General features: G+C 57.7%; 8 protein-coding genes across 14 annotated transcripts in view; 5 read left to right on the top strand and 3 right to left on the bottom strand.

The window, feature by feature from the left end:
* Positions 1-4,051, top strand: part of PRODH (proline dehydrogenase 1) — an 11,310-nt gene extending 7,259 nt beyond the window's left edge. For both annotated transcript variants that reach the window (XM_086623329.1, XM_086623330.1), the window contains 8 exons: positions 1-26; positions 291-372; positions 705-797; positions 896-1,042; positions 1,219-1,394; positions 1,486-1,584; positions 1,985-2,073; positions 3,329-4,051. The exon at positions 1-26 is cut by the window's left edge and continues 54 nt beyond it. In XM_086623329.1, the coding sequence (XP_086479455.1) occupies positions 1-26; positions 291-372; positions 705-797; positions 896-1,042; positions 1,219-1,394; positions 1,486-1,584; positions 1,985-2,073; positions 3,329-3,516 (900 nt within the window). In that variant the 3' untranslated portion in view covers positions 3,517-4,051. The remainder of the gene's footprint in view (positions 27-290; positions 373-704; positions 798-895; positions 1,043-1,218; positions 1,395-1,485; positions 1,585-1,984; positions 2,074-3,328) is intronic.
* Positions 4,052-9,499: 5,448 nt separating this feature from the next.
* SCARF2 (scavenger receptor class F member 2) lies at positions 9,500-29,994 on the top strand. The gene is made up of 11 exons (XM_086623602.1): positions 9,500-9,858; positions 15,889-15,947; positions 17,765-17,866; positions 18,176-18,695; positions 18,810-19,028; positions 20,088-20,216; positions 22,659-22,762; positions 22,847-22,964; positions 24,427-24,548; positions 28,257-28,409; positions 28,790-29,994. Exons 1-11 carry the CDS (start codon positions 9,500-9,502, stop codon positions 29,992-29,994), a joined length of 3,090 nt encoding a protein of 1,029 aa, XP_086479728.1.
* A 13,662-nt stretch (positions 29,995-43,656) lies between these two features.
* Positions 43,657-50,398, top strand: LOC104380109 (protein DGCR6). Of its 2 annotated transcripts, none has more exons than XM_086623601.1 (5): positions 43,657-43,814; positions 43,908-44,068; positions 44,714-44,814; positions 48,074-48,214; positions 50,128-50,249. In XM_086623601.1, exons 1-5 carry the CDS (start codon positions 43,690-43,692, stop codon positions 50,209-50,211), a joined length of 612 nt encoding a protein of 203 aa, XP_086479727.1. In that variant the 5' UTR covers positions 43,657-43,689; the 3' UTR covers positions 50,212-50,249. The 2 variants fall into 2 exon arrangements, with proteins under 2 accessions (XP_086479727.1, XP_086479726.1); XM_086623600.1 differs by having other exon boundaries at positions 43,690-43,814; positions 48,074-48,210; positions 50,102-50,398.
* Positions 50,399-55,802: 5,404 nt separating this feature from the next.
* SLC7A4 (solute carrier family 7 member 4) lies at positions 55,803-59,208 on the top strand. The gene is made up of 4 exons (XM_086623400.1): positions 55,803-56,784; positions 56,894-57,570; positions 58,372-58,480; positions 59,015-59,208. Exons 1-4 carry the CDS (start codon positions 55,803-55,805, stop codon positions 59,206-59,208), a joined length of 1,962 nt encoding a protein of 653 aa, XP_086479526.1.
* Positions 59,209-63,489: 4,281 nt separating this feature from the next.
* LOC104378452 (uncharacterized) lies at positions 63,490-76,517 on the bottom strand. The gene is made up of 9 exons (XM_086623706.1): positions 76,478-76,517; positions 75,918-76,060; positions 74,819-74,951; positions 72,902-73,108; positions 70,798-70,907; positions 70,113-70,228; positions 69,349-69,427; positions 68,779-68,874; positions 63,490-63,624 (listed from the first exon to the last, which is right to left on the bottom strand). Exons 1-9 carry the CDS (start codon positions 76,515-76,517, stop codon positions 63,490-63,492), a joined length of 1,059 nt encoding a protein of 352 aa, XP_086479832.1.
* Positions 76,516-87,696, top strand: P2RX6 (purinergic receptor P2X 6). Its single transcript, XM_086623705.1, is given in 13 exon segments — positions 76,516-76,652; positions 76,773-76,812; positions 76,814-76,924; positions 77,135-77,206; positions 81,411-81,486; positions 82,220-82,313; positions 82,606-82,686; positions 83,840-83,981; positions 84,176-84,285; positions 84,781-84,874; positions 85,947-86,012; positions 86,797-86,874; positions 87,658-87,696. Coding segments are annotated over 13 exon segments (1,140 nt in total).
* Positions 87,697-88,633: 937 nt separating this feature from the next.
* On the bottom strand, positions 88,634-90,391 carry LOC104382645 (transmembrane protein 17B). Its single transcript, XM_086623704.1, has 4 exons — positions 90,274-90,391; positions 89,844-89,947; positions 89,324-89,437; positions 88,634-88,894 (listed from the first exon to the last, which is right to left on the bottom strand). Exons 1-4 carry the CDS (start codon positions 90,389-90,391, stop codon positions 88,634-88,636), a joined length of 597 nt encoding a protein of 198 aa, XP_086479830.1.
* A 4,740-nt stretch (positions 90,392-95,131) lies between these two features.
* On the bottom strand, positions 95,132-131,694 carry AIFM3 (AIF family member 3). Of its 5 annotated transcripts, XM_086623387.1 has the most exons (23): positions 127,692-127,771; positions 127,415-127,482; positions 127,315-127,380; positions 124,749-124,962; positions 119,357-119,466; positions 117,728-117,837; positions 116,343-116,387; positions 114,976-115,072; positions 112,733-112,845; positions 110,147-110,233; positions 109,507-109,598; positions 107,264-107,394; positions 106,030-106,145; positions 105,618-105,689; positions 105,248-105,311; positions 104,265-104,341; positions 103,427-103,544; positions 102,358-102,456; positions 101,855-101,930; positions 99,912-99,971; positions 96,632-96,736; positions 95,738-95,758; positions 95,132-95,171 (listed from the first exon to the last, which is right to left on the bottom strand). In XM_086623387.1, exons 1-23 carry the CDS (start codon positions 127,769-127,771, stop codon positions 95,132-95,134), a joined length of 2,061 nt encoding a protein of 686 aa, XP_086479513.1. The 5 variants fall into 5 exon arrangements, with proteins under 5 accessions (XP_086479513.1, XP_086479517.1, XP_086479515.1 ...); XM_086623391.1 differs by lacking the exons at positions 95,738-95,758; positions 127,315-127,380; positions 127,415-127,482; positions 127,692-127,771 and adding an exon at positions 131,550-131,694; XM_086623389.1 differs by lacking the exons at positions 99,912-99,971; positions 127,315-127,380; positions 127,415-127,482; positions 127,692-127,771 and adding an exon at positions 131,550-131,580.
* Between the last annotated feature and the right edge of the window lie 4,112 nt (positions 131,695-135,806).

Here is a 135,806-nt window from a genome sequence, read left to right as displayed (position 1 = left end):
ACGGGCGAGAACCTGGGCATGAGCGGGTAAGCTGCCTGTGATCTGGGGGAGCCACAGGATGGGGACACTGGGGGACCTTGTCCCTGTTCCTGGGGCAGTGGGGCAGCAGCAAGGGCAGGTCTCCAAAGGGCAGCGCTGGCTCAGCACGGCAACAAAGCAGAGAGGAGGTTTGGGTGGACAGGTCAGGGTGGCATGTGCTGTGCACCCTGCTTGCTGGTGGGGGACAGGAGCTCGTAAAGACCCCCATGCCCCTGCAAGACACCAGCACAGACTTGGCTTTCTGCTTCCAGCACTGTGGACATGCTGGACTGGAACAGCCTGATTGACAGCCGCACCAAGCTCTCCAAGCTGCTGCTGGTCCCCAACATGCAGGTGGGTACCCATCTACGTTATTCACAGAGTAGCCCCACGGGTTGGGCACTGGGAGACTAGGGGAGCAGGGTGTGGGTCTGCTGGCCCCAGGCCCTACCCTGTAGCTTGCTGGTGGCTGTGGTGCTAGCTGGCATCTGCGCTGCCAGAGCCTGGCCATGCTGTGATCCACCAAGCTGACAGGGTGGGCACCCAGTGCACGTGGTGCTGGCCGGTGGGTGCTGGGGAGCTGGGGTGGGCAGCAGCCCCCAGGGTGGGCTTCCTGCAGGGGTGTTTCTGCCTCCCATGGGCAGGGCTGGCCACAGGCAGGGTGACCCAGGCTGTTCTCCTTTCAGACTGGGCAGCTTGAGCCTCTGCTCTCGCGCTTCACCGAGGAGGAGGATCTGCAGATGAAGCGGATGCTGCAGCGGATGGATGTCCTGGCCAAGGTAAGAGGGAGCTGGCGCTGGGCACAGGCACTGCCGCAGAGGGGGAGACACGTGGCAGGTGGCCCCATGAACCCAACCTGCGTGTCGTTCACCCTCAGAGAGCCACGGAGAAGGGCGTGAGGCTGATGGTGGACGCGGAGCAGAGCTACTTCCAGCCAGCCATCAGCCGCCTCACCCTGGAGATGCAGCGTCGCTTCAACAGGGATCGGGCAATCATCTTCAACACCTACCAGTGCTACCTGAAGGTGAGGTCCAGCAGGACGCTGGGCAAGAAGGACCTGCTGGAGCAGCTGGATGGAGACCTTGGCTCCTGAAGCCATGGTGATGCAATGGCACAACTCTGGAGCTGGCTGCTTGAAGGCACAGGGCAGAGGTGGCACTGGGGCGATGACCTTGTGCCATCACTTCCATCTGGTCCCAGGAGGCTTATGACAACGTGACAGTGGACGTGGAGCTGTCGCGCCGGGAGGGCTGGCACTTCGGCGCCAAGCTTGTCCGTGGCGCCTACATGGAGCAGGAGCGGGAGAGAGCAGCCCAGATTGGCTATGAGGATCCCATCAACCCCACCTATGAGAAGACCAGCGAGATGTACCACAAGTAGGGGACAGCCCTAGCCACGCTCTTCCCTCCCACCCCATCGGACACGGGCTTGAGCAGCCTCACCATGCGGTCCCGTACTGTCTGACAGGTGCCTGGACTATATCCTGGAGGAGATCAAGCACAGCTGGAAAGCCAATGTGATGGTGGCATCTCACAACGAGGACACGGTGAAGTTCACCCTGCGCAGGTGGGTGCTGGGGAAGCAGTGTGGCGTGGCAGGGATTGGGAGCTTGAGGGATGTGGGGGCCCAGCAGAGCTGTGGTGAGATGTGCTGTGGCTTGTCAGGTCTCCTCTGTGTCTGGCCAGTGGGATTGTAGCTCCCATCTGGTGCTCGGGGCTTCAGCTGGGGCTTGGAGCTGGGATGCAGCATGGTAGCCCACAGTGGCTGCAGAGATGGCCCCATTGCCCAACGCAGAGGCTATTTTAAACCCAAATCCCTCAAGTTCTCACATCCTAGCATCCACCTGGGACGTGGTCAGTGCTGTGCTCTCGTACTTGGAGATGATCCCCGTTCCCCTGGTGGGATGCGCTGCCCCTGCATGCTCAGCTGTCTCTGCTCTTCCCTAATGCTGAGGCTTGGCTTGCAGGATGATGGAGCTTGGGATCCATCCCTCGGAGAAGAAAGTGTACTTCGGGCAGCTCCTGGGCATGTGTGACCAGATCACCTTCCCCCTGGGTGAGTGCTGGGAGCAGTGGGGACTTGGCAGACGTGCTCCTACCCCACCTTGACCCTGGGAACCTCCCTGAGCAGCTGCTGTGGGGTCGGAAGGATGGATGGAGCCAGGCCATGGGTCTGTCAGAGCAGGACTGGCTGAGGATGGTGCCATGTCACCTCTTCCTCAGCTGTGTGGAGTGCTGTGACCCCTGCATGGGGTTTGGGAAGGAGGTAGACGAGGATGTAGATGGAGAATCGCATCTGTCTCCTGGAGGCCCATGGGACCGTGATGGCTGGGCAGGGAGATTCCAGCTGTGGACAACGAGCTGAGATTGGGGTACTCGTAGGTGGGGCAGAGCCTGATCCTGGCAGCCAGCAAACCCCTCTGGTACCTCCTTGGTCTGGGCCTGTGGCTTTGCTCCTCTGGAGCTGCACACCGAGCCCTGGGCTCTCTGCTGCCGGGTGGCAACAGCCTCTTACGTGACCTTGTCCTCTCCTCTGCCGCTGGCCCAGGCAGTGGAGCGGAGCTCCCAGGAGCCCGGACAGAGGGTCCAGGTAGCCCAGCTCAGGTCAGGAACTGATGCCCCTGCCCGTGCTGGTGACCGCAGCGGAGACCCGAGGCCAAGAGAGCAGCCAGAGGCAGACTGGGCGGTTGTCCAGCGCGATGCTGCTCTGTCCTGGAGTTCCTCCTCTGGTCATGATGGAAAAATGTGTTAACTTGATGTTTCTGGTTGAATGCTGCTGCAACTGGCCCGGCCCGGCTGCCGCCGTTCCCAGGGCTCCTGGTGACCTCGGCCCGCGCCCCCCGGCGCCTTCCCGAGCTGCCAGTGCTGAGCTGGGAGGGCCGATCCTGGCTGCCCCTTCCCGGGGCTCCGGCCCCGCCGTGCTCCTGGGCACCCACCACCCCATGGGCACGGCCCGGGGGCACGGAGAGCTGCGGGAAAGGGAGGCTTCCCACCCCGCCTTTTTTTCCCTTTCCTCCTTTTTTTTTTCCCCTTTCCTTCCCCCTTTTCCCTTCCCTTCCCTTTCCCTCCCCCCTTTTCCCTTCCCTTCCCTTTCCCTCCCCCTTTTCCCTTCCCTTCCCTTTCCTTCCCCCTTTTCCCTTCCCTTCCCTTTCCCTCCCCCTTTTCCCTTCCCTTCCCTTTCCCTCCCCCTTTTCCCTTCCCTTCCCTTTCCCTCCCCCTTTTCCCTTCCCTTCCCTTTCCCTCCCCCTTTTCCTTTCCCTTCCCTTTTTTTGCTCCCTTGATACTTCCCTGACCAGCTTCCCTCCCTCCAGGCCAGGCCGGCTTCCCCGTCTACAAGTACGTGCCGTACGGGCCGGTGAAGGAGGTGCTGCCGTACCTGTCCCGGCGGGCCCAGGAGAACAGGGGCTTCATGCAGAGGGCGAACCGGGAGCGGGACCTTCTCTGGAGGGAGGTCAAGAGGCGGCTCCTCGCAGGCACCTTCTTCAGCCCCAACCACTAACCCGGACGGTGGCATCCGGCCCGGGGACCCCTGTGCCTTCACCTATAACCACTGTTGCTGTTCCCCACCCTCGTTCTGCTGCAGTCTGCCCCCAGCACCCTTTGCCCTGGGAGGGGACGTGTCCCTGTTGCTGTTTGAACCACATACACCTTCCGTGGATCACTGTGGTGGGGTTGCCCCAGCTGGCACGGCCCCAACAGATGTCCCTCTCCTATCCCAGGGACTCCTGAGCTGTGCTTCCCTGGGCTGTCCCAGAGGAGATGCTGGGGTCCCCTGGGAGATTTGGCCGCCTGCTTTGTGCCACAGGCTTGGGTCCAGGGTGGGATGTGTGGCTCAGGGACAAGCTGGCCTCAGCCAGGAGCTCCTCCAGCCTCTGCCAGGGCTGGGACTTGGTCTCTTCCAGCTCCGTGGAGGCAGGTGCCAAAGCCGCAGTGATCCGTGAAGGGTCACGGGGCAGGATGAGGCCCTGCAGCCTGTCCCAGGGCAGCTGCTGTCTGGCTGCTCCCCAGCTTTGCACAGAGCGGGGCTGGGCAGGACCAGGCTCTCCCCCATCCCACCAGGTGAAAGCCAAGCCAGAGCTGCCTGGGGTTGTCCATCCTCGGGCGCATGGCCAGAGGGGCGAAGGGGGCTGGCTGGCTCCGTCCCTGCGCTGGTCCTGCCCTGCCTGCAGTCCCTGGCTCTGAGGATGGGCCGCGTCCGCGCTGCGGGCAGGGCCGTGGCTGCGTGGCAGCGCTGGGAGCCGGAGCCCAGGTGGGCTCTGCCGTACACTGGATTTGCCGAGAACGGTGATGATTAAATCAGAACTGTTCTTGCCCCTGTCTCTCTCCTGGCGTTACTGGGCAGCTGTCTGCCCCTGCGCTCTGCTTCTCTGCCCGGGTCTCCAGGTGGGGGTCAGGGCCTTCTCGGCCCCCTCCAGCTGCAGCGCCTTGGCCCGAGCTGGGGCCAGGGCTGGAGAGAGGAGCCAGAGAGGGGCTGGACCAAGTGGGGCCAAACTTCCCTGGGAATGGAGAAGCTGCGGAGCTCTCTGAGATGGGCTTGGGGAGCCCTGGAGCATCCTCCACTGCTTGTGGAGGCGGGGTGGCATCTGCCAGAGCCTTCCCTCCCCCCCACCCTGAAATGTGGGGGCTGTGCACCCCACAGGCTTTCACTGCCTCAAATTAGGGAGCTTTCACTGCAGCTTCTCCTGGGCTTGTTTTTGGGCTCTACAGGGCCATGGACGTCTCTGGGTGTCCCTGCCTGGCAGCTGAGGCAGCGTCTCCTTTTGCCCTGGGTTGCTCCCTCCTCTCTTGGCAAGTCACCCAAGCCAAAGGGGTGAAATTTAGACTTTCCAGAGATGTTCACTTGCTGCCTTTCTCTACCTGAGACTCCCGCTTGAACTCCCATGCTTTAAAACACATCTGGAGGAGCAGGGAGCGTGGCTGGAGCATGGAGCCAAGGCTGCTGGTATTTAAAACCAGCACTGGTGCAGGCAGGAGCCGAGCTCCTGGTGTTTTGGGGAGGAGGGCAGATGTGCTCCTGGCACTGGGCAGGATGCTGCTGCCTCAGGGGCGACTGGATCTGGGACTGGCTGGATGCATGAGCAGCCATCACCTGCTGCAGGCTTCTGCAAGACCCTGGGTACCTGTGTAGCCATTGCAGGAGCAGATATTGCTGCCTCTGTGCCAACAGCGTCAGGTATCTGTACACGGCCCCTCTTGACCTCTCCCTTTTTTGGAGTCAACCCCTCTCCAGCTCTGTTTCCAGGAAAGGAAAGGACTTGTGCACCTCCAGGCAGCTCTGCAGCACGGCTCTGGGGCGCATGTGCTGCTGTTTGCAGGGGCCATGTACAGGGTCGGGGTGCAGGGTGCTGCCTCCCGTCTATCCCAAGGCACTGAACACCCTGGAAACCCCCCAAATCCCCATGTTCCCAGCAGCCTTTACCCACGCTCAGCCAGAAAACAGCAATTGCTCCTTTGACTTCTGGGAGTGTTGACCCAGCCAAACCCTCCCTATTCCTCAGGCTTTCCCTGACCCTGCTCAGTTTTAGCTGTTGCTGCTGGAAGCTGCTTTCGGCTTGTCCTGAAGGAAGAAGAGGTGTGAAGCCAGGGCAGGTATGCCGGTAGCCCGCGCTGCAGCGGGCTCGCTTGCAAGACTGCTGGCTACAGCAGCGGGGGGTGGGGGGGTTGCAAGGGGCAAGAGCCCGTATCCTCGCAGCAGCCGTCTCGGCAGCCTTGCGCTGGAATGCCGCGAGCAGCCCGAGCGCACGCGTGAGCGGGGACTTCTTCCGAGGAGCAGAGCCTGGCACGTCCCGGCAGGATGGTGACAAGCATCTTGTATCATATGTCTCCCCCCACCCCAGCCCCACCGTGCCATCCTGCCTGCTGAAACCCCTGCAGGGATTTCTGAACCACCGACAAAACAACGTATTTTCCCTTCATTTTGTGTTCGGAACTGCTACAGCACTGGGGTTCCTTTTTTCTCTGGTATTTTCCAAAACCAGGTTCCGCAGGGGGCAGGTGCCTGGCGGGGCATTTCCAGCCTGAGGTCTGGAAAAGGAACTGCAAACGGTGGGGTAACGGAGAGCATCAAGCTGTGCTCGCAGGGTGCTGGCACGGCCTCCTCTGCACAAAGACATGGACAACAACCTCCCTGGGAGCAGAGGGAGAGGCAGGACGGGTGGCTGATACCCACGGGCCGTGCAATCCCCCAGCCCTGGCAGCACCAGCCGGCCCAGCCCATGGCACCCACCCTGGGCACCGCAAATCCTCCCTCCACCTCCTCCCCGCAGCAGCTTCCGTAGCTTCTCCAGCCTCTCGCTACCAGCCAGCAGCATCTTCCGAGGAATCAGCTTATTTCCCTGGCTACAGCCCAACCCCTGCCCTGGCGTGGGTGACACCTGGTAAAAACAGCAGCACGGAATATGCTGCCTGCCTGCGGGAAGAGAAGAGAAAGTGGTTTGGGGAAGCCAAGAAAACAGCCAAAAGCAAACGCATCCTTTCACAAAGCGACAGCGTGGGAAAGGTGTGGTGGGGGGAGCCTGCCCTGGTGCTTGGGGAGCACCGGGTGTGCTCAGCACAGCGGGGAGGTGATGGAGACAGCGGGATGGGAAGGAAATCCTGGTTATGGAAACAGCCAGAGCGAGGTCACAGCTGCCATGGGGAATGGGGACACAACCACCAAGCCCGGCTTGCTGCCTAACTTTGGAGTTAAGCCCCTCCCCAGCCCGCTTTCCCAGGCAGAAAGGGATGCTGAGCTCAACCTGGGGCTGAGACTTATCCCAAGGGAGCTTTGCGTGCCTCCGTGCAGCCAGGCCACCACAGTCTTCGCATTCCTGCCCCAGCCATGGGGACACCCTCCAGACAGGTCCTGTGAGCAGGACGGGGCAAAGGAGGGGACAGGGATGCAGAGGCAGGGGAAGGTGGGCAAGGGATGCTCCTTCCCGGTGCTGCTGCTGAACATGTGGAAGGGGACTGGGGGCATGGGAAAGGTGCCAGGGCTGCAGAGGGGGAAAAGAGGGGGCTACCCAAGGGTCACAAGCTCATGTGAAAGCTCAGGAAAGCGGGTGGGTTATACTGGATAAACCATCAGACCTTTCCTATGCACCAAGGATGCTGCCAGTGGGATGTTGGCCACAACCTGCCAATACGCCCATGGCACAGGGAATGGGGAAAAGGCAGTCTCAGGCCCAGTCACTGCCATCCGAGTCCCCATCAGTGGCCCGATGCCAATGTCACTCAGCGGGAAGGAGGAACACGCTCAGCTTTGCCTTCCCAGCATCATGCCACAGAGGGTCCTGGCAGCTCCCTGCTGTGCCATCACACATGCAAAGGCCATGGGACACCAGGGCTCACTGCACCCTGCCAGACAAGGCGCTGGACCAGTCTGTTACAAACTCGGACTGTTGAAATTGCAGGTTGTCGGTGGCTTCTGGGACGGTCTCTGAAAGCCAGTGCAAAGAACGCACACTTGCAGGGTGCAGTCTTGTAGATTTGAAACCACCTGTGCGCTTGGCACAAGCCACTGCCCATGGCTGAGCATTGGGAGGTCGGTGAGGCTCTTGCAGTCACGTTTATGGAGATGTAACTGCAAAAAGAGTAATTCCACCAGTAACACCACCAAGGACTTCCCTACTGGGAATCTCTTGTCTGAGCAGGAGAGAAACCTTCCCTGCATATCAGCCCCAGGTACTGCAAGCAGTGAAGGATATTGGTGGTGAGAACCCACCAAATTCATTTTCTCTTTGCTCAGTGAAGAGATCCCAGGGCTGGGAAGGTGCTCAGGACACCACCCAGGATCCTAATCTTGTCCAGAAGGATGCTGCCCAACTCATGCCTACTATGATGGAGGTTCTACATCCACAGGAAAGCCCCAGTAATGTGTGGCCCTCAAACCCAGCTCCATGGGAGATGCACACTGTCCACACACCCTTCCGCAGCTCCTTGGATGCAGCCAGCCCTCAGCAAGAGATCGATGCAGCTATTTAGCTGCATTTGTGCTACCACACGGGAGATGGTCAGCGTGTCCTCCATCCATGCTTTTCCCATACAGCTATCGGATGTTCCTGGAGCTCAGACAAGCTTGAGCCATCTCTTGCAGTGACCATTAAGCTGAAAAGCCAGCTGGCACAGGGTGGTGGCTGAGGAAGCCCTGGCCCATTGAGTACCGCAGCAGTGTCAGGCTGAGGAGTCTTATTGACCGGGCTGCCCGCTGGACTAGAGGTGTGTGACCGCTGTGGGTGCCCAATATCTCCTTTTGATGCCCAGCTAACCCCCATAAGTATCCTTATGGTGGGTTAACCAGTGGCTGCTCTGAAGCCCTCCTGTTCAGGGTCATGCTCCCTTGGCTACGCTACTGCAGGCACCACTTGGCTCCCATGGGTCCCTGTGCAGCTCCTAACAGGCTTTTCTGGGGGCTGTTGGACACTCAGAACTGACGGACATATGGAGATGCCAAACCACCAGGACAGCTGGACTCCAGGACTGTCACGCACCTGGAGCTGCTGGACCCCTCAGGACAGCCACAACCTGGGGCTGTTGGTACATTGAGCTGCTGGATCCCTGGGTCAGCCGGACTCCTGGGCTGCCTGACTCCCAGGGACCTGGAGTTGTCAGACCACCAGGACAGTCAGACCCTGACGCTGTCACACACCCAGGGCTACCAGATCTCCAGGACAGTCAGACCCTCGGACCGTCGGGCATCTGGAGTCGCTGGATCCTCGAGTCAGCTGGACACTGGGGCTGTTGGGCCCCTGGGGCTGCCAGACCCCCAGGACAGCCACATCCCAGTCCTGTTGCACACCTGGGGCTTCCAGATCCCCAGGACAGACGGACCCCGGAGCTACTGAGCACCTGAGGCTGCCAGACCCCTAAGACAGCCCAAACTCAGGGACTCTTGGGCACCCAAGGTTGTTGGGCCCCTGGAGCTGCTGGATCCCTGCATCAGCTGGATCCCTGCATCAGCTGGATCCCAGGGCTGTTACACATCTGGGGCTGCCAGAGCCCAGCGCCAGCCAGAACCCGGGGCTGCCAGACCATGAGGACAGCCAGACCCCGCGGCTGTTGGGCACCTGAGGCTGCCAGACCCCTGGGACAGCCGGACCCCAGGGCTCTTGGACGCCCGGGGCTTTGGGATCCCTGGAGCTGCTGGATCCCCGGGGCAGCCAGACCCCGAGGCTGCCGGACTCCCAGGGACTCCCGGGGACCTGGAGCCGCCAAACCACCGTGACAGCCGAGCCCCGGGGCTGCCGGACCCCGGCGCCATCCCAACCCCGGAGCCATTGGACTCCCAGGACTCCCGGGCACCTGGGAGCTACCGGCCCCCCGGGCTGAACTGGAAGCCAGGACCTCGCAGCCTCCCCCCGCCCCCGCCTTGGGAAACCCTCCGCCGGTTCCGCGGGGCCGCCCACCCGCTGGAGACCCCCGGGACCGTCGGGGCGGCGCTGCCCCGCGGCTGGGGAGGCGGCGGCCGGCGGCCCCCGGAGCCTGGCCCGCCGTCAGGGGAACCAATGCGGAATTTCCTGGCTGGCGGCGGGGCCCCTCCCGCCGCTGCCGAGAGGGGCGCGGGGGAGGCGGCGGCCGAGCGCTCGTACTGCGGCTTCCGCCCGCCGAGCAGCGGCCGGGGCAGGGCGGGTACCGGGCACGGCGGAGCCGGGGAGCGGGCGGGGGGAGCGCGCCCGGCCCCGTATGGGATGGGCCGGGTCAAGCCGGGCCCCGCCGCTCCGACGGTCATGGCGGCCCGTGGGCTGCGCCCGCCCCGCCGCGCCCGAGCCGGAGCCGTGGTGCTGCTGCCGGTGCTGCTGCTGCTGAGCCGCGGAGCCGCGCAGGAGCTGAGCCCCCGCGGCAGGAACGTCTGCAGGGCCGGCGGGTAGGAGCGGCGGGGCGGGCAGGTGTGGCGGGGCGGGACGGGACCCCCCCCCCTCCGACCCGCGGGTCGGGGGTCGGGGCGCGGTGGGGTGCGGCGGGGCTGGCGGGGGTGGACGGGACGGGAGGGGATCGCCGCTCCCCTCCCCCGGGCCAGCCGCGGCGCTGGGCGCCGTCCAAGACAAAGTCCGTCTTGTGCGGGGCTGGGGCGGGGGGAGCCGGGCACCGGGGAAGGGGCGAGGAGCTCAGCCCGAGCGGGGCCGGGAGCGGGGGGGTCTGGTCCTGATCCCCGGGGATGCTCCGGGGAGCCGGTCCTGGGCACACCGACGCCGGTCCTGTACCCCTTTGGGTCAGTTCTGCTGCGGAGAGCCGGTGCTGAGTGCCCCGGGACCGGTCCTGCGCTCCGCGGGGGCCGGGCACGTTGTGGGGAGCCGGTCCTGGATGCCTCCCGGGCCGGTCCTGCACCCCCCGGGACCGGTTCTGCTGTGGGGAGCTGGTCTTGGGTGCCTCTGGGGATCGCGTCGTGCCGGGGAGGGGACAAATCCTGCACCCCCAGGCCGGGTTCTGTTGTGGGGAGCCGGTCCTGGGTGCCTCCGGGGATCGGGTTGCACTGTGGGGGGTCCGGTCCTGCACCCCCCGGAGCCAGCCCCGCTGCAGAGCCTGGGCTGGCAGGATGCAGGATGCTCTGGGTATCCTGGTGGAGCTGCCCCAGGCTGCTGGGGATGGCGGAGTTGGCAGCTCCAGGACCCTCGGGTTTGGCTTCAGAAAGTGGATGCTGGCACTGCCTGGCTGTCCCCGGGGGTCACATCCTGCCTGCCTGCCCGGGGGCTGTCACTGCCTCATTCCCACTCCCAGTGCTCTCCATGGACCACGGGTCGCTTTGCAGAGCATCACATCGAGCCCAGCTTCTCTGCCATGCTCAGGCTTGGTGCTGGCCAGGCTTCTGGGCCAGACTGGTCCCAGCAAAGGGGGCAGAGAGCCCTCACCCGCTCCCCCCCAGCTGGGAGAGCAGGATCTCCTGCCCTTGCTGGGGGGCCCAGACCATAAATGCACCTTTACATCTCGCCCGTGAGGTCAGACAAGTCCACAAGGAAAACATGTGCTGCGAGCGAGAGGTGCCGCATAATGGCTCCATTGAGCAGGGCCGCAGGGCGCTGGTGCCCCCTCCTCAAATTACAGGCCGAGTTTCCGAAGGAGGCATTTCAGGAGCCAGAGCGGCCTCAGCTCCCGGCCCCGCGCTGTTCCTCCTCGCAGGGCAGGATGCAGGCAGCGCTCCCTCCTCCGTCGCCCGCGATCTGCCGAGCTGCTTCCCAGCAAAACTACCAACCACGTCCTGCGGTGGCAAAGGGGACGTGAGCAGTGTCCCCCCCCTGTTCCTGGCATCCTGCCCTGCATGCTGGCAATGGGCTGCCAGGGCGCTCCCCCTCGCACAGGGACTCCCGCGTTCCCAGTGGAGGTGGAGGAGATGCCGCAGGGCTCCGACTCGCTCCCTGTGCCAGCCATGGGTGCCATGAGGTGCACAAAAGGCACTCGCCAGTGAGCAGGACAGGGTGCACGGGATGGGCAGGTGGTGGGGTCCGTCCACCCATGGCAAACAGGGCCTGAAGGCAGCCCAGGAGCCAGACACGGTGGGGAGGGGACGGGCCCTAGGAAGCTGAGATGATGTTTGCATTGTTTTCCACCCTTCAACCTTCTGCAAACCCTTCTTCCCTCCCCACCCACACGCCTGGCACCCACTCCCGTCTTTACCATGCTACTCCCCTTGGCATGGAGGACACCCCATGTGCCACCATCCAAACATACCTTGATGGCCCCAAGAACCCAGGGCCAGGGGCAGCTGGGCTGGAGGCGGCTTGGGCAGGAGGTCCCAGCGTTCCCTGCCAGAGCCAAAGCTGCTGGTTGGACTCTTGGCCGTGTGGCTCTGCCAGGCACATCCAGGCATCCCTCGGAGATGCCGGCTGCGGGTTCGGAGAGCTCGAGGGGAAGATTCTGCTTCAGTCTCTCCTGAGACCTCCTGAGACCCAGCTAGCGAGTAGTAACGCAAAGAACTATTTAGAGCAGAAGGAAAGGGCATGTTTGGGGGCTACTTGCTGTTGGAGTTCGTGTGCTGAATGCAACTTGCTCCTAAATTTGAAGCTCTTTCCTGATGGGTTACAAGTTGGCGTGACCCCCTCTGACGCTGCCGTTTGGGATGCAGACTGAGCGCCCCACGCGTGCGGGCGTCGCCTTGGCCCTCTCCTGCTCTCGCTAACGCTCCATTTGGGTCGTCTTTGGGTTTTAACTTATTCTTCTTTTCTTTCTCTGCCTGAAGGGCTTCCATTTATGTACGTGATGCTACTCCTGCACCAGGGGAGCTGTCTTTGCCTGCACCCCCAGGCTGGGTTCAGGTCGGGGAGCTGTGGCCGGCATCGGCTGGGGGAAGTTGTCGCTGGCTGGGACCCGGTGGTCCCAAGAGCCCTGTGTGCTGCACGGCGGGAGCTGAGTGACACCGAGTGATGGATGACACAGAGGAAGAAGTTGCTCGGCACCGGGGTGATGCTCGGGATGGCCGTGTGGGTGGGGAAAGTGACGGCAACGCTCTGGGCTTCGGGGACACGCTGTGCACCCGCAGAGCTCCTCTGCAGCCCCATCCAGCAGGCTGAGAGCGGGGAGGTCTTGTGTGGGACCATGGGCGGCAGCTCCCAAGTCCCTGGGTCTCTCTCATGTTTTTGGGGATGTGAGCCTGCTCCTCATTTTTTAGGAGTGCCTGTGTTGGTCTGGATGAGGAGCCATCCCTCCTGCCTCAGGAGCCCTCTCCGTAGCTGTAGGTAAAGTGGATGTGCTTCAGAGAGCAACGTGGGATATTAATCAGTGAGAAAATTATTCAGCCTCTGTAGAAACCCCCGGAGCATCTGCGGAGGTCCCGCTGATGCTCAGTGTGAGCAGGATGTGGCCATGTGTCATGGCTCCGGCTCTGCCCACATTCCCGCTCCGTTTCCTCCACACCAGCACAGCTCCCAAGCCCCGGCCACATCTTGGATGCAGCTTTTCTTTCTTCTTTTTCTCAGCGTTTGTAGTGCTTTGGAGAAAAGAAAATGTGTTTGCGTTGTGCATGTTTGCAGTGGCAGGTCCACATGGGTCAAGAGAGAGCTTTTGAACAGGTCTCCCAGTTATCCCAGTTCCAGCAGTCACGGACCACGTGGAGCGAGCCCTCTTTGGAGGAGCTGAGACCATAAGACATGTTTGAGACCCATGTCCCGATGGGTGCCAGTCACCTCTGCAGCCAGCACTGACCCCACCTGGGGCTGGCTGTGCTCGGGGACCAGTCTGTGTGCCACACTGGGAGCACCAGTTTCCCAGTGCCGCATCCCAGCTGCCTCTCCTGGCAACGGGAGTGGGTTTATTTGCTGTCAAAGCCGCTGATAAATGAGGCGGGGGCCGAGCGGCGGGGTGCGGGATGCCATGGCGGGCCCGGTGCAGGAGAGATTAGCTATCAGTGAAGAGATAAGCCCGAATCCCGCGTCCGGCGAGGCGGTGGGTGGGCTGGGTCCCGGCTGGTGGTGGTCGCGGTGCCGTTCGCCTCCTCCAGCTCGCAGCAGGGGAAGGGTTTTTCCCTCCTTCCACCGTGTTTCAGCAGCTTCCGACTCCCCGCCGTCAGCTCGGGGCTTTCATCACGGGCGATGCTTTTTGGTGCATCACCCACGGTGCCTGTTCTGGTGGCCAGGCTGAGCTGTTGGAGGGAGGAGGTTTCCCAAGCGGAGGGGTTTCCCCTTGCAAACCTGCGAGGCTTTCATCTAAACACTGAATTTCTAGAGGGCGGAGCGGTGGCAGCAACCCCAGGTGGGACAGTGGGGGCTTTGGCCGTGCCACGGGAGGGTCAGGGCACTGCAGACCCTTCCCTGCCTGTGCCCGAGCATCCCGGCACAGCTGGCGAGGCTTTTTGGGGAGGGCAGCCTCTTGCAGAGAAGAACCTTATCTCCAGCCCACCCAGTCCTCGGGGAGGTGGTTTGGTGGTTGATCCCCCCTTAGTACCGTGCATGCCCTTGCACGCTCGGCCGGAGCAGAGCCCCCCACTCGAGCCCCGGGGTCCCCGTGCCGGGGGTACGTGCCAGCTGCCATCACAGCGTCTCGCGGCTGCTTCGCCGGGCTGAATAGATGGAGCTATTTTGGGCTCCAGCTGCAAGGCATTTTTTCCAGGCCTTGAATCATTTTTGTGGTTCTTTTCTGCCTCCTTTCCAATTTTTCCCTGCCCGCCGTGAAAAGGGGGATGCGACGCTCCCGGCTCGGCCGTGCGGGCGCTGCCCGCGGAGGGGCCGGCGGTGGGAGCTGCGTCCGACCTCCCTAGTCCCCGCGTCGGGCCGGGGGGCTGCTGGCAGCTCCTCCCCGGGACAAGACAGTCTGGCAGCCAGACATGGTCCTGTGACTGCGCTGGGTTTCGAGCGAATACTTCCTCGCTGTCTCCTCCTCCTCTTCTGCATTTGTTACATATAAAAAGGAAAAGGGGAAAAAGAAAAAAAAAAAAAAAAGAAAAGAAAAGCAAAACGCATTCCAGGCCGCGCCGCCGGACCAGCCCGGGTGAAGTTTTCCTTGACTGCAGCGTCCGCCCGGGCTGTTCCTAACCCTGCAGCATCGTGCGCGTCGCCGGCGGGGACCAGGCGGTGCAGGTCGCCCGAGGGATGAGGGGGGTTCCCCTGCCCGGGGGGTCCCTGCGGTGTCACGGCACGGGGAGCATGTTCCCCGCACCCGGGTTGCAGCATCGTGACCCCTCCAGCTTTGGGGGGGTCATTGAAAAAGTGTGGGTGAGGTGTCCCTGCTTAGTCCCCACGTGTCCCATCCCAGCAGGGAGCTGAGCATCTCGGGCTGAGCCTCCGAGGGGGTCTGAGACCCCATCCTGGTGTTGGCAGGGGTCAAGCTTGTACCAAAAATGTTTTGGCTGATAGAATCATAGAATCACAGGATGGTTTGGGTTGGAAGGGACCTTCAAGATCATCCAGTTCCAACCTCCCTGCCATGGGCAGGGACACCTTCCACTACACCAGGTTGCCCAAAGCCCCATCCAACCTGGCCTGGAACACTGCCAGGGATGGGGCATCCACAACTTCTCTGGGCAAATGATGATCCTGTGCATGGTGCTCCCCGGAGGTGGTGGCACTCCAGGACACTCAAGGGCCAAGGGACACATCCCAGCCACCTGAAGTTGGCATTGCCCGACTCGTACATGGGGGATGCCCCCCAGGAGCTGGCTGTGCCCCGGCCATCCCGGCAGGGCGGTTCCAGCCTGCCTTTGGGGTGCTGTCCCCAGGCCACCAAGCAGCAAACCTGGGATCTTTCTGCAGCAGCCAGATCGTGCCGAGTGGAAACACGGGTCCCTTGTGCTGCGCTGCCCATGGTGGCGGGTGCAGGTGCTGCTGGCACTGCAGGGATCCTTCCTGGTCTGCTCCTGGCTCCTGCTGGCACCTGGCACAGAGGGTGCAGGCAGGCAGAGAAGAGCAGCGTGGGGACCTTCACGGTGCAGGCACTGCTGGTCCCCGCTCACCGCAGCACCCTCCTGAGCAGGGAGTTCCAGCACCAAGGGGAGACAAGCCGCAGGCACTGTGCCATCCCATCCTGGGAGCAGGCTGCTTTGCCAGACCCTTGCGGGTTGGTTTTCCCCTGGGACATTTGGAGCCTCCCCTTTTTTCCCAGTTTTTGAGGGTCTTTGGGATTTATTTTTGACAGTAGCAGTTGCAAATACGACTTTTGTTGTTTCATTGCTCCTGATTAATGGGAGGAACTGGTCCTGTCCTTGCTCCCGGCATCGCCTCGGCTGGCTGGTGGGGCATCTCCAGGCAGTGCCCATGGGAGCTCCCTCACAGATCCGTGCTCCCTGTGTGGTGGAGGAAGAGCCAACAGCTCCCATTGCCCCATGGGGGTGCGTCAGCCCTCAGCCAACGTTCCACTGACCGGGAGCAAGACCTCTCACCACCACGGCATCGGTGCTCCCGGTGGGATTTTGGGAAGGACCAGGACTTTCTGAGCATCATAACCCTTTGTGGTGCTTTTTTGTCCCCTGCAGCTCCTCGGTGCTCGTGTGCTGCCCGGGATGGAGGCAACAAGGAAGCGAGTGTTTAATAGGTAAGGACCGATGTTTTGCTTCGTTGGACACTGCTCACCCGCCCAGCCTTTGCTGAGCCCTCCTGGCCTCACCACTGCTGTCAGGGGCCACCGTGATGTGCCCTGCGGCAGGGACCCCCTGTCCCGGGGTCCTCTGCCTGCAGCCGGGCTCCCCAGGGCTGCTGGAGGCTGTCCTGCCTCCCTGCGGTGCTCGAAGCCAGCAGTGTGTGAATGGGATGGGTGCTCAGCCCCAGTGTTGGGGTGCTGGTCACAGAGCTCAGCCCTGGTGTACCCCCTGCCCCCACAGTGATGCCCTGGGGTGTGCCAGCATCTCCACAGGGAGCATCACCCCACTCCCAGGCTGGGAGTTTCTCTCCGTGCCGGCCAGCTGTGGGTCTAAGGATTTGGAGGTGCTGCTGCAGGACCCAAGGGACAGTGAAGTGTCCCCCGGGGTGAAGTGTGGGACAGGGAAGGTGCAGCTGCAAGGATGGGGTCCAGAGGGTTCCCATGGGTGCTGCAGCAACGGTGGGAGCCAAGGCAGAGCCACTGGTGGAGAAGAAGCCTCCAGGACCAGGCATGAGTCCATCGTGGTGCTGTTGGAGAGGGGCTGCCAGGCAGGGAGCACCAAGCCGCGGGCAGGGCAGCCCTGCCGGAGCCAAGCCAGGCGTGATGGCTTTTACCGGGGGTCGCAGTGGGCCCAGCACGGATGCTCAGCACGAAGCCCCGGGAGCTCTCACCCCCTGCACTGCCGCCACGATGCAGGCGGCTGTTTCGGGGTTCCCGCGCCGCTCCCCGCGGTCTCGGCTGGCCGCGGGGCTCGCCGTGCCCCGGGAGAGCCGGAGGAGCTCTGCGCACTGGCCCGGGGCGTCAGCCGTTTGCAGCCGGTGCTCACAGTTTGCAAAGGTCACGTAACCCACTAACCCACCGTGCATGAGCCTGGTAACCGCTCGCTGCATGCGCTGGGTGCCCGCGGGCTGCCAACAGGACGGGGTCGCTCCGGCAGGAAGGGAGAAGGACAGGGTCGGCCAGGACAGCGGGGGGAGGCCGGTCCCCGGCGAGCTGTCCCCATCTCCTCGCCCCCCCAGCCTGCTCTAACCGTTAGACTCACTGCTCCTAACCTGTGTAATCTGTCTATTTTAGGGGTTTCTATAGTATCCATCACCGTAGGTCTAAGACCTCCCAGGTAAGGTGGACGGGGTGGGTGGTCTGCTCCCCCCTCTCCCGGTGCCTAAGGAGGCTTGGCTGGGGTCGTGCAGGCTCTGCCCGTGCCTGCCTGCCCCGCAGCGCTGCCTGTCCCACCTCCTGCGCCCACCCCGCTCCGGGCACTGGCTCCAGCATGGGGTACCCTCGGCAAGAGAAGGGCCGGTGGCCTTCAGGGGCTGGTGGCCCTCGCAGGAGATGCGATCGGTGGTGGGGTGGCAGCCGTATGGAGTGCAGAGAGGGGGACAGGGGGACCGTGCTGATGGCTGCCTGCAACCCCCCCACCCCACGTCCCCCTTCTCCCCTAGCCCCTGCCCGGAGCTGCCTGTGCCAGCGGTACGGAGCTGAGCGAGGGATGCAGCCGGTGGCAGGGACGGGGCTGGCCTGGGTGGCAGGAGGCTGGTGGCAGGGATGGAGCTGAGCAGGGTGGCCGGAGGCTGGTGGCGTTTTTCTGGTGCGGGTCCCGTCCAGCCTGCCCGGCTGCTTGCTGGGACGGTGGCAGTGCCGTTGCTCAGCAGCACCCGGAGTGCCACCGCGCACCCCTTCCCCTGCTCCGCGGGCTGGAGGGAGGTTCTGGGGGAGCAGGGACGAGCCTGGTGGCACTCGCGCTCACGCCTGCCGTCTGTCCGTCCGTCCAGCCGTGTGCGAGGGGAACTTCACCTGCAAGGAGAACGAGGTCTGCGTCAGGCCCGGCGAGTGCCGCTGCCGCCACGGCTACTTCGGCGCCAACTGCGACACCAGTGAGTACCAGCAGGCGCCCGCGTGTCCTGGCTGGGGTGGCCCTGGGGTGCTGGCCCATCCTGGGGTGACTTTCCAGAGCCGAACATCAGGGATGGGGCTGCAGATGCTTTCGCTCTGCCCTTGTCTGTCCCCTTGGCTTTGTCCCCGGGCTTTGTCCCTTTGGAGGGGTCTCCTCTGGGATCCAGTGCACTGGGAGGAGGTGGGGGGCGCTGTGGTCGAGAGGTCCCTTTGGGACTGAAGGTCTCCACTGGTGGCCGGTGGGGGGGTTGTCCCATGGGCAGTGCTGGGGCTGACGACTCTGCCCCCAGAGTGTCCCCGGCAGTTCTGGGGTCCCGACTGCAAGGAGATGTGCAGCTGCCACCCCAACGGGCAGTGCGAGGACGTGACGGGCCAGTGCACCTGCAACCCCAACCGCTGGGGTCCCAAATGCGAGAACGTCTGCCTCTGCAAGCACGGCAAGTGCGACCAGAAGACGGGCAAGTGCACCTGCGAGCCCAACTGGTGGGGACCCCAATGCTCCAGCTCCTGCTACTGCAGCCACAACTCCCAGTGCGACCAGCAGACGGGCAACTGCCTGTGCCAGCCGGGCTGGTGGGGCCGCGGCTGCAACAACCAGTGCTCCTGCAACAACTCGCCCTGCGAGCAGTTCACCGGGCGCTGCCAGTGCCGGGAGCGGACGTTCGGGCCCCGCTGTGACCGGTACTGCCAGTGCTACAAGGGCAAGTGCAACCAGGTGGATGGCACCTGCACGTGCGAGCCGGGCTACCGGGGGAAGTATTGCCGCGAGCCATGCCCGGCTGGCTTCTACGGCCAAGGATGCAGGAGGCGGTGAGTGGCCGGACCCCGCTGGGCTGATGGGGCACCGTGGGCTTGGTGGGAGGTGGTGGCAGGAGGTTTTGGGGTTGCGGCGCCGGGTGACAGGTCCCTCCTTGGCCGTGGCAGGTGTGGGCAGTGCAAGAGCCTGCAGCCGTGCACGGTGGCAGACGGGCGCTGCCTGACCTGCGAGGCGGGCTGGAATGGCACCAAGTGCGACCAGCCATGCTCGCCCGGCTTCTACGGAGAGGGCTGCGAGAAGCTCTGTCCCCCGTGCAAGGACGGCCACACCTGCAACCACATCAACGGCAAGTGCTCCCATTGCAACCCGGGCTGGATCGGAGACCGGTGAGTGCGTCTGGGCACGGGGTTGGGCCCTGGCAGAGCGATGCCCAGCCTCGCTGCTGCTCCCTGCCTGGGGACTGGGGGTGACTGGAGGCTTCTGGGGCCAGGAGGGGATGGCAGGGATGGGCTGAGCCCACTGGCATGGCTGTGGGACCAGAGGGAGCCTGCAACACCCCTGCCCCATGCTCCCAAGTAACTTCGGGTGCTCGTGGTGAGGCTCAGCTCTCAAGCCAGGATGCTTCCCCACAGGCTCTTGTGCCCAGAATGGATTCCGGGGCTTTGCAGCACCAAAATGAAGCTCACCATGAGTGGGCACCGTGCACTGGCAGCCCAGAAAGCCAGCCATGCCCTGGGCTGCATCCAAAGCAGCGTGGGCAGCAGGGTGAGAGGGGGGATTCTGCCCCTCTGCTCTGCTCTCCTGAGACCCCACCTGCAGTGCTGCGTTCAGCTCTGGGGTCCCCAGCACCAAAAGGACATGGAGCTGCTGGAGCGGGTCCAGAGGAGGCCACGGAGATGATCCAAGGGCTGGAGCACCTCTGCTCTGGAGACAGGCTGAGAGAGTTGGGGCTGTTCAGCCTGGAGAAGAGAAGGCTCTGGGGAGACCTTCCAGCACCTCTCAGTGCCTGAAGGGGCTACAGGAAAGCTGGAGAGGGACTTTGGACAAGGGTGTGTAGTGACAGGACACGGGGCGATGGCTTTAAACTGGAAGAGGAGAGGTTTCCATTAGATCTAAGGAAGAAATTCTTCCCTCTGAGGGTGCTGAGGCACTGGCACAGGTTGCCCAGAGAAGCTGTGGCTGCCCCATCCCTGGAAGTGTTCAAGGCCAGGTTGGATGGGGCTTTGAGCAACCTGGTGTAGTGGAGGGTGTCCCTGCCCATGGCAGGGGAGCTGGAACTGGATGATCTTGAAGGTCCCTTCCAACCCAAACCCTTCTGTGATTCTACGAAAATGAGGCTGCCAACACAGCGCCCCATATCCCGCCTGCAGGCAGGAGGGCTGGGGGATGCCGGAGGTCCCCAGGAGCCGTGGGTGCTCCAGCCATTTGTCCTCATCTCTCCCCAGGTGTGAAACCAAGTGCCGGAACGGGACATATGGGGAGAACTGCGCCTTCGTCTGCAGCGACTGCGTCAACGGGCAGTGCCACTTCGAGACGGGCCAGTGCCTCTGCCACCCCGGCTCCCACGGCATCTAGTAAGTGAGCCGCAGCGGGCACGCTTCGGGGTGTGCTCTGGGGCATGGGTGATGCTCGGGCACCTCCTGCCCTCTTCATGGTTCCCAGCCGAGTGGTTTCCTGCGATGGGAGCGCTCGCGGGCAGGAATTCGGATGATTTTTGGAGCGGAGGGAAAGGATGCGCTCGCAGAGCTGTTAGCAGCACGGTAACGCCGCGAGAGGGGTTGTGCTTTAGGAAATGCCGATTTGGCAAAAATAAACACCTTCGACAAAACGGTGGTTGGTTGGTTTGGTTTTTAAGGCCGGGGTGGAATTTCTAGCCAAAAAGAGAGAGAAAACCACATCTCAGAATAGCAAATGGCCTCATGGACGTGGCATCCGCGGGGTTGCTCCTGCTGCAAGCTGGCGGCTCCGGCCGGGGTCTTCCTCACCCCTGGGAAGAACTGCCCCAGTCCTTCCCCTTTCACCCAAGGAAGGGGCACAAGGGACGTCGACGTCCTGGCTCATTCCCCGGTGGTTTTCCCCAGCGTGGGGCTGAAATGCTGTTTAAAAAGGCCAGGAGAGCATTTCCCAGCCGGCTGGTATGTGCCAGTGGCTCCCCCAGGACCGCTGTTGCTCAGGTTTTCCCAGGGTGATGGCAGCGACAGGGGTTCGGAGCTGGCATCACACCCGTTTTGCTCGGGGTGTATAAACAGGGAGCGTTTGCATTTTGGGTGGGTTTTTTCCGGGGGCTTTGCCAGCCACTCGTGCTGTCGGAAAAGCTGGCTGGGCACCGGCGCCAGCTCAGGATGCCCGGCGTGGGCGTCGTTGCCACCTTCAGTAGGGAAGGCAGAGGTAAGCGGGTCCCGGCGCTCACCAGAGGTGTGCAGTGGCACTTTCGGCGCGGCGCATGAATTAAACTGTCCTGAGAGTCCGGCACAGCACCGGGAACAGGGGGACCAGGGATGCTCGGGATGCAGCCCCGGCCCCGGCAGCATCCCGGAGCTGTAACCGCAGGCTGAGCTGTGCCATAGGGTGCACGCCGGGCGGGCTCGGCAACTTTCCTGGTGCTCCGGCGGGTCCCCGTGACTATGTGCAAACCCGTGTTTTTGTCAGCAGTGTATGATTTTTGCTGGAAAGGCGGTGATTTCGGGAAGGAAGGCGGAAGCGGTGGCCTCGCTGTGCGGAGGTGGCCCCTCAGCGCTCCGTCGGGAGGATGCTCAAGGAAAGGCTGCTGAAATATTTGTGATGCTCATGAAGTGGTTTGTCTCCTCCTCATCCCTCCCAGAGGTGTCGGGACCCTCTCGGGGAAAAAAATGCCCCCCTCTGCTCTCCCAAAATCTCAGCCTGGGGCAGAAGTGTGTGTCTGAGAAGTGCCGTGAGGAGGTTTGGGGAAATATCCCAGCTCCCGCCCCGCCGCCTTCGCTGCCCCGCCACAGCTGCTGGGAGCGGCCACGGGGGCTCAGCGCCTGTCCCGGCGGGCACGTGGCAGCTGGCGGGCATGAGGCTCGGCCGGGCCGGCGCTTTGCGAGTCGGCGGAGCGTGAAATGGGTTGAGCCGTCTCCGGGCACGGCGCCGAGGGCTGGGGGCGGCCGCGGTCCCCGGGGAGCGGGTTTGGGCTGGAGCCCGCTGGCTCCATATGGCTGCAGCCGCTCCGACCGGGATGCTGCCACCGGCGAGCAGCTGGTGGAGAGTTTGGTGCCCAGCAGCACCACCGGCGTGCCTCGGATCCAGCTGGGTCCTGCACCGCGGTGCCCATCCCACCGCCGCGGTGGAAGGTCGGGTTGGTCCTGTGTCACCAAGAGATCCGGTTGCTTTTTTCGTGTATTTTCTCTGCTCGAGCCCGTGATGCTCGTGCGTCGGTGCCTGGTTCATCCGCGTCCCTGTGGCCTCAGTGATGCTGCCGGGGGGGTCATTTTACCAGCGGTGGGGATTTGGTGCCAGGCTTAGCCGAACTGGGAGGGTCTGCCCTGACGGAGCGAATGCCTCGGGACCGCTCAGTTGTTTTGTTTTGTTTTTTTCTTGGAGGCCAAAAAAGTACAAATCAAATCAATCTGGGCATTTTTCCAGCTCGTGGCCACTGTGGCTCTGCCTGGCTCGGCGTGGGGGGGCCTGGGGGTGCAACGGCCACGTCACTGCCGAGCCAAGCTGGAGATCCTGCGTGGGACGCTGGGGTGTCCTTAGAGGCGGGCGCTGGGTTAATGACCGTTCCTTAATTGTGGCACCTAATTACAAAGCCCCGCATGGGGAAGCAGTGAGAGCGTCCGAGCTCCAGCTGGGCCAAATCCCCCGAGCGATGGGGGGATCATCCCGGGTGGGCGATGGGCTCCTGCTGCCTGGGAATTAGGGGTGCCCCGGGGTGAGCGGGGGCTGTGTCGGAGCAGCCTGGAGAAGTGGCCCCTGCTTTTCCCTGGAGCATGGAGGTTTTGGGAGGAGGCAGCAGCCGGGGTGGCAGGGGCTCTCACTTGGCCCCTTCCCTCCAGCTGTAACCTGACGTGCCCGCCCGGCCGCTACGGAGCCAACTGCGCTGAAGCCTGCAGCTGCCACGACGGCGCCTGCGACCCGCTGACGGGCGCCTGCCACATGGGTGAGTGCCGGCGGGCACAGATCGGGGTGCTGGGCTCTGCCGCCAGGCCCTCACCGGGGCTGATGGGCTGGTTTTGTCTCACAGAGGCCAACCAGCGGATGGGGGTGATCGGGGCGGGAGCCCTCCTGGCGCTGCTGCTCATCCTCCTGCTCTCCCTGCTCTGCTGCTGCTGCGTCTGCCGCAAGAAGGACGACGGCCACGGGTGAGTGCCAGAGCCAGGTGGGCTCTTGCCAGGCAAAGCTGGAGCAGAGTGGGGAGCTGGGGGCATCGGTGCCCAGTGCAGGGCTGGGACTAGTGAGGGGGTGCAGGGATCACAGTGGGACAGCAGCGCTGTGGGGAAACTGAGGCAAAACAGCGCTACCCACCTGGCACTGTGCTCCCTGCGGGTCCCTGAGGTCTGAGCATCCTGAGGGCAGCAGCCGTCTGGGAGGCTGATGGAGGGGCTCGGGGTGAGCCCTGTCTGGGGGCCCCCTTCCCTTCTCTCCCCGGCCTCTTTTCCCTTTTGTGGTCCATCACTTCGTGGAGTCCCACCAGATCCCCTCCAGTCTCCAAAGGGGATGGAGCCGCTCTGCAAAGAGAACCCTAAAATATAGCGAGGGCATCAAGACTTGGCCAGGGCCCCTAAAACAAGCCCTGGGCCGTGGGGCGAGACCTGGGAGGGTGATGGGCTGTGGTTCTGCCGGCTGTCCCCCGTGGGGACATTCAGGACAGGGAGGGTGAGTTCCTGCAGTGAGGGGGCGATGCTGGCAGCGTTTCGGCAGCACCGGGTGACATGTGCCACGGGGCAGGGACAGAGACAGCCCCATTGCCAGGGGAGAAGGCTCGTGCTGCTCAGTAAGGCATGAGCGGGCAGTGGGAGCTCCTTTGGCTGCAGAGAAAGCCTCCCCTTGTGCCGCCGGCTGCTGCGTGGGAATTTGCCAGGAGCCTCCCCGTGCAGCCCTGCCGGCTCAATCCCAGCCCGGCACATCTGGCTGGGAGAGCCGGGGGCTGCGTGTCATTATCCCGGTGATAACGCACAGCCGCAGCCTCGCGTGGTGAAGCGCCGCACGGAGAGGGGGAAATAGCTCCCAATGGCTTCCTCTCTCCGGGGCGGCCGGGCCCCTGCGGTGTCCCTAAGCAGCCGGGTCACCCGCGGTGCCATCCCAGCGGCGGTCCCTCGCCGGAGCATCCCGCGTCCCGCGGCAGCGGCGGGCGCATCGCAGGTGGCATTGCAGCAACAGGCGAAGCTGCTCGCTCCTGCGGCTGCGGATAATTGCTGGAAGCCTCGGCCCCGGCAGGCTTCGAAACCAGAGAGCAAATAAAGAGAAGCCACGTGTTTGTTTTGGGGTTAGGATGATTTTTATTTTTTTTAAAAAGATTCAGGGTCTTGGCCTGGCACTACAAGTCTTTTGGGGCCGGGCTGCCAATGCTCACAGCAGGAGCTGGCCCTGCCACCATCTTCTGGCACCGCTCTGCTTCCTGGCACGGTGCGAGCTGGTGCCTGGGGCTGGCAGCAGCCTCGGTAGGTCCCCAACCCCCTGTGCCCTGGTCATCCCTGCCTTCAGCCACCCCAGGCTCTTCCCCAGAACCCCTTTGCATTAGCAGCATCCCTGAGCTCCATCTCTGTCCCCACCGCCGCGGCGGTGCCGGTGCCGCTCTGATGGGGCCGTCACCTTCTCTTGCAGCTCCAGCCAGGACCCAGCAGCAGCCAAGAAGCCACCGAGACGCTTGTGCGGGCGGTTCAGTCGGATCGGCATGAAGCTCCCGCGCATCCCCCTGCGCCGCCAGAAGTTGCCCAAGGTCGTGGGTAAGGTGCTGGGCTTTGGGGAGGGGGAAGAGAGCCAGAGCCCTGGGGCTTTACTCCTGGCAGGGCAGCGCACATGGCTCCCAGCATCCTCTCCAGCCCTGAAGCCAGGGTGGTGAGCACGGCAGAAGGGTGCCAGGGACATGCGGGTCCCCGGGACCGTCCCCGTGCTCGGTGCGAGCTGCCTGGCTCTCAGGGGCTCAGCCCTTCCTCAGTCTGCAGCTTCTGGATCTCAAAGCGCATCGTGTCGCTTTGGCAGATTGGTCAGTGGGTGCCCGGAGCTCTGCTGAGCTCCCTTGAGGTATTTTTAGGTTCCCCAGGTAGAGGAACGGTCCCTGTCGTGGCAGCGAAACACCTCGTTGGCCCTTTTGGTCCTGATCTAACCCAGCCCCAGCTTTGCATGGAGCCAGAGCATCCAAATCCCCCGTCCCGGCTGGGACATGGAGGTGACCCCCCCATCCCTGGTGGGACATGGAGGTGACCCCCATCCCGGCACACCGTGCCTGAGCCTCAAAGCAGGAGGGAACGACTCCTCACTGCGTGGGGCATGGCAAAGCCCTGCCCCGGAGCAGGGTGCGCCGGGGCCGGAGAAACATTCCTGCTGCAAGGATAACAGAGGCTGTGTTTGTGGAAGGGGCCGGGCAGGGCTCGGGGAGGACAGATGGTGCCTGTGTGTGACGAGGGCTGGGGGGGCTTGAGGGGGCAGCTGGCACCCATCCCACCACTCTGCGTAAACGGCGGCAGCAGCGCCGGCAAAGTCTGAGGATGCGGCACTGGTGCCGGAGGGATGCCTGGGATGGTCTTGGGGTGCCGGCAGGGCTGGGGCTATTCCTGGAGCCTGGTTGTGGGGCTGGGGGGGTGGTTATTTCACTGGGGGGAAAGGCTTTGGTCAGGGCTCGCCTTGTGTTCATGGCGTTATCCTGCACGGCAGAGCTGGTGCCGGTTTTGGCACCTCCCAGTGCCTCTGGTGCGTGGTCCAGCGATGCCTCCAGCCCCTCCACTGGCTCTGGGCACCCCCTGGACGAGGGAGACCTCCGGGGTGCCTGCAGACACTGCGTCCCTATGATGCCCAGTGGCCACGGTGCCACATCAGTGCGCAGCTCCACCTGGAAGCCACAGTGGCCAGTACCCAGTGGCAGGGGCTGCCTGTTCCCTGTGTTGGTCCTGCCCCAGCAAGAGGGTCCAGGGGATGCTGAAATGCCCCATCCCAAATGCCAGGGCAGCACTGGAGTTGCTCAGGACCCTGTGGGGATGTCACGGTGAAACTGGTGCTGGCCGAAGCCGAGGCCACCTGGTAGATCTGCTCGCATCCTTGCAGAGCCACTGCCATGGCCATGCCTTTGATGGCACCAGGTGGGTTTTCCTCTCTGGGCTCAAACACGATCGTAGTCACCACTGGTGAGCACAAGCCCATGCGTGGTAGCACGTTCTCAGGTGGAACAGCAGGTCTTGAATCCCCACCGAAGCTCATCAGGTGCCTGGAGCCCCAGGTGCCCACCCGAAAGCTGCTCCCCAGCCTTGACACCAGCTTCAGATCCACAGCATCTCCCTGGGAATCGCACCCGAGCCAGCAGCCCGCGTGGCCACATCCCGGGCTGACACCAGTGGCCGCGGTGCCAGGGTTTGGCCATCCCTGTGTGCACGAGTTTCACGGGGTTTGGTTCTCAGGACCTCGGCGGTACCAGCGTGGGTCTCGATTGCGTGTCACCCTGTGGGTGCCGGGGCTACCCCAAGCTCTCCACCAGGCGGTGCCCACTCCTGCTGTCCCAGTGCCAGCAGGGCTGGGATTGGCACCCTGATGCTGTGGCCCTGAGAGGTTTTGGGGAGCAGCAGCAGGAGGGGACCTGCAGGAAACACCTGCCCCATCCCTGGAAGTGTTGGATGAGGCTTTGAGCAACCTGGTGTAGGGAAAGGTGTCCCTGCCCCTGGCAGGGGGGTTGGAACGAGATCATCTTGAAGGTCACTTCCAACCCAAACCATTCCCTGATTCTAAGCATCCACCTTTCTCCCATCCCCATCAGCCCATGATATATTGACCAGGGGAGATAAATCCCAGGGGACCATGGAGAAGCTGCCAGGCCTGGCTCCAGGTGCACTGCACGTCCTCTTTTATCCTTTGGCCATATCCTGAGTCTCATTCAAGTCCCAGAGATGCCTCGTGGCCGTGAGTCCCAGCTGCTCGGCACGCCTCCTCTCGGGAAGCATCTCCCTTCATCCACTTCCAGCCGCCTGCTTTTAATTTTCCCTTTTTGGTTTTTATTACAGGGAAAGCCATGTTGAAACTGCTGCTTCTCCCTCTCCTGGCTCTTTAAATATCGCTGCTTTGGTTTTGGGTTGTGTTTTTTTCCTTTCTCCAAGAAGCCAAACTATGCAGGGGCGAGCGTGCATCGCTGCCTTCAATTTAATGACCCTGCATCCCTGCAGCCACATTCCCTGCTAAAGAATAAAGATTCCAGTGGGCATCTCGATAACATTTGGAGTAATTTTCTTGCAAAACATTGATGCGGTGCAAGAATCAAACAGCCTGAGCAGGAAATTGCAGCGTAACTTAAGATGGTTGGGATGCACGGGCAGAGGTTACAAATACCTGGAAATATTGATGCAGAGGTGCTGCGAAGGAGGGATCTGCCTGGGCTTGGAAGCAGCTCGTCACCGTCCCAGGGGACAAAAGCCAGCAGGCAGGGCATGGGAAGAGAGTATCGGGTGCTGCCCAGCTCTCTGGGAGAGTTGGTCCCCTCCACCCAGCTGGGTGCTTCCGCGGTCCTGCGGGCACCCCGAGCACAATGCCGAAGCTGTGGGCACCTGGGGAAGCCCCACTGATGCTGCCCCCCCTACACCTGGGGAAGCAGGTTGGGTCATTGCTTACCCAGCAAAAAGCCTTAAAAGTGGTCAAGCAGAAAAACCAATCCCTCCCAGCCCAGACAACTGTTACTGCTCAGCTTATTTAGGTTGTTGGGGTCTTTTTTACTGTTGAAACCAAAAATAGTTTTAACACCCAAGTTTTTCCTCTCTGGTGGTTTTTCTCTTCCACTCGACTTCTCGACGGGTGGCTTCTGCAGCGGGGGGGGCAGCACCAGGGCGAGGGGGGATGTTTCTCCTCGGCTTTGGGATGGGAGACGCTGGTGAAGGGATTGAAAAGTGACAGAATTGGGAAAAAAATGGTGATGCGCATTCCCCTGCTGCAAGCATCACTCTTTCTATCTCCTTTTGCAGAAGGAAAAGGAAAAATAATGCTGAAATTAATGCAATTAAAGTCAACATTTCTTTTCCCGGGAATGAGACAGTCACAGCACCGGGACTTTCTCTGCGGGGCAACCGTGCCAGGTCACGGGGCTCATTGGTGACAACGAGGACACTCACCGGGTCCCCGTGGCACCCAGGGTTTTGGGTGGCTTGTTCTCCCCACCACATACCTCCTCGATTTGGGCAGCTGGAGACCTACTGTGGAGAGCGGGAATAGACGGGCTGCTGTCCGCAGTCACTTGTCCCCAACCATAGGGGATGCTGGTCACCACCGTTGCTGGTTGATGGCCTTGGCTGGGAAAGCTGGTGGGGACACGCTGTCCCCATGCCTGGGATGCTGTCCCTGTCCCCAGGACCCACAGGCAGGTTGGGCAGGGGGGAGCTGTGCAGCACCCCATCGTCCCAGCCAGCGTGGGGGGTCAGGGGTCCAGCAGGATGGGCACTGACAGTGGTTCCTTGCCCTTGCAGTGGCCCACCACGACCTGGAGAACACCCTGAACTGCAGCTTCATCGAGCCGCCCTCCGTGGTGGAGCAGCCTTCCCCATCCTGGTCGTCCCGCGGCTCCTTCTCCTCCTTCGACACCACGGACGAGGGGCCGGTGTACTGCGTCCCCCACGAAGGTGAGCAGGGGGATGGGGTGCTGCCCCTGTGAGCTTCGGGACCATCACCAAGGGCCACCTCCTGCCCAGTGGAGCGGCATCACCCTCGTGCAGCGGGACCTTGTCACCCTGGCTCCTCGTGGCCCAGGGAGGGATGCAGGTGCCAGTGTTGCCTCCCCCACGGTTTCAGAGCTCCGTCCTCCAGCGTTTGCTGCTCCGGGGTTGTTTTAAGAGCCCTCTTGTGCTGGTCTCCCTGCCTGGGAGGAGGGGACGGGGGGGGCCTGTGGACATGCTGGGGGGGATCCCGGTGGGATGCCGTTGCGCCGTGCTGCGGGAGCATCTCAGTCCTTCCCCTCCCCGGGCACGTCCCTGCCTGACGTTGCCGTGCTCTCTTCCTGCAGAGAGCGTGGGCGACAGCAGGGACAGGGGGACACCTGCCAGCCCCGGGGACAAGCTGGTGGCCCCGGCTAGTGAGGAAGAAGCAGGTGAATACACCTTCCTGAAGGAGACGGGCTCTGTCAGAGCCTTCCCAACCGACAGCAGCGAAACGCCCCTGCTCAAGTCCTCGGACAGCGAACGCTCCTCCTGCGGCTCGGGCTCGGCCGGCGCCGCGCTCTACGCCCGGGTCGCCCGTCTCTCCAAGCAGTCCAAGGAGGAAGAGGATGCCACCATGGAGTCCCGCAGCCCCGGGAAGCCGCCATCCCCAGAGAGGACCAAACCCCGTCCCCCTGACCCGGCCACGAAGCCCAAAGTCTCCTGGATCCACGGCAGGTACAACTCCAGCCAGTCCAATTCGCTGCCGGCACCCAGCCGGTCCCCGGAGCGAGCAGCCGCCCAGTCTGGCAGCCCCGAGCCCGGCCAGGGCTTGGCCAAGAGGAAGAGGAGCCCGAGCGAGACGTCGGCCGGCGTGCAGGGCAGAGCGGAGGAGAAGGGTGGCACGCGGAGCAAGGAGAAAGCACAGAAGCAGCCAAAGGAGCCCGGCGTCCCCGAGGGCAAAGCCAGCCCCGCCAGGGAGCCCCAGTCGCCCTCCAAGCCCAAGCAGAGGAGTAAAGCCATGTCGGAGCCGACGGAGAGCATCAACGGGGCGGTGCAGAACGCCTTCCGAAAGATGGGTGCCTTCCAGCCGGAGCGGCGGGTCGGGGACAACAGGGATGCTCCCCGCAGCCCCGGCACCAGCAAACCCCGCTCCGAACCCCTCCACCCGCACCTGGCCTCCGAGCTGGCCGCCCAGCTGAAGGAAAAGACTCAGAGCCTCAACAAGGGGGATGGAGGCACCCGGGCCAACGGGGTGGGTGCCCAGCGGGAGAAGCCCACCCCTCCGCAGAAAGCCAAGCGCTCGGCGGCCGCCGGCGGCCAGAAGACCAGCAAACCCTTGCTGCCCACCTCTCCCCACCTGCAAAAACTGATCCCCGCCGCGGCCGAGCCGGCGGCCGGGGAGCCCAAGCGGGTGGAGAAGCCAAGCACCGGCAGCAGCCAGGACCAGGCCCTCCCCAGCGAGCAAGTGGCCAAGAAAACCCCCATTAAAAAGCCTCCCAGGAAGAAGAGCCGGGAAGCCAGCCTGGAGCCGCCCAGAGCAGCCGCTGTGCCGGCTCAGGCGGTGCAGTGACTGGGAGCCGGGCACTGGCCCCACGCTGGCCGGCCGCGCACCGGGATGAAGGACGTTTGCCGGCACGGCCAGTGGACATGGAAGCCTGGAGTGGGCAGGGGGCTCTGGAAGAGCCTTGAGCCTCCTTTCCCCGCACCCCCATCTCTCTCATCCTCCTTTTTCCTTTAGTCTCCCCTGCCCCAGGACCTGGTCCTCCCCCTCCGTGCCCTGCTGCCCACTCCCCACCCGGGTCTGGCAGCTCGTCCTCCCTGCGCAGGGCAGGACCGCGGGGAGCTGGCCCGGCCGCCAGCCCCGGGGGGTCCCTGCGTGGCGTATCCCCCCCATTTTTTTGTAGCAGTATTATCGATCGCATAAGCAGCGCTTGTTGTACTAGGCGTACCCACGGTATATTCTGCAGTAACGGAGCCGCTCGCTTCCCGCCCCCCGCTACGGCCCGTCGGGCTCGCGGCACGCAGGAGAGGGAGGGTGCCACTGCTCGGCGCCCAGGGCATCGCGTCCGTCACCGGCAGCAAACCCCATGCCCCGGCGCCCCGGGCTCCAAGCGTGGTTCTCCATTGCTGGTCCCGCTGCAGCCGCGCCGTGCCCGGCATGGGGTCGAGCTGGTTTCGACTGATGCCACCCTCCCCTCGGACCCTGGGGTTGCTTCTGGCCAGGAGGAAAGCACTATTTATGGCCAGAGCTGGACGCCCTTCGGGCTCCCACAGCCCATCCAGCGGAGTTGGAGGGATTAGTTTGGTACGACAGAGCCTGGCACCTCTGCAGAGCGCTTTCCTAATAAAAATGTATTTCTTCTGTAGCTGGGTGCTATCTCTCCATGCCTCGGGCTTCCCGTGGGCAGGTGATATGCCAGGCATCACCTGATCTTACTCGGGTGCTCAGCCTGGTCCTGAGCGGGATGCAGCGGGGAGATGGCTGATGGTGTGGCAGATGCAGGCAGGTGGGCAGGGCGGGCAGGCAGGTCCCTGCTGTGCCTGCTGCTACGTGCTCGCCTGGTAGCAGAGACCAGCCCTGGGAGCGAGCTGAGGAGCTCCTCATCCCCCACTATGCAGCACCCTCCCCCAGCCCAGCAAGAGCCCCCGGGGACAGACCAGTTTTGTGGTCAGAGCCACTCCAGCATAGCCAGGGTCAGACCCTGGGGCTCGGGAGAGCTCTGGCTGCTGAGCAAACAGAGCCCCCCCTTGGCTGGGTGCTCGGGGTGCTGGGACACAGGTGTGGGGGGACACGGGGGGGCTGGCAGGGGGGTGCAGAGCTCTGACCCCAGCTTCCTACCCTCTCTGCCAAGGGGCTGCCAACCCTGGCAGCGTTTGGGCTCTCCACATAGCGTCAGGCACCATGTTGCCACGTGGCAAGTCTGAGACTAGCCCAGGGGCCAGCTGGGATGGGCTTTCTCCCACTCGGCGTCTGCCCAAGGTTCCTGAACAGTCCTGCCTGCGATTTGCCTGCACCCTGCCTGCGCGCTCCCCGCGCGCTTCCGTCCCTTTGCTCGCACTCTGCCGGCCACCCCGTCTCCGCGCGCGTTTTGCAAGCTCCCTGCCTGCTCCCCGTGCCCTGCCCGCTCCCCGTGCCCTGCCTGCTCCCCGTGCCCTGCCCGCTCCCCGTGCCCTGCCCGTTCCCCGTGCCCTGCCTGCTCCCCGTGCCCTGCCCGCTCCCCGTGCCCTGCCCGTTCCCCGTGCCCTGCCTGCTCCCCGTGCCCTGCCCGCTCCCCGTGCCCTGCCCGTTCCCCGTGCCCTGCCTGCTCCCCGTGCCCTGCCCGCTCCCCGTGCCCTGCCTGCTCCCCGTGCCCTGCCCGCTCCCCGTGCCCTGCCTGCTCCCTGCCTGCACTTTGCTCACACGCTGCCCGCTTGCTGCCCGCGCGCCGCCGCTGCTCTGCGTCGCTGCCCAGGTCTGCGGCGGGCAGGCAGGGGTGCGGGAGACTGAGGGCAGCAAGGCCCTGCCCCTCCTGCCAGCTCTCCCGGGAGGAGCTGGAGCCGCAGGCTGCAGGGGACCCTCCGTGCCATGAGAAGGGAAAGCGGGGCTCTCCGCTCCCGTGGGAGCTGGGACCACTGGTGCTCACTGTTGCCCGTGGTGGGACATGATGGCCCAGGAGAAGACTGCCGGACCAAAAGGCCAACCACAGCATGATCTCAGAGGTGATGGGGGCAGCTGGTGGACACCGGATGGGATGAGACCACCTGGAACCAGGACAGCGGCCAGTCCAGCCCGGTACTCAGGAGGGGACTGGGCTCCAGCAGCTCCTTGGCATCGCTCCACGTCATGGAGCTGGAGGCAGCGCAGGATCTGACACTGGCTGGAGAAGCGTCATCTCGTAGCAAAAAGCTGAAGAATAAAAGGAATCGGGCATCACACGGCTTCTCAGTGTTGCTTACCAGGCTCCTGGCCACCTTTCAGAGTTCCTTCACTCTCCCTCCTCTTTCCTTCATGTTTTACTTGGGAAGATGAAGGACAGTGGCTGAAACTACTCATGGGACATGATGCAGTGCAGTAACGGGAGGTGATGAATCAGCTCAATGTCACCAAAGCCAAAACAGACAAAATCAACAGAAAAATGGGCACATTTAGCCTGTGAGACCTGGGATGGCGTTGAAGCCCCTCGCCCACCACCACAGAGGCCGTTGGAGAAACAGAAGAAGCTTCCAGGAGGCTCAGAAAGGTCTGGGAGAAGGAAAGGAGTCAAATTCAGGCAACAGAAGTGGAAAAATAAATAGAATTAAAGAGGAAAGAGGTTGTCACAGACATCATGCAGTCCTGTACAAATCTCTTCACATCAGCGCAAAAGAGTATTTGGGGAGAACCAGCCGTGATGCTCATGATGGTGACCCAGCAAGGTGAATTTGGGAACAGCCCCAGCCGCCTCTCAGGGAACTTTCTGCTCATGCAGGCAGCAAAACTGGGGCTGGTGCCCCAGGAAGGTTGGGCACTGTAAGCTCGCCCCTGTCCCCAGGCTGTCCTGGGACAGCAGAGCTTCACCCAGGCATGAGCCCATCCACACAACCCCAGCAAGCGAGAGGAGAGCCTGCGAGCGAGCAGCCTACAGCGAAAGGCAAAAATCCCACATCGCAGACACCGACGCGCATCCTGGCACATTGCTGGAGGCTCCAGCCCAACCAGGCAGTAATTCGTCACATCAGGGTGGCTGTGGCATTGTCTGGCTGAGCCTTGAGAACCTCCAAGGATGGAGAACCCTCAGCGCCCCGTGACTGTCCCAGGGCTGCACTGCTGTCCTGGGGAAGAATTTTCTTCTAAGGTCAAACCTGAACCTCCCAAGCTGCAGTTGGTGGCTGTTGTCCCCCGTTGTATCATCTGGCACCACCAAGAAGGATTTGACTCCATCACCTTAGTTGTTGGCTGCTCTCAGACCCCCTTCACGTCCCCATGGCCAGGCTAACCCAGCTCAGCCCCTCCTGACACACCAGCTCCATAACCATGTTGGTAGCCCACCTCCAGGCCTCTCCAGTTTGTATCCATCCCTCCTGAACTGGGCGGCCCACCTTGAGACCCTGCTGGGTGGAGAGGCAGCAGCTGCTTCCTTCAGGCGGCTGCCCATGCCCTTCCTCCCCCACTATGGGCTTTGCCTCACTCTGGAGGAGAGCAACGACAAACTGATGTTCAACCTGAGGTCCACCGTAGCCTCCGGGTTCTTTCCAGCATGGCCCTTCCAACTCAGATGGGTCTGTTGCTTCTCCAAGAAATGTCCTGCGATGGCCATCACCATCGCAATGGCTGAGGCCCTGCCACACCTCAGCGTCACGAGGGGCAGGTTTCTCTGCATAATGTGACCGTGAATGTCTCTTCTAAGCATCCTGCCAGGGCCTGCAGGCTTACCTCCTACCGCTCTGCTTTGGTTACCTCTGACTGATGGCTCCCTGTAGTAGACAACAGTGAGGGGACTTTTTTTAGGGGTCCACAAGTCAGCAGAAGCTGAAAACCGTAAAACAATTTCCCCTGCAGCTGTGAGTCCTGCCGGAAAGATCATGCGTAGCGGCAATATCCGTGCTTTTCTTGGTTGCTTTCCACCACTTTCTTGGGCATGCAGAAACCTTTGAGCTCAAGGAAAAACCAGCTGAACCCAATCACGGGAGGAAGTCGTAATGTGGAGCAAATCCAGGTCTTCTGCTCACCTGAGGTGGAGCAGAAGCCACGTTCAGGAGCCACCGTCCCTGAAGCCACCTTCCCCAACAGATAAGTCAGGCTTTTGGTGACAACATGATGGCTTGACTCAGCACGTTGCATGGCCACCCGTGGCCGAGGAGAAGCAGTGGATGAGGCTGGCAGGGGACACTGTGATGGAGCAGGATCTGCCTAGCAGCCACCATCCCTCCTCTCCACCGGGACCTTGTCCAGGGCAAACAGAGGAGCATGGAGGCACTTATGGCCCATCCTCTCCTCCACCAACACTGTGACACTGATCTTCTTCCCGTTTCATCCCAATTTCCCAAACCAAAGAAGGAGCCGTCGGGTTGGACAACGGCGCGTTTGTCTTGGCTTGGCCGGCGAGCAGCGATAAAAGCGAGCTCGTTGCCAACAATTCATTTCCTATTTCAGGCCCTACCAAAAATAAACTCGGAAGGGAAACTCCAATGAGAACGGAACACGCGTGAGACAACGGGCTCCCGAAATTACATAGGACATTTCTCTCTCAGTGCTTGCTGGGAGGGGGGACCCCAGTGCCGGGGGTAACGTTTCGTGCTGGAGGGGGGATTGTGGGGGGCTTGAGGAGCTCCATCAGCTCCACCAGCCCTGCAGCACGAGCCAGGGTAGACTGGCGGGGGGGTGAGTGTATATTCAGCCTACGCTTAATGGAGGGGCTTTGTGTGGTGTGTGCTACACACGGGAAAATCCCCCAAAAGTGGATGGAATGGTCCCCCATTGCCTTTCTGGGGACACTGGGATCCAGGCTGGGGGCACTGGAATGTCCCCTGGCCACGTCAGTGACACCGTCACATGGAGAGCACCCAGCTGGCATGGTGCACCCTCTGCCGGGCTGAGTGGGTCTTCCCACAGAATGGGACCCCAAAGAGGAGCAGCCACCGTGACGCAACCAGAATCCATCCCCCTTCCTCACCGCAGCCGTCAGCGACCTCATCAACGTCTCTGGAGGGCTCCAGTGGCGTTGAATCCCAATGAACAGCAGGCTTTTTGCAGGCCGTCATCTCCTGCATGTCCACTCCCTGCCCACCAGCTCTGCTCCCAGGTGGGGCTCAGCTCCTGCCAGCACGAAGGAGCCCGCGATGCCAGGACCATGGGCACTGCGATCCCATGGGTCGATCCCCGTGGGAATCGTGCGGATAGCGTGCCAGGGTCCCCGTGAGCGTGGGCTGCGTCTCCAGGACCTGGTGCCACCAGCCCTGGAGCAGCATGAACACCTTAAACCAGCACCCACAGCTTTCCCTTGGGATGATGGAGCCTTTTCCCCCACGGAGCGCTGCTGCGGGGGCCGTTCTGTCGCTGCAGCCCTTCCCTGCGCCCGAGATGCCGCAGGACACAGGACATTGATCTAAGTACATCCAGGAGTATATATTTTCTAATACGTTTTTTTTTTGTATTTTTTGGAGGAGGATGTGTACACATATACACATACAAAAAAACCCTCACATATATATGTATAAATATATATACACTCCTATATGCTCCAGGAATAAATTTTTTTTACGTATAAGTATACTTATTTTCATTTATTTTCATATCAATACACACACGCTCCCCTATATGATCCTGGAGTACATAGTATATATACTTATAAATATATACACTTAGATATTTTATATACATACACTTATATAGAGACGTCTATTTATTTAAATATATATATGTGTACACATGTACACATTTACATATTTCTATATGCTCCAGGAGCTGAAGGTGAGCACGGCCGGGCTGGGCTGAGCCTGTCCCCAGCCTGCAGCATCCTGGTGCCAGCCCCATCACTGCCAGCCACGTGGCAGTGCCACCCTGGCACCTCCTGACACCACATCCACGGACTGGGTCTTTGTGACGTTGAATCCAACAAGTGCTGGGCATCTCCGAGAGGACCTGGGGTACGGGGAGCCACAGGCACGGGGTTCGCCCAGCATGGACCCGTTGGGGGAGCTGGGCAGCGGGGTGTCTGGTGGGGACTTTATCTCCCTGCACTGTCCCGAGCCCAGCAGTGGCTCCGGGCTCTGTGAGTGGGACCTGGTGTCTCCCTAAAGCCAGTTTGTCCCCACTGATGGGCACCCAGGGCTGGGCAAAAGGCCATGGTCACCCTCTTCTGCCCGGTCCTCTGCTGCAGAGCATCACACGGGCCGAGCTGAACGGTGGGCTCCGAACCAGAGACATGCCCTCAGCTCGTTGGGGCCTCCAGGGGACCCTCCGCAGCCCCTTGACCCTCCAGCCCGAAGAACGGGGTGCAGGTGAATGCGCCATTTTGGAGGGGACGGCGCTGCACCCTGAGCAGCCCCAGGGGCTGCAGCTGGAGCCTCCAAGTGCGCATCGGGTGTGCGTGCAACGCCTCCCCGGGCAGCCCGCCGAGCCAACCCGCTTTGGCTCCATTTGAGACTCTCCCTCACCCGCCGGAGCCGTGGAAGTGTTTGCATGTGATCCGGGGCTCCGCTTAATCCCTGGCTGCAACGAACTGCGCGGAGCAAAGGGACGAAGCTCGGCAGCTGCAGCACTTTGGGCTGCAAACGCCTTTCCAGCACGCGGAGCCGTATCCGAGCAGATCCAAGAGCCTGAGCCTTTATCCCAGCCTCTGCAAGCCCTGCCCGGCATCGCCTTGGAAAAATCCCTATTTTTTGCACTACAGAAAGCACGAGCCCGCTGGCATCCAAGTGCTTCGAGCAGGAGAGGGGGAATAATTAGGCAGAAGAAAGGCAGAGGCGTCCGCAACGCCGCTACCTGATTGATCCCCGCGCCCGCGCTGGCCCGGCCGCTCGCTGCGGGGCGGCCCGGCCGTGTTTAGTCTGCGCGGGAGCACAAACCACGGCGCGATGTCATCGCTCCGCCAGGGTCTGGATTTCATTAGGAGCCACATGATCGGCCCCGGCTGCGGCGGGGGGCCGGCCGCGCTCCCCGCAGCGCTGCGCAGGGTGCAGGGGCGGCGGGTCGGGGCGCAGGGCTGAGCGGGCACCGCGTCTGCGGGTGAGGAGCAGCAGCCGCCTGGGTGGGATGGGGGTTCGGTCTCCCCGGGGATGTTTGGAGACCCTGAAAATATCCTTAGGGGAAGGGAGCGTGGCCTGAAGCTGTCATGGTGTTTGTGGGGGCACAGCAAGATGGACCTCCTGGAGCCCAGACAACAGGACCCACAAGTTTGGGTCACTGCCCCTTCCCAAAAGTCAGGCTGCTGGAATAGAGGGGCACAGTTGGCAAATGGGCAGCCCCAGGCCAAGGGATGGAAGGGGCTGGCTGCAGACTGCTGCATCCCTTGCAGCCTGTTGCACCCTTTGCAGCCCTTGCAGCCTACTGCAACCCTAGCATCCACTGCAACTCTTGCAGTCCGCTGCATCCTTTGCACCCCTTGCAGCTCACTGCATCACTTACATTCCTTGCATCCCACTGCAACCTTTGCATCCTTTGCAGCTCACTGCACCCCTTATATCCCGCTGCACCTTTTGCATCCTGCTGCACCCTTTGCATCCTTTGCACCCCTTGCAGCCCACTGCAACCATTGCATCCGTTGCAGCTCTCTGCATCCCTTATATTCCTTGCATCCCCCTGCACCCTTTGCATCCTTTGCAGCCTGCTGCACCCTTTGCATGCCTTGCAGCCTGCTGCGTCCTTTGCATTCCTTGCATCCCTTGCAGCCCACTGCAACTCTTGCATCCCTTGCATCCTTTGCAGCCTGCTGCATCCCTTGTATCCAGCTGCATCCTTTGCATGCCTTGCAGCCCGCTGTATCCCTTCCATCCCTCACATCCTTTGCACCCTTTCACCCCCTGCAGCCCATGGCTCCTGCACACAACTCCCAGCCAGGCCCACACAATTCCCCTCTCTCTCACCCCGTCTCCCTCCCAGGCACGACGCACGGTGCGGTGACCCGAGAGCACCCACACCCTCCGGCTGGGAGACCCTCTGGCAGCGTGCAGCGGAAGCAGCTCCTGTCCCTCGCCTGGAGCAAGCCCAGGCTCACCAGGCAGGACCAGGTTGTCCACAGGGTGATACAGACCTGTCACCCTACATCAAACGGACCTTCTGACAACTCCTCTGCTCTGCAGGGAGTGGAGACCTGAGGAGCTCCTGGGCTCAGAGCATCCGTGTCTCCTCCCGGGGAAGGCTGAGTGGTCGGGACACGCGTGTGCAGCATCTCCTCCAAGTCCCCATGGATGCTCAGCTCGGACAACTGAAGCCCAGCCATGTTTTCCGACACGTTTCTGACCACGCATGCTACTCCCAGCAGGTCAAACCTGGCTTTTCCAGCTCGGTAGCCCTTGCTCTGCCGGAGAGGGAGCATGGCAGTTTCACCTGGCACTGCCAAGAGCCAGCGACCACCTCAATCCAGATCTTATTTTAGCTGCAGCTCAGGGGCGAAATTCCCGTTCAGATACTCAGCTCCAGAGGCCAGAGTGGGGGAAACACATCTACTCTGCAGTGTTTAAATTGGAATCAATCTGGTGAGCCCCGGGCCATCAGGCTCCAGTGGTCCCGGCCACACGCTCCCCTTGTCCAGGGGACACACATACACGAGGCTGAGGTCACATACAAGGTTAAAGTGGCCGGAAAAAGGAGGGGAGAAGGCTGGGGATGGGCAGCGAAGCCACTGCCATGGGTGACCACGCACCCAGCGCAGGATGGAGATGGGGGGGCTGGTGCTGGAGCCCCTTCCCCAGGGGTGCAAGGGGCGGTGCAGCTCTTGGAGGGTCCAAGGAGGAGCTGGAGGAAACTCAGGAAAACCATCCAAACCAAGGCGGGTAATCCAGCCCCGAGGAGTGGAGCCACCCCGAGACCCGGCCCCATGGAGAACTTGCTTCTCTGGGGGCACCCCGGCTCCATCCCTGGCTCGGGTACCAGCCGGGGACTAACGGAGCAAACCGTGGCTCAGGCAGAGCTGCTGTCGGATCACTGGCTCCAGCACAGCGGACCCAATCCGTAGCCATGCTGCTGAGACTGGAGCCACTGGTGGGATGCTCTCCAGCTCCCAGTCAGAGCTCCAGATGCTGTTGCCTTCTCCCCAGCCCCGCAGTAAAATAAAGCCACATTTGGTGAAAAGCCACGGTGCATCAGCCTCTTTCGGTGACGCTGGCTGCCCAGTGAAACCACACTTGCCGAAGGCTGAGTGGCCGCAGGGAGAGCTCCCGGCTCCGGAGCGGTGGCTCAGAGCCGTGGTGACGTGGCAGCTCTCCCACAGGGACACTGGGTTCGGGCAGCCGTCTCCTGCGGATGGGTTTGCTCTCAGGTTTCTCTGGAGGATTATTGCTAATTGCCATGTGCTCCAGTTGCAAAAACGAGCTGTCCCGCTCCACGCATGTGGGCGCCCGGCTCCCGCTGCCATCTCTGCTCGAGTCGGGGTCCAGCAAGGCCATAAAAATGCTGTTTTCCAGCATTTCTGTGTAGGCAAACGTGCCCTGTGGGGGAAGGTAACATGCAGGCATCCCTTCCCGAAACATGCAGTGACATGCTTGCAAATCTCTCCATCCTGAGAGGTATTTTCCCCGCAGGTGAGTGCGGGAAGCCTGAACCCCACAGGGGACCCTTCACTTCGGGGAGAGGCGAGCGGCTTCGGTGGGAAACAGAGTCCCTTTGCCCCTCTGGCTGTCCCTGCACGTCCCATGCCAGGGCCTGGGCTCCATCCCATGACATGTGCTTGTCCTCCTGCTTCTCACCACCCACCGCTGCACCAGCAGTGCGAGGAAAGCCCCATGGTTGGTTTGGGGGCTCAAGAAGAAGCAGTGGGCCAAGATCAGCCCTGGGCTCCTTCCATGCCAAGGCAGGGAGCATCCTGCTCTCCAGGTGCAGAGCCCCCCAGCTGTGAGCACCTAAATGTGGCCTCATCCTGCCCGGCCAGATACATAACCCCGTGCGCATGGGCTAAGTGGCAACTGGAGTGGGATGACGTGGTGGGATCACCTGCAGGTCCCATTGGGTCCCTCTCACCCTGGTGAGCTCCACAGTGGGGTGGCAGGGTGGGGAAGGACAGAGGAGCTTTCTCGCTCCGTTCGTTCTTCCATAGCTCAACCCAGGCCAGATTAAGGCTCTTCATGGACAACACAAGCCAACTGCAGGGCTGTTCCTGCTCTCAAGCCCTTGGGTCGAGCTGCTGTGATCTCCTGGGTGCTAGCACGTCCTGGGGAGTGCAGGAAGGGCCCATGCTTCCTCCACCCATGCTGCGCCACCAGAGCTGCTTGTGGCATCACTGCGGACACCATCACCTGGTCAAGGACACCCCCACCCCAACTTGAGCCCACACCCCAGGACCCTTGTGCACAGTCCAACACATCATGATGTGCGCTTTGCCTGGAGCATACGGGGCGTGGGACACCGCCTGGTCCCCTGTGCTCTCCAGCCCCGGTCCCCATGTATGCCACTCGCCCACCTCCCCCACGCTCCCAGACCCAGCCTGGGGCTGCAGATTGTCCTCGACGGGTGACCCAGCTGTGGTTCAGCTCACTGAGCTTCTTCCCTCAACTCAAAGCACCGACATGGCCCTTGTCCCTCTGTCCCCATGGCACGTCCCAGCCAAGAGCCCCATTCCCCAGCTCCATCCACTGCAGCAACCTTGCCCTGCATCACCACCAGCATCCCGGCGCAGCAACGAGGACAGCACAAGCCCTACACAAACCAGTGCCAGTCGCCCCGCGGCATGCACGCCAGCCCAGATATCTGCACCGGGTCCCCCGAAAAGCCCAGCGCGTGCGGATCCCAGCCCGCCAGCCGGCAGAAGGCAGCGCCCGGAGCCTGCCGGGCTAATGAGAAGCGCATGGGATCCACATCTGGTAGCGATTGAGCGGGGAGCAGCGCTGGGAAGGGAGGAAGCGCAGATTTCCTGCAGCACAAAGGAAGGGAGAGGAATGTCCGTGGCGGAGCGGAGGCCCCGGCGTCCCCCCTCCCTCTGCCGGCACAGCTGCGACGCCTTCAGCCGGGGTGCAAAGGCACCGGATCACATCTTGCTCCTTTGCTGGCACCGCTGGAGCTCGTGCTGGGGAACGTGCTCCCCCTTTCCTGGGCTGACCACCCCCCTCTCCCTGGCTGCCTCTCTGCTCGCTGGGATGCATGGAACCCCTGTGCACGGCTCATGGCCACGCCAGCCCTCCGAGCATCACGCGTCGTCTCTCCCCTCCGCTCTGGTGCTGCTCAGGGTCAAGGTCAAGCCCCTGCTGCTCAGGGTCTGGGGTCAAGACAACCCTCCCCCCACCCAGACACCACTGGGTTTCAACTCCCCCTTGGAACAGCCTTGGGAAGAGAGCAGAAGCCCCAGCGAGGCAGCGGAGGTGGCAAGATGAAGGCAGGGACCGCTCCGTGCCGTGCCGATGGGGATGCGACGCTCGGAGGGGACAAGGCAGGTTGTACTTAGGTCCTCACCAGTGCAGAGAGCCGTGCTGGGGGCAGGCGGCTTGCCCGGGCCTGCGCTGCTGCCAGGTGAAGTCTTTGCCACAACGTCAGAGCACCCACCACTGCCGAAGGGATTTTGGGTCGTATCGCCGGGGGAATACCCTGGGATAGCAGAACCCTGGGATAGCAGAACCCTGGGACAGCAAAACCCTGGGACAGCAAAACCCTGGCTATCCGGAGAAGGATATTTAGCAAAATGTGCCATCAAATCTTCGTGGTGGAGGATGGCAAAGTGTTGGCAATGTTTTTATCCCAGTTTTCCACATCATTCCAGCCAGAGCTGAGCAGCACAGCTAATAGCTTTTAACTAAATGACCCTTTTTTCCGTTTTCCAGCAGCTCAGCAGGCTGCAGCCACCCCGGCTCTGTGCCACCACTCTGCCTCCGGCAGCTCCAGCGCGGCCAAAACCTCTCGGCAGTTCCCAAGGATGGGGCCGGGGTGATTTACCCCTTCAAAACACGGGGCAGCCATTTCATGGGGACGTTGCTGCCAAGCTGGAGCACCACACGGCCGGTGCTCCGCGGTGCCTCGATGGCTCGAGGTGCTCTTCGAGCACCTCGAGCCATCGAGGCACCGCTCCGCACGTGGGTCCCAAGGGAAGGCGGGAGCTCCGGTTGCTGCTCCTGCCAGGAGCGGCTCGCACGGAGGATGCTTACAAAAAAGGGTGGAAGGAGGATCCGGGGAACTACAGGCCTGTCAGTCTGACCTCGGTGACAGGCAAAGTCATGGAACAGGTTATCTTGAGTGCTATTAATGAGCACGTACAGGTTAACCCGGTGATCAGGCCCAGTCAGCATGGGTTTATGAAAGGCAGGTCTTGCCAATCAAACCTGATCACCTTCTATGACAGGGTGACCCGCCTGGTTGACGAGGGAAGGGCTGTGGATGGAGTTTTCCTTGACCTCAGTAAAGCCTTTGATATGGTTTCTCATAGTGTTCTGGTGGAGAAACTGGTAACTGCTGGCCTGGGTAGGCACACCCTCCTTTGGGTTAAAAACTGGCTGGATGGCCGGGCCCAAAGAGTGGTGGTAAATGGGGCTAAATCCGGCTGGAGGCCGGTCACCAGTGGGGTTCCCCAGGGCTCAGTGCTGGGTCCAGTTCTGTTTAACATCTTTATCAATGACCTGGATGAGGGGATTGAATGTACCCTCAGTAAATTTGCGGACGACACCAAGCTGGGAGGCTGTGTCGATCTGCTCGAGGGTAGGGAGGCCCTTCAGAGGGATTTGAACAGACTGGATCGTTGGGCTGAGGCCAATGGCATGAGCTTTAACAAGGCCAAGTGCAGAGTCCTTCACTTGGGGTATAAAAACCCCAAGCATCGCTATAGGCTCGGGGAGGAGTGGCTGGAGAGCTGCCTGGCGGAGAAGGACCTGGGGGTGTTGGTTGACTACCGGCTTGATATGAGCCAGCAGTGTGCCCAGGTGGCCAAAAAGGCCAATGGGATACTGGCGTGTATCAAGAATAGTGTGACCAGCAGGAGCAGGGAAGTGATCCTGCCCCTGTACTCGGCACTGGTGAGGCCGCACCTGGAATATTGTGCCCAGTTTGGGCCCCTCGCTTTAAGAGAGATATTGAGCTCCTGGAGCGGGTCCAAAGAAGGGCGACCAAACTGGTCAAGGGGCTGGAAAATAAAACTTATGGGGAGCGGCTGAGGGAGTTGGGGCTGTTTAGCCTGGAGAAGAGGAGGCTGAGGGGAGACCTGATTACGGCCTACAAATACTTGAGAAGGGATGGTGGGGAGGTGGGGGAAGGGCTCTTTACATTAGTGTTGGGTGATAGAACAAGAGGAAATGGGCATAAGCTTAGTCAGGGGAGATTCAGGTTGGATGTTAGGAAGTATTTCTTCTCTGAAAGGGTTGTCAGCCACTGGAATAGGCTGCCCAGGGAGGTGGTTGAGTCCCCATCCCTGGATGTGTTTAAGAATAGGGTGGATGAACTACTTAGGGATATGGTTTAATGGGGATTAGGGATGGTTGGACTCGATGATCTCTAAGGTCTTTTCCAACATAGAAATCCACGAATTTATGAATCCATGCTCGGGCCGCGCGCCGAGAGCTCCGCAGGGGCGGGCGGGAGCGGGGCGGGGCGAGGGGAGGCTCGGAGGGGCGGGGCGGAGGGGCGGAAGGCGGGTGCGTGCGCGCATGCGCACAGCGCGGCGGGGCGCGGCGGGCGATGGAGCGGTTCGGTGGCGGCGGGGCGGGGGGGTACGAGGCGGCGGCGGAGCAGCTGTCCCGGCAGCAGGAGCGGCACTACCGGCTGCTGTCGGAGCTGCAGGCGCTGGTGAAGGCGCTGCCGAGGTGAGCGGGGGGTGGCGGGGGGGAGGAAGCGCGCGGCGGCGGGGCCGGGGCCGGGGCCGGAGCTGACCCGGTACCGTCCCCCGGTGGCGGCAGCTCCTGCCAGCAGCGCCTCTCCTACACGACGCTGAGCGACCTGGCGCTGGCGCTGCTGGACGGGACCGTGTTCGAGATCGTGCAGGGCCTGCTGGAGATCCAGCACCTCACCGAGAAGAACCTCTACAGCCAGCGCCTGCAGCTGCACAGCGAGCACCGCGGTCCGCCGGGGGGGGCACTGGGGGGCGATCCCGGGGCACTCGGGCACGGGGGGCACTGGGGGAGGGCGGTGGGGGCACCGGGGGGGTGGGCCCGGGACACCGAGGGGGAGCGGATGGAGGGGGCACTGGGTGGCAGTCCGGGGTGCTGGGGGGACTCGGGGGGGGGGGGGGGGGGGCAGGTGGTGAGGACACCGCAGGGAGGTGATGGGGACGCTGCGGAGGGGTGGCAGGTCCTGGGAATCTGGGAGGTGCAGGGGTGACGGGGGGGGAGCAAGCTGTGCGGGCACTGGGGGAGGCTGGGGAGTGCTGGCAGTGGGGGCACTGGGGGAGGCTGGGGGATGCTGGTAGTGGGGGCACTGGAGGAGGCTGGGGAGTGCTGGCAGTGGGGGCACTGGAGGAGGCTGGGGAGTGCTGGTAGTGGGGGCACTGGGGGAGGCTAGGGGGTGCTGGTGGTGGGGGCACTGGGGGTGGCTGGGGGGTGCTGGTGGTGGGGGCACTGGGGGAGGCTGGGGAGTGCTGGTGGTGGGGGCACTGGGGGTGGCTGGGGGGTGCTGGCAGTGGGCGCACTGGGGACGGGGACAGGTAGCGGGGAGGGAAGGGATGTGATGGCAGCGTGCCCTAACCTGTAGCCTGTCCCCATGGCAGGGCTGAAGCAGGAGCTCTTCCACCGGCACAAGGAGGCCCAGCAGTGCTGCAGACCCCACAACCTGCCGCTCCTCCGTGCCGCCCAGCAGCGGGAGATGGAGGTGAGGGGGGGCCAGGCTGGGCACAGCCTTCTCCTGGCATGGAGATTGTGTCCCCGTCCCAGGGGGCTCACAGCCCCTTTGCTGTGGGACCGCTCCTGCATCGCAGCATCTCCAGGGGGTTTAATTAGTCGTGTCCCACCCCGGAGCCTTGATCTTACTGGCACAGCCCTAGGTTCCCCACCCTAACTCGAGGGTCCCCTCCTCTTGCTCTACCCTTTGTCCTCCCAAGAGTGGGGGGCACAGACCCTTGCTGTCTAGGATAGCCAGGGTCCAGGTGTCACCTGGAAATCGTGAAAGTTCAGGAGCCCACTCAAAAAGAGTGATGCTCTCCACAGTGCTTTAACGATTCTTTGTTATATGATGGGCTGAACCCAATATATGGAGAGCAACTTGATAGAAAACGTGGAGAAGGTATGTGAAATCTGCCATTACCTCATAGCCAGTAGAAAGCAGAGAATACTGAAAAAAATCACATTTTACTTAGTAGCACTGATAAGGAGGAAATACCTTGAGATACGTAAGCATAGAAATAGTTTCTTCAAGTGTCTCAAGGCATTTGGAGAAAGGCACTTCAGCACGAGCAGCAGGTTCAGTCCCAAAGAATTTACCTGTACATTAGTGATAAGATAGAGGCGGTTTTATAAGGTAAAGGAGATTGCAAGTAGCTGGTTATCTTAATCGATGGAATTTACGTGTAGGGGAAAAGTTTCTTTACTCCACATAAGGCAAACAGATAACTGTTTAAATACAGGCTCTTTCCTGACCTTTGCCTGTGTCACGCACTGCACCAGTGCTCACTGTTGGATCTTTTGTCTTGGTGTTGCCACGTCCCTTGTTTCCCATCAAGGTGACTAAAGCCAGGCTGGACCTCTGTTAGCTGTCCCTTTACTTCTGTCTCCAAGTAACTTATACTTGCAGCAACTAATAAGCTATACTGCCTGTTTTAAAGCATTTCCAATATTGTTTTCACTCGTTAAGTGGACCATATATGTGTCATTACTTGTCTTACATGATGGGCAACTTCTTCCTTCCACCTTTCCTCTGCCTTTCTCTTCTGTTTTCCCCATTAGAGTTATTTCTTCTCTTTTTTATCCTCTGATATTTCTGCTGTAGAGCATTTGGGGAATAGATCGATCATCTCCGTAGCAGTTGGTACATGTCTAACTGAAGCTGCCTTCTGGGGTTAAAGGTTTTGAAGACCAGATGCCATGAGATAGCTTGGGATAGGACTCCCAAGAGAGATCATACAAGACATAGTTTTTTAGATGTCTGGCTTTCTAGTGGATGCCATAGTACTTAAAAAAGCTTTGCCCATCATACAGGGTCACCAGCTACCAGAGATGAAGCAAACCTTGTATTTAAGCCTTACTTTTCTCCCAGACTTTCACACTTTTCTGTAGCCCAGAATCAGATGCAAACCCTAAACAGTATGTAGACACTTAAATCTGTTGTTTTCAAACCCAGGGAAAGTCACTCCTCCAGCAGAGTAAGTGGAGGAGGCAATGGTGTGGTGCCTCCTCCCTCCCCTGGGTCAGACGAGAGGAAGGAAAATCTGTGGGGAATGAGGGATTTGAATCCTTCATATCTTCCACAAAGAGCGTGGAATAATATCTCCCACAAAGAGTGTCTCTAGAATGAAGAACATGTAAGGACAGAGCTTTCTTAGGTTCATTAGCATCCCACAGGGAAAGGCAATTAGCCCCTCTACCTTGCCTTTTACTGAGGCTTAAGTTGTCTTGAATTTCTTCACGCTTATTCTAATCAGATCCTGTCCCTGTTTTCTGTGGAGCAGCAGAGGTATGGTTATCTTTTGGTGGATCACAGTCCTGCAGCCCCCCATTTTATAGCATGTAGCTTTTAAAGCTTTCCCAAACCTATGGATGTAATTAAAAATGTAGGATGTGAATTGACTGCTGTACATCCAAGAAAGGTTACATGAGGTACGTCCTGCTCCGTGTGAAGTAATAATTGCTCTTTGTTTAGGTCAGGCCTTTTGCAGACAGCCGCTGATAGTCCGTGCCGTAGGCAAACCTTGGCTCTTTTCCAGACTGTTCAGGACTCAGACCTCCGTCCTTCAAACCCTGGGTTTGCCCCAGGACTTGTAGCAGCGCACGGGCTGTCAGCTCAGCTCTCGGACGGATCTGCCCCAGCCTTGTAAGCCACCAGCCACTGGTGTAGGAAATCCCAGACTTTGTGACTTCTCCCTTTCTGTGCAGTGAGGATAACTTACCCTCGGGAATGCTTCCAGCTAAATGCCTGCCTCTGTTTACTGTGTTACCAAGGGGCAGTGGCGCATGAGTGAAGCGTTAAAACCTGTCACTTCAGATGGGATGTGATGCTTCCCGACTTCCCTGTGGCTTGCAGGAGAAGCCTGTTGCTCAGTGCAGCCTGGTAAGGTTTTGTTGCCTGAGCACACCCACCACTCCTGGTTTCCAGCGTGCCTTTGACGTCGCTGTGCTCCGTCTCTCCGTCAGAAGCAATGCAGCAGGTTCTCTGCTGAGCTGGGGGCAGATGTTGGCCAGGCAGGAGGGATCACGTTCTCTTGGTTGAGGCTCTGCTGCAGTCGGTGCTCAATGACGTTCTCGGCCTGCCAAAAATAGAGCCCCAGCACACTGTAGTCCCAAGTGAGACTTCAGCTTGCTGTTGTCAATACAAAATAAACTGGCTTTCCACTTAACTTTCTAAGTTTTTGAGGATTTTGCCTCCTGTGGTGAATAAATGGAATCTGGATATGACTTACAGCTCCAGGTCTGTGCGTTAGTGTCCAGGGAACATGAAGGCTTAGGGAGGTGTCTGAGCCGGCACCTTGGTGAGCTTCGGTGGCCTGTGTTACTCCTCCAAGTCTGTCTTCAGCCTCACCAGCCCTGTGAGGGGGATGTGATTCTTGAACTGCTGACTTCTTTCGAGCCCGTACTGCTGGAGCACTCGGCTGCTGCTCAGACGTTGGCTCATCCGGAGAAGTCGTGCCGGTACCGATGTGTCACTCGTGGCGTTTCCTGCCCCCCAGCCCCACAGAAAGCAGGCTGGTGCCAGCGATTTCCTTGCACTGTCTTGAGTGGTGGCTTTGCTGTGAGACATGGCGAGCGGTGGAGGTAAGGTCTGGGGCTGTGCTTGCTGCCCTCTGCTGTCCTTGGGACTCGGGTGCTTCAGGATCTACTCGCTCTTTGGTTTCAGTAAAAGACTGAGAGATGAGAAAAATATAGGAGGAAGGCAGATATTCCACTTTTTTTTTTTTTTCATCGACTGTTCTCTTTTTCAGGCTGTAGAGCAACGGATTCGAGAGGAACAGCGAATGATGGATGAGAAGATAGTCTTGGAACTGGACCAAAAAGTGATAGACCAGCAGAGCACCCTGGAGAAGGCTGGAGTGTCTGGCTTCTACATCACCACCAACCCACAGGTTGGTGTTTAGGCAGGGCGTGTAAGATATGACAGTGCTCTCGCATTAATATCTTTGTTTTTTAAAAAAAAAAAATCTTGCTCTTAATGAATTCTGCATCGCTGGGTTGGAAGCAACGATCTGTCCTTTGCCTCATCAGCTGACGGGCCGCGTGCCCTGGGCAGACCTAGTACCAGGTTCGTAACAAAGGAGCAGAAACCCGTTAGACAGGGCAACAGCCCCAGCTTTCTGAAATGTTTTTCCCAGTGTGGAGGGAAGAAACGCTGTGCCAACAGCCTGCGGTCCTGTGACCCTTGGATGGGTCTGAGTAATACTAAAATAAGTGGCTGCGTAGGTTTACCGCTTTTGTACCTGCTTAGCTGAACAAATTCCCTTCAAAAAGTCTTTTTATTAGGCATCTTGTTAATTCGTGCATGTGACTTGCTGGAGATGATGATCTCAGATTGTGATTAGAAAATTGTTCTCGGTTTCCCCAGTGCATCCGCTCTTAAAACTTGTGAGCAATCGCCTGGGTTTTGCTCTGTTGTCTTAACGCCGCCACAGGAATGAAAAAATAAAACTTCCAAAGTCTCACTGTAATGCCAGGGAAGTTTGCAGAGAATGCAGAAACAGGCTGTTCTTAACTCTGTTCTTCCAGCTGATTAAATTTGACTTTGATAAAGACCTACTAGTGAGAAAAGCCAGATTAAGCCACGTGAGTTAAATAAGCGTTCTCTAAACCACACACGGCTCCTGGTTGTGTAGCTTTGAACAAGCCTCTTATTTTTCGTGTGCTGCTGTCCTTATCTGTCTCATTAAAGCAGCTGTTTCTCTCCCCTCTTGCTGCTGCCTTTTATGCTATTTTTGTAAGTAGTAACTCTTAACAGAGTTCCTGTTTGCTGGATTTTATTTATGTTTGCCTTTACTATAGCTGGCAAACCAAGCCCAGACCTTGGCTTCTACCTTTAAATGCCACCATCGTATAAGAAATCACTGCTGGAATCTGTTCTCCATGCGTTTTCCATCAGCTGATGGGTTTCCCCCCAGTCTGTTGTATAAAATGCCTGCTTATGCAGTTGAGTTTTTGCAAAAATAGATTTTTATTTCCATAATGTCGTGTCTGCCAGCCTGAGTCACAGAACGGGGCTCACTGAGCGAGCTGCTCCACCGTGTAGTCTCTGTGCGAAATGGCTTGTGAGCTAAATGTGAGCAAGGAACAAGCAGATGGTAAGGAAACCATAAGCTGGTGACTGCAGGAGATGGTGGTCTCCACTTGGTTGCAGTCACGGAAAAGGGAGTTTTTGAAGGGGAAGGAAATACCTGGAGGAAATTGGATGTGCCAGCACTGCAGTGTGTGCACGTGCCTTAGACTGCACTTAGCACCCAAAGCGATCCCTCCTGCCTCCCGCCCTTCTGTGCTGGGCAGGGACCAGGGCGTGAAGATGCTGCTGAAGGAGGAGGGAAGGGAGCCAAGCTGACCTGGAGAACCTCCTCTGGGGTGGAGGTGGAAGGGGATGGCAAGGGGACACTGCTGCCCTGCTGGCCATGGGGCTGGCCATGTGCAAGGGGACAATGCTGCCCTGCTCCCGGAGGCTGCTCCAGAAGGGAAAGCCTGTGGAACTGGCTGGCCCTCACTGCATTTATCACTAAACCACGGTCAAGAAGAACGAACCTTTCTGAATCTTTAATGAATCGTAGAGCCCTGACTTTTCTAAGACAGCTACAGTTTGCAGGAGATCTCGTATGCTACTGCCTTGGATTTTATAGAAATGCTTAAACAAGGTGAAACTCGTGTTTCGTATCTGCATGATTTGTCTTTTGTTCCCTGAAGATCAGTAGCTCATGAGTGGGTGGTTCAAACCAGTCCTTCCTGCTTCCCGCAGCAGGGAGCGGGATCGTCTTATTCTTGCAAAAATGTCTCCCTTCCTTTGCAGGAGCTGACTTTACAGATGAATTTACTGGAACTGATTCGGAAGTTACAACAGAAGGAATCCGAATCCGAGAAGGCTTTTTCCTGAGCGAGCAGATCTGCTGTTTACTTTCCAGAGTTTTCTTCTGACTTCCCTTTAAAGAATAGACTTTTAATGCTTTTGTTTCATGTCGCGCCAGGAGGAGGCTACTGGCTGTAGGAGAAATAGCTGAAGCCTTTAGGTGACCTTAGAGCTGGGGGAAGCAGACCCCAGGGCGGGGATGGCACTTGGGGAGCCTCAGGCTGCCGCTCTGGTCCTCACCGCAGCGCGTGCTGCACGTCCTGCTCCGACGAGAGACGACGGTGCTCACCCACCACGTGCGGCCCGCGGCGGCCCTCGGGCTGTGTGCCACGCCAGGGCAGATGGGGCCAGGCCCCGAGGCAGCAAACCCAGCCCGGCTGTTCATGGGTGAGCCCTGTGTTTAGGTGAGTCAGGCTGAACGGGTGAGCAGTGTGGTCTCCTCCAAATTGCAATCCCCTCTTCCGATTCAAGGAGGAGGTGTGAGCATCTCTGGTGGGGAGTGGGAGAGGGGAGGAGCTGCCGTATGGGAGAGGGAAGGAAAGTGGACTCACCATCCGGTGCCGCCTCGCCATGGCAGATGGTTGGCAGCTGGGGAAAAAAAGGCCAAGGTTTATCTACAAGAAGATGCTTCTCTGTGTGTTGAGGCAGAAGCAGCCTCTGAAACAGGCACACCTTTCCCAGAGAGACCTCTAGGCAGATCCCAGCCTCGGCTTTATTAACGGAGGGTTTCAGACCTCTGCCCACCGTTACCAGACTGTGACGTTTGCAGTGTTCCCACCTGACCTGGATAGCAGAGAAGGTTTGAGAGCTTTTGCTTTGTTACTTCAAACCAGTTTCCAAATGGAGAGAAATAAAATGACTCTTGTCCTGCCTTCCGGGGCTGCAGCTTTCTAAGTGTCAACAATTGCCATTATGTTTGTCCCATCCCTCCTTGATGAGCGTGGGGTTTGGGCTGTGCTAGATAGTACCTGGGGAGAGGGAGCCTTGAGTGCTTCTGAGACCTTTCAGGGCTGAGCTGATGACCCCGAGAGCCCGAGTCGCACCCCTGGCACAGGAGTCGGGGCACTTGCCGAACACTTGGTGAGAGATGTGCCGCGTGGGATGTTGACGACCCATAGGAAACGGAATGGTGTAAGGGAGGGTCTGTAGCAGTTCTGTTCTTCATGGATGAAGCTCAAGTCAGAGAAGCTGTTGGGGGTGGCTCAAAGACTTGGGCCATGGGGTGTTGAACCCTAATGGCAACCTGGTGTAGTGGAGGGTGTCCCTGCCCATGGCAGGGGGGTTGGAACTAGGTGATCTTTGAGGTCCCTTCCAACCCGAACCATTCTATGATTACACCCAGGTCATTGTTCAAGGGTTTTCTGGTGTTTCCAGAGCAAGGCTTGTGTCTGGGAGGTGTCTCCTGTGTTTTGCTGTTTGCTCTTGCCTGTGTCCTCGGGTCTCACTGCAGCAATCCCTTCTCACTGCAGAAGGCAGAGTGAGAAAATCCAGTATGTTAATTACTGAGGCTGGGAAGTGGGTGGGTACCACTTGATTGAGTTAGTGTGAGACCTTCTGTACGTGTGAAAGCAGATCACTGAAGCTAGAGAGAGAGCCAGGTACAGCTGGAGAACCAGCTAAAGTAAAGAAACCTGCAAAGGTGTTGGAAGAGCTTGTGGGTGGCCTTTTGGTAGGGCGAGGTGGTGGTGGTTGCCCGCTGCTGTAGACAAGCACACTGAAGATGAGCAGCTACAAGGACCAAAGAGTTTTTTGCAAATTCAGGGCTGAGGCACACCCCAGTTTCCATCACGGGTGGGTTCTTCCCTGCAGGAATGTGCTGCTGTGGTTCAGCAGCTGGAGACACGAGGTACCTCTCTTGTGGGGTCCCCACCTCCTGGGGGAAAATCAACAGCTGGAAAGCGGCTGATGTGGGACCTGCACCATGGCAGGGTCCCCATGAACCACTTCATCCTCTGTTGCCACTCGACCCTCAGCTGGGAGCCCTGCATTTGCCTGCTGAGACCACGAGGAGTGGAGTGGGCAACTGGAGACACCTTCATCCTGCCTGTGAGGACACACAGACCCAGCAGTCTCTGCTGCTGAGCAGGTGAAGGAGGTGTCCATGTGCCTCTGTGTCTGACCAGAGCTATTAGCAAGGAAATTGCTTCCCGAGGTGGTGATGAGGAAGGCAGGGATGAATGACGGGCCCTGGCTGATGCTGGGGGTAGCGCTGCCTCCCAGAAGGACCCCTCCTCCTTCGACAAGTGCACTCTTGCATTGCTGGGGGCACCTGTGGGCAGCTAACGCAGCAGCTCGGTTGCTGCTGGGGGGTTCAGCCCCGCTTCGCTGCCCGGTGTCGTGAAGAGCAGAGCCCACCTTGGTCCAGAGCCCAGGAGCCGGGAGAGCTGGTCTCTGCCATCTCTGCTGCCATCTCTCTCGGGGACAGCTGGTGCTGGAAACCGTGGTGGGCTGCTCTGGCACTGCCATGACAACGGCAGCTCTTGGGCTTCCCGCTCCCACCATCTGGTTGCCGATGGCTCTGCCAAGCAGCTGATCCAAGCTGAAATTTTCCATGCCTGCAGTCAGGTAGTGTTTCAGAAGGGCTTTCTGTGCCAGGTGGAGAGCAGCAGGGTGGTCAGATGTGGTTAAATTGGTGGAAAAGGTTATCTTGAGGCACACCTAAAGGTATCAAGGATAGCTGGTGATCCCTCACCTGGGAGAGCTGATGATGAGGGAGTATTCGGTCAGCATGATTTCGGTGGAGAACAACTTGCTCAGCCTCCCCACAAAGCACTGCTGGATGGTACAACACCAAGCACACGCACATATTTTCCGAGCAAGTGCCTTTGTGTCACTAGAGGGTGAGGCCTTCCTCCAGCACGGACTGTGCCAGTGCTGCTGTGGTGGTGGTAGTGCCAGTGAGGGCTGGGCCAGGGTCCCACCTGGTGAGCCAAAGGAGCTGGAAGCACTGCGAAAGATGACTGGATTTTGGTTGTCAGCTCGGTGGTTCAACCATCTGTGCAGCCCCTGAGCTCTCAACTGGTCCCCCAGGAACACATGCCCCTTGTGGTGGCAGCTCAGGTGGCTTCAGCCACTTGCAGAGCTGGACTTAAGTTACTGCCCAAGTCCACCTGTGTGCCAGAAGTGATGTGGAGAGGGGATGCATGAGAGGATGGAGGTGACTGATGGAAGAGCTACAGCTCCAAGCCAGCCCTGTGTTCACCCATGAGCCAGAGGAAGGTGAATGATGGGTGGTAGGAAGGGACAAGTTGTGTTTCCTGCTTCTTCTTTCTGAACTTCAGGCTGATGAGGATAATGAGGTCCCTTCCACATAAGGAGGTCAATTCAGCTTGGATTAGGGCGAATCCATGCAGGCGGGAGCCCTCAGTGTTGCATGGTGGGCTCTGAGTTGACCATTATCACTCAGGAGTGACATTTAGGGTGATGACTGATGGGCCCATGGAAACAACATTAGTGCTCAGTAGCCATCAGAAAATCAAATGAGATGTTAGGAAGGGAGCATCCTGCCACCACCAGCAACAAACCTCCGGTCTCCCAGGCAGTTCAGGATCTTCAGCCTGGAGAAGAGAAGGCTCCGGGGAGACCTTCCAGCACCTTCCAGTACCTAAAGGGGCTACAGGAAAGCTGGAGAGGGGCTTTGGACATGGGTGTGGAGTGACAGGACACGGGGCAATGGCTTTAAACTGGAAGAGGGGAGATTTCGATGAGATCTAAGGAAGAAATTTTTCACTCTGAGTCTGGTGAGGCACTGGACCAGGTTGCCCAGAGAAGCTGTGGCTGCCCCATCCCTGGCAGTGTTCAAGGGCAACCTGGTGTAGTGGAGGGTGTCCCTGCCCATGGCAGGGGGGTTGGAACTGGATGATCTTTGAGGTCCCTCCCAACCCAAACCATTCTATGACTAAAGACCATCTCGTTCCAACCCCCTTGCCGTGGGCAGGGCCCCATCACGACTCTCTGGGTGCACCACCAAAACTCTGTCACCCTCTCCGTGGGGCTCGGGGGTGCTCCCCCGTTACCCCAACCTCTGCTCCGCGCTCCGGCGAAGACACCGCCGGGCGGGGGCCGGTGCCGCCCGCCCTGCCCGAGCAGCATCCCGGCTCCCGGCGCGGGGCGGCTCCGGGGGCGGCTCCTGCCGCGGCTGCTGCTCCCCCCGCCCCCGCCCCGCTCCCGGGCGGCCCCCGAGGGGCTCCCGCAGCCGCCGCGCGCGGCCCCCCGCCCTTCCGCCGGGCCGGGGAGGCGGAGCCGGGGCGGCGGCGGCGGCGGCGGTGGCGGCGCGGAGCAGGTGGGGGCCGGGGCCGGGGCCGGAGCCGCGCGGTGCCCCCGGCCGCGCCCGGGCAGGTGAGCGGGGCCGCCCCGGGCGGCGGGGCCGGGGCCGGGGCCGGGGGCGCGCCCGCGGGCGCTGCGGAGCGGGGCCGGGGCCGGACGCTGCCCGAGGACCGGTATCGCGCCGGGGCTGAGCAGGGGCGACATTTTCCCCTTCTCCCACCCGGGGATGGATCCGGAGGATGAACCACTGAACCACCCCCTCCCCAGCCCGAGGGTCCCCGCCCCCGCCCCGCCTCGCTTGCCCGGCGGGTGTCGAGCTCCGCGTCCTGCCCGGCTGCGGCTGTTGGGTGCGTTGGGGTTGGGCGCCCCCCCACCGCCAGCCCTTCCGTTCGCGGGGGCTCGGATGCAGGGGGCGAGCAGGGCCGGGGGGAGTCTGAGCCAGCGCGGTCGGTGCCAACAGGCCTGTTGTCGCCACGGGCCAGCGTCATGCCGTCAGCTCGCGGTGGCCTTTCCGGGACCTTTCGGCCCCCGAGACGGATGGACGCAGGGAGCTGGGCAGCACCGAGTGGCACGAGCCCGCTGAGCGGGACTCGTGGTTTGGGGATGCGGGGCGACACGTAGCCTGGCGTGGGGAGGAGGGTGGCTGGAAGGGGAGAGCACCCCCGAAATCACAGACCGCCCCGCAGAGCAGCCGTGAAGCGGCACCTGAAGGTCCCCAGAGCTGCGTCCGGCGGCTGCCAGCTGGTCCCTGGGCGCTGGATATGTTTCCTGGTCTGGCTGGGGACGCCCACGTCCTCGCTGGAGCTGTGCTCGCCTTCCTGCTGCACGTCTCCGCGCCACGCCTGGGCTTTCCCTGGGGAAGCCACGAGATGCTGGGAGCGGGGAGACACTGCATGCCCCCTCGGTGGGCTGCCAGCAAACCAGGGAGAAGGTCAGGTAGATGTTGAATAAGGTGGAGGGGAAGCACCAAAGAAACCTTCAACAGGACCGGAGCAGCTGGGTTTGGGCTTTAACGCTGCTCCCTTTTAAAAACAAAAGCCTGGGAGATGCTGCCCTGGGGATGCTGTGGTTTCCCTCCCTCCTGGCGCACAATCGCGGGTCACTCGGAGGGTGGTTGGCTGTCCTGTGCCACCCCCCGGCAGGAGGACATGCTCCAGTGCTGAGACTCACGCTGAGGAGCGAGGGACACCTTGAATGTGCCCTGGTGGCTTTTCCACCCTCTCCCCACCACCTGATAGCTCCCAGCAAGAGGGGATGCTCACACCTTCCTGCTCCTCCGCCAGGTCTCCGGGCAGGGTCTCGCTGCCGTGAGCCCCTCACCCTGCCGGAAGGCAGGGCCCGCTGCCTCCAGGATGGCGAGATGGCTGCCTCGCTCTGCCGACCTGACCCGCTTCTGCCAGAAACTCAACCGGGTGAAGACCTTGGAGGACGACATGATGGAGACATCCTTCAACAGATGCCTTTCTACCATCGACTTGACGCTGCTGGGCATTGGGGGCATGGTGGGCTCCGGGCTGTACGTCCTCACAGGCACCGTGGCCAAGGAGATCGCCGGCCCCGCCGTCATCGTCTCCTTCATCATTGCCGGCTTTGCCTCGCTCCTGGCTGCTCTCTGCTATGCCGAGTTTGGAGCCCGGGTACCCAAGACGGGCTCTGCCTATATGTTCACCTACGTGTCCGTGGGTGAGATCTGGGCCTTCCTCATCGGCTGGAACGTGCTGCTGGAGTACATGATCGGGGGAGCCGCGGTGGCCAGGGCCTGGAGCGGCTACCTGGACTCCATCTTCAACCACAAGATAAAGAACTTCACTGAGACCCACGTGGGCACCTGGCAGGTGCCGTTCCTGGCCCGCTACCCCGACTTTCTTGCAGCCGCCATCCTGCTGATAGCCACTGCCTTCATCTCCTTCGGGGCTAAAGTGTCCTCCTGGCTCAACCACGTCTTCTCGGCCATCAGCATGGGTGTCATCCTCTTCATTCTCATCATGGGCTTCATCCTCGCGCAGCCCAAGAACTGGAGTGCCCAGGAGGGTGGCTTCGCCCCGTACGGGCTGTCAGGCATCATGGCCGGCACGGCCACCTGCTTCTATGCCTTTGTGGGCTTCGACGTCATCGCGGCCTCCAGCGAAGAGGCCAGGAACCCGCAGCGTGCTGTCCCCAGGGCCATCGCTTTCTCCTTGGGGCTGGCCACTGGGGCTTACATCCTGGTGTCGGTGGTGCTGACGCTGATGGTGCCCTGGCACACGCTGGACCCCGACTCTGCCCTGGCAGATGCGTTTTACCGGAGGGGCTATGCCTGGGCAGGGTTCCTGGTGGCCGCTGGCTCCATCTGTGGTGAGTACGGGCAGCGGCAGTGGGAGATGCCCACCCTGCTTGTGATGGGGGCTGGGAACCAGGACGGTTTGGGTCTGACATGGTCCTCCTTCTTCTGCCCCTCCCTCAGCGATGAACACGGTCCTGCTGAGCAACCTCTTCTCCCTACCGCGCATCGTCTACGCCATGGCCGAGGACGGGCTCTTCTTCCAGGTCTTCTCCCGAGTGCATCCCCGCACGCAGGTGCCTGTCGTCGGCATTGTGGTCTTTGGGCTGCTCATGGCCCTTTTGGCCCTTGTCTTTGACCTGGAGGCCCTGGTGCAGTTCCTGTCCATCGGCACACTGCTGGCCTACACCTTCGTGGCTGCGAGCATCATCGTCCTGCGCTTCCAGCAGCAGAAGACGGATGCCCCTGCGCCGGCAGCCGATGTCCGGCCCATCCCCGAGTCCCGCGAGGGTCCATCTGCCGGCGAGCTGAAGGAGTACGAGTCCTTCTCCGACAAGCTCCAGCTGGTGGACAGGGACAAGAGCAAAGAGCACCGGGATCCAGGACAGCTGAAGGCATCTTTTGAGCCCTACCTGGAGTTCCTCAGCGACTTCTACCCGGGTGAGGTGGTCACAGTGGCCGTGGTGACCCTGATGGTGTCTGCCATCTGCCTCTGCTCCATCTTGGTGTTCGGCAACACCCACCTCCACCTGCCCACCTGGAGCTACTCGCTGCTGCTGGTCCTCTTCAGCCTAGGCTTCCTGCTCAGCCTCCTCCTCATCTGGGCGCACGAGCAGCAGCACGGCACGCAGACCTTCCAGGTACTCCCAGGGGCCCAGGCAGGATTAATCCCTCTGCCAGAGTCAGTGGGGTGCGACCTGATGGACCCACGGGAGGCTCCGGTCACCCTGGTCTGGTTGAAGCACAATGACTGCTGAAGGAGGAGCAGGAGTGTCAGCAAGCACCGGGTGTGGGGAGGTGTTGGTGCCTGCGGTGTCACTCTCCATGGTCACTGATCTCTGGGAGTCTGTGTCCATCCCATGGGATCGCTCCTGCCCACCCTGGGCTCCCTCCTCTGCATCCTGCAGCCCCCTGCTCCTTTCCTGCCCATCCTAGTCCCAACCCCTCCGGCCTTTGGTCTGCCCTTGAGCTACGTGGTGGAGCTCTTTTCTTCAGCCTCCAAATCACTTTTGTGCCTCTTGTGCTCCCCCCTCTCTGGTTTCCAGCCCATCCGGCCCCGGTGCGGTGCAGCCGCGTGGACGGTAACACCGGTGGTAACACCAGCGGTAACGCCACCTCCCTGCTGTGCCCCTACCCCGGCTTCTCCAGCGAGGACCACGTTGGCTCTGGATTGCACTGGGGCTTGTTTGCTCCTTGTGACGGTGTCTCCGGGCTGTTTCCGGAGCCCGTGCCCACCCCGCCGGCCCAGCGCGCAGCCCGGCTCCCAGCTCCTGGCTTCCTAACTGGCTCTTGTTCCTTCAGGCTGCCTTTTTCCCCGAAAAAAGGTCCTTTTCAGAAAGCCCAGGGTGAAAGTCACTTTGTCCCCTACATTCACCAGGCTTTTGTCTCGATGGTTTTAAGGATAGTCTCACCACCCCACCCCGGCTCCGTTTCTCCCGCAGATCCCCCTGGTACCCCTCTCCCCAGCGCTGAGTATCGTCCTCAATATCTACCTGATGCTGAAGCTCAGCTACATGACGTGGCTCCGCTTCGCCGTCTGGCTGCTCTTAGGTGAGTGCTCCCGCCGTGGCGTGAGCCTCAGGCCCCGGGTGGGGGGTGTCTGCTTCGGGGTACTGGGGAGCCGCGCTTGTCTTGGCACCGCCCAGCAGCTCCAGCAGCTCTTTTCCCCCAGTGATGGGTTTATAAAGTGCATTGGGCCCCTTTCCACCTCCAGTTCCCCTCCGGAGATGCAAGCTGAGGTCTCTCAGCATCTCCCCAACCTTCTCTGGTTCCCAGAGCGTTACGCTTTGTTCCTGTTAAGGTTAGGATCCTCCTTCAAGCTCTGGACAAGAACCACCCCCTGCTCCTGAGGCGGCTCCCTGGGGCTTGAGGAGCCCTTCCCAGCGAGGGGCTTCCCTCTCCGGGGACTGGGGTCGCCCTCGTTGCTCTTAACACGCTGCAGGATCCTTTTCCACCTGCACGCAGCTGGTTGAAGCCCCCCCACCCCACTGCGGTGGCTCATGCTGCTCTGCTGGGATGCCGGCTGCATCCGTGCCAGCTGCTGGCCTCTGCTTGAGCCACTGCCCTCCGTGTCCCCCGCTGCAGGGCTGCTCGTCTACTTCGGATACGGCATCTGGCACAGCAAGGAGAACCTGCGGGAGCCCCGGCCGCAGCGCGTCAGCGCCCGCTACGTGGTGTTCCCCAGCGGCAGCCTGGAGGAGAGGGTGCAGGCGGTCCAGCCCAGCTCCCAGCCCGCCGCTGGGCTGCCGGACACCGACACTGAAGACTGCAAGAGATGACACCCCGGGGCACGTGGGCACCTGGCTATGGGAGCATCTGACCCCCTCCCCATGGCGAGGTCAGAGACCCCCCTTCTCTTCCTCCCAGTCCCTTCAGCAGCGGAGCCACCAGTGCTGCCCTGGGCACGTGGCCCCATCCAGAGATGTGGAGGATGCTCACCCTTCCCCACCAGCTGCCCACAGAGCCTGGGGGGGCGGGGCTGGCTCCCTCCTCCCCCATCCCCATCCCTCAGGATATGGGTCTCAGCCTGGTGCCTGCCCTGCTCACGAGGAGCCACGTCCTCGCTGCCTTCCCCTGAGCACACCCGGGCACCGTCCAGCAAATCTCCTTTCTGCTGGGCTGTCCGTACAGCAGGGATGCAGAGGGATGCAGAGGGTCCCTGGGGACCGGGGCAGGCAGCCCAGCACCACCGGGCCTGGGTCTCCTCCTGGCTGCAGCATGGGATCGTGCCGCAGCCCTGCGGAGCTCCCTGCCCGCCTGCAGAAGGAGGCAGGGGCCAAACGCGCGTCCCCACTGCATCCCTGCCATCCCCATCCCCATCCCCAGGGTTGCTCTCCTGAAGGGCTGGGCTGAAGGAGGGGTGAGGAGACACGGGGACATGAGGTGGAGAAAGGCCGTGGCCAGAGCGAGTGGCTGGCCAGGGACCCTGGGAGTGCCCGAGCGGGCTGGCATGGCAGAAGCCCAACTCCATCTTCACAGCCGCTGGCATCGGCTGTTTCAGGGTGGGCTGGGGCCCTGCCCATCTGGATGCCCATCTCAAAGGTCCTGCGAGGGCCAGGCTCTTGCCTCAGCCCTGTGCTGGCTGTGGGTGCTCAGGACCCCCGATTTGTTGCCTTGTCCCCAGAGGTCCCCCAGCAGCATCCCTGGGCTGAGCTGCCTGGTGCCGGCTCCCCTGCACGCCTGCAGCACAGCCTGCACTGCTGCCTGCCCCGGCACGGGGGGCTCAGCCCCCGTGATGTCCCTCCCAGGCTCGGGACAAGCTCTGCAGGTGCTTTTCGGCGTTGTCCCCTCCCCGGCGAGCATCTCCGTGCTCTGGGGCTCACCCCGGCTGCCACGGTGTCCTGGGGGTCCCCAGCAGCACTGCGGCAGCCACCCCTGGCTGGTTTGCCCATGGGCAGCCTAAAATGGAAGGAAAGGGGGGATTAGCATGTTTTGGGAGAAATACATGGAGGAAACAATCAGGCAAACATGAGGTTGCCGAACTGCCAGGTCTTGCAGTGCGGACACCCTGCTCCCTGCAGTCCTGCTGAGCGTGCAACAACCATCATCTGCATCCTGCGAGGAGCCGGGGGTCTGCGGGCAAGCTGGTCCCATTGCTTCTTGCTGGCCAGTCCCTGGGAGGGTCTTGAGGGGCCATGTTGGGGTCTCTGTACGATGTGCCAGCTCCCTGGTGAACCCTGCTGTCTGCCAGCGCTGCTCCGTGTCCCGCCTCGCCCCTGCGCCGCTGCCGCCGGAGCGGCACGTCCCCGCCGTGCTGTGGCCCTGCTTGGCACCTCTGTGTAGTGGCTTGTGAGCAACGGGCTGACTCGGTCACCCTCATAAACACTGGTTCTGTGATGGCTCTGGTTGTTTGTGCCGTGCGTGTCCCCTACAAGAGTCCGTGTGGGGAAGCCGCTCACCCAGCCAATGCTCCGGAAAATGCCCTGAAAGCTCGGGGAGAGGGAGAGTCCTGCCGTCCTGCAGCCGTGTTCCTCCCGAGCCCTGCGAGAGCAGCCATGGGCAGTGCCCGGGCTGTGCCGACCCTGCCCGTGGCTGCTCTCTGGCATCATGGGCAGGAGCCAGGCACAGCGACTCACTGTGCCGGGAGCCCCGCTTCCCGGCCACCAGCACGTCCTTCCGGAGCTGGGCTGGCACACGTGAGCTGCACAACGCCTGGCCAGGCCCACCGGGCACCGCCGAGAGCAGCTTTGCTCCTCTGGCACGGGCGTTTCGTTCATGAGGATGGGCTCCAGCCGGACTCCCAGAAACTGGGACCACCCCCTAACAAGGGGGGGTGGTGCAAATGCAGCCTGGAACTTGAGCTTTACAAATATATGTGCACCCAGACGGGCCCGAACCCCTTTGCCAACAGCGAGGCTGGTGCTGAGCAGTGCCAGGACAGGGTCGCTAAAGCTGCCAAGGGTCACGAGCCGAACGGCCGGGAGAACTGGTGAGCCGGCGCGGATAATGGGAATTAAAGCGTGAGTCGCTTGAGATAACCCAGAGATACCCCCCGCCGCGCTGCCGTCCTTCACGAGGGAAACGTCCTTTCCCTGGTAACAAAGTCATTATTAAAAAATTTAAGTATTCAACAGGTATCTGGGGGGGCAGATGATAGACTCAACTCTCCTTATCAATTGTCGGCGTTTAATCTCTGCTCTGAATCCGTCGTCGGCAGGATAAAGGCGAGGAGCAAGAACCGTAGCGATCGCCCAGTCGGGAGCAGGGGAGCCCAGCGCAGGGTTGGGAAGAGCAGTAGAAGTCCCGCCAGAGCAGGACAGGCTGAGGTTCAGAACCTTTTCTGTTCTCTTTCAGAGGAAAGGCCATGGAGGTCGCATCACAAAACATTCACGGCTCTCACCGGGGCCCGGCTCACCCAGCACGGGCCCTTGGTCAGCCTTGTGAACCGGCCAAGACCTGAGAGCTGGCAAATGAGCCTTATAGCCATCGATATTTAATCAGTTTTAAAACTTTCATTTGTAAAAATGCAGAGAAAGTCCTGCTGAGATGCAGCCATAAAAAGCACACGTGGATACAGGGTACCCCCACCCCCAGCACCGGCCAGGGAGAGGCAGGGAGTGACGGGGACACGGCTGGCAGGGAATTAAAGGGTTGAAACGCGATGAACGGCAGCCTGGGAGGCCAGCGTGCCCCCTCGAGCACGCTTGTGAGGGTTTTTTTTCAATAGGATTACAAAATTGGCCGGTTCATCTGTGCCATACACCGTCCCACTGCAGTAACGTGTCCTGCACAGGTGCAGGACATGTATTGACTGTAAATTGTCTACCCGTTAAGGCACACCAAAAAAAAAATAAGGGGGTTTGTCAGCAGCACTTGGCACCAAGGCAGCCCTGCTACGATGATTTGTTCCTGACAATTGTATCAGCAGGGAAAAAAAAAAAAATCCAAACCGAACACCGTCAGCAGTGCTTTAAGATGGCAGCCTGTAATTGCAGGAGAAAAAACCCCACCAGTTCCCCCATCTGTACCCCCGTGTGCGTGATCCAGCCAGATTTAAAAACAAACCACCCCCGTGTGCAGCTCAGCCAGCCTTGTTTCACGGAGCACGGGGAGACAGCAGCTCGCCGTTTCACTGCGGCTGACGTTACGCCCGTTTGCCATAGGAGTATCTCTCTCCAAATTAGTCTAAAAAAAAAACCCTATCGTGTTTTCTGGGATTCATTGAAATGGTCTAATCGGCCTAGCTGGACTGCATGGGAATCAATCTCATTAAAATGCATCGGAGAGGGATGTAGGTCAGCGGTGTAATGGCCGGTGCCGGGGCTCCGGCAACCTGGGAGGGCAACACGTGCTCCCGGCTGGGCTGAGAGCGTCACCGTGGTCCCTGGGTGATAAATCCCCCGCTTGCAGCGCGGGAGTGGGCAGGCGGTGGCCGGGGTGGCCGAGCCCAAGCAACGATGCTGCTGGACTGGCAGGACTGGCAGAGGAGGAGCACCGGAGGGCAGTTCCCATGAAATGGGTGCAAGGGGATAAGGAGAAAGCTAATTCAGAGGAGGAATAACACAGGAGTTGTACTAGGGACAGAAATTGATGTTAGGGATGCTACGCACCACGTTTAAATGGTGGAGACACCGAATGAGCCCCTGTCCCTCCTCCCCCAGCCCTGAAATGCAGCTCGGGGGGTGGTACCAGCCCAGCTCCAGAGGTGACCAAAGGGGACTGAGCCGATGACCATCTCGGAGGCTCCAGGACACGGGCTCACTGCGGTCACCCACGCAGCCCCAGTGACGTGAGCTGGGGGAGCTCCCACAGGGATCGCACGGCCAAGCGCAGGGAGTGGGAGTCATGGGTGCACCCCAAGGGTGTTCCAGAGACGGTTTCATCACAGATGCTACGCTGAAATAAGCAGGCACTGACCCAGCTGCATGGTTGAGCCCTGTCCGTGCTGGAGGGAGGAGAAGGGGAGCCCCGAGCAGTGGAACAGGATAGTGGGCTGGCACCCAGGAGAGAGCAGCTCCATGTCCTAATTAAATCTCTTCTCAGCCTTGTGTTTCTAAATTATCCCTCCCCCCTCCCGCCCCCCAGCTCTGAAAGCAGCACAGACGAGCCGCAGGACTCGTTTAAGGCTGGCTGTAAGTAATCCTCTCATTATCCCCTGCCATCCTCCCCTCCTCCTCCTGTGGATCCAGCCAGAAGATGAGGTAAGCACCGTGCTTCTCCTCTGAGATGCCAACAACGGCGTACCCACTCCTTCCCTGGGCGCAGAACAGCGGGCATCAAAGGATGGCACAGACCCTGGGTTCCTGCCGAAGCGCCGGCGGTCGGGCCAGCAGCTGGTGCACCAAGCACAGGGGTACCCAAAATGTTACAGGAACACAGCAGACGGGCATCTCCAACCACGCAGCCACAAGAGTAAGGACGATAAATCTTCACCACGTGCACAGGAGAAGCAACAGGCTTAAACTGTCACGAGGGAGATTTAGGCAAGAGACTGGAAACGCTTCCGCACAGCGAGGACAGCTCTGCCTGAGAGGTTATGAAACATCCATCAGATGCTGTTGGGAACGGGCTGCAGCGAGCTGCTCATCCTCTGGAGCAAGGATAGCTGCTTTCTCATGATCCCACCTGCCCGGGCTTCCAGCACTAGGCTGGAAGCAATTTAGGGCAGCACTGAACACCATGAGCCCTGATCCTTGCTGGGACAAGAGCCAAGGCACCTTTGTGCACAGCAGGACACTCAATATTGTAGAGGAGATGGAAATGTTCATGAAAACCTTCTCTTCTGCACGAGGGGAAAGCCAGGAGTCGTGTCGCATGCTCCTCTGCCCCAGCCCTGCCTCCAAGCGATGCTTATTAGTAGCTACTATAGCCAAGCCTTTTCTGGTCACCTACGTACCTTACACCAGAAGAGTTTCATGTGGAATTAGGCAGTGAGGGTCCTAATGAGCATTAATGCTCATTTTCCAGAAACAATCAGGCAGCTGGAGAAGTCCCAGAGCACTGCAGGAGAACAAGCTGGCTGATCCTTCAAAAAGGTGAAGGGTTGCGAGGAAATTCAAGGCCACTGGTCAAAACAAGTGCTGCTCAAGAATTAAGGAAAAAATATCATTAGTGGCAATTAACAAGGATTTGTGTAATGTCCGTGCTTTGGTGGGGTCAGGAGCTTGGAAAGAGGCAGCAGTGCCGTTGTACCATAGTGCCTTCCACAAGGCACCCGACTGCTACCTGGAAGTTCTGTAAACAAATGGAAAAGGAACAATATTGAAATAACAGAGGAAAAAAATGGCTCAGTACTGGAAACGACATCGTGAACAAGGACTCAGCAAGCAAATTTTCTGCTGAGTTATTCCAAGATGAGTTCCTAACCTGAAAGAAAGCACAACTGAGTCCGGAGGACCAGCTAGGGAGACTGCCAGGTAAATTGGGAATAACTGGTATTTCAGTGTAACTGGAATACAACTCTCAGCGTAACTCTCCATGTGTTAATTCCTCATAACTCATAGCAGCTGCCAAAGCACAGCAAATTCCAACAACTTCGCACGCCAAACCTCCTGCAGACTGGCTCCGGCTGCCTGATCCCCTTCTCCCTGCAGCCCTCCGGGAGGGGGATCCCTGCAGCACACACAGCAGCCAGCGCTCAGCTTTCCATAGCCACCTCCTGCTCTCATCAAACCTGGGTGCAGGACAACGCAGTGTTCAACATCTAGAGCCCCGTTTATTACCCCGTAACACAGCGCTGGCTCACCTGCTATTTTCAGGTTCCCAAATGGTACGTCGATAGATTGTTAATTATGGAGTTTAATCCTTAGGTGAAAAAACCACCCTGCTCTGACTCCAGTGACGAATGAATCTCGATGTGTCAGGGCAGTGGCAAGTGGATCTTCTCTAGTTACACCAGCTGGTGAAGAAGGATGGACTCGGGGTGTACGAATTCTTTACCCACCTTATTTTTAAAACTATTTTAACTTGCATCTCTTCTTTGGAGACCATAGGAAGGACTAGGGGCAAAGGATGTAATAGAAAACAATAAATGGGGACTAAATATTTTAAAATATAAGTACTTATACTGATTTAAAGCAAACCCCATAACAGCTTCTGTGTTCAACACACAAATTTTTCATCTAGAGACTGAGGGGGTGTCAGGATGGTTTTGAAATGTCTAGAAACAACCCATATTTACGGACCTTACAACATGCAAGAGAGCTCTCCAAATGGTGTGAACAGACAGGCGCGAGTCCAAGGCACAGACATTATTTATTAGATACATAACTGTAAAATAATTTGCACGTTTAGAGGACAGACTCCATTAGGTAAATCATAACTGCACAGAGTTATTTTTAAATAAAGAGGCTAAATCGCATCTTCTGCTGAGAACTAACACTGTGCAATTTCACTGGCAGGCACAGTTATTAGGTAAATGAAATATGAAAGTGAGCAAGATCATAATGCTTCCGGTCTAGGGGAAAAAAGTGTAAGGCACAACACAGGGCAGCAGCAGCTGCTCTGGAAGGAGACTGGCAGAAGCCATCTCAAATTCTGGCCCCTGCCTTCACAGAGAGGTGTCACCACTGCCTGGATGTCCCCAGACCTCCTCAGCTGGCGTGGCAGTGAACCAGGGAACGCAAACTGGCACACACTGACGTGCCTGGGGACAGACCCGGCGTGCCCGGCTGGAGCCCCGATTGTTGCGAGCACTTTATCAGCCAGGTCCGGCAACCTTCAGGGAACGCAAGGCAATTACTTGTGTATAGCCACAACTAGGTTCAGGCAGTGGGGCAGAGCTGCCTGCGCCTCCAGCCCCAGCCAGACATCCAGAGCTGTTTGTGTGACCATGCTCGAACCCTCTCCCGAACTGCAAGAAAACTGCTGCAAGAAACCACGTCTTCACAGAGACCAGGAGAGGGAGAGTTAAGCCAGGCTGTCTTGGGCACAGCCATCATTCCTGCCCCCCTGCCCACTGCTCCTCAAGGAGCTCACAATTCCCTGCCTCCTTGAATCACAGTGCCCAGGTGTCCCAGAGAGCGTAGGGAGAATCCACTGGGATCACAGAAAACATCCCAGGGAGGGGAAAACAGTTACATGCCATGTGCCGTTGTCATTGCTGAACCACCGCCGAGTGCCTATCCTATTTCCAGGCAGCTTGTCGTATCCATCCCTACGTAACACTGTCAAAATGCATCCAGGAAAACAGACCACCAGTCATCGCCCAGGACCGGGGCTCTACCCCGGGGAGCCTGGGCTCCACGTGAGGCTCAGCAACTGTGGCGGGAAGCAGATGACAACGAGTCACCAGTGCATCTGGCAGCCAATTCAGCAAAGGCAGTCCCTGCTGTGCAACGGGAGAACAAGCCCAAGCCAGAAAGCATTTGTTCGCAGTCCATCTCTGGACAGAATTTTGCTTCTGACATCAGAAGCGTGTTCTTGGGCTGCACGGACCCCACTGCAGTGGGCTACGGATCCAAGCACCAGCAGCGGCTACAGTTCCACCAGGCAAATGTCCCTACACACAAAACTGAGGATTTAATAGGAGCCCCTGGACCCATCCGTGGGGATGCTCTTGCATGTGCTGGAAGAGACTCAGAGCTGGTGGTGGCAGAAATCTGGAAGTGAAAAAACAGAAAAACTGCCAAGCGACAGCAATGATGAAGTAGCCGATACCAGCACAGATCCTGCCTCAGCACGTCCTTGTGTCATGGGCTGGCTGGGTGGTGCTGGGGTGTTGGGCAGAGATGCTGAAGAAGCAGGCCCAAAGAGACTCCTGTTAAGCCACTGCCTTCTGGGAATTACCCACCACTTTGGGCTGAGTCTGAAGCTTAACCTTTGATTGACTTTTCCTCTGCAGCTTCGTGTTTCCACCATGTCTGAGAAGAAGATTTGGGAGAAGTATTTTCACAGCATCACACAGCTCTGCAAGCTCTTGGTTCATGGGAATGTCCTAGAGGGCAAAACCACTACAGGTAAGTAAGCGTATGGTATGATTTACCATCCCTCAGAAAACAGATATTGCAACACATTCTGTGCTCTCTCAAACCAAAGACAAAATTCTGACACAAGATTGCGAGATCTGGAGCTGTTAGCCAACACCACCATGTTAAGGGCAGGTATGAGATTCAACAAGCAACAGCATCCTGCTCCCTGGGTAAGCAAAAGAGCTAAAGTGATGGTGAAGCAGCACAGAAATCAAAGGAAGATACAGGATCTCAGGCCAAAAGACTGTGAGCTAAAGTGGATAAAGGTGGAAAACACCCTGTCAGAAACAAGCAAACAAAGACCTGGAAAGTCAGGACAATGCCAGGATGGATAAGTAAGCCCAGAAGAATGGTCTACGGGAAGAGAAGTTAAAACAGCTGGAAAGCAGGAGGTCCAGGGACAGGCACTGAATGACAGAGGAAGGCTCAACATTTCAGGGATCATCAACTAAGGCAGACGTCTGGATTGTTCGTAGCAAAGGGTCACTAAGAACAAGATCCACCTGATTAAATGCTGGTGACTGCACAGCAACTGGTTCCTCTGAGCTCACCATCACAGCGTCCCTATGTAGTCCATGGTGATCCAGTCAACACAGAGCTGAGGTACAAGTCTTCCTACCCTAAAGCAGACCTCTACAGTTTGGTGTGTTAATTTTGCCTTTAATACCACTGACGAAACCTCCATCTTCTATGAACAGATCTTGTGTAATCACCTCAGACATAGTGACCAACATTGTGTGAGCTGGGCAAGACAAATTCCTCTTCAATAAACAACTGAGTAACTGTCTTCTCCTTTTAGAAACTAAAAGCAGTTGCTGGCTAATTGATCCTAAGGGCTTTAGGTGGCTACTGGCGCGAGACAGAGCCTCTGCTCCAGATGCTCTTTGGTAGGGAGTATGAGAAGCCTTGTGCTAAGACCTACCTGGTAACAGGGGGCTGACTTCTCAGATCTGGCACTGTTCACAAATGGGGTAGATGTCCAAGTGGAAGTTCCTGTGCCATGTAAGGGCCATTTGGCTTCATGGGAAAATGAAATGGGACAGAAATCTTTCCAAAACTACGTGCATCGTCAGAGCAGACCTCTCGAGCTTCCCAGGGAATTTATGAATTCACAGGTGGCCAGATCCCTCCCAGTGCTCAGTACCTTTGCACTGAGAGCTGAGCCCTGCTCCCTCCGCACCCTGCTGCTGCCCAAAGCCTAAGCAATGCCCAGCTCGCTGCATTCATGCACCTTGGAGCTGCTGCCAACACCTGAAGTGGGGCCTGGGCACATGCAGACATGTCCACGTTTGGAAGTCAGAGGCCATTCCCTCCACAGACAGTCCTCACTGGAGAGCAACAACACCAGAGGCAGAATCCCTCTGGCAGCCTTTTGTTATTCATACACCACACATTCAACCTCTTCCCTCCCTTCCCTCTTCTTTCTGGTGGAACACTTACTGGCAGGTCCAGGTTCTCCATGCCAGTGCCAGGATTTGCCCGTAGAGCTTTGAGGACCTCACAGCAGCCTTCACTCTGCATGGGATTTCTGGTCATCTGCAGTCAGAAAAGAATCAGCAGGAGGATGTGTGACATGGGTGTTACTGTATGATCCTTGACAGTACCAGTGGTCCCCAGGGGGTGGGATACCAGTGCGGTTTACTTCAAGTGCCAGTAACAGCAGCCCAGGGGCTCTCAAGCAGCCACCCCAGTGCCACCCACCACGCTGAACTGGACACTACCGCTGCAGAGACAGGATGCTATCCATGCTGCAAGACGCGGCAGGACAGGCTGCAGCCCACACAGTGGCAGGCTCACAGAAACCACTGCTCACTAAGGAAACTGCTGGGTATCAGCCCCCTGTTTTAGCGACACGATACTGGAACTGGGGAAGCACGGGAGGAGGCAGGCTGGGACAAGCTGATTTTGCTGTGGGTTTGTTCTAAGGGGTTCCAATCCAGGACATACGTGCATCAGTGATATTTAAATATGCATAAGAGGCTCCAATACCTTCCCAGGAAAGCTACTCACATTAAGTCTTCTCAGAGTCTTGTTTCCTTTCAGGCCAGCGGCAACGTGCAGAGCTCCTTCCACTGAAATACGGCTGTTGCTAAAACCAGATAAAAGGCAGTTTCAGACACCGGGCTGCAGGTGTTCCACATTCACATCGCTCAGGCAAAGGATCTGCAACCTCCTGCTTCACCCACCACTGAAAACGTGTCACATCCAGAGGGAATTTAGGGCAGCTCCTTCCAACTAAACAATTGTGTTCGGGAGGTTGGAAGCAGTGAGGAGTTGCCAGATCCCACCGGCTGATAGAAGTGAGGCTCACACAGCTCCGTGCCCCCAGTAGTGGAGCTGACCGTGTATTTCTGACAGGCACAGACACAAACGTACACAACACACGCCTGTGGCTGCCCACACAGATCAACAGGGACAGAAACACTCAACATCCACGCCTCGGCCCTCTCTTTTCCCATGCTTCTTACTCCTCAGAGCACCTGGACCCCTTTCCCTCACCCTTAGCTCCTCTCCTAAACATCCCCTACCAGGCCTTGTGCAATCCCCCAAACTCTCTTCTTCCCCTGCATCCCGTAACACATCCCACAGCCCCTCGGCAGCAACCCCAAGTTTAAGGGGAGGAACTGGGATTTGGGATGAGACCAGCAGTGCTAGTGTTTTGTAGCGCACCCTCTGCCCTACGCACCCACCACCCCGCAGGCAGCAGATCCCAGTGGCTGCTGTGGGCTTTGCCCACCGCTGCAAATGCGCAGCGGGACCAGAGTCTGCCTCACCTGACGTTGAGCTCTTCCAGCACGTTGTTGGCTTTAAGAGCCTCCCCCAGGGCAGCTGCTCCACTGTTGCCAAAGCCATTGTAGGAAACATCCAGCACTTTGAGGAAGACGTTTGCCTGTGATGTGACACAGACACACAACCGAAAATCTCCCTGTCAGTGGATACAGCCTTGGAGGAATATCCTTTCTATGGAGTACCGTGCCTTCTACTGTCCAAAAGCAGCTGGAGGCTGCACTAGCGCTGGGATGGCACATGGGATTGGCATTGTAGGAGAGGTGAAATTAAATGACCTTAGTGGCCCCTTTCAGCCTATGAGGCTGGAAGAACTGTTTCTTATTTTAATGAGAAACTATTTTAAGTACAGTGAAAACTGCATACGGAATACAAAACAATTTCTGTACTGATTTATGAACCAAAACAATTCAAAACATTCATTATAGCAAACTTGGCTCTAAAAAGGGAAAGAGCTAGAAATAGAGAAATGAAAACATGCAATATGTCGATAGACAATGGATGATTTTACTGTCTCAGTTCCAAGGTCCATATGATCCCAGGTCACAGATGGCTATTGGACAGGGAAGGGCACCAGGCAAACAGCACATCACGGCATTCGTGATTGTTTAAACAGCTACAGCTTCATGTGAGTCCCCAGAACTCAAAAACAGGAGTGAAAACATTTCCTACCCCCAAGCCTCTGGCCAAGGCAGCTGCCCCTTGGCTACAGAAATGGTTCCAGCTGATTTTAAGTTCCTTTAATCCAATGTTTTCTGCTATTGCTGTCCCAAGAATTTCACCTAAGAAAAAAATCCATGAAGCCAAAGAGTTTAAGAGTTAAAAGGATTAAATTTAAGAGTTAAAAGGAAGCTCAGGTTAGGTTAGGTGTTTCTCTGCAACTGTCTGTAATTACTTCTAGGCAGGCAATTAAAACTACAACATATCATTTTCTTTTCTACTGCCTTTCCCAGAAGCTGCCAGACAATAAAGCGTATTTGTTTCTCTCACCACAGGTTGCAAACGTAGCGGAGAGGAAGAGAAAATCCAATCACCAGATCACAAAGCCAGGCTCTGCTGCTCATGCGTGGAGATCTGACCGCACAGGCTCTTCCTCCAGCCTGATGCGAGTCTGAAAGCTGACACCAAGCAACCAGGTAGCTTCCCACAGCGTCTCACCCTTCCCAGGCTCTGGCCACCAGCCAGCTGAAGTCATCTCCTCTGTTCAGCTGGCAGAGAAGCCAGCTCTGCTCGCTCTTTAACCCCTCCCAGAGCTCATGTGCCGTTATAAAATCAGAATAGGTTTCCTCAGCAAGCATTCTGCGAGTTTTCCAATGGGGCAGGAAAGAAAGGAGGTTGTCAACCAGTGCAGAAGAAAAGGAAGCCATCTCATGCTTGAAGACCAGAAGACAGGGGAGAGCTGTTTGTAAAGGCAGCAGGAGGGGAGCAGGACAGGGGTGGAGAGAAAAATGGCCATTGCAGCCTTCAAAAATAAAAATGAGGAAAAAACCAGAACAGATCTGGGAAGGAACCAAGTGAATGGCTGGTGTGTTCCTGGGGGCCAGAAGAGATGAGGATTATGGTTGTGTCCTCTCTTGTAAGCCAGAGAAGCCCACTGAAGACATGGAGAATCTTCACGGAGGAGGCTATAGCAGGTGAGATGCGTGATGATTAAGGGTTGTAAAGCAGTGGATGAAGAGAAGATGGATTTTTCATGAAAGACCCAACCAGAGGAGAATGTGGATCTGACAGACAGCATGGAATGCAGCATGGGAGAGGAAAAATTCAGTATCTCCCTTTTTGAGCGTGTACTCATCACAGACAGTGTTGGAACTAGAGGGATTTGGAGCACAGTTGTAGGTTGAGACCAGGAGCAGGGAGCAGATTTGTGAATCTTCAGCCTGGAGATGGTAGCAGAACACATGGCTGGGGTTGCCCAAGGACAGCCACAGATGGAGAAGATGAAGTATGTGCCAGTAAGGTGCCAACAGGAGAAGAGCATAAAGGTTGAAAAGTCAGGGATTAGCAATGACATCATGAGGAGTGTTCTGCAGAAGTGGACAGCCAGGAGAAAGGATGGGGGAGTTCAGCCCAGCACAGCTGTTCCTGGTGACACCAGTACAGAGGAAGGCCCAGAGAGCAACAGCCAGGTTTCACCACATCACAGGAGCACTGTGGATACAATGATGCAATGATCCAACAGCACGCTTGGAAATCAAGAGCCAAAGGAAGCGCAATATGCATTGACAAGGTCAAGACCAAGAAGAACATAAAAAAAGAAACAGCCAAAGTCTTTAGCAAAGGAATTCTCCAAAGCACAGGCTGTCAAGGGTGGCAAGGTGTCAGAGAAGCACAAGCGCGTGTTTGTTTCACTCTCACACCCTCCCCTGGGCACCTGCAATCACTCCTCGGTGCCAGGGAGCTAGGCAGAAGGAAGGATTGCTGGCAAAGTCAGTTCTGCCGGGTTTTTTCTGCTCTTATTAAGCGTTTTACACACCTGTGGAAGCCGAAATAATGATCAAGAAAAAAAGTAGAACTTGGGAACTAGGAAGAACAGGGCAAAGAAACAAGAGGCAAAACTTGCAATACTATAAGAAAAGGCAGAAAATGAAGATGAATAGATGACGGTAGCTTGACAGTGGTTTCACCTACAAAGAGCCAAAAATACTTTTCAGGAAACTGAAAATATTAACCAACCTTGCTCTCCAAAGGCCTGAGGCAGACAAGCAACTCCTTAAGCTGCATTGCTAATGCAGCAGCACCCCTCTCTGTGCAAGGTGCAGAGACAGCACTTTACCTGCTTTGTCACCAAACATGTTGTAACTCAGATCCAGAATTTCTACTTTGCTGTTTGCTGTGATGGCATCTGCTAAATACTTTGCTGCGTGATCATCAAATTCATTTCCTGAGAGCTGGAGGGATACAATCGTAGTATTCTCTGGAAGCATAGCCGAAAAGGCCTTGGCTCCTTCAACACCCAATTTGTTGTCAGATAAGTCAACAGCTGGGGAAAGAAAAAACATTATCAGATCATCAAATCATCTCATATCAGCACCTGAGCTCTACGCTGCAAGGGCAGAAGTAGTGCCAGACTTGGAAAACACAAAGGATGAGCCTGGTCTAACATAGTAGTTCAGTAGGAACAACAGAAGTTAATTTTTGAATCCACAGCCTGTCTCCAGGATAGGCTTATCCACGTTTTGCCACATGAATATGGGAGACAAAAGCTCTCCTTGTACATCTGTGCTTCCCACTCCAGGCACAACCGACACCCAGCTAAGTTATATTGGGTCTCTTGGTTCCTCATCATGGCTTGAAAAAAAGAGTCTAGGCAGGGAGAGACAGCAAAGCTAAACGTGGAACGGGAATGGATGTGAAAACAGGCGCTGAGACCCGAACACGAAAGCATGAACTTCTCTGCCCACCTGCACACAGAATGGATTTTCCTAGCACAGAAGTAACAGAACCCTACACCTCTAATACTGAATCCAACCACTGGAGAAAAAAACCATGGAAAATCCCATGTTAACGGGGGTTTCGCAGCACTGAACCTGTCCCCTTCATCCATGACCACATCCCGACAAAGCTTATGGGCTGCCTTAGCTATAGGAGAGTTGTGTTCTCAGCTGTCTAAACTGACCTTGTTCTTTGTGGATAAAATACATCCTCCAGTGCAGCGACCAGTGTGACTTACAGCAAATTCCTGGCTGTATCCCAGCAGGGGCCTGGAGGTTCAGACACCGGAACAGGAGGTTAATGCACGTGCTGGAAAACGTGACAGACATGACGGGGGCTCCGTGCAGACCCATCCTGGGTCTGGGCTCTGCGCTCCTCACGTGGAAGCACAGCATGGGGACTCCTAGACTGTCTCTGCACGTAACAACCTCAGGGCTGGCAGGGCTTGTTAGTGCTTCTGGGTCTGTGCTGGCACAACCAGCTGTATCCCCCTGAACTGCCTTCCCTGCACCTCAGCTACGCAGGGCCACAGCAAGACCCTGCCACGTGTAACCCAGAACCCAGACAACCTGTCCACGTACAGCTGGGAGTTGCTACCTGAATTACAAAAGGCAGGAATATTGACTCTGGAAAAGCAGGGACTAAACCCATGATCTCTAGACACAACACTGCCCGACTGCGGCGAATTCAGGAAGCGCTGCTCTGCTTCTGCTCCCTGCATCTGTAGTATCTGCAGCCTAATCCACGTGAAATGTCCCTGGGAAGAGCAGACGTGCTGCTGCTAGAACAGAGGCTTGCAGGTTCGTTCTAGATGGGTTTCTCTTTCACCTGTTCCTACTTGGAAGCCCTGTCTTCTTAGATGCCAATCATGCAAATTCAACTTACAAAGCCTTAACCATTATTAAGCACATCCTCTGACTAGTCTAAGTTTCAGGTGGATGTTTCTGATCCACAGTCATAGCAGAAACTCGCTCTTTCTCCTGTCTTTCCAGCAGCTTCACAGGAATAACAGCACAAGGGCTGACTCCAGTTAGTGGCATCCTAACCTCACAAAAGTAAATGCCAGGAAAACAGGTGGAAAAGGTGACGAAGCAGCAGTTTCAAACACGCACAGTTCAAACAGCACCTCGGTTCTGGTACCCTTTTCACGACAGTCACTATGACAGCAGAACTGCTTAAATCCATAAAGAAGCACAGTTTCCTGCTCTACAGCAACATGTCTGCCAGAGAACAGCAGACGGGAGAGTTTCAGACAAACCTGAAATGTAGCAGTTTTCCTTCAGCATCTCGGCAATTGCAGCCGCCCCTTCTCCCTGCAGCCAGTTGTCGCCCAGGTCTAACGTGAGGACAGAGCTATCAGCCACCAAGGAAAGAGCTAAAGCCTTGGCACCCTGCAACAACAAAAACAAAAAGAAACCCAACACAATGGGTCATTTACAGTTTCACTGGGTTCACAAAGCTCTTGAGAATGTTTCTGTTTCAGCCCCCTCAGCCCCGCAGGGCTCAGGGGGATTTCACAAAGCCATCAGCAGAATCGTGCAGAAAGATTCCCCTTTCAAAATCATGCAAAGCCAGGCTGGAAAAGCAAACACCGAATATGGTTTAAGCTCAAGAGGTTTCATTTCACTTTTGTTATTTAAAAAAATAATTTTTTTTTCCCCAAGAACTATGAAAAATATTTCTGCTCTCAACGTTCATGACGTAGAGGAAAAGGGAAAGGTTCCGGCCCGCTGTGCCTGACGATGTCTCTCTCCAGACATCACTTCCACCTGGCGGTCTGTGAGCACAGCCATAGCAAGCACCGTCCGAATCCCGACCTCAGCATTCCAGAAGCTTCTATCATGCCAATGTCCTGGCCTGTTTCACTGGCAATTCTTAATTTCAAAAACATCTAAACAGAAGCATGGCAACGACCTTGCAATTACTCAACAGATACAGCAAAATCAAATTATTTTCCCTGGCTTTGGATGTTCTATTCCAGATAAAAGGAATTTAACTGAACCAGAAATTACTAGGAAAGGCTGCACCCTTTCCATGGTCCAAACTACGCGTTCCCAAAGCGCCATGGCCACTGAAAACAGCTTTCACGGGCGGGACTGCCCGACACCGAACCCCGCGGGGAGGCACAGCGGCCCCTGCCCGGTGTCTGAGCCTGGTCCGTGGCGTGTTACTGCCGGAACACTCGGGGTGCCAGGGCAAAACGGCCGGTCCCTCGGTGCGGGTCTGCCCCGACTCCCGGGCCCACAGCCCCGCGTGCCGGCAGCGACGGACGGGCCGGCCCCGGCCGGCCCAGGGTCCGCCGCCGCTCTGACGCCCCGGGGCCCCGCGGCGGGGTGACGGTGCGGCCGGTCGCTCACCCGCGGGCCGAGGCCGCGGTGCCGCAGGCTGAGCTCGGGGCCCGGTGCGCGCCGCAGGAGGCGGGAGGCCGGGGTCACGCCGCAGGCCCGGCTCGCCGCCCGGTACCGGCTCCCTCCCGCCGGGCCGCCGCCGTCCTCCTCGCCTGCGGGGAAAGAGCGCTGTGCAGAGCGGGTGCGGTTCCCCCGCCGCCGCAGCGGGGGCGCGACCCACGCCCGGGCCAACCCCGGCCGGTGGGACCCCCGCACGCCGCACCCGAGCTCCCCCCATCCGCGCCGCTTCCACCGGCCCCCGCCGCCGCCGCCATCGCTGCGCCGGGCCCGCCGCGCTGCTGCCATGGCGACGGGCGGGGCGGGGCTACGGCGGGGCGTCACGCTCCGCGGTGGGCGGGGCGGGGAGGGGCGGGAAGGGCGGGGCCTCGGCGGGGCGGGGCTACGGCGGGGCGTGACGGTGCCGCGACGGGGCGGGGCTACGACATGGCTTGACACCGGGCACGGCACCGCCCCCGGTGCCGCGACGGGCGGTACCGTACCGTACCGTACCGTACCGTACCGTACCGTACCGTACCGTACCCGCAGGGCCGGTCCCCCACTGGCCGCCATGGCGAGCCCGGCGCGGGAGGGTCCGTGCGGTGACCTGCTCGACTACAAGACCGTGAAGTTCGCGCTGACGCGGAACCGGCGCGTCGGGCTGCTGCACCGCCTGCTCCAGCTCGCCGTGCTGGGCTACCTGCTCGGGTAGGGCGCTCCCCTCCCGCCGCGGCGCGCCGGCCGCCCCCGGGGCCCGGCGCTGCCGGAGGGGAGGGGCGGGCCGGGGGGACCCCCTGAGCGCCCCTCGCTCCCGCTGCCCCTCCGCAGGTGGGTGCTGCTGGCGCGGAAGGGCTACCAGGACACCGACCGCGCCCCCCCGCGCCGCCGTCGTCACGAAGCTGAAGGGGGCGGCGGTCGCCGAGGCGGGGGGCGCGGGCCGGCGGCTGTGGGACGCGGCGGACTACGCGCGACCCCCGCAGGTACGGCCGGGCCCGCGCGGGGTCGGTGCTTCGGCCGCCCCGGGGGTGGGAGGCGGTTGGCAAAAGCTGCGGTAAAAAAAAAACCCAACATTTTTTTCCCTCCGGGAACGGCGCGGCGACGTTAACGTTGTGGGTCGTGAAGCTGTTGCTGCGGCGCTGCGGGGCGGGCCGCTGTAAACCCCCTTCCCAAGGTGCCCCCTTGCCCCCCAGGGAGAAAACGTGCTGTTTCTGGTGACCAATTTCATCGCGACAGCGAAGCAAGCCCAGGGCGCCTGTCCCGAGGTGAGTGAGCCGCAGCCCGGCGCCGCGGCGGGGCCCGGCCCGTACAGCCGCCGGTGCTGCGGCCGCGCAGCTGTGCGGGAGCTCGGCAGAACCCGTGCGAGGCCAGACAGAAGGGAGAAATGGGCTTTTGTTCCACACAAAACTGATTCCCCTCGTTCCCCTTGCTCCGCAGATCTTCCCCGCTCGTTTGCACTTGCTCTGTCATACCCGCATGAACCAAGCCGTGTATCCAAACGGTCTGGCCAGAATCACTGGTGGACCAGAAGGACGAGGGACGTGTCTGTTGGGTCCTTGCCAGCTCTCTGGGTTTCGTGAGGGATGGTGACACTGTGTGATCTTTCCAGGTTTTCTGCTGCCTTTGGACAAGGGCTGCTCTGGGGAGGCTGAGCTGTGTTGCCCCTTTGCTGTTCCATCTCCACGCTGCGGCTGGCATCAGCACTGCCATCCCCAGCTCTGCTACCTGTGTTCCTCTTTGAGTCTCACACATATTCTTGGTTTCTTGACTTGCTGCTCCATTCTTTTACCTCCGTTCTGCCACTTTTCCTGATGCCTTTACATGCACTCCATGGATCCCTGTGTCATGTTTCCTTTAGAACTTTGCCACAGGACTAGTGTCCTCCCCATCTTAGTGTCCTGTTTTTAGGAGGAACAGAGCACAAGGTCTAGGTGCTCTCCCAGTCAGCCAACACTTAATGGCATCTGTTCTCTGGTAGAAATCTTCTCCTTAAAGCTGGATTCAGGCCAGCTCCTCAGCTGAACTCTCCCAAGCTGTACCCTGCTTGGCAGACAGGAGCAAATGTCTTTTAAGCTAAGTCACTGCTGGCACCCTGTGCCAAGCACCATTTGTCCTGAGGGTCCCTTCGGCTTTTGCTGTGACCTGCTGTGCCGTGCCCAGCCTGATCCTGCTTCCCAGCTCACCCTGTGCTGCAGGCTGCTGGGCTGGGCTGGGCTGCTCTCCAAAGGCAGGCTGCAGAAAAGGAGGAGCAACCCTGGTTTTGGGTCGAGGAAAATGTTACTAATGACCCCTCTTTAAAATGTTGAGAACTCCTAAAGTACTAATAGCTGCAGGAACATCTCCAGGGGAAGAAATGTGCCATAGAGCATTTCAGGGCTCTCTCACAGGCAGCCACTGGCATCTCTAGATGCTTGTTTTTGCAGTGTGCAAGCCAGGATACAGAGAGAGCCGAGCGTCTCCTCCCATTACAGTGCTGTGGTGTGTCTGGGTGCCTGTCACAGCCTTCGTCCTGTGCTGCACTCCAGCAGCTTCTTAGTTGCTGGCTTTGGGGCTGCAGCTGACATTGATGTTTGGAAAGCTTTGAAGGTTTAGCAGTGACACCTTGCAGAAGTTCTGAATGTTCTCGATTACCGAAGTATTCTGTGCTGGCAGACCAAGGAGAAGTCCAGCTGGGGTCAGAGGCAGCACCTGAACGCAGGATGTGTTGTTTTAGCAGTTGATGTCTGTGTTGAGCTTAGATCTGGGGCTGAGCTGTGACTTGTCTCGTAGGGAGACCTTTCTAAGTTGATCTCAAATACCTTGAGTGGTTGGAAACCCTCTGCCTCTATTCGCGAGGAGCTCTGAAGGTCAATGAAGGTGATCAAATTAGACTTAGAGCCAGAAGGCATTAGTCAGGTAGGGCATCCACTCCGTCCAGATGCAAGCTCTGGGGCTAAGGCACCATTTTGCTTAAATTATGGTCTTCAGCACATCCAGCTGTGCTCAGCTCTTACAGGTCCAGATGCTGCTGATGGATGCACACGTGAGTGGCACTGGTCCCAACCCCAAGCAGCACAGGACCATGTCCTAAGAGGATGAAGGGAGTTGTAGATTTTTGGGAGAAGCCTCATCCTTCTTTGCTCACATGTGATGCTACTGGTGATTTGCTATCCGAGAAGGTTCACTTTGCTTCCCGGCCCCTGGTATGTGGCGGCACAGCTGTCGAGGGCTGGGAATCAGCAACTGTTTCTGATGAGATTAAGAATAAAGTCATCCTCTACCCACGTATTTGTGACTAAAGTAAATACAAACCTTTCAGCTGTGAGGTTGCAAGAGTTAATTTGTGCACAGATCTCTGCTGTCAACAGCACATCTTTGCTGCCCCTGTCTGAAATCACCCCTGTGCCAAGAACACAAACGCCATGAACTCCGAGCAGCATCTGAGCTCTGCTGTGAGCGTGAAGGGACATGCTCTGCTGTGAGCATGATGGGGGGGACATCTTCTGAAAACGTGTAGTGGTTCACGCTTGTTCTAAAAGCTGGTGCGCTCATGTTCCTGTCCTGCCCCAAACCTGCAGTTCTTGAGTAGATTCCTAGAAAAATTTGTTACTCCTAATTGTCCCAAGCTTTGAGACTCTTACCTAACCAAGATGCAGCAATGGTTTAGCGAGCTTTAGGAGCACAGACCCAGGGCCCCATGAGGACTTTTCACTGAGTCTAGATCTCTCTGCTTCTCTCACAATGCACTTGTGGCACGTGTAACCTGATTTGGATCATGCCTGGGGAGGAAGCCAGCACCGACAGATGTCTTTGAAGGCTCATTTCCACTAAAAGGTGCTAGGAGAGGTTGAAACCTTCTTGGCCAGGTTTTACGTTTTCTATAACACCATCACAGACTTCAGTACCTGAATTTCCCCCAAGCTTTGCAGCTTGCATGCCCTGAACACTCAGAAGTGTCTGTCTGCCAAGTGGCACTTGTCATGTGTCTTGTTACCTGGACTTGGGAAGAGACTGACGTGCTCATCTGCCAGTATCTGTTGTCTGGCTCCTTCTGGAGGCTGAATCCATGACATCTCATTTGGATCCAGGACAAGAAAATGCTCTCATAAGTGCTTATTACAGCATTGCAGGTGGTTCCTGCAAGCTATGAGTGGGCCATCAGTGGGGGTGAGGGGCATGAATCCAGTAGCCACCTCTCTCCAGCAGTGGATCAGGACTCCCTGGTCGCTCTGGTGAGTCCTGTGGGCTTACCCTGAGACACCCCTCCTTGCTCCCAGGCCCCTTCACCTCCTTGCTGGCACGTCCAGCCCAATGTTTGCTGTGAGCCACACGCTTGTGTGCATGCCTGCGCTTGCTGTAGCTGGTGGCACACGGGCCCCTGCAACCAGTGCCCCCAGCTGCTGGCATTGAGACCCTCGTGCCCGCGCAGAATAGAGCCCCTCACCCAGGAAAACAGAAGTGGAATTCAGTCCGAAGACAGGACAGACCGTGCCAATGAGGTGCAGGGCAGCTCTTCACATGCAACCAGTCCTTTGCATCCTTTTCTCCCTCTATTACCCAATGTTAGTTCCTTCTCAGCTCACCTAGATCCGCCCTTTCCATGCCTTTTCTTTCTCGCCTAAACATCCCGTCCCCTAAATGTTCTGTGCAATCCCAAAATGCTCTTCTCCTACATCCCATAACGATTCCCATACCACTAGAAGGTCTGCTGCCCCTCAGCCCAAGTGTGCTTCAGAGAGCTGCTCCTCTCAGCTCGTCATGGTGGGTTGCACAACTGGAACAAGGGGCTAGGGCTGTCCTGGGACAGCTCTGGGGGTCCCGGACAGAGCCCTGCTTCTTCTGACCCCATAACTGGGGTTTCCCCCCTGCCTTAGGGGCTCTGTGCCCCTCTGGGCGTGGGGAGGTGGGTTCCTGATGTGCTGGCTGCTCCTGCGATGGCCTGGGAGTAGCTGAGGGACGGTGTTACTCGTATTGCCCCACCTGCCGGCGTCTCTCTGTTTGAACAGGAGCTTTTTGCTGCTCCTGGCCATCAGGTGGGTCCAGAGCAAGGGTGAAGCTTTCCGTGTCTCCTGGAGAACTTGTGTTACGCTGTGTTTAGGGACTCTTCCGTGCTCTCCCGGGGAAACTGTGGTGGTGCTTTACAAGGTGCTTAATGGGCTCTGCCATTAAGGCCCTCCCAAACCCAACTGTGCTTGTTCCCAGACCCAGCCGAGAGGTCCGGGCTAGCTCCCGAGGCTTCCTCTGCCACCGAGGTAGAGGAGGCGCACGCCCCGGAGAGCGCGGAGATGGGCAGGAAGGATTGCCCCTCGGAGATGCCTCTCTCCACACTGCCTGGAGGCTGCCTGGGTTCTGGACATGGTGGCTGTCTTCTGTAAGCGCTTGGAACGTGCTTGGAGAAACAGGAGCAGCAGCCCAGAAATGCGGGTGAGGACCGCGCGGTCTCGGGCGGCTGCGCAGCGCAGTGACAGCACTTCTCTCTGTTTCTCTCAGAGCCCCTCTGTTCTCGACGCGACGTGCACAGAAGATGCAGACTGTCCCACGGGAAACCCGGTGGTTCACGGCAACGGTACTGGGTGTTTTGCTAAAAACCCCATAAAGTCATTTAATTCCTCGTGTGTGGTAGGATGCAGATCACAAAGGTGGCGGATTGCCTGAGCGCGGTGCTTTTCGTGAGCGCGCATGGAAGCGCTCTCCAGCCGTTTATTCCTGGCAAAACCTTGCGGTGACGTGTGGCGGCCGGAGGGGCAGGTGCAGCGGGCACCGGGCACCGGGCACTGCCACGGCGAGCACGGCGGAGCTTTGTTTCTGATGGTGGCTGCTGGAATTGAAACCACTGTGCCGTGTGATTGGCAGGTTTTCCTGTTGTAATAAAACTGGCTTTTATTTCACGCCGATTAATGTTAGCAGCCCGCATGGGCTCAGCTGGAAAGGGCTCTCAGCTCCCAGAGGTCAGTAGCCAAAGCTCTGTGTGCAGGATTGCCTCAGCTCCCACCCAGGGAGCATCTTCCCATGCAGCCCCCGCGGGGCAGGGGAGGCTGCGCGGGGCAGGCAGGCGCTGACAGCAGCGAGCAGCTTCGTGTCTGCGTGAAACAGCTCCTGTCCTCCGGCCTCGAGGGAGGGTTTCACTGGGAAGTTGTTGGGTGGGGAAAACACCGAAGACGATCCCAGGGTCGTCTTTGTGGTTCAGGTTTCGAGAAGGCCAGAACAAGCCAGTGGCCAGGCCACTGTCCCAGGAGGGGAGCTGCAGAGAAGAGGTTTCGAAAAGGAATAGCAAATTGTGCATGTTGTCTCATTTCTAGGGATAAAAACTGGGAAATGTGTGATGTTCAACACGACCCATTCCACCTGTGAGATCTATGGCTGGTGTCCTGTGGAGAATAACACTCTGCCCAGGTATGGCACAGGGTCAGTGGACAGCAGATGGTGAGAGCTTTGGTTGCTTCTCTCTGTGCTCTGTGTAACCAGGGGCCTGATCATACCTGCCTGGGGGCCACCAGGCTCAGGGAGATAATTGGCTTTGGTCTACCAGTCAATTAAGCCCAGAGAACTTCATGCAAGAGCATTTCTTGCAGCTGTCTGTTGTAGCCAAAGTCCTGGGATCGTGGAACAGGCTGCGGAGTGAGGGGAGTGGGGACATGCCTTGGCCACTGTGCAAAATTTGAGTTCATTGGTTATTGTTTTCCAGGAAACCTCTACTGGCTGAGGCGGAGAACTTCACTCTTTTTATAAAAAACACTGTCCACTTCACCAAATTTAATTTCTCCAAGTAAGTATGACGCTCCTCCAGCCGGACTATACGTGCAGCTCAGTCCAGCCTCTGCTGAGCTTGCCTGCCCAGGGGCTGAGCAGCCGAGGTGTCCGAGAAGCCGTGTGACGGCCGGGGCAGGTGGTGGCTCGGGCAGTTCCAGGCCAGGATAGTGTGTTTAGGAGAACGCTGCTCGCTTTGGCAGCACGTGTGTTTGCAGCCATGAGAGCAATGGGATGGGGAGCCCCTGGAGAGAGGGGCTGCTGTGCTCCCACCTGTCCAGAGCACTGCAAACAGAGCAGGACAAGGCCAGTCATTCCCAAGGTCTCGTTCTACCCCATCTGCTTTTGCTTTTTAGTCCCTGCAAAAGCGCTTACTCTGGCAGGAGACGTGGCCTGGGGCAGTTACCACCCCTGGAGCAGTAACTCGGGCTGTGCCATTACATCTCACAGTGATGGGAGCTAAGTGCCAGAAGAAGAACAAATGCAGAGGAGGAGAGGAGCTGGGAGGGGAATCATAGCATCATAGAATCATCTGGTTGCAAGAGACCCTCAAGATCATCGGGTCCAACCATTCACCCTGCACTGTCAGGGTCCCTAAACCATGTTCCTCAAACACCCAATCCACACATTTTTTAAACACCTCCAGGGATGGGGACTCCACCACCTCCCTGGGCAGCCTGTTCCAATACTTCACAACCCTCTCTGGAAAGAAATTTTTCCTGATATCCAACCTAAATTTCCCCTGGTGTAACTTGAGGCCATTCCCTCTCATCCTGTCGTTCATAACATGGGAGAAGAGACCAACCCCCATCTCCCTACAACTTCCTTTCAGGTAATTGTAGAGAGCGAGAAGGTCCCCTCCGAGCCTCCTCCAGACTAAACAGTCCCAGCTCCCTCAGCCGCTCCTCATAGGACAAGTTCTCCAAACCCTTCATTAGTTTTGGGAAGGACCATGGCAGGTGCTATAAAGGGTGATAATTCCATGTGTGATTCCTCTGGACCAGTTTCCCTCTGCTCTCTCTCCAGCTGAGGCTTTAGGAGAGGCAATGACTTATCTCCCTCCGAAGCACGAGTGTTAGTGGTCCCACTCCAGGAGGAGGGTCCCCTTTTCAGTCCTGCAGCAGGGCTCCCTGTCCTCCCATCCCAGCTCCCTCTCTCTCCCCCCGTCTCAGGTGCAATACTTTGCAAACCAATGACCCCACCTATTTCAAGAGCTGCACGTACGATCCATTCTTCAGCCCCTCCTGCCCCGTCTTCCGTGTCCGTGACATGGTGGAGGCAGCTGGAGAGACCTTCGAGGACCTCGCACTGCTGGTATTTGCTTTTTCTTTATGGAAGATGACTGCAAATTGCCCAAGGGTGTGGGCAAGGGGCGGGGGACAGGGCTGACCCCTGCAATGCTGAAGGAACGATGTGGTGTTTGTGTGTGATCTGCGAGCACCTGAACAGTAAAGCTCTCAGCACATCTCCGGTCCTCGGCTTCTCCTGGAATAAGGCGTGTTTTGCAGGGGGGCAGCATCGGAGTTCGCATCGAGTGGAACTGCGACCTGGATCACCCCGCTGCGCAGTGCCAGCCGCGGTACTCCTTCCGCCTGCAGGACAGGAGGTACAATTTCAGGTGAGGGTGCTGGGACAGCGGCCACACGGGTCTGTGGGATGAGCACACGGCAGTCGTTTGAGATCTCGGTTTTCCTGAGTGACGCTCCGAAAGGGGCAGCAGGGACATCGGGACATGGCAGCTCAGCGCATGGCCTGTCAGTGCTGGGTGCCGTGGTAGTTCCCACGCCTCGTAGCTCTGCTTGGTTTGGAGCTGGGCAAGGCATTACCTGCCTGGGGGCAGGGATGGGTGGCTGCTGAGGACCGTGCCAACCCTGGACAGGACACACTGGGAGCTGCACGCTCCCAGTACCCTAGGCTGGTGCTGAGCGGTCGCCGATGCCAAGCTAGTAAGCCATGGCTCCGTGTGCATCGCCCGTGTCCAAGCCGCTGGAGGACATGGGGTGTGCCCAGGCATGTGGTAGCCCCAGCAATCATAGGGCACTGGCAGCCCTCTTCCCTCGCTGCCTGTGCAGAGCTCCATGGCTTTCTGAGCCACATCCAATGCCTCCCGCAGAACGGCCTCCTACTACTGGGACTCCCAGCGGCAGCTCTACCGGAACCTGCTGAAACTCTACGGCATCCGCTTCGACATCTCCGTGCACGGCCAGGTACCGTCTCCTCTGCAGACTCCGCATGTGTGGTCCTGGCTGCTTTGTCACCGGGGCTGACTCCTCGCACCGCTCCCTGCTGCTCTCTCCTGCACCCAGCCCCATGGCTTCCTGCTGGCATCGCTTCTCCGCGCCCTGGTGAGCTCTTCACTCTTTCCAGAGTTTTCCAAGCAGAGCAGGGAAAAACGATCTCTCTCATTTGAAGAGAAACTGCTTGGTAATGCCCTGAGCAGGGAGGCTTCCCTTGCTGAGGATCTGACATGGGTGTTGTGAGATGCTGGGCCCTGTAGGCAAGGTGAGCTTGTCTGGGCAGAGGGGCTGTCAGCATCTCTGAGGGTCTCATGGTGGGAACACCCCGGCAAAGATCAACCTGAACTTTCCTGAACCTGGACAATTCCTTCTTGATTAGTTGTACCCCTGGGGAGAAAGGCATGGGCATGATCAGGGCTGACACTACTCTGCGTGCAGGGTCACTGACAAACTCAATACTCAGCTGTGCAAGATGGGGCCTCTGCTGAGAGGACTTGTCACCCAAGAGATGTCCATAACTGATCTGTTGTGCTTAGCAGTGGCCTTTTCACCTGGACAGGGTGAAGCACACAGTGCAGAACAGGGTGCGCGACTTCGGGGTGGTGAGACCAGGTCTGGGGGTGTGGAGCAGGAGAGAATAGCCAGGAGAGAGATGGGAATCCATCCCTTCCCTCAGCGATACCAAAGCAGAAGGGGCCGTGTGTGCTGTTCGCTGGGCTGCAGTTCCGTGGGTGGCAGCTCCTGGTGCCCTGCAGCAGGAGGGAGGCTCCCGCCGTGCCTGCAGGAGTTGGTGGGTCGCAGTAACCTCTGCTGCAGCCGAGTCAGGAGCTGCCTCAGCCCCTTCTTTGGCAGCCAAAGGGGTTTTGAGTCAAGGCAATAGCAGCCGGGTTCCTCCAGCTGGGCACAGAGAAATGACCGTGGTTTCCTCCAGCATCTCCCCTTTCCCCAGACAGCTGGCTTTAAGCACGCCGCCCAGCGGGGCTCGTCCCACAGCCCTCTCACCGCTCTCTGTCTTCCCCCTCCACCCACTGTTTCTCACCAGGCTGGGAAGTTCAGCATAATTCCTGCTGCTGTGAGCTTCGGCACTGGCATCGCATTCTTCGGTGCTGTGAGTACTCCAGATACGCTCTTTTCCTCCAAACCGTGGGTTGGGATTTGCCTCTCGACTGTGGTTTCCCCTGCCTGCCTGGGCACAAGGCTTCCTGGGTGCTGCCAGCTGGGCGGGGAGATGGGCTGGCAGGGTGTTAACTCCCATTTTTCATCATCAGCAGTAAGACACTGCCAGATCAAGCATCCTGAGCGCTGGCAGGGGCACATCTCATGGAGACCAGGTGTTTTTGCTGACCCTGGGCAGGTGCATCGCTGGGTGTTGCTGGCTGGTCTGCTCTAGCTGTCTCAGCCAGCAGGACAGAGCACCTCCACTCTGTGTTTCTGCCCTGTCTCTCGAGGGAGGTGGTGTCTGGCTCCAGCACGGACGTGGTTTGCGGCCATTGAGATGGGGCAGCCCCTTGTAGGGCATTTCTGTGGCACTTCCTCTTCAGCAGAGTCACTGACTCCCCCACCTGCCTCCCCTTTCCTCCCTGATGTGCTCCTCCCAGTCCCTTACATGCCTGTGACAGCGGGTCTCTGCTGGACCAGCCCTGACCTTACATCCATGCATCGCAGCCCAGATGATCACATCTAACATCCTGTGCAGCTAATGGGACCAGCTGGGGTCAGAGAGGACCTGGTGGAGCTGCCTGGGTGGCCTGGGCCAGAGGCAGGAGCTGCCCAGGCACTGGAGGTTGGCCCGTGGCCCGCTGCAGGGCTCGGTGGGTGCAGGGGGCAGAGGGGCTGGTGCTCCTGCAGGAGGGTGCACTGCTGACTGCCCTGCTGTGCTCGTCTGTCCCCAGGCCACGGTGGTCTGTGACCTGGTGCTGCTCTACCTGGATGCGAAGGCTGATTTCTATTGGAGAGAGAAGTTCGAGGAGGTAAGGATGGGGCCGCTTTGGAGAGCTGAGGTTGGAGAGAAGTTTTGTGAGTGGATTTATTTTCTGCCCGTTGGCTAAAACTCGATTCACAAGATCTGAGAAAACCCCGGTGGAGTTGTTCTTAATCTCCACCTCTCGGGCTTGGTGGCTGGTCTGAACTGAACCCAAGCGAGATTAAACTCTTACAAGGTCAGTGACCAGAGGTGGCTGCGGGGCAGAGGAGCCCAGCTGGTGCCCCGGCTGCAGGGGAAGCTGCACCACCTCCACTACGGTTCGACAACAAGGAGTCCCCAGGGGGACTTTACCTTGGGAACCAGCTCCACATTCGTCCACCCTCCTTGGGACTGAATCTGGCCAAGCTCTGTGCGGAGCGGGGCAGCTCTCCAGCGCGTGCCCTGACGCTGCGGTTCGGTGACGGGTTTTCCTGCCGTGCGTGGTCCCTGCTTTGGCACTGCCCAGTCCTGGGGAATTGGGGAGCCAGGGGGCCCCCGCAGAGCAGCAGAGCTGCCAGCCCTCCCTGGGGCCATCTTTGGCTGTGCCTGGCCAGGTCTTGGAAACGTCTGAGGACAGAGATCCCTCAGCTCCTGGTGAACTGTCCCAGGGCTGCTCTGTCCTACTGGGGGGAAAAAAGTTGTTCCTAGTGCCCGATCTCAAATCCAAAGTGGTGTGGGGATCTCAAACAACGAGTCCAATTGCACGGGACTGAGCAGAGCAGCACAGGACCACCTGCCTGGGCTGGCCCCTTGTCCCTAGTACACTAAGATGCCCCTGTTCGTTTTGCAGGCAAAGCCCCCTAAAGGTGAGAGCGAGGCCGCAGCTTAGGGATGTCAGGAACATCCGTGACAAGCACCCTTCACTCCGGAGCGACCTTCAGGTAGATGTGGTGAGGGTACAGCTGCGGCCGAGGTGGAGGTGGCCCAGTTCTCCTGGCCCGAGTGTGCGCTGCTGGGCTTAGAGTCTGCCTTTCCTGGAGAAACATTTGGATCAGCAGAAGATTTTGGCTCCTGGAGCACGAAGCCATCCCGTGTGCAGCTCCCAGCACCGTCGGCCGGTGACGGTGCAGTGCTGCGGAGCCGCCGCGGGAGCCGCCGGTGCTGGGGAGCAGTGGCCCACGCGCAGCACAGGAGGCTGAAAGCGTTTTGTGCACCTTCGCGTTCCAGGTGGCCCTGGCCTCGATCTCCTGTGGAAAACGGGTGCGACGAAGTAAACCTGTTCCGAAAGCGGGAGGTGGCTGCGCTCTGTCTCCAGCCCTGGGGCTTCGCGGTGCCGCTGTTGCACGATTCCAGCTGGGACGGTTTCACCTGAGCCCCAGATCCTCATGTGCTCCCCGGGGAGCCGCAGGGCTCCCCCCACCGCCACTTTCTGCCATGCTCGGGGAGCATTTAAGAGCTGAGAAGGCGGCAGCCCTGGGCTGGTACTTGCTTGCAGGGGGGCGCAGTGGCTGCTGTGCCCCCGCTGTTCCTGCCTCCTGCCAGGGCTGATGGTCAGCGAGGACAAGCGCAGCCCTGGGGTGAGCCTGAGCATCTCGGGTGCCGAAACCCATGCTCCTGTCTGCCCAGGGCTGTCAGCCTGCTGGGGGGCAGGGACCAGCCAGGTCTGTGCCCGAGGGGTGCTCCGGGAACCCCACAAGCCGCTGAGCTGCCCAACTTAAAAACACAGTGTGTGGAGACGCCGCGGGGCTCCGAGCACTCTTTAATGCTCTCTGCCAGGACTGACTGCAGGGATGGGGGGTCCCGCAGCATCACCCCTCCTGGGCTGCCTACCCCCCCGCACCCCCCTGCCCCGGCTGTTCCCTGCCACCCTCGAACTGCCGCAGGTAGAATTGTGCTGCCAGTTGCTTGGTCATGGTCTTCAGCGTGAGGAAGGCGGCCGTGATCTCGGCAACGAGGAAGGCCAGGAAAAGGCTGTGCATGGCCATCTCCAGTGGCAGGCGGATGACGTGGCTGTCCGTCAGCAGGAAGAGCAGGAGGGGAAGCTGGATCAGGAAGGAGAGGAGGAGGAACCCAGCCAGCTCGGGCACCTGCAGGGGCAGAGCCTGCTAAGATGGGGCACAGAGCCCATCGGTGGGGTGGGGGCACCCTCTCTGCCCCAGGAGCTCCCTGCTGGGCTCCTGCACCAGCTGCTCTGCTGGCCTCATCACCCGGGGACCAGGGACATCCCTGCCACGTGGAGCTGTGCCGGGATCTGGTCAGATGCTGTCAAGCCCAGTGCTGTAGGGATACAGCAGGAGAGCGAGCAGGTCCCCTTCGTTCCCCTGCCTGCAGGTCCTGCCTGCACCCGTGATTCCTTCCCAGGGCAGCTCCAGCCAGAACTCCAGGATTTACAAGGGGCGCTGGTCACTCAGGTCCTGGGCAGGGGGACATCCAGCACAGCCACAGCCCACCCAGCAGGGCCATCCTCCAAGCACTGGAGGATGCTCTTGTGGCCAGGGCAGAGAGAGGGCACTTACCTTCTCCTGCAGGTTCCCCACGTATCCCAGGTAGAGGCGGGAGCCCTCAGCCAGTGAGAGGATGAGGAAGGCAGCAACCAGCAGGAACTGGTAGTGCTGAGGCAGCAGGTGGTACTGTAATGGGGGCACAGCCTTGTCCCAGCCCCTGCACCCCGTGCCCACCTCTCCATGCCCAATTTCTGCACCATCCCCTGCACTCCATGCCCAGCTCCCTGTGCCCTGTGCCCCCCTCCCCATGCTCTGCCAGCTCCCACCTGTGCTGGTGCCCACCCCTGCCTGCTGCCCTCCCAGTTTAACTTTTCCTGCCTGGAAAATTCAGTGGTGGTTCTCAGCGATTTCTGTCCCTGGGAGCCGGAGGTGAGCCGTCTTGGCAGGCGACAGGGCATTTTGCTCATGTTGGGGAGAACTCATTAATTTTGAAGAGGCTCCTTCATCCCCTGCTCAGTGTAGCCCCTGCGTGCCCAGGGAGGTCGGGCAGGACCAGGCCACCCCCACCACCACATGCCCCACGGGATGGTACCTTCAGCTGCAGCATCATCCCCTCGGCCAAGCACCAGACCGGGAAGTAGTAGACATTGAAGTAGAGCATCATCTGGAGGGGCAGGCTGGCCAGCACCTCGTGCGCTAGGCAGGGGAGGCAGCGGTGGGCAGGGCAGGCAGGGGTGGGCAGGGCTGCCCAGCACCCCCAGACTCCACCGCTCGGAGGCACCCCCTGCCCCGCAGCTTGCGGAGAGGAGAACGATGGCCCCTGCCGTGCCTGGGGGGGTGACTGGGGAGCAAGAACATCTGTTTACAGCAAATCCCCTTATTTTTTTTGCTCCAGCTCATCGGTGGGCGGGTGCGGGGGTCCTTTGGGTGTTCCCGGCTCAGAGGCACCCGGCTGCTGCGCTGAGCGGGCTCACAGTAATGGAGGAACAGCAACCCCCCCCAAACCCCTCTGCCACCTGTACCTGGGTGGTAGGTGTGGGCAGCGCCGCTGTCCCGCGTCTTGTTGTTGATGAAGAGGGAGCTGCTGAAGGCTGCCAAGCCCCGGCGGAGGTTGGGGGGCAGAGGGGTTTGCACAGCCATGGTCGGCAGCTGAGCCCTGCTCGCCCCGGCCGGCTCAGCCGGAATTAGCCAGAAGGTAATTAATGGGATGACAGGTCGGGCTAATGCGCCAGGCCACCCGGCCATTGGCTCCGCGGGGACAGGGTGGCTGAGCCAGGAGGAGGATGTGGGAAAGGGAAATGCCCCCTGGGACACCAAGCCCCAGCGGGAGCCACACGGATACAGAGCATCTCCTCTCCGCGGCGGCTTGCAGGGGCAGCAGCAGGTTGTACCCGTCACCGCGACGGGGACGCGGTGGTGCCCCCTGCCCGTGCGCCCCGCGGGCAGCACTCTGCTCCACCGCACCCTCTCCTGGCTGTGTCGTATCGGTGGAATCATTGCCCAAAGCTCCCTGACGGACGAGGACACTCAGGGAGGGGATGGTGCTCTTTGGCAGAAACATGTCTTCAAAGTCACCAGACTCATGGAGAGTTTCACCCATCACCATGAGCTGCCCTACTAAGGGGCTGCCCCTGCGGGTGTCCACGCTGCTCAGCGTCCCCAGGACCCGTCCAGCATCAGGGGTCCCAGGGAGGGCAGTGGGGCTGGTGTGTGCAAGAGGGTGACTGAGCCAGAGATGAACAGCAGGGAAAGGGGATGGTGCTTCGGGGTCTCTGTGGTTAGTCCTACCCAACAGGCATGGTGTCATCTCATGATCTTCAGCCTCCACCCCATCCCTGAAGATGCATCAGAGTAGCTGCTGCAGATATTGGGAAAGAGTGTTGTAAATGTGGGCCTTAAGGGCCAGGTGCCAGCAAGGGACTCGAGAAACCAAATAAAAAGAGGGTTCTTCTGCTTGATAAAGCCAAAATGAATCTGCAGAGCTCATTGCCACATGCTGCCAAAAAAAAACCCCACCTGAGGCTGAAAGCGTGGTTAGACCAACGCGTGACTGGCTGAAGTCCATCAAGGGTTTCCACAGACAAGGACCCAGCCTCTCCAGGCAGGTGCATGCTGTGAGCACAGCCCTGGGTGCGTGTCCTTTCTCCAGCTCTTCTGAGCAGCTGTGACTCTGCAGCGTGGCCCTGTGGCCTGGCTCTGGGCAGCCGCTCCCCTGCCCTTACGTTAGCAGTGATAAAAATATAATAAATCTATATGAAGTGGATTTCGCAGAAAATCTAACCCGGTGTGGGAAAAAATGCAGCCTCCTATTGCGCTGTTATCAGATAAGGAGGCTGAGCTAAGGGAGGACAATGGATGAGCAGAAAGGCCCATGAGGTCCTTCTGGTCTATTTGGCTATGCCTGGATGAGACATCTGAAGATGCCACTGGTGAGAAGACAGTCTCCACTGCACCAGGGAGGGTGTCTAACCATAGCCTGTAGCACTGAACACTTCCCAGCCTCTAAAGTGGCACTGGGAAGACTTACCTGGAGATGGTCGGCCACCATCATTCAGCTTGGGCCAGCCCTAGCCAAGACAAGGGCAGCCAGCCTGCAGGACAGCGGGACAAGCATGCCACTGCGGGAAAGGAAGAAGGCGAAGCTATTTGTGTTGCCACAACCTTCTCAGGGACTGTAAGAAGGGGCAAAATGAGGAGTAAATGCCAGTGCATGAAGAGGCAACGCACACCCAAGCAATGTGCAAGGTGTAAAAGCGTGGGCAGAGATGGACGGGCAGCGAGTGAGGCCGTACCTAATGTCTGGGAAACCACCTCAAGAGGAGCAGTGATTTTTTTAAACAAAAGCTTAGGGCACGAGGAAACTTAAAATAAAGCCATCACCTGGTGTGATGCCACAACAAGATGTCCAGGGGGGGTTCTCATGTGCATGGGAGGGGAAGGTGTGCTGGGCCCAGCGTGTGGCTCCCTGGGTCCTGCCAGCACGTGGGGCGAGGTGTGGGCAGGGCGATGGGCAGAGCCCAGCATCTGAGGAGCTGGTGGAGAGCTCAGGGTCTGCAGGCTTCACATCTGCATGGGCAACCCAGGTGAGCAACCCAGAAGATACCTGGGCAATCTGGTGAAGCTAAATGTGATGGGGCAACACAGCCAGGGATCACCAACAAGCTGCATGTGCCCCAGATGGGTCCAGCTAATGGTGTTCAGCTAATGCTGATGGGCACAGGTGGTTTCTTAAGAATAGCTGGAGACTTTCTGTCCTGGCACAGGAGGTTTCAAGACACGCACGGAGAGGTGGCAGAGGAGACAACCTGGCTTTGCCCAGCTCCAGGACACACTTGCTGCCAGAAGCACTTGCTCAAGTGCTGGACAAGCGGTCCCAGGTCCGACACCATGCCATGCCAGTGCAGAGTAATGCCTGCAGGTCAGTGTCGGGATGCCCAGCTATGCGGGCTGCCCTGCCCATGACCCAGCACATGTCCGTGGGGGTGACTGGGGTTTCTCCTGTCATGGGGTGATGTTCCCAGCCCTGGATGAAGCAGCCCCTCTACAGAAAGGGGGAATGGGACTTGTTCCCTACACTGCAGCTGTAAGCTGGGGCAGAAGGTCCTTCCTCAGCCCCTGCATGGTCTTTAGCCCCATGAACACGGGGGTGATGCCTGCTGTACGCAGCTCATGCCTGACACTGGATGAGGCCCCAGCAGAGGTGGAGGAGTAAAAGGGCACCTTCCTGAAAAACGAAGCGCCCTGCCAGAGGGCTCTGCGGGACTCCGGAGGATGCCAAGCTCTTGAGTGAGCAGGAAGATGGAGGCCCAGCCAAGCTGTGCTGGGGGAGCACTTGGGTCGCTGGAGCTGCCAGCCTCACCCAGCGTGGAAGATGTGCCAGAGAGCCCAGAGGGAAAACCCCACTCCAGGGGGTGCCACCACATGATGTCCCCACATCTTCAGGCACCCCCAGCTGGGTCCCTGGGGGAGGTGCCCACGCAGAGTCTGAGCATCCCACCCGCAGGACACGGGATGTGAAGCCACGTCCCCCTGGCGAGTGCGCAGAGCTGGGGCAGCGGGCTGGGCAGCTGCCTCCTCCTGGACAACGTGCACGGCCCCAACCCCAGCCCCCCACAAGAGCCCTCCTGCCCGCAGGAGCTGGGCAGCCCTGGGGAGCCCTGGCCACCTCTGCCCAGAGAAAGCCCTCACCTGCACTGCACTGGGGACGGGGACATCGACATTTGCCTTTTGGGACCTAAAATGAGACTTGCAAGATCCCATCCCTTTGTGGATCCAGCAGATACGCAATAGCTCAAGGAGAGGACCTTGCCCGTCACTGCATGCTGGAGCGTGCACGTCCCTGACTGTTGTCCCCTCTGGTCACCCCGTCTGCCAAAATCCTTGCAGTGAAACCCGAAGAGGCCAACTGGAGACAGGGCACATGACTGGTGACATTTGTACCCAGCAAAGATCAAAAGTCGAAATAAATACAGGTGAGCTGGACACAAGCGGGAAGCCTCCAGAGAAGAGGTGCAGCATCACCTGGCTGACCCGCAGAGGTGACACAAGGCCTTGGAAGGAACCAGAGATGATCCAGATCCCAAGAATGGTACTGCTTTAATTCACAGAGGGTGAATCAAATCGAAAATATAAATCCTCTTGCTTTGGGCTCAGGGTACAACACTGACTGCTGGGGAAGAAAGCTCCCCCAGGACAGCGTACTGGAGGCTCTCCAGGGGGGATTCTCACCCCCTGACTCTACAGGCTGATGGACATGGGGCTGTAGGCTGGCCAGGTCCACTCCTGAGCAGGAGACAAGGCCCTTCCTCCAGCAAGTGGCAAAAAACACAACAGCCGAGCACAGACACGTGGAAAGCCGAGATGAGAAGCGCAGCCTTGTCACTAGGCGAGAGGAGGAATGAGTGAGGACAGCCAGAAATACTTCCCTGCCTACTTTTCTTTGAGTAACGTCTCAGCAGCAGCACTAACCCTGCAACATCATTAAGGAGAAGGACACCATGAGGTCGGCTCGAAGGAGGACCACCCAGCCCAGGCACTGCAGTCGCTGTCGCCCCTCTCTGGGGAGCCCCCACTCCGCACCCGGGTGGCTGGCCAGGAGCTGCCAGTGCAAAGCCCAAACCAAGCCCCCAAAGAAGGGGAGCAGCACTCCAGCCCCTTGGCCACTCCGGGATGGGGGGGTGCTGGGACAGGGACCGAGGAGCTCCGGAGCCCTCGGCTTGGGCAGGGGTTTGCCTCTGCTGAGGGTGCTGGACGGGGGCCACCAGCCTGGAGAAGGGAGAATGTGAAACACAATCCCAGGCTGTATGGAGACCCACCGTGACTCCATCTCCCTGTCCCCCCCAGGGGCACCCCAGGGTGGGTGGGCACAGGGAGAGCCGTGGCAAGCGCTGCAGCCATGCAGAGAGGGAGCGGATGCCAGGCTCTGCGGGGACGAGCATTGGAGCTCTGCTGGGAGCGAAGAGGATTTGGGAAGGGGCGACGTGCTCGAAAGCACAGGGAGCAACGAAAGGCACTCGTGCTGTTCGTGCGGGCGAGGGACGTGTTCGGGGCAGACCCGCCTGGGGACCCCCTGGCCCTTTGGCAGCATCTGCAGCCACCCGGCACCCATGGCTGCTGCCAGTGCCTAACCCCGCTCTCCCCGGGGGCTGCTTTTCCAGCGTCCCACGGGAATTGCAACAACAGAGCCCCAGCCCGGTGGGCACCGGGGCAGAGGAGCCGTCGGTGGTCTGCTGGGAAGGTAAATGCGCAGTGATGGGCGCCGGGTTCATCCAGGTCTCAAAGGGAAATGACTCAGCCGTGGTGTTCCCACATGTCCCTGGAGCTGCCATCCTGTCTCCCCGCGGTGGGCACAGCATCAGGAGGGCGCAGCTTCCAGCAGTGTTAGGAGCCTTTCCCAGTTAGCCAGGACATATCTCCAGTTCTGAAAAGGAGGAGAAACCCACAGTGCTGTGAGATGTTTCCCACAAGCAAAGGTGCTCGGTGTGCCTCAGAAGTGCCCTTGGTGTTGCTCCGGTCATTGGTCCCCGTCCCAGCACCCATGCCGCTCCGTGCCCAGGCAGGATAGCAGCACCCCTTCCTCCGCCCTCACTCACATGTCACTAAAACCATCCTAAAACTCATGTGCAGATCCTCAATTCCGTGTAAAACTGAATACAAACGGTGTTTTTTTAACTGAAAACCAGCCCTTCTGGCATTCAGCTGAGAATTCCCGGAAAGCCACTGAAGGGCAGCCGTCTCCCCAGCCAAAAAGGAGCTACCCATTCCCAGCAGATCTGTGCACCAGCACCCTGGCAAGGGGACGTAGCAGCCATGCCCACCCTCCTCCAGCCCCCCGCCCAGCACAGCGGCATCACCCCCCATGGGGTTATGGCACGCAGCCACAACCAGTGTCCCCACACAGGACTTGGGGGCACAGCCCAAGCCAAGGGCTGTCCCTCCTGCCCGTCCCTCATGCCCAGCACCCCCGGGACCCCAAACCGAACGTACTTGCCGTGACGGACAAACAGCCTAAAAGGTGCGAAAGCAGCAGGAGACAGAGAGAGAAAAGACTTTCAGGTTTAGGTGGCCCGGCTTCCTCCAGGCTTGCTGAGCCCCACCGCAGGGGCCAGCAGGTCCCCCCCAACCACCGGTGTGCCCATGAGATGCCACTGTCCTCCCAGCTGCAAACTGGGCGGCCAGCAGCCCTCTCCTGATGTTCTGGAGATGATGGGCACAAACTTGCCCTGGTCACTGGTGGCTGGGTGGGACGCTCGACATGCTCCCTGTCCCAGGGGTGCCCAGGCGTCTGAGCTGGCTCGAAGCTGCCCGGGGGGCTCCTCTCCCCAAGCTTTTGAAAAAGTCTGCTTTTATTCCAGATGTGGAAGCACCCCGGGAGAGGGACCCACATTCCCCCCTCCAGCTCCGATTCCCACTCTAAAGGCTCCTTCCCAGGTGTTCTCACCTCCCTGGCATTTGCCTTCCAGCACGGCATGTTCTGCACCCACCCTCTGCATGCAGGGCTACGCTCTTTCCTGTGCAAACTCTTAGAAACAAAGTGAAAGGAGAAAAATGCACTTTGCTTATGAGCTCTGAGGGCTTTGCTCTTGCAGAGGGCTGTGCGTGGGCAGCACACCCAGCCCCTGGTGTTGGGTCCTGGTGTGTAAGACAAACCCCCTGTGCGTGGGGTGCCAGACCTGGAGGAGGCTGGGAGGCAGCGCTGGGGGATCAGAGCGAGCAGGGTGGGAGGGGAGATGTGAGAAGGGTACGGAGAGGGGAGCAGTGGGAAAGAGCTGCCCAGTGCACGTCAGGACCCTGCCTCGGGGTGCTGAGCCTTGCCCTGCACCCCACAGCTCTGCTCGGCCCTGCTCTGGCACTTCCAGTTCCCTCAGTGCATCTACTTACTCCACATCGCGCTTTCGGATGGTCCTGCCGGCAGCCAGGACCTCAGCCACCTTGGACACGATAGGGTCATAGTTCATGCTGGCCACAGCCACCACCTCGTCGCTCCTAGGGCCAGGCAGAGCAGAGCGGTTAGGGCAGCCCCGGGTGACCACGGCTCCATCACCCAAAAAGCAACATGCTGGAGAGAAGCAGGAAGCAAAGAGAAACACCTGCTCCAGGGTCAGGACCCATCCCAAGGCGTGAGCACCACAGGGACTGTGCTGTGGGACAGGAGACAGGAGAGGGCTGGCAGCTGGCATGGCAGGCTGGCCCACTGTGGTCTCACCGATGCTGGTGTGGTGAGCATCACTAGGGTGCCCAAGGGATGAAGATAGCACTGGGCACCCTGGCGTCTGTGGGAAAACACCATCAAAGGTGGATCTGATGGTGGATAAAAACCTGGACATCAGCAAGGATGCCTGTGTTGCTGCCATCTGGGCAGGCAACCCCTGCACTGCCGCCCTGTACTGAAGGAGTGGAGAAGCGGGTGGTCAGGATTTCCCTGTGGGACACTCAGTTGTGTTGCTCCACATCCCCTTCCTGATGTCCACCTCCAAGTGGGCAGAGTGCCCCACAGGCATGCTGCTCCTCCACAAGCACTGGGACAGCTGAGGTGTCCAGCGCCAGGGTCCCACCAGCCTTAGTGACAAAACCCCTGTGGGTTGTCCAGCAGCACATCCCAGCCTGGCTGACCATCACCCACCAGCATGCCAATGCTGGTGGCACAAGACAACCTCAAAGGCTGAATGGGAAACATAAATCGGAAGGGGAGTGGATGTGAAAATGCTGGAGGAGCTTTGGCTAAAGGTCACAAGGCAAACAAGAAGGGCTCTTTGCTTCGAGGTTTGCAGAGGTCAACCTGAGTGTAAATCTTCAAAGACTGAACCCAAGAGATGACTCATAAATAGACAACTGAATGGTCAAACAATGTGAGGATCAGAGAAGGTGCGTGGGTAAGATACTAAACACCAGTGATATCGTTGAGTAAGTTGAAGAGTAGAAGCACCCAACAAATCAAGACTTGCTCTTCAATCCACTGCCAAGAGCTCCATGACCAACAGAGCAAAGAGCAGCTGGGGCAGCGGTGGGGGGAAACATGTGCCTGATTCCCGGGAGGAGAAGAGCAGACCATGTTTCAGAGGAGACTTCATCTCTGTGGAGCCATGGGAGTTGGATTCATCTCTCATAGCTGTCCCACAAAGCCACGGGGTAGCTTCATCACAGAAGACTCTTTTGGCTCTGATTCCTGAATAAGCTCACTACGAATAAGGGAGAGGGAGTCGGAAACAGAGCAGAGGTCTGGCTTCCCCATCCCTTGGGTGAGCATGGGTGCAAGGAGCAGATCAGGAGCCCAGAATCTTCCCTGGAGCCACTGGAGCTTGTCCACAGCTTAGTCAGTCCACACCAGTTAGACTCAGAGACAGACTGACACCGGCCCGGCTCCAGCACAGGGTGCTGCTCCACGGGAATGGCTGTGGGAAGGTATGGCACCAATCATTCTTTCCCAGCTGGACTGAGTTGAGATAATGAACTAATTACTACTCAACTCAAGGTACCTATCCTGCCTACAAGAGGCAGGCCATTTCCTCCTGGCTGTGGAGGATGCAACAGTGTCCTTGGTGCTGCAGCCCAGGCTGGTGAGCAACAGGAAGGGGAAGTTGCTGCATTGGCAGGAACTCAAGAACAAGATGTGGATGCCGTTGGAAATCCCATCTCAAGCATCCTTAGCTCACTGCAGAGATGTGTACCTACAGCAGAGAGGACTTCTGATAGCCTGTGGCTATTTCTGTGGCTCCTACATCCAGCAAACGAGGTGAGAATGAGGAGTAACGGTTCACACTGGACAACAGGCCTCCATGGCAGGCAGTGAGGGTAATTAACCACCAAGATGACAAAGCCCCTGCGAGTTCAGCTGAACCACCTGCTGGGCTGTCGGGTTTGAGGGCTGCTGCTGAGATTTAGAAGAGCTCTGAGCCTTCTGAGCCTGCATCTTCTCTGCTGTGATGGTTGATGTCCCGCCTGATGTAAACGAGGTCCTCCACTCTCCCCAGGGTGGGACCCCATTCCCTAGGGATGTAACTCCAATTATATGTGCAGGGACTCAGGAGTTTTCTTTGCAGAAGACAGCCAGTCTCTTTCCAAGACGCTTGCAGCAGTACCTGATGGCACTGCAGTGCAGATTCCCTCTTCTCCTGTTGCCTCAAGTTCAGAAACACAAAGTGCCAATGAGAACCCCATCCCACCATGAACCACAGCCTGGGGAGACCCTACAGGTGGTTGTTTTCATCACATGGGGCCTCAGCCTTGGCTGCTTCGCCATTGCTCGATGCCTCCAGTGCTCAGCACACAATGAGCTTCAGTGGTTTCCTCTTCGTATGGTTTCCTGAGTGCAGCCAGCTCCCAGCTGGGAAGCACGAAGTGGTGAGAGACCTATCCATCAGATGTGCTGATGGAGATGTGCTGTTCTAAGACAATGAATAACCAAGGCAATATCAATTCAAAGGAAAGGACAACCTAACCCAACCAGCCGTCCACCGACTCAGCCTCAAGCCCAGCCAGTACTTGACATGACAAACCATGAAGGCAGACCCAGCCCACACATTTCCGTCAGCAAGGTATGAGCTGGAGCATCCCACATCAGCAGTGGATTTTAAATATTTTGTCTGACAGATGGGGAAGCCAGGAGGAATCCCTCTTTTTCAAGAAGTCTTTTAGAGGCAACAAGAGTGCCCTTCCTGAACCTGGGATGTGGAGCAACCAGAAGACTTGGTGTAAAGGCTGAGGGAAGATGGAGCACTGCAGATGAGCACTGTGTCTACATGGTCTTCCCTTCTTCTGCAGGGTTCAATGCAACAGAAGTGGAGGACTGTGACTGAAGACGACTACAGCAATTTCCTGGATTTCCCAAGATGCTGAGGGTCTCCCAGGCTGAAGACAGGCTCTGGGAGTGGGAACCGCCAGTGGGGTTCAGGCAACAACCAAGACAGCGCCAGGAGGAGAAGAGTCCAAACCACAGAGTGAGCAGAGCAGAAGGAAGCAGGAGGGGATGGTCAATTTGAGACAGCGTCCTCAGTCCAAAAGCATTAGCACCAACCAGAAGAACTATCACCAAATGAGAAAAAGAGGAAGAAATGCTCCCGGTGGTCTCTTACAGAAGCAGAGACGGGGACTTGATTACAGCCGAGCAAAGCAGTGGGAGATGCGCTGGCCGGCCCCCTGCCAGCCGGCGCTCCCCCAGTACCTCCGGCTCTCAGCGTGGGATGCCCTCTTGGTACCCAAAAGCCATCTCCGGGAGCCCCTCCTGGGTGGCAGAACAACACAGCGCTTAGCAGCAGACCCCCGCCGCTCACCCGCCGGGGAGCTGCTGCCCGCCGAGCCTGGCTCTCCGGCGTGCCCGCAGGTCCGCCCAGGCGGCCCTCACCTCCCGGCGGCACGCTGAGCGCGGGGCCGCGGAGCGGAGCGGGGGTTCTGCGCTTTCCTTGGGGCTCTCCTTTTGAAGAGGCTCTGCAGAGGTTTCATTAAAGCAATCTGACATTTCCTTTCTAAAGAGGCTTGGGATAAATAGCTAAACCCTACGGGAAGGAGGAATGGAGGTTTCAAAGAAGGTTATACGCCGGAAAGAAATGTGCACCGGTGCGGCTCGTGGATGCCTGGCCCCGTAACGCTGCATTGGCTGCATGGGGGATGCCAGCGCGGCCGGGGCACCCGAGACGGGGCAATGCCACAGCTGCAGAGCGGCTTCGCCGGGGACGCAGCGGCAGAAGCACACACGGCTCCGCAAACCGCCGCACCAAAACTGCCGAGAACGGGCTCCTGTCCTGCCCCGGCTCACGCTGGCCGAGCAAACTCTGGATTTTAAAGTGCTGCTGGGCAGTTTCGTGATTTAAATGCCCTTCGGAACATGGAGAGGGTGGGGAGCGGCATCGCCGCGGCTGTGGCTGTACGAGGGGAATGTCCCACCAGCACAGGTGGTGCCTTGGCACAAACCCACCCTTTTAGGTGATTTTGGCCAAAGTGCCACTGGGCTCAGAGATGCGCCCGCATGCAAAGGGTCCCTGGGTGCCAGCAGGTGCTGGAGCCCCATTGCCTGCAGCAGGTTATTCTCCGAGGTGCATGGGCACCAGGAGAAGGTGGGTGAGCACTGGGGACCCGCAGGCTCATGCCATGGGGTGATAAAGCGAGCCCTGTGCCTCTCCAAGGCTGACGGACACATCTCACTGCCAGGTTCCATCCCCTGGGGCAAGCAGCCAGCCTCGGGGAGGGGGATGTGGAGTGGAGGCTGTGAGGGACATTGGGCAGGGGGGCAGCGAGCCCTGGTGAGATGATCTCTGCTGAGCAGGAGCTGGCTCCTGCCCAGGGCTCCTGCCCAGGGCTCCCTCCCGATCCGCGCCTGGACGCTGCTGCCAGTAGTCTGATGGCTGAGCCGGGCAGGCCTTCGCTTCCCTGGTTTGACTGTCCCCATCCTTAATATTAGAAAGCACTTGGAGAAATCCCCTCCATCCCCAGGCAGGAGGAGGCTCTGTGGCCATTGATTTCAGATTGGGACGCAGACAAAGGCAACAGAAGGATAAACAGCAGCAAATATTTCAGGGATAACTTCATGGTGCACAGTCCAGCCAGTCCAAACAGCCAGTGTGGCTCAAGAACAGCAGAGGCAACACATCCCAGCTGTCAACACATCCCGGGAAAATATTCCCAGATAGGCTCCCAGCCTGGGGGAGAGGTGGGTTTCACTACAGGTGTAACGAAAGCTCCTGGACTCTTGCTAACCCTCACAGTTTGTTAAGAGGCAGAAGAGTTGTTTGAGCTTAATTTGTCAAATCTGAAGCAGAAACAGTGATGCCTGAGCTCCCAGCCCAGCCCTGCTCACAAACCATTCACACGGTGCTGCGATGGGAAGGGAATCTTTGACGGGCATTGCCAGCAGCAAATGAATAGAAGCCATTATCTGCTCTCATATATCATGTGAACAAAGGGCTTACATCTGCCAGAGACACTGGGTCTAAAGACCAGTTTAACTTGCTTTATTCTTAGCACATCGTTTCTCTAGAGCCTTTTAGTAATGTCCTGCAACCTCAGTGTCCACGGAGGAACAAAACCAACTGACAGATGCTCTGGCAAAAATATCTTCCAGCCCAGCAGAACAAATGCCTGGATAGGAACGTGGAGAAAAGAAACACTTACTTGGTATAAAATGCCACAAACTTCAGCTCATCTAAATCTCCCTGAATGACAACATCATCAAATCCTTCCCCGTGGCCTGGAAGGCAGAGAAGAAGAAGTGGACTCAGCAACAATTCTCCCCGCATCCAGCTCTCCCCCCTAAGACAGAGTGTTTCAATCCAGAGCTACACGTAGAGCATCCTGCAGCCACCAAGAGACCAGCAGCAGATGAGGGTACCACAACCCACCCCTCTTGTCCAGAGAAGTACAAGTTCACGGAGACTGTCTCTGTTCGTGCTGGGGCATCCCTCATGTCCACAGCCACCCCTCTGGCCCTGCACTCCACGGCCGTGAGCAGACAGGTTTCGGAGGAGATACCACAACCCTCAGGAGCCAGGAAGGGAAGCAGACCTGAGGCAGACGTTGGTGTGGAGGGTCCACAGCAAGGGAGGTGGCTGTGGCTTCTCTATCCCAGGACACCTTCACCAGCACAAACTCTGCACCGGCCTTGGGGAGCCCCTTACCCGCGTATCGGATGCTCTTCCCAAACATCGCAGTCCACAAGTAGGGGACCGTGCTGATCTCCACGCCGTGGGCCAGCATGTTCAGCGCGGCTATACGGCCTGGAAGAGAAGCAGCAGAGTAAGCGAGGAAGCTCGGAGCCAGGGCAACGTCGTCGCGGTCTGCCCTCAGGTCGCAGCACAGCACCGGCTTCTCTAGTGCCAGAGCACAGGGAGACCAAGACCTTCTGCTTAGGCTAAAAAAACACCCACACAGCAACAAGCACCAAGAAAGGCATCACATCGTCCCAGGCTGGGCTCCCCGGCAGTGCGGACCCATCACCTCCACCAGCATGAGCGACATGCTCAAGAGCCTGCTTCAACCCAACTTCTGCAACAGTGACAGGGCTGAGAGCCGGCTGAGCTCCCACCGCAAACAGCGATGGGATGGATAAACCCCCTGAGGGCACGGAGACGCCTAGGGTACAGTCCCTGCCCCAGAGACGTGTCTGGACCAGCGTTAAAGGGGCTGTGTCCAAAGGATAACTTTGGAGGTGTGGTTCCAAAACCTCTCACCCAGGGCACACACCCAGAGGTCAGCCTCCCCAAGGGGTTGATCCTTGGAAAGTTCCAGGGCAGCCGATCACACCAGGGTTTCCAGAGTTGTTGGAGCAAAGGGGAGGAAGTCTCAGCTCTGCAGTGTGCTCCTGGGCCAGCCTGGCAGCGTGGGCAGCCCAGCTGGGGATGTGAGCCCAAGCTGACATTAGGATGTGAGCTCCTAAGCATCCTGGAGCAAGGAGAAGATCAGGGTCCTGCAGATGCCAGGGAGCAGAGGGTGTCCTGTCCCTGGGCACCTCTGTGTTTGTAACGAAGCATCGTTAGCCAACGCACATCGAGAAGGCTGACAAACAAAGGCATATCAGGTAGGATACAGTAGGCATGCTTCAAAACCTTTAACACCACTCCCAGTTTTCCTGTTGGCAGATGTCTCGCTCTCTCACTAGAGGGCTTGGAAATTTCCCAGGGATCTGGAAAAGGCTCTTTTCCGTACGCAATTTGCGGTTGCAAAGCACAAGGACTGAAAAACACCTACCATGCATATGGGCCATCTGCCAGTGAGGGACATTCACCTTCTTGTTATTCCTCAAGGCCAGCGGGAACGTGACAGCATCACCGGCTGCGAAGACTCCAGGGATGTTGGTTTGCATCATCTGCAGGGGGGAAGCAGAAGTGTGCGTCGATGGGGTTTGCACCCTACACGAACAGAAACGGGGAACAGTTTAGAGCTGCCGTGGTCCCCAGAAGCTCATGGGCAACCTCTGTGTGGCTGTGGGACCCCCAGGTGGGATTTGATTTAGCTTTCTTCACTTTCAAAGCAGACCAGGCAGGTAGGGACCTATAGCATCCCTATGGCAGTGGGTTACCCGCTAGAAAGAGACACAGACCGGTGTCCTGGAGCCCCTCTTAGAAGATGGGGGTCTGTGGGTGTTTGCAAACAGAACCTGCCTTATTGCATGTATGAGCAATGAGTACAGGGGTGGGTTGCAATGACACACTCCTCGCTCATGGCACACACCACCCGTCGGCACCAACACCGCTCCCATCAGCATCACTGGTATGGGGAGGAAAGATGAGATCCTTTGGGATCCTTGAAAAGGCGGATCTTTCTCCATTTCTTTCCACTCCACAATATGCACACTGTTCCAGGACAGCTCAGAGCTGGACCCAGCCACGGCATCCAGGGCTGGAATTTGCAAACCCCCCACTTGCAGGGGGGTCCCAGGCCCTCCAGCGTGATGCTCCCAGCACCCCGGCGTCTCAGCGGATGGAACGCCCCTGCCACAGCCGTTCGGAGCCCAGGGAAGCCCACCTCGGAGGAGAGCCGACTCAGCCCCTCCTGTCCCCCCCGTGGGAGCTGCCCCCAGGCTCACCTTGTTGACCACGATGAAGCCTTTGGAGTCGATGTTGATGCCGCTCTGCTTGAGAAAGCCGGTGGCTGGGACTGCGCCTGCGGGACAAGGCAAGGGCTGCCGGCGCGGCAGCCGGGCGTCCCCACCGCCCCGGGGGGCTGACCCTGAGGCTGGCAGACCTCCCCCCTGCCCGGACAACCCGTCTGTCCCAAGGGAAAGGCCGTGGGCTGCTCCAGGAGTGGGGAGCAGAGTCAGGCACCCTAAGAGCCCCCGCAGCTCCCACTACATCATCCTCTGCATCTCCAGGGTCTCTGCCACTCTCCAAGCCATCGGGGCAATGCTGTAATCTGCCTGCCACCTTTTTCCAATGCTTAAAGATAATTTTCAATTATAGATATTTTGAAAAAATATATTTAAAAGGGAGCCCTCGGGTTTCCAGACAGGGCTCCTCTGCCTCCCCCACAATCTGTACCTTTTCTTAAGCTTTCATTTTCCTTTTTTGATCTTTTTTCCCTCCAGCCTTCACAAATTAGGGCAGTCAATAAAACAACAAAAGCAGAATTAAACTAATTCTGTGATTCTTCCAGTCTGCAACATCTTGAAAAGTTACAGAGCGAGAAAAGGATTTTTTTTTCCCCCAAGCATAAAGGAGAAAAATACCCTCTTCTACAGCAGTGGCAGCAACAAAAAAAAAAATTCCATTTGGAGAGGCTTTAAAGAAAACAACTTGAGAGGATGAAATTGGTTTGAACGGGTTTTTCTTCTGGAAAAATCAAAAGCATTACTATTTTCCAAATATATTTTCAGTTGCACTTTGGGATTGGGGCTCTAGAAAGGCCTTTTTCATCTTCGCTACGCAGACTGATGTGTGGCCGCCGAGCGGCGTGGGCACATCACCGCCAGCACCCCCGGGGGCGGCCCTGGGCACCCGTCGCTGCCACATCCCCTCCGCCGAGCAAAGCGCCGCCGTCCCGCCGGGCTCTGCCGCAGCCGCGGCCCCTTACCGACACCGACGACGCACACGTCCGCGCGCAGGACCTTCCCGCTCTTCAGCACAACCTCCTTCAGCTGCGCGGGGCACAGGGGACATGGCGGTTATTTACGGACCAAATCCCAACCCTGTAGCAGCAGCAAGCCAGGCTGGCAGCTCGCTTCATCCTTGGACATGCGAGTTGGCCGTAATTCCTTATAACAGCAGCAGGAGGAGGGGGCGAGCAACGAAACCCCCCCACACACGGTGCTGGAGCACGTTTGCTCCTGGGGGATAAATCCAGGAATACAGATTTCAGGGGCTGGGAAAGCGTAGAGGGCAAAAGCCCAGTGGCAAAGGGAACGCCGTAGTGGTGCCCCCAGGGAGCCCCTGCCCGCACCCACCTTGCCGTCCTGCTCCCGCAGTTCCGACACCTCTGTCTGCATGTAGAACTTCACCCTGTTGCTCTCAAACATCTGGAGAGGGGACATGGGACAGTGCAGGGGACATCAGGACTCCGAACCATGCCCGCCCCTGGTGTCCCTGTGCCCCCCGCACTGCCCTGCCCACCCTCCGGGCTCGCCTCGACCCACGCTGCAAAGGGGGTTGGCACCATCTCCGTCCCCAGCACGTGTCCAGAAGAAGGTGCTCTGCAGCACATGGACCATGAGAGGGAAGACACAGCCCGTTCTTTCCTTCTAATGACTGCTACCATCACAGCTTAATCAATGTGTCAAATTAATTAGTGCAATAAGTGAAATAAGCAGAACCTGCCCTGTCACCAAAACCACCCCCCGGATGGGAAAGTGAGGTCACCTTCATGACAGCGCGGCCAACCCTCTCTCCAAAGAACTTCTTGAAGGGGACCTCCTCCAGCTCCACCACGGACACCGAGTGGGCCCTCTCCGTGAGGTAGGCGGCCACCTCCATCCCTGGGGAAGAGCAGCAGGTCCGAGTGGCCACAGGAACCCCCCGGCACTACCCCGCGTCCCCGGCACTGGCCGCAGCGGAGGAGCAGCCTTGCCCGCTCCTAGCTGGGGAGGTTGGAGCTGCCCTACTGGGAGATGTGGAGTGCCACCAGACCTGGTGGCCACCAGGGGCCACCCCATTTCAGGTGAGGTTTATGATTCATGGCAATTTGTTCTTAGATGCAGGTTTCAAAAACCAAAGTGAGGAACTGGCCATGATAAGGTCCCAAAGTGCCCCAGGAAGCTTGGAGCACTTGGAGCAAGGGACCTCAGATGAGGGAAACCTTCCTCTTGCGTCTGGGACTGTCTCAGCAGAGGTAATCAGCTGTGGGCTGAAAACAGCCCTTGGGACTGGCTGCTTCCTCCGATCAGAACCGGACAATTTTCGTGCTCGCCTTCACCGAGACATTTTCTATCTTTAATTTTTTTTTCTGAAAATGGATCTGTTTGGTGACCTGCAGTTTGCAGTTGCCCCACCACCACATGCTTTCCTGTAGATGGGATTGACTGAAACACTAAAACAGGATTTAAAAAAAAAAAAAAACAACCAAGAAAAACAAATACTGATAATTTTATAATAAATTCCCTGACCAATAACCATTTATGCTTAAGGCACACAGGACCCACAATGATTGTGTTAGAACCACATCGAGCAAAAAGAACAATCATCAAAGAAACAATGCGATTTTTCCTGTGTATTTTAAAAATTCACCACCCTGCTGAACGGTAAAGGAGAAATAAACCCAAAAGCTTCCACCTTCCCAGCTGAAGCCAAATCTAGACACACCGGATTTGAAACCACCTGAGCACTAGTACTGGACTTGCCATATGCTTTTCGGACTGGGACAGCACTATCTGTGTCCATGCAAGCTGAACAGCCCAGCCTCTTCAATAGAATCAATTTCTTCACCAAGGAGATGTCTTTACCATCCACCTGGAGCTGGCAGTTGGACTAGTCCGAGGTCCAGTTTGGGGTAGGGGTTACCTCTAACCAGGCAGTGACAAACTGGGCGAGGGACTGGGACCGTCTGCAGGACGGCGCGGACAGCTGAGACGTGGACACCCGTGGCGCGAGCACTCACCCAGGAAGGACGCTCCCACGATAACCACGTTCTTGCTCGTGGCCAGCTTCACGACACGGTTGGCATCTTCGGGTGTCCGGATGTTGAAAACATTTTCCACCTCCTTGCCTTTGCAGCTGAGAGCTTTGGGCCTGAAAAACACACATCGAGGGCCACACAGCTGCTTTTCCTGACCCTGTGGTGGCCATCGGGACTGCAGACCCTTCTTCCAGGGCTCCAGCAGCATCTCAGCCTTTTGGGTTTTCACCCTTCTCTGGGCTGGAGGCGTAACATGGAAAAAACCAAATGCTGGTGGACAACGACCAGAGCGCGACCGCGGACGCCGGCGCAGCAGGGACTGCTCGTGGTCACCCTGAGCCCGTCCGCGCAGCGTGGGCCCGCAGGGCTGTGGTGAGCTCTGTTCTGGGGCAATGCGGCACAGCGCAGGTCAGGTACTGCTTTGCAAGCTTGTGCTTAACCGCTGGCATGTTGTAAAATTTTCAGAAGCTTAACGGGACCCAGAAAACTCACTCTGTCCTCCAGCAGATGCTTTGGAGCAGATATTGAAAGTTTCATAAGCCTCTGCAGAAGCAGGTTCCCCAACTGTTCCTAGGGGCGTGCTGTTGATGCTGCAGCAGCTTAATCATGTCCTCCCCATGCACTTACTGGAGCTTATGTATTTTTAAATATCTGTTCCCTGCATATCCCACTCACATCTGGAAAGGGGATAGACGATCCTAAATAATTTAAGTATCTTACAAACATTTACCTGCTGTACCTGGAGCTTGTGCATAAGGATTTTGGACTAGATGGCCTTTGAAGGTCCCTTCCAGCCCTAATGATTCTATGATTCTATGATTTTGAAATTATTGCCAAAGGCTTAATCCTCTTTTGAACCTAATGAGGTGGCTGGTGCAGACGCAGCGCTGCACGCCCCAGCACAGCCGTTGGCACGTGGCGAGGCTGCTGCCGTTACCGGCGGCACACGGGGCTGCGATGGAAGCCCCTGCTACGGCTGCTGCAGAGCATCCCTTCCCTGGATGATAGATTTTGCAGGGACTGCATTTCTCCTCCTTTGTTTTGTGTTCCTGATGTTAGGAGCACAAGGAAAGGGAGCCAGGATGCCTCATTTTCATCTTGAAGTGCCAATTTTGACAAATCCTCTATGGAAAATAAACCGACCCGCCACTTCCAGGGCGCTAGGGATGACGCCGGGCTCAGGCGATGCTCTGCCCCAGCAGCAGCTGTGCGGAGCTACTGCCTCTCCCTACGGCTGCACCAGGCGTCAGTCTTGGAAACCTCCCTCCCAGGGCAAACCTCACAAACGGGTCTGCGAGGCTGGGGCAACAGCAACTCCCAATGAAGGCTGCAACGGAGAAGTATTCAGCTTTCGTTGTCCAGAAAAATCTTAAAGGTTGGCAGGCAATGAAAGATGGAAATTCAGATGGATGAATTACCTGATTGTCAGGGTTGAGTATTATTGAGGGGTGAAGAGAGTAACATGGAAAAAATGACCTCTAAAAAAAAAATTCAGGATACTTCCATTTCGGAGGCTTTTGTTGAAGAAAATATGTTCAAGGTCCTGGGCATTCATTTTAATATTCTAAGATGATGAACTCAGTGGGAATTTCCTGATTCTCTCCCATACGCTCTCGAGCCAGCACAGCGTTAGGGTGCTGCTGGCAAACTCCTCCACCTTTTCCAATCTGAGTTTCCTATCAGTTTCTGTAGCATGAAGCAACCCACGAACCCCAACTGCTTCAGTGGGTACTTCTTGTTAACACCCTTTTGCCCTCGACGCTGACCATGAAACACCCCAGGTGGCAAATCCCGCAGCTGTCCTGCCAGCCCCCGGGTCTGGTGGTTACCTGCTCTCTGGGTGACTCCTGGGGGACGCAGGGGCTTTTTGGCCGTGGCTGAGCAGACATACCCAGCACAGCTTTATAGAGATAGATATATGTGATATAGATATATATCATATCATATATATACATATAGACATAGATATAGATCTATAGATCTATAGACATAGATATAGATCTATGCATCTATAGATGTATAGATGTATAGATACAGATATAGATACAGATTTATACAGATGTGTCCAATAGATGTTCCTTGCCTTTTCTGCAAACACTCTTGCAAAAAAATTCAGTGTCCAGATTCAACTGCCATATTTGACCCCTTATCCCCAGGCACAAGCTCCTCACATTCTCAGATAAAACAGTGTCTCTTGATCTTTAAAATGTTTGTTTGTAGCTTACGTGTTTCCAGTCGCTATCAGCAGCTTGTTGTATTCCATCTTAAATCCATCCTTGAACACGGCCGTCTTGTTCTTGATATCCACAGCCGCGACCTGAAATCATTCCTAAGTAATGTTAAGGGATGAAACCCCAGATGTTCACTGAGCTCCCAGCCCAACCAACTTCTCTGTTGGGTTTTAGTCCCTGTGCTCCTGTCCACGGCTCCAACCCAGACCTTAAACATCCCTAGTTGCCTTTTCACAAATCCTTGAAGACAGAATAAATAAAATAACGCGGAGAAATGTTTAAACCATCACTTGTCTGCACAGCTTGCAGGCTGATTATCCTAATCACAGGCCAGTTGGTCACCCCAGATCCACGAGAGGATGCTCACAAATGGCAGGTAAGAAATGATGGTCACCAGGGAGTTTGCACAGGGTGTCCTTCCTGCCACGGGAGGAATTGCATTAACTGTGGTTTTGAGGAACCACAGGCAACCTGTGCTCTGGGACATAAAACAGGGGTCTGGGGGAGACCCAACGTTTCTGCAACGGCATGCAGTGAGCCAAGAACAGAGGCAGCTGCCAGGTTTCCTAAACACAGCCTCTGCGCACCAGCGCTGGCAGAAGATGGCCTGCAGGTACACACGGGCTCTCCTTACCTGCATTTCGGTCAGGACTTCGATGTCGTAGGTGCGGAAGAACTCCTTGGGGCGCAGGGTGATCTGCTCCGGGTGGGAATCCATCGACTGCAAAAAGAGCCATTTTTCTGTCAAACCGCTGCGGGTTGAACAGGCGAGTGCAGAAACGCCCGTTACCAACACGTCAGCGGTGGTCTGAAGTCAGTCCTTATGCCACGGGTTACGAGAGTTGCTCTCCAGGGGCTGGAATCAAAGCCTTTTCAAGAAAAAGTCATCACAAGATGCTGGAGTGGGCTCTGGATCCCTCTCTGCCTGCACGGCGCAGGGGTGGCGCGGACCGGCCAAGGCAGGACCGCAGCAATGCAGCTCTAACCGCAGCTCCTCGTAACACACACGAGTTCATAGCAGCAAAGGAAAAGCCCCATTATTTGGAAAACAACCAGTTCCCAGGGGAAATGGAAGCTAAAAGAGCAATGAGAGCAATCAGCATTAACACAGCAAGGGCAACACTTTTAAAAGCACACAAGTTATGCAGCACCAGGTCCCTCAAAAGCTGAAGCAGGGACACATGGCCCATATCTGCTCATCTTCAGCTGCAAGATAAAGGTTCTCGCTCTTCCCATCCTTCCCTGATCACTTGGGTGAGATCTACATCCTCTTTACACACAGGGTTGAGTTCACATTTGAGCCTGAGTTCATCTGTCCTTCTAACTCTGTGGACACAAGCCCAGATATGGGCTGAGGTCCAGCCAAGCACCAACTGACCTGCGTGCAGGCTGCTCCATGCTCCAGTGCATCCCTCCCTGCCTGCAGCACAGCGGGGCCGGGCATGGCCACACGCATGCCTCGGTCAAGCCCTGCAACGTATCACACAGTGCTGAGCAGCAGCATCATCTACCCATACAGGCGTGACATTTGGGCTAGACCCAAGAGGGGCAGAGGATGCAGGAAGCAGGGGCTTCACCATCTGTCACCGGGGATGGATGTGCAAGGTCCTTCTCCTTGGAGGTGGCTTGCTCAGGGGCTGGGATGAGCCCTGCAGGACACCCCCTTACCGTGACTTCACATAACACTGTGCTCAGACCCATGTCTTGGGACTTGAGGCAGGTGCAGGGTCATACAGGTTCTACTGCAAATTCTTTCAACACTCAATGTTTACAGAGAGCCATGTCTGACCCCGCGGCTTGGGAGTGGTGGCGCCCGCGCCGACGTGCAGCGAGGGCAGCGCACAGCAGTGCACAACCACCGTGGGCTTTGCCGCTGCTCAGCGCTCCAGAGACGGTAACAGGGATGTCGCAGCACAGCAGGGAGCAGGTCATGGTCCAAAGGGATGAAGAGGAACAGTCTGGTGGGATCTCGGGACAGATTGATAACAGGCAGTCAGCAAGGCAGAGGAAGGGCAATGCTGCAGTTTCAGGAGGCAAGAACTCTGCTGCTTACAGCTGTACGTGCTCCTCCTCTAATGACTCTTTCCAGAGTTAGTCTCACTCACAATAGGATTAAGAAAAATCCCCTTTTTTCCCAGCCTGTTCCTGAAAATTCTGCCTTCTCTTCCATGGGCTTTGTGCACCTTTTGAAAGCAACCACAGGCAGAGGTGTTTAGTGGGGAGTTTAGCAAACCGTGCACAACATCCCTGGTGTGAGAGATGTTCCTACTATTTAACAGGGAGTGGAAAAGGCAGTGTAAGACTCACATGGTGGGGACAAGTGTTTCGGAGAGCTGCCTGGCTGGGACGGGGACCGCGACCTTCTCCGAGCTCCACAGCACAACCTCTGTGACTCTCGGACGCAGGTTTCAGCCAGCTGCTCCTCACCCCAGGCAGGTCTTGTCCAAGCACAGAAATGGCTTGAATGCTCTCAAAAAGCCTCATGCACATTTGCCTGCCTTTGAAAACCGTTTTTCCTTGGGGCTGGAAGCAGAGTTGGATGCTGTGATTGCAGAGTCCCAGCCCCCATAGATAAGCATCCCTGACGTAAAGAGGAATACATATACCGCCTGTTCCGAGCTTCGAGATCAAACGCTGCTGTCCGACCTGAGTTGCTGTTTGATATCAAGGAAAGCTCAGGAACCAGTAACAAAAAATGTGGTTAGAAGATTATCCTGTGTCTACAAATTGGAATGCAAAATGGGACGTGTGCCAGAAAACGTGATCTTTGCACTGCGGTCAAGTTACCAAGTTGTGATGACGATTGATAATCATAGTAATTATGACATGGAGCATCACTGGGTGGTAAGAGCCACGCACCAATAAAAAACCTGGTAGACAATATAATTTTTTCACATGCCCCATTCATTGCTCTAAAGATTTTGATCCAGAAACATAATAATAAGATCCAGGCAGGTACGACCTGGCCAAGTCAGCTATTGCTAAACCTATGAAGAATGCCCTTGTTTCTGTGCTGGAGCACTCTTAGTTCAGAGTTCGAACAACTCCTCTTTTGTGTTTCATATTTCAGCCACCAACAGAAAGGAAAATTCAAGGGAAAACAGAGACAGGACGAATAAGGAAGAAGAGACGTGCTGCTGCAATGAATAACCGCGGGGAAAGGTCCTAGGGCAAATGTGAAAACGGGTGAGGAACGTGACATACCCGAAGTGATACAAACCTTACTGAGCTTTGGTCTGTCATAGGGCAAGTGTCTGTCCATCGTGCACATCACGATCCTGTCCGAGAAACCCTCCTGGCGCAAGGTCTCTGCGCAGACCAGTCCAGCTGCCCCTAAGGGAGAAGGAAGACCGGCGCAGCCGTGCGTACGGGACACTGGAAGGGCTGAACCCTTTGCTCCTCAACCCCACCGGGGCTGACTCCAAGATCACCATCTCCACTAGCCCTGGCCTTACTTCACAGCTCCTCCCAAGTCAAACAGCTTGCATGGGAAGCCGGTCAGGGTGGACGCGGGTGGGAGGAAGGACCCTCTGTCTGTGGGGCGTGATGTTAATCCTCTGCGGGACTTGTCCGTCCCTCCACTCACAGAGACCCCCAGAGAGCACACCCAAGGAGCGCTGCCAACGCCCGCACACCTCGCACAAGCTCAGGGGCACGGGCGGCTGCCCGGCCCCTTGCACTGTCCTAGCTGGGCAAGGGTCCTGCAGCTTCCCCTCTGCCCACCCGGCTCGGGTGAGCTCGCAGCCCCGCGCGGAGGGCAGGCAGCCCTGCCTTCGTCGCGGCTCAAGTGCTGGTTGCGTGCTTCACTGTAGAGGTTTTGCATGCAATTCCTCTGAGGTTTTGTCGTTTGCTTGTTTTTAAAGACAGAAAAATTGCTAAATCAAACAAAAAAGCTGCCTTGGGGCGTGCTGTCCCCCCTGCAGCCAGGCAGCCTGATGGGCATGTCCCTTCTTCCCTGGCCAAATGGGCAGGACTTGAGAGGTCAAGTGAGATGTCCTGAGTCTTTTCTCACCCAAGGAAGCCTCACTCAATGGTGGGTGTTGTGAGGGCTCCAGTTTCTGTAATACCAATGAAAGAAGATGGACCTGGACAGTATCACGGTTTGGTCTGTCAATGAAAAGCTCCTGTTGATGGAGGCGGAGGACAGTGGAAGAAGAGACAGGTGGGTGGCTGTCCCGTGCTTGCTGCCTGGAGCACACTGAGCCAGGACTGACACTGCACTGATGCCAGGATGACCCTGACACGAGCAAGGGGCCGCAGTTGCTTGCCCTCTGCTTTGCGGGGCATAGCTGGATCTCAGTCCTCAATGCAGGGCTGGATGGGCAGTCTCTTCCCAACACTTCTTCCTCACAACCCCAGCTTTGAAATGTCCTTTCCCGTCCAACAGAACAGAACTTGGTCTTTAACAGACCTGTAAATTTAGCTGGTCAAGCCTGAGAACGTTCCTTCGGCAATGGCTAACGTTGCCTGTGGAGTGACCTTGCTGAGGACTTTGATGACTGTCCAGCCCAGCCGGCCTCGGGCAGCAGCAGTGTCCCACCTTGGCTTTCAGTCAACAAACAGCAGGGCCACGGGGAAGGGAAAAATGTTACCCAGCAGCAAGGGAAAAGCCAGCCAGGCTGGTTTTCCCCTCTGCTGAGGCTGCGAGCTGCAGCTTAGATGGCAGGAGCAGGAGATCGCAGCGTGCTCCCCATTTCCACAGCTTGGACCTGGTGACCTGGGGGGCTGTAATCAAGTAAGAACAGTGCATGTGCCAGGAGCAGCCGTCCCCTCCCAGCCCCAGGTTCAACACCAGACACCTCGTGTCCTCCTCCCACCCTCCGTTTCACCATGGCGTGGTCCAGCCTAGCGTCCAACCCATTCCAGAAACAGGCAAACTCAGTTGATGGAACGCACACCATCAGGCTTTCTACAAAAATTGCATTACACAAACGGAGCTGGGAGAAGAGATAAGAAAAGACAGCTTGGCAGTTTTGCTGTTTCATGCAGGGATTTGATAATTTCTGGGAAGATGGAAGAATTTATCTTCAGAGAAGCACCTCAAGGTAAGAGCTTTGGAGCTGCAGGCAGCTGCAATGGGATGAGACAGAGATGTGCAGGCTCCAAGAGGAAAAGGTGTATCCACATGATGGGAACACCTGAGAGGACTTTACACTTATCAGTTGTGGAAATCAGGAGTTACTGATGTATCTGGGGAGGGCGTAGAGGGAAGAGGGTTCAGGGCACCCACTACAAAGGACTGTGACAGGGAACTACAAAGCTCCACAGGCCAGAGGCACAGGCTCCTTTGGACCATTAGTGTGTAGGACAAAAAGGCTGAGGAAGACCCTCTGGTCTGACCCTTTGCACAGGGAGGGACACAGGACGGGTGACGGAAGGTGCAAGGCACACGGACACCCCGCCCTCCACACAGCCGACCAGGAGGGGACACACACGGCAGTCCCAGCACATGCCACCCCGTACCTGCACCGATGATCAGCACGTTGGTACTGCTCCGGTTATAGTTGCTCAAGGAGATGCACTTTGCCATCATCTTTGTCCTCCTCTGGGTCTGAAGAGCCTATGCCACCAACAGCAAGAAGAAACGTCACTATCTTTTCTCAGCTTTAACCTGGGTAGCCAGGCAGGAATGGGGCCAGCTACACTACTGTCACACAACAGCTTGGATAGAAAGGGGACGACTGCAACCTCGTACCCAACGAGGACTCTAAACCCATGCTCATCCAAATACCTTTCCACCATCCAGTGCACTACTCTGCTACAAGGTACACAAGAAAAAGAAATTCATCATCCTCTGCAAATTCATCCAGTTACACAAAGCCAGGAGTAAAAAAAAATAGAAAAAAGCAGCCCAGGTGCATCATTGTGCAATTCTGCAGCCAACAGGCAAGACTGGAAATGCAGAAGTCCTATCAGGAACTTCATGCTGCACCTGAGCAGAGCTTGTACACCTCTGATATCCAAAGAACCTGATGGACTTGTCCAACCTGCCAGAGCATACCTAAGGACTTATGCCACGGTAGCCCTGCTGCACGGACCCCGTGGTGCCAGCCATCGGAGGCCAAAATCCATTTCTGACACAGGGAACAGGCTCAACCCTCCCCATCACATCCCACCTGAATCAACTGGAGTAGAAGTGCTGCCATTCACGTGACCTCTCTGGATCTAACCCAAGATAAGGGTCTGGCTGGTTCTGAGCCACTGGATTCACACATGCTTGTGTGCAAACGTGCATCAGAAGAAGGCTTTTCATGGAAAGAAAGATGGCAGTGGCCTGGATGGGCTCCATTCTGCATCCTATCCGGGGGGATGGGAGCCCTCCCTGCCCACACACCAGGGTCCTCCAGCAAAAGCTGCTGATGTCTGGGCTCAGGAGGGAGCACGGATGACCTCTGTCATTGCCATGCCACATTCAGACCCAGCAGACAAGGACAAAAGGCTGGTGGAAGAGACCTGTTTCCATGGGCCAACTAAATTAAAAGTTGCTTTGAGCTTAAGGAAACATAGGACAAGTTCAGGGCAAACACCTCCTGAAGGCATGGACACCCCAGCGCGGGCGTTCGGCAGCTGCAGGGAGGCTGGGGACAGGCAGGACTGGGAACGGGACACGACACCTCTGCCTGTGCCACTCGTGCCTCCGCATGGACCTTGGGCTGTTGCTCGAGGCAGGAGCAGGCTGGTGGACCTTTGGTTTACCCGCGTTGGATGCTCACACATCCTTCTGTTCAGGCCCGGCTTCCCCTGCCAGAGAGCCCAGAGAAAAGCATTTCCCCGTCCCTGCACACAGAACAAAAATGGGTCTTGATTTTGGGATGCCGGTGGCCCCTCACCTGCTTGCTCGCTCGGATGTACACCTTCTCCTTCTCGATCTTCACCTGAGGAGGACAGAACAGCAGCAGTTTGCAGGACAGTGAGTGCCTCCAGCATGAAGAGGGTCATTACCACCTCTGTGCCACAACTAACGAACAGAGCAGAGGTTTCGCCACCTCCTGCGAGAGCAGCTCAGGCCATGGCATGGCTCGCCCCAGCTCAAGGCTCTGGGACGTTTCCTGGCTCATATCAACTATGGTTTCCATCTCAGGCTTGCAGCTGGTTTTCCAGTCCCACCCCACTCCTGCTCAAGAGACCTCCCAGACTGTGCACCTCCACCCTCTGGTGCCCAGGAGGTGTCTGATGCTCATGGGGGATGCAATGGGAGCTGCAGGGAGGAAGGAGAGCTGGGTGAGGTGCTGCTCTCCACTGGCCACTCCAGCATGAGCTCGGAAAATGTTTGCTCCATGTCTTCCAGAAGCATGTTTATCCCAATGCAAACAGACATTTTGCAGATGACACCAATCCAAGTGGCGCAGTTGATAGGCTGGAGAGGAGGGATGCCATCCAGAGGGACCTGGACAGGCTGGAGAGGTGGGCCTGTGAGAACCTCATGAAGTTCAACAAGGCCAAGTGCAAGGTCCTGCACGTGGGTGGGGGAAATCCCAAGGGACTGAGAGCAGCCCTGCAGAGAAGGGCTTGGGAGTACCGCTGGATGAAAGCTGGACATGAGCCAGCAATGCGTGCTCACAGCGCAGAAAGCCAACCGTGTCCTGGGCTGCATCCAAAGGAGCGTAGGCAGCAGGGCGAGGGGGGGGATTCTGCCCCTCTGCTCTGCTCTCGTGAGCCCCCCCCTGCAGTGCTACGTTCAGCTCTGAGGTCCCCAACACCAGAAGGACACGGAGCTGCTGGAGCAGGTCCAGAGGAAGCCACGAAGATGATGCAAGGGCTGGAGCACCTCTGCTATGGAGACAGGCTGAGAGAGTTGGGGCTGTTCAGCCTGGAGAAGGCTCCGTGGAGACTTTATGGCCTTTCAGTACTTCAAGGGAGCTTACAAGAAAGATAAGGACAGACTTTTTAGTAGAGCCTGTAGTGACAGGACAAGGGGCAATGGTTTAGAACTGAAAGAGGGGAGATTCAGATTGGACATAAGGAAGAAATGTTTTACAATGAGGGTGGTGAGACACTGGGAACAGGTTGCCCAGAGAAGCTGTGGATGCCCCATCCCTGGAAGCATTCAAGGTCAGGTTGGATGGGCTTTGAGCAACCTGATCTGGTGAAAGATGTCACTGCCCACAGCAGGAGGGTTAGAGGCTGGACTAGGTGATCTTCAAAGGTCCCTTCCAACCCCAACCATGCTGTGATTCTGTGATTTCCTCTGCTACTGCAAGAAAAAAAGTCTCACCTGGAACTTGGGTAAGCTGTCCAAGCCAGGAAAGTCTTCAATGTCACCTGTGGTGATGTTGAAGCAAGCTCCGTGCCAGGGACAGCGGACTCTTCCTTTGGACAAAACCCCTGCATGAAACACGGCAGAGCAGAGTTGGTGCTGCCCTGCAGCTGCCTCCCATCCCTGCCTGCAGCCCCCTGAGATCGTGCTGCCGTGAGCTGGCCAGGGCAGGGATGGCAGAGGCCAGGTCTCCCTCCTGCCATCCCAGTGATGGTGGACTCTTCGGTGTCTTCACAAAGTGAACGTCACTGCTGAGCAAGGTTGACCTCCTGAAGGCCAACGGTTGCTGCCCAGGGTCTCCCGCAGCAGCGGGAGCTGTGCTGCTCCACACAGAGCAGCTTCAAAGTCCAGACCAAGGGAGAGCATCCCTGTGACACTCCTTCTTTACCCAGAGGGGTCACCTCTCCTACAGGACATGTGGGAGCTGTTGCGGACCTGGATGGTAACTTGCACCTGAGACTGGTCCGACCGTTTGGGATCGCAAGCCCTGGTAGCACCCGGAGCCGGCGGTGCCTCAAGCAGAGCATCACTTATTCAGAGCAATCGCGTTTCGGGACAGACCCTGATGCAGCAAGGAGCCCGCAGCACCTCCAGCAAGGCACGGAGCATGCCCAGTGCCACCAGTCCTCTCCTCACAACTGTTTGCTCAGAGGCTGCTACCTTGGACTTTGTCTTTCCCTGCCTGGAAGAGCTGGCTCACAACGCTGAGGCAGAGCCAACGGCCGCCACTGGCCATGCTGGACTGGTCCTGAGTGCACGCCGTCGCTTGCCGGGGCACAGTGGTGCCGCGTCTCGTCACCCACCACATGCAGGGACAGAGGCAGCCCCTGCACTGAGTTCTGCTGCCAGTACTGGGACTCTGGGTAGGGACCTGCCTGGAGCCCGCCCTGAGCAAACGCTGGGATGCATATTTTTAAGTGCCAAGATGGGAAACCACGGAATTTCATCCCACTTCAGTCGATAACACCAGCGACATTTCTTTTTGCAACTGCAAGGATCCCGTCAGCCCAAAGAGCTTCCTCCTTCCCCCACAAACAGGATTTTGATTTACAGGGAGCTGCGGTTTTGTGGTTATTTTTAAGACTGAGTGGCTCAAAAAAATCATAAGGTGATTTTTTTTTTCCCCTTTAAGACATTTTTTTAACTCCTCAGTGGCTGGGAACCAATGAACAGAACAATATGAAAAGCCTCATAAAAGGGAGCTTTGCACGGGGACAGGGAGCCGCAGCTGTTTCACGCCATCCAAGAGAGGTTCAGGTCCAGCTGGAGAATGAAGCAGAAGCCCAATTTAATGGTGCCCGTGTGGTTTTGTTCTTCAAAGCCACCCAAAGAAGCCCCAGCCCTGCGACCAGCAGTGGCAAGCTGGGTCACCAGCGAACTCGACCTGTGGCGAAGTGCTCCTGGGAGGTCTGTGCACCCCCAGCTTTCCGCCCATGCCTTCCCCCAGCGAGAAGACGCCAAGATGATGCGGAGCGTGCGGTGCGGCACTGCCCAACACCCGGCAGCACAGCCGGGTGAACGCCGGGCTGTCTTTTGCCAACGTTTTGCTGCCCTTGGTTGGGCTCCCAGGGGGTGATGCAGACTGACCTTTGACCAACGGGGCTCCATAGTGGGGACACTTGTGTCCCACGGCGTGGAACTCGCCACCCTCCTTGATGAGCAGAGCCTTCCCGCAGCCCAGGTCCACTTCCCGCATCCTGGGGAGAAGCATGGAAAACACATGGCAGAGCATCCATCTGGCAGCGGGAGCCACCCCCCGCCCTGCACCCCAGCCCCAGTCCCACCAGGATCCCCCCCCCTGCTTCAACTTGCTCAGCACCAGCTCCAGGTGACTTACAGGTGTGGGTCACTCCCGTCACCAGACAGCTTTGGAGGTGCCTCTACTGCTCCCATCCTGGGGCACATCCAAACTGGGCCATTGAGCAGCAGCTTCTTCATCCATCGCTGTGCAAAGCAGTGGCCCAAAGCACCTCCTGGCTGCTCAGGAAGCAGCTGGTGGTCTCCACCCAAGTCGAGGGGAGTCAGAATAAAGCTTTTCAGCACTTAGTGGGAGCAAGAAACCATACTGGTTTTACTGCGACACCACCTCCCCTCCCAGCTCCAGTGGCTCAGCAGGCCCCTGCCAGGTTTGTGTTCGCTCAAAGCAAACACAACATTTCTGAGACTTGAAAGCCGGGAGGGGCGAGTCTGACCCTCTGCGTTCTCCAGCCTTGAGGTCTGCCCCTCTGTGCCTCCGGTCCTGGCCGCATCCCAGGGTCGGCAACGTGGGTCAGCTTTTCCTGATACAACCCTCGGGACAGCAGACACCGACGCGTGACCTCCTTGCTGTTTTCCTCAGCTGCTTTTGCAGAGCACAGCTCACGCAGCGATGTCCCTGCCTGCTCTGGGCTGCCAGCCCCGGCTCTGCGCGGCCCCAGCTCTGCGTGGCAGAGGGGCTTTGCCTCCCTGGTGCTGCTGGCACTCAACCCGTCGTAGGATTCAACTTAATCCTCCAGCCATTCCTGGAGATATTCAGGTGCTCTTCGAAAGACCACAGCTGCTGGTGTGGGAGCCTGGACAAAAGGGTGATCAGCACAGCAGGAATCCTTTACCAGCAAAGCTTTGAAATTTTTAGGCTCTCTGGGTCTCGACCAGCCAAGCCAGGCTGCAGCTCCAGCCACTCCTGTCCTGGTCAAAAGCACCTCTTTGCCCATCATGCACCATTACGCGAAGACAGAAAGAGCTGCTGAGCATCCCCATCTGCTGAATAATGATGCCATTAGTACTGGAAAGTGGCATTTTAGAAAAACCCTTTCCAACTCCCTTGGCTTGACCGAGAGCTGACTTGCAGCCCTCGGGCTCAGCAGGGCTGTGCTGAGCGACACGCACCTCTGCAGCGGCCGCAGCCTGGGTGCATCCTCCCCAGACAGGGGGGCATTTCCCCACAGCCTGGGTGCAGCCTCCCCAGACAGGGGGGCATTTGCCCGCAGCGTGGGTGCAGCCTCCCCAGACAGGGGGGCATTTGCCCGCAGCGTGGGTGCAGCCTCCCCAGACAGGGGGGCATTTGCCCGCAGCGTGGGTGCAGCCTCCCCAGACAGGGGGGCATTTGCCCGCAGCGTGGGTGCAGCCTCCCCAGACAGGGGGGCATTTGCCCGCAGCAGCCAGCTGCCCGTGTCTCCCCGGGAACGGCATGCCTCCCCCCCAGCGCCCAGCATCACCCGGCCAGCTGTGCCCACTGCTCTGCCTGCTGCAGGCTGGCCGGGCACAGGTCTTGTGATGCAGCTGCAACACGTGCTTTTATTTGCAAGCGTTTCCAAGCCCTGCAGACCACATACAGAACTGGGCTGCATCTGGGCAGCTGCACTGCCCACTGAAGTATGAGTCTTTCAACCATTCGTCATTTCCAGGAGGCTGCCCACTGCTCCTCTCTGCGGAGTCTGGAGATTGCAGGAGGCTCTGGCACTAAGACCCCAGCTCCTCCACCTGCCCAGACCTTTGCCAAGGGCATTTCTGTGGCTTTCCAGCCGTAGAGGCAGTGCAGGCTGCCCAAGCATCACTGAGCGAGACTGATGTTGCTCTGCACTGAACAGATGTTTATTCTCTGCTCTCTCACTATAGCTCCACCAGACCTTCATCCCAACATGTCCTGTCCTCACCTCCTTTTCCCTTCTCACCACCCAGGCGCTCCCTTTCCAACCAACAGCCCCATGTGATCCACAGCCCTGTGTGAGGCACTGAACCCCGTCCCAGTGCAATTAGCGGCAGCTGCTTCCCTACAGCAGAACCTTCCAGCTAACCATGGAGGAAAGCGGAGGGGCGAGGAGTGATCCCTCATTTTGCAGGGAACTGGGCATGGAATGCAGAGCTGCTGTTCCCTGGAAGCTTCGCCTCTTCCAGCCAGAGTGTCTGTCCCTGCACAACTTGATGTTTATCTGGAGATCCTGGTTGTGCCCATTGCCGGAAGCGGACCATCTCTGCAGCAAGCCTGGCATGTTGCACTTGGTGCACCAAATACACCACTGTGCACAGAGCAAACCCCACGTGCTCAAGAAAGCTACTGGCCATGTGTGACCCCTGAATGCTGTTCATGCACAATAGGTGCCAGGGTCTCAGAAGAATGGGACTCACTTTGCATGCCCATTCCTCTTTGGGTAACATCCCAACTCTGTCCCGTCACTTGCACCCAGGCTACGGAGACACTTGTGCCGCTCTCTGCTTCACAGCCATGGACATGAGACCAGGGCTCAGTCCACCAGCATCCCTGTAACACCTTCAAACCCATCATGGACAAGTCTCCATGCAGGTGCCTGCTCCACCTGCATCAACTGTCCCACCAGAGTAACGGCCAACACTCCAATTCTTTGCGGCCTGGGGTGAAACAGCGGCAGAGCTCCCCGTGCCTGCCCCTGGGAGCCGTTCTGTCCCGGTAAATCGGCAGCCCCGCTCCCGAGCGATGCAGCTCTGCTCCCTCCCCGTGTAGGACACTTTGCACTCGGAGGTCCTTCCGTCAGCACAAGGGGAATAGGGCAGTACAAGTCCTGCTGCATTCCTCAGCTGTGCAGTACGTCAGATAAAACCTGCGGTTGATGACGACCATAACTCTACGGGAAGATAAGATAAGATAAGTGAAAGAGTTCACAGCTTACCCAACGGTCTGTGCGACCTGAGAGAGTCAGAAACAAGACCTGGTGTCTTGAAGGCAGCACACAGCCACCTGCAAGGCTCCCGACCCCACTCTCACTCCAGAGCGAGCGAGAGGACGGTTTACACTGCGCTGCTCCCGCTGAGCTATTTACTCAGCTGGGAACTTGTCCTGTTGCCCGCTCCACTCCCAGCTCGGGAAGCAGCAGCTACAGCCCAGCTCTGGCCCACAAAGGACCTTTGCTCAGGGGCTGAGGGAGCACTGGGGGCTGTTTTCTGTCTGCAGCTCAGTGACCTGCCCTGGTTTGCCTGGGGAGGTGGCTGGGTACAGCAGCACCAAAGTTTATCCTCCAGTATCTTTTACTAGTTCTGCTGAGACCATCTTGGTACCAGAATGACAGAAAGGGTGGGCAGGAGGAGCACCTTGTGCTCGCAGACTCCGCTAACGCAATGCAGAGGTGCCCGAACACTTGTGCCAGCTGCTGTGCCCTAGACACCCCTACCCAGCACATTCCTGGGGGGAAGCATCCCAGAAAACCCCTCGGGGTATCAGAGCCAGAAGGGACTCCTTTGGCGTGGCCTGTTGCTTACGTGAGCTGTGGGACCTTCTCGCAGCACCTCTCTTTGGAGCCCGGCTCAGCCCGCCGAGAAAAAGCTGTTCTCAACTTTAAATGTCCAGTGGTGGCAAGTTCCTGCCGTACTTGGCAGCGTGCTTCGGTAGCCGAATGCACACACGGTTGAAGAGTGAGCCCGGTCTCCAGACCGATGCCACTTTCTCGCCCTGGCTTTAGCCGAGGAGCTCCCTGCTCCAGCTGCCCAGAGCCGGGCACGGCTGCCCAGGCTGCAGCCAGCTCCCTCCTCGCCTTCCCCGCGGACCGGCAGAGCTCTTCGGATCTTTTCCTCTACTATACCACGTGCATTCCAGTCGATGTATCTACTGCAATCCTGATTTTCCATCGTCCATCTTGCACTGGGGCCGCACAGCGGAGCGCGCTCTTTCAGTGACACCCTAAACACGCCGTCAGCAGAAGCCGCCTCCGCCCAACGCTTGGTGATCAGCCATTAGGCTACGTCCTGACACTGGAACAGGACCCTCCCTGTGCCACCGGTATTTCCCAGGATAGTCTCCCCTTTTTGCTTCGCTCCAGCTTCAAGGCAACCCTGGTCACTGCCTGTGCTCGGCCCCAGCCTTGCTGTCACTGCTCGCCTGTGCAGGAGGCAGCAGGTCACCCATCACCTCCCACTCCCAACACTCCAACATCCCACCTGTGCTTGCCTTCCAGCCGGGTCCATCTCTACTGACTCCTCACCCCCACCTCTCACCAGAGGAGACCATTAGCCTCCAGGTCCTGATGGCCCTCCAGCACCTCCCTGAGCTGCAGCAGAGCTTGCAGAGTCAGCCGTACTCATCACCTGAAGATTTAACCCAAGAGAGTCTGCTGCATCCCCTTGTAGAACAGTCTAATATGTAAATTCACACTGCAACCAAAAAAATAGTTTATTCCTGAATGAACTTACCTAATGAGAAGAATTTATGGCTCATGAAGCCCCTTAAGTTTACCACAAAGTAGCTTTTAGTACCTGGATTATTCCAGAACATTCTCACAAGCAATAGTTCAATTTAAAGCAAATAGCTGCCAGACTCCTGCGGTGTCCCACACACCTGACATCACTCCCTCACTGCAATAAAAGCTATTTCCAACTATGTTTTCTTCCACACAAGGACAGAGCCTGCTGAGATGCTGGCCACCAGACTAATGGAACATGCTGCAGAACAGGCACATCTACCCCAGAAAAGAAACACCAGACTGTAAAGCACACTGACTGGGACGGGCACTTTTTAGACTTCAGAAAACCCATAAATCAGGGTGGTGGGACTGTGGGCGGCTGACGTGCATTGCCATTCGCTAACAACATGGAAAACTGCCTCCTCGGTGAGAGGGCAGGCCGAAAGAGATGAGCTCGCCTAGAGGAACAAGGCTCTGCAGAAGTGATGGAGCACACGATCTGCCCCACCAGCCCCACTCGTGCTACTCAGTAACGACTAAGGCTGTAAATTCATAAAAAATTGTCAGGGTTGTCTAACGCAATCTGAGCAGAGCCTGTTGAGAAATTCTGCTACAGAACATCACATCTTTCTAACACGAGTCCCAGGGCAGACCGTGCAGGGGACAGCAGACCTGCTGGTAAAAAACAGTTCTTACTTGCCCGTGATGTCATTTTTTAAGATGGAAAAAAAAAAAAATCATTTTACTAAGTTCAATTGTCATCTCCAGAAACTTTAAAGATCAAGAGAGGGGGTTTGGTTTGGGTTATAAGGTGTCTCAAGTTTTACCTGCAAAAAATTTTAGGCACTTACTGTCCATTCTCCAGGTCCTTCACATGGCACACGGACGCTTCCACCACATCCTTTGGTTTGTGGTAGGGATTGCTGGCAATGGGATGCTCCTCGAGATGATAGCGCCGGGCAGTCCCGTTGACTTTGTAGATCAGGGGGCTGGCTTTCCCATTGGGCGACATCTCCTCCTTGCTTCTCTCCTTCTCGGGTATCACAACTTCAATTTTCACTTCAACTGCAGGAACAAACAGAAATCTTCCTTAAAATGAAGCTGGAGGTTTTGCTGCCATTCCGCCTCTCCTTTCTTCCCCGGACTTCGAAAGGGGCTGACAGACATCAGAACAGACATTTTTGGTTGTCTTGCTTGGGAAGAGAAAACATTTAATATCAAACTTGCCTTGATTACCCGAGCCCATTTTTCCACTGTTCTTTCTCCACCTTCGCATCCATAAAGTACATCTTATTGCAAACAGGCATTAGTCATCGGTGCAAAACAACCCCTTGGTCACAGTTCCTGTCCTGTTTAGTGGAAAACAGCTTCGGGCAGCTAAATGTGAGGCACGCCAAGGCCTCCTGGGCTCAGACAGACTTCAAAAAACCCTTTAATTATTTGTAGATAACATTAACTGGAAGAGAAAGCCAACACCGCATGGTGTATAAAGCTGCTTCATTAGATGGAGACCAATTAATAAGGAGCTAGAAATATCCAAAATTACTTCTGCATGAGGTTTTCAGCGTAGAGTGAACCTTCAGCATTAAGTGAGAAAGGCAAGGATTGTCCATTTTGCTTAGGTGTACACCACTGAACAGGTTTGACAATAGAAGCACCCCTGGCCTGGGGACCAGGAGACCAGGGACAGGCAGGAGCTGTTCGTGCCGGCGCAGCACATCCCCCCAACTATCAGAGGGGACGCCGGAGTCAGCAGGTCCCCTCGGCCCCACCACCCCCCTGGGTGCTGTCACTGGGCAGCGATGGAGAGGCAGCCCCTGGTATGGCACAGCCTCCGTCCCTCCACCCTCCCGGGATGTGCTGCCGGTCCTGCCTTCCCCACGCAGGGATGGAGGGGGAGCTCAGGGGCTCTCCTTGGCCACCCAGGTGAAGCCATGCTGATGTTCATCCATGCTGATGTTCATCCATGCAGATGTTCATCCCAGCTCCCCAAAGAGCAGCGACCACCCAGCCACACCCCCACCCACCGCCCCGTGCGCAGGGGGTGCAGGCTGGACACAGGGGCATCAGAGGAAGCTGGTGATGAGCTTTCACATCACAAAGTGAAAAACATCACTTTAGCTCCTCGGGACTTCATAAAACCAAAGCCATTAATATTTATAATAAACCCCAGGGGAGTTCTATATGGAGCCGGGGGGTAAGTGCCAGAGACTGAAGGAGCATCTCAAGCAAACAGGAGATTGCTGAGTTTTCCCCCTCTTATAAATGGTATGAACAGGAAAAGCTATGCAGAAGACAAAAATTAAAGCTCATGACCTAAATTGCTGGGGTCTGACAGAGAGATCCAGTAAAGCAATTTTCTGCATATCCATGGTGAATCAACAGAAAATGGGAACTTCCGTCGCATTCTTGCAGCTGCAGGAGCTACTGCAGACTAAGAGGCTCAGCACCATGCATTAAAAAACCCCCACGTTGCTACGAGCAAATTTGTTGGTGGACCTCTACAGAAGCAGCCCAGCTCCCTGCAGCTGCCCAGCAAAGAGGCTGCGTTCCATAAGCACTGTTTTCCTATGGCGTTTGGGAAAGCAGACACGGATTTTCCAGGACAGCGTTAGGAAATACAACGACCACCCGTTTATGCCAGTCGCTGACAAATAACTTCAGTCAAAGAAACAGGAGGATCATTTCGGAGGACTACGCTCCGAGCGCTAATGGTGACGTTGATGCCAGTGAATTCCCGCAGGGAACACCCCCCCACCTCGCGCTTGGCCCGACACCCCGGAGCTTTGTTTTCCAAACTACATTTGGGTCCCCCCAGGGCACCCGCTGATCCACGGGCGTATGACCCTGTGGGGATGAAGGTGGCACTTTAGCTCCGAGCTTTTCACTTTCTCGGTCAGAAAAGCGTACGCAAAAAGCCGCAGGTCTCTGACATCGGCGTTCCCAGCCGGCCCCGCTCAGCGCTCACCAGCACTGCTGGATAAATGTCCAGAGGAAAGAAAAAGATGTATAAAGTCTTCCCCCCTCCTATTTTGGGCCCCTCACTCCACCACTTGCCTCCGTGGGGGGCAACTCCCTCTGCCCAACCCTTTATCCCTTCTTCTCCTCCTCCTCCTCATCCCCCCCGGCCCTGCGTGGGGTGTCTCTCTGGCCAGAGACCTGCATTCCGAAGGGATGATCCCTCCAGGAATCCGGGGCTCAGCAGTACCTGAGCTGATCCAGCAAACTGCTTCAATTGCCATCAGGGAAAATGACATTTAAATGAAATATTTATAAACCCAAGTTTAATTCTGAAACCCAACTGGCACGGTGTGGCCGGGTCCAGCGCGCTCCGTCCCTTTGACTGTCATTTTCTACAGCTGCTAGAAGAGATTCCTGAACTTAAAGCAAACTGTCCCGACAGTTTTAGGCACGTGCCTACAAATCTGCGTGGTGGCCAACTCCTCAGGGACCGGCCAAGGCCACCACGGTCACACAGCAGCACTGTCCTGGCCACGCTGGTGGCAACAAGGGTGACAGCTGTAGCTTCCAGGGCAGAGCACCTGCTGCTCTCCAAGATGTATACATCTAGAGATACAGATGATGTACAGATATAGATGATGTACAGATATAGATATTGATGATACAGATATAGATGATATAGATCATATAGATGTAGATAGATACAATATAGATATATTGATATAGATTAGATGGAGACAGAGATAGAGATAGATACAGATATAAATGATATAGATACAATATAGATATAGGTATAGATATATTGATATAGATGATATAGAGACAGAGATGAGAGAGAGAGGTAGAGATACAGACATGCCTGCTTGCCCTGTGCCACCTGTGTATGTATGTGGTTTTGTGTGTTCATGAACATTTTTTATATATATATGTATTTTTTGTCTATACATATACACATATACATAGATATGAAGGACCAGGATGTCAGGGCTGGAAGTATTTTATAAGAATATACAAAAAAGCAGATGAAACAGTTGAGCATGAGCAGGTGCTGGTACCACACATCCACATACACTGCCAGCTCTTAGTATTCAAAAATCCTGAGTCAGCTCACCAAAATCATAGAATTGCTTAAAATACAGACCCTTGTCAAGACCATAAATTTTGACCCTTTTTTTTTTCCTCCCAGGTTTTTAGCCTTTAGGTCAGAGCACTGCTGAGACCCCTACACGCACACCCAGGAACCACATCCCGATCGCTTGGCTCAGGTTTTCTTTTCACACTGTGGCCACGATGCTCTTGTGCTTTGCCACACGTCGTTAACACCCGTCAGTCAGTCATTAATACCCCATTACATCTCCCATAAATTTCTTCCTTCTCCATTGCTACCCACAGCCTGGTGGGACCCATCAAAGCCTCTGCCTGCTTCTAGGCAGGTACCTGGGACATGAGGATGGAAAGGTTGGCATCGACCCCTGGGCAGGCTGCGGGCAGGTGGAGGGTGGCTGGGCTGCAGTGCAGGGCCATGGTTGTTATTTTTAAAAAGTTAGGGCGATTAAATGACCCAAATTTTCTCTACCACAGGATTAGGTTCCCGGTATGGCTCAGTGCCCTCCTAGAGGCTAAATTTAAACTACAGGTATCAGGTCATTTAAAGTATCATACTTAGAATGGCAGAAACGAGGAAAACGCTAAGCCAATATGGCAGTGCAGGGCAAGAGAGAACCTGCACCAGCCAGGAGTTGCTTGAATCTGGGGAAGCCTGGGTAGGGTGAGGATGTCTGGCCATAGGGGATGCAGGAGCCAGGCCGGCGGAGGGGACAGCCGTGTGCCTGCCTTCGCCAGCCACGGAACCCCGCGGTGCCTCAGGGCACCGGTCTTTTCCAACTTACGCGATTCCACGATGCTCTGCGCGAGGGCAAAGCTCACCCGCAGGCACGCCGTGCGGTGCCGGAGCTGCCGCCCTGCCCACCCCGCCATCAAGTGCTGCCCAGAGGGTGCGAAGAGAAATAATCACGACTTTATAGGCTCATGCAAGCCGCTCTCCCACGCCTGGCACAGCAACGGTGCCGCCGCCGCTCGCACCGAGCAGGCGCGGGCACACGGCGGTTCCCTTCGCCCGTCATCCTGACCTGGCTCCGCTCCGGGAGCGGGTGCTGGGATCCCACGCAGGCTGCCAGCTGGCAGCTCATCGCCTATGCATCACGCATCCGGAGAGAAAACGGAGGAAAAAAAAAATTATGCAGAGATTGAGAACCGGGCCTTCAGAAGAGGATCCGGCATCACGGGATTGCAGCACCAGAGATAACAGAAGATGACTTCGCTGCTTGAACATAAGCTTTTAATTAAACACTTAAATGTCAGGATGAGGTCGGGCGCTGCAGCTGCAGCCAGGCTCTGGGGCTGGCCTCCAGTACAGCCAGCATGGTCATCTGCTGTTGCAGGACTCCACTGCCCAAAGCTCTTGTACCGGTGATCTGCTCATCAAAAGGTCTTCCTGGCACAGCAACGTGTCAAGGTTGACTCGAGAAATGCTGAGGGTGCTCAAGGGGATGGAGGGTCCCCCTCAGACACAAAAAGATGGAGCAGATAAAGATCTTGTATGCATCTTTCTCAAGTGTCTAAACAAATTCCGTTGCTTTCAGGCTGCATCTGAAACGTTCCCTTCACGTTGAAACTGCACTGATGGAGAAAATAGCTCTGTTCTGTCCCTGCGTGACTCGCTTCTTGTTCGTACAGGGGACAGGTGGATTTTTAGAAATAGGAAAGTCCACTACTCAGCTCTGACGGTGCACAGCTCCCGCGAGAAACGGGAATCACAAATACCATAAGACGGCTGTGAAACCTCTTTGCCAGAACGACCGGTATCTGCCAACGCATCTGCTCACCTCGCTGCACTCGCAGGTTTTATCACCGCCGCGACGGAGCGCCGCAGCCAGCGGCGTGCTGGCCAGGGGCTGGGGGAGGCTCCTCAGAAGCCTCTGAAGACCACTAATCACCGCCGGAGCTGCGGAGGGAGCGGTAGGTCACAGGATGGCATTTCCAGCACTTGGCCCTGCCATGCAGATACAGCTCCACGTGAAAACCCGCGGCTCCGGAAACGTGCCCGCAGAGCGCTTTTACTCCTGCCCTGCTTCAAGACGAAACACAGTTTTGCTGATGCTCTACAAAATCGAGTGGAGCTGCCAGCAGAGTTTGTGACAGGTTTAGTCAACAAAGGCATTTATTCCCGGATGCGTTTTCTCTCCTTAAACGTTTCAAGGAAGGACAGAAACAGCGTGGGCTTTCACAAATGAAAACTTCCAGTTCCCAGCGTCCGACGCCGCGTTACCTGGGCGCTGCAATGACCCATGAAATAATCACAGAGCAGGTCAAGGGCAGCAAACCACCTTCATTTTCTCCTCGTACCTTGCGAAGCAAAGCAGAGGACCTCACTCAGAGGGTGCTCGGTGGGTTGCAGACCACTCATATGGCCCCTCTGACCTTTCAAGTCCTTCAACCTGAAATCCCCACTGCCTGAGGCAACGAGGACAAATTGCCAATGAAAGGTCCCCAAAAGACATTTTTCCACCCACAAAGGCTAGTGTGGCTGCTGACTGATCTGACAGATCAGCGAGACTATCTCACTCCCCTTGCCCTTGGGCACAAGCAGGCAACAAGGACGGGGTTGTCCTTTGGCTCACTCCTAGGTGGCCAAAACAAGCTGCAGGACGGAAGCCCTCAAAGGTGGCTTTGGCAATGCCACCTGTGCCAGTCCCCCATGCACCAGCATCGGTCCCTGGAGACCAGCGCTGGGGCGATGCGGGTGCTGCTGGTATGACGAGCTGGGGTGACCACGCAGCGCCTGCTCGTGCCCACGCTGCCGGTAGCAGCTCAGGACAAGGCTTCATGTTGGTGCTTCTGCACCAGTTCTCCCTCAACCAGCCGGTCTGCCTGCGCAGCCTGCACCGCAGCCCTTCCTCTCCTACGTGTGCCCACCGTCGCCGAAGAGCAGGGAGCGGATCCAGCCCAGCCGCGGCGGAAGCACGTGGGACAAGGGGAACATCCTTGTGTCCAGGTGCCTACAGCTGCTTTCCCCGCCGGAGGCGGCATGCATGGACGAGCTTCGCAAGAAAATAAAACCCAGAGAGCGGAGCAGCCCCAGGACCTGGGCTGGGTGGTGGGACTGTGGAAGCACCAAGAAATCAAGCAGTAGGTGATCCTGCTCCTTCCCTGGTCATTCCCTTCCAGCAGGGACAAAATTAAGGGCTGGCCTGTGAGTGGCAAAGCTGTGGCAGCAAGGAAGGTGCTGGAGCCACACACGTCCCTACAGGGATGGCTGTCACACAAACCCACCCCGGGGCACGAGGGGGGTGGTTCTGCCCCCGGGCGCTGCAGGAGGGCAGACGCAGGGAGGGTGGTGGGGGTACGAGGAGACGGCACACGGAAGCCTGGCAGTGGGTGTTCAGATGGGGTGGCAGGGTGCGGGCTGCGCTCTCCTTCCACCCACTCACCACCCCCTGGCACCGCTGCAGCCCCCGCACAGCTCCCTGCCTGGGAGCGAGAGCGCTGAGGAATTCGGGGGGATTAATAGGCTGGTAATCCTCCCTGCGGGAGCCGAGAATTAACATTCCCCCAGCCAAGGTCCACCACCACTGACCTACTTCTCCCCACGGGGATGGCGGGACGGGGGCATGGCGCTGGAGGGCAGTCACCTGGTTTGGGCTTGGAGAAGCATCCTCCCATGGCGCCAGCTGAGACAGGCAGCGGGCACAGGGACGGTGGGCAGGTCAGCAACGGCACGGGCACATCCTGGCATGATAAAACGCCCGCTCGCGCCGTCCCGGGCTCCAGGCGTTGTTCACAACCTGCGTTGGGGAGAAAAGCTGCGTGAGAACCGGCACCGGCGGGACGGCGGGTGCTGCGGGGAGGGGATGGAACGGCGCGCGCAGCGCTGCTGCCCACACCACCACCTGGCAGTGGGTGTTCGGATGGGGTGGCAGGGTGCGGGCTGCGCTCTCCTTCCACCCACTCACCACCCCCTGGCACCACTGCAGCCCCCACACAGCTCCCTGCCTGGGAGCGAGAGCGCTGAGGAATTCGGGGGGATTAATAGGCTGCAGCACTGGCACAGTGGGCGCACGGAGTGCAGGGGCAAGTGGCACCGAGCCCCACGAGCCTCCAGTGACCCGAGAGACCCAGGGAAAACGTGACACTGGGGTCACCGCGCTGGGAGTCGCCGGTAAATTCAGTTACGATGTTTATAAATTCAATCATCCTTTCAAAGTTTAAAATTACAAAAACCCGCGTACCGTTTCTGTTCAGGCTTTAACGACTTTCCAGAGTCCTGCCTTTGGGAATTAAATCTCTAAGCACACAGGTCACAGCCCAAACACAATGGTTAAACCATAAATACATTTCAGTCAGTTTTTTTTTCTTTTATTATTAGGTGATGGAAAAAAGAAATCTACTTTATTCCCAGTCCTGCAAGTTCCCCCTTTCCAGTAATGCTCATTCCTGCAGAAATCTCATTCACTTTGGAACAATTCTTGATTTGAGAAAGAGTTTTCAATATCAGGCCCTTTTGTGCCAAACCCCATTTTCTGTACTACTAAGACAACATTTTTTATGTTGAAGTGGGACAGGCAAACGGCCCACTTCAGGTTGTGTTTCTCTCATTAGCTCTGACTGATAACGCTCTCAGATGTGGTACCGACTAAGAATTAAGACAAACCTTTTCAGTTACATTCCTTGACCAAAACCAGAAAAGATTCATACTGCTGGCAATGAAATAGATAATTTAATTAATTTTACCCATTCATACCTGTACTTGAACTGATTTACTATGGTTTTGCCATATATTTTTCACAAAGCCTTCCGATCTGGGCAGGAAGTTAAAACCATTTCCAAAGGATCCTTTAACACAGCCACAGTCATTTTTTTCTGCAGCTCAAGACCTTTCCAATGAGAAAAAAAAAAAAAACACAGAAGTGCCAGGAGACCGACGCCAAGCACTGCAATTTTCCCCTTTTACTTAAGAATCAGCTCAAAATATTGCAGAATCATAGAACACCTCCAGGGATCCACAACGTCTCTGGGCAACCTGGTCCAGTGCCTCACCACCCTCAGTGTAAAAATTTTCTTCCTTAGATCTAATGGAAACCTCCCCTCTTTCAGTTTAAAGCCATCACCCCGTGTCCTGTCACTACACGCCCTTGTTCAAAGCCCCTCTCCAGCTTTCTTGTAGCCCCTTTAGGTACTGGAAGGTGCTGGAAGGTGTCCCAGAGCCTTCTCTTCTCCAGGCTGAACAGCCCCATCTATCCAGAAGTATCCCTTCATTTTCAGCTATATCCCTCCAAAACACACGCTTTTCCCGCACACCTTCAAACTCCCCTTCTGCCGTGCGCGGCATGACCTCCGCCAAGTCTCAGGAGCGTTGCAGAAGCACCTTCAAAGCCTGAAGCATTAGTCATCCGGGCTACAGAGGAACGAGAGACCGATGCCACACGGTGCAAAGCGGACACGTGCCATTTGATAATGGCAAAGGTACCAGTTTGGGACAGACTATTAACAGGATGAAAACCACACCAGCTTGCCTGCAGACTACAAAGAGCGATCAGATGCCTGTGGGGCCACCAAACAAGCTCATTTGCAAAGGGGAAACACCAAAGGGAGCAGGGAAGAGCCAAGAGCTCTTCTCGCAAGAGCAAGAGCATCCAAGGAAAGCAGCATGCCAATACTTACACAAGAGCAAATGCAAAAAAAAAAATGCCGTGTAAGAAGGTGCACAAACGCAGAGGAAGCTTTGGAAGCGCCAGGGAAAAGTCACGCGCCGTAACTGCTGTATGGCCCTTTGCCAAAATTGGCAGGAAGAAAGGGAAAACGGCTTTGGATCAGAAAAACAGAGTCTCAAGCCGTTGATGTATCAGTGATACAGGACAATAATTTAGTGCAAAACATATAATAAAATACTACACAAAATAGGGCAAAAAAGGAGGCAGGAGGTGAGGGCCGAAGAGGAGGAGGCGACGGGGGATGAGCCGGGCAGGGGACAGCCAGGACACCCTCGGCATCAAGCCAGAAGGGAAAGTAAAACTGCACCTGAGTGAGTTCATCCCAAAACGAGACGTCACCGTGAGCAGAACGGGCCGATGAGACAACGTGGGCCACACAGAGGAGAGCAAAGAGAAAGCCGAAACGAAGATCCTGTCACCTACACAGAGGCTGGGCTTCCTTCTGGAAGGACAACCAGCCCTCTCTGAGGTCCGCGACAGCCGACCGCGCGGACGACTCACGGGCAAAGCAAACCCCCTGCTAAGCCAGAGCCGCCGTTCGCTGCGGGTTCCCTGCAGCAGCGGGTGGACGCTGTGCCGGCAGGACATGGCCACGCGCCAGGCAGGCAGTGCCCAGGCAGCACCGGAGCAAACCCTCGGGATGCTGCCACAGGTGGGGGAGCACAGCAGGGACCCCCGAGTCAGCTGGGCAAGCGGTGGGGTGGGTGGCAGAAGAGTGGTTCCCGAATGTGCCTCACCGGAGGAGGATGCCTCGATCTTCTCCAAACCCTCCAGAGATACTGATGCCCAACCCGATGGCCATGGGACTGGTTTCCAGCTGGTAGGGCTGGTTTTACAAGGGACTTCGGGGGATGTCAGAGTTCTTGTCCCTGAGCATTAGCCATTTGCCTGAGATGCCTTTGCTATGTCTGGACCTTAAAGATGGCAATCTGAAGCCATCCCCTCAGGCCCACTTCCATTCTCCTAATGTCCCCACTGATGGTTCCCCTGGGCCCTTCGGAAGCAGGGGCTGTGCTCTGGCTGACTCAGCCACCCACAACCTCCTAGAGCAGGTCCGAGCAGAGCAGAATGCACGTTTCTGGGCATCCCTCCTCCACTCCTGGAGTCAACCAGGGAAAAGCAAAATGGTTCTTGGTAGGATTTCAGCTGACACTACCAGAGGAGAAGCTGTCTGTCTGCCCACAGCCAGAGTCCCAGCAAGCACACAGAGATGCTTCAGAAAGTCACCTGAGACTCAGGTGGTTGCAGAAAGGCACCAGCCTGCTCTGCCAGACCGACTCATGAGACACAACGGGGTCATGTCACCGCTAGTGGTATCCAGAGGTACCAACCCAGAGCTGGCATGGCAGAGTCCTGCAGGAGTCATGGCCAAAGTGTCCTCTCTGTTAGGAAAGGAAAATAAGCTCGAATACAACAGAATGTAACTGAACCCAGGATCATCAACCTTGCTAGCTCTTGAAGGGTAACACGCTGACCTATACAAGGTCAAGCTGGTGATGTCCATGCCTCAGTAAACCCGTTCGTAATCTATTCCCTGAACAAAACAATGCTCTGTGCTTCGCAGCTGTACAGGAACACCTTCAGCATCTGCTTGAAGAGAGCATCAAGGAGCCAGCTATCAAAATATGAGGCAACCGTTGTGGCGCTGAGGAACACACTACCCCATCTCTAAATACTCCAGTGTGAACGGGGAGTCGGCCCTGCAACAGGCTGTCTGCGAAACGGGGCTCCAGCGTCACCCACAGAGAGCACTGCCCGAGGGCACGCCAGCGGAGAAACCACCCTGCTCCCAACGGAAGAAACACGGAAATAATCCAAGAGGAGAAATGCAGAAAACAATCCAGTGCCTCCAGCCCCAAGCACTCCCGCTGCAGGGCAGTAAAACTGCGACACTGTAGCATCACGTACCAGGGATGGGGTGTAAAACCAGAAGGACCACGCAGCTCAGCCCAGGTGTCCACCGCCCTGGCAGTGGCCAAGGGCACCTACGTGCCAGGAGCGGGCAGGAGCAGGGCAGGCAGACGGTGACCCTGCAGCCCGTGTTTCCCGCCGGGCTCGGGCAGCCCATGCGCAGAGGAGGACCCGGGGCTCGCAGCGTTTTCGGGAGACGGCGCAGCGCTGACGTGCTATTGTTAGCGCTGCGCTTACCTCTGCTCGCCGCGGAGCCCCAGGCTCCTG

Source organism: Tauraco erythrolophus, chromosome 19 (assembly GCF_009769465.1).
Source record: "Tauraco erythrolophus isolate bTauEry1 chromosome 19, bTauEry1.pri, whole genome shotgun sequence".
Classification (NCBI taxonomy): domain Eukaryota; kingdom Metazoa; phylum Chordata; class Aves; order Musophagiformes; family Musophagidae; genus Tauraco; species Tauraco erythrolophus.
Note: the sequence above shows the minus strand (reverse complement) of the source record. Positions and strands in the feature narration are given on the sequence as shown.

Coding starts and splice junctions, on each gene's coding strand:
- SCARF2 (XM_086623602.1), top strand. CDS start 9,500: ATGCGGAATTTCCTGGCTGGCGGCGGGGCCCCTCCCGCCGCTGCCGAG. Junction 22,763..22,846: donor GACGGGCGCCTGCCACATGG/GTGAGTGCCGGC, acceptor TTTGTCTCACAG/AGGCCAACCAGCGGATGGGG. Junction 22,965..24,426: donor AAGAAGGACGACGGCCACGG/GTGAGTGCCAGA, acceptor CTTCTCTTGCAG/CTCCAGCCAGGACCCAGCAG.
- LOC104380109 (XM_086623600.1), top strand. CDS start 43,690: ATGGAGCGGTTCGGTGGCGGCGGGGCGGGGGGGTACGAGGCGGCGGCG. Junction 44,069..44,713: donor GCTGCACAGCGAGCACCGCG/GTCCGCCGGGGG, acceptor TCCCCATGGCAG/GGCTGAAGCAGGAGCTCTTC. Junction 44,815..48,073: donor CCCAGCAGCGGGAGATGGAG/GTGAGGGGGGGC, acceptor TCTCTTTTTCAG/GCTGTAGAGCAACGGATTCG.
- SLC7A4 (XM_086623400.1), top strand. CDS start 55,803: ATGGCGAGATGGCTGCCTCGCTCTGCCGACCTGACCCGCTTCTGCCAG. Junction 56,785..56,893: donor GGCCGCTGGCTCCATCTGTG/GTGAGTACGGGC, acceptor CCCCTCCCTCAG/CGATGAACACGGTCCTGCTG. Junction 58,481..59,014: donor CGCCGTCTGGCTGCTCTTAG/GTGAGTGCTCCC, acceptor CCCCCGCTGCAG/GGCTGCTCGTCTACTTCGGA.
- LOC104378452 (XM_086623706.1), bottom strand. CDS start 76,517: ATGGCGGCCAGTGGGGGACCGGCCCTGCGGGTACGGTACG. Junction 73,109..74,818: donor GGAAAACTGCTACATTTCAG/GTTTGTCTGAAA, acceptor TTCTTTCCCCAG/CTGTTGACTTATCTGACAAC. Junction 68,875..69,348: donor AGACTCTGAGAAGACTTAAT/GTGAGTAGCTTT, acceptor TTCTGACTGCAG/ATGACCAGAAATCCCATGCA.
- LOC104382645 (XM_086623704.1), bottom strand. CDS start 90,391: ATGGCTGTGCAAACCCCTCTGCCCCCCAACCTCCGCCGGGGCTTGGCA. Junction 89,948..90,273: donor TGCCCACACCTACCACCCAG/GTACAGGTGGCA, acceptor TCCCCTGCCTAG/CGCACGAGGTGCTGGCCAGC. Junction 89,438..89,843: donor GGATGATGCTGCAGCTGAAG/GTACCATCCCGT, acceptor CCCCCATTACAG/TACCACCTGCTGCCTCAGCA.
- AIFM3 (XM_086623387.1), bottom strand. CDS start 127,771: ATGTTCATGAACACACAAAACCACATACATACACAGGTGGCACAGGGC. Junction 115,073..116,342: donor ACATCCGAGCGAGCAAGCAG/GTGAGGGGCCAC, acceptor TTGGTGGCATAG/GCTCTTCAGACCCAGAGGAG. Junction 107,395..109,506: donor CTGATAGCGACTGGAAACAC/GTAAGCTACAAA, acceptor TGTGTTTTTCAG/GCCCAAAGCTCTCAGCTGCA.